Here is a 144,179-nt window from a genome sequence, read left to right as displayed (position 1 = left end):
CTACGTTACGTTTCCATTTCTATGTGGACAACTAGGAAATACAACAGAGTGTTGAGTGGGATCTATCCTAAAATTGCAATTAAGGCACAAGTTAGAGTCACCAGTTAACCACTATCAGTTGAAGCAAATTTTCCTAGAGTTTTGAAGACGCTGCCCTAGCACTGATATGATGACACCACCACCACCACCACCACCACCACCACCACCGTGATCTCCTAAGTCCATTATGAGCAGAGGATAAAAGAGAATGGAGAAGAGGGATTTAAAATAGGCACCATCAACCTGTGGGAATTAGGTGTTCCTAGGCGTATTAGTCTGCTTGAGCTGCCATAGCAAAATACCACAGACTGGGTGGCTTAAATAACAGCAATTTGTTTCTCCCAGTCTGGAGGCTGGGAAGTCCAAAATCAAGCTGCCATCAAGGTAGGTTTCATTCTGAAGGGCAGCCACCATCTCACTGTTCCCTCACACAGCTTTTCTCTATGAAATAGAGCAGGACCCTGTGGGGCCAACCCCAGTAAAAATCCTTTCTGAGTCCTCTGTTTCTTATTTGTAGGAAAAAGGCTTCATTCAGCCTCCTTGACCTTCCCTGAGTTCCAAAGGGTAGATTCAAAGAGTTGCTTATCAGGGAAAGGAGGGGGATGAAGAAACAAAGGAGGAGCTGTCAAGAAAGAATAGTGCAGCCTTAGGGCAGGGTCCTGGTTCCTCCTCAAGGGATATACGTAACAATACCTTTGAGTGCTTCTGCAGAAACTAAGGTCCCCACCCAGGTGGAGGATGGTAGCTTCAGGCCGAGCACAAGATTCCTGGAACACAGGCCTGTTGCCTTACCACCAACCAATCAGAAGACAGTCTGCACACATTGGAAGATAATGAAGACTCTGAGCCCCTCTCCAAATGATTCTCCCTTTAAAAACTTTCATGGTCAAGCAGAATCTTCAGAGTTGGTTTTTGGACACGAGTCCACCTTCTCCCCAGGTTGCCTGAATAAAGTAATCTTTCAGTTCCTACCAGCACCTGTTTCTCAAGTCTTGGCTTTCGAGGGATGAGCAGCTGAACCTGATTCTGGTAATATCTGTGCACAGTGGAAAAGGAAGGAAGGAGAGAGAGCTCTCCGGTATCTCTTCCTACAAGGGTACTAGTTATGTCATACCTGGGCCCCACCGTTATGGCCTCACTTAACCTTAATTACCTCTTCATAGGTCCTATCTCCAAAAACAGTCACATTAGGTGTGGGGGCTTTAGCATAGGCATTTGGGATGGGGGTGGGGGACACAATTTAGTCCATAGCCATAGGTGATGATTTTCCCTTCATTCCTCCTGGAGTCCACCTGGGACACAGAACCTACAAGCCACCCACTCCCCTCAGTGTTGTTTCCTGAGAGGAGATATTGAGGGACTCCAGAAAAAATGGGACACGCTCTTCTGAAGTGCTGGAGATGCACTTGGATATAGAGACAGTGTCCTTTCTGGTCTAGAGATTTGGAAGGGCTGGCTGGAAAGGTATATAGGGACCATAGGATGAATGAGTATTCATCCTGTTTTTTATTTTCTGTATTTTATAAAGTTTTGACATCTTAAAAATCTTGCTGGCTGGGGAAACTGCCCCTCCCAGCACTAGCCAATTCTTAGAGAGAGCAAAGGACTGAAAGCACACCTTTCATACGCAAACCAACCAATCCCAAACCCAAACTCCCCAACCATCTGCTCTATCGAACTCTCACATACAAACCAATATTTCCCCTGCTCTAAATCAATGCAAGGCCAAGTACCAGATGACAAAGACCATCCCTAGAGCCCAGAGTTCACTAACATGATTCAAACTATCCAATCCTAAACCATTTATTCTGCTCTGCCTTGTCTTTCCCACAGAAACTCCAATAAAAGTTCCAGCCTAGGCTGTCCCCTCACTTCTGTTTCTGCCTCCTGAGCAAAACCTGGTACTTCTCCACGTGACCCTGCGTGGCATGGTGTATCCCCTTCTCTCAGGAAATGTAAGAACTAAATTCTTCTTTCAATGGCATGGACCTCTCTGTGTCATTCTTCAGTCACCAATATAAATTAAACTCCTGCTGTTCCTTTTGAAACAGGGTGCCACAGAAGCACCCTCGGCAAGGATAGAAGAAGACCTCAAAGGTTCTGTGGCTATACCTGAGGGGCATAGGGTTGGAAAAGGGCAGGAGGTTGTCAAGCCGGTAGGCCACAAATGAAGCTGGAGACATAGCTATGCCTCTCTGAGGTGTCTTTGGTGACAGAGGGGCTGACTGTATCTGATCATTCCCTCAAAGCAACTACATTCATTTACTCAAGACCACTATGTCAGCAGAGGCCACCGGCAGCAACTGGAACTACATAAAACCAGAGTTTTGGAAACCTGGGGCACTTCTAGACATGGACATTTTAGGTGACCAGCAACAGAAGGCCGTCTTTCCCTCCCTGACACATGAGGAGATAGGAACAGAAATGAGAAGGGGAAAGGGATGTATCAAGGTCATTTCAATCTGAACTCTTATAACTTGGTATCTAAACTGTCCAAGAGAACTTCAAACTGGCGACGGGAGAATTAAACCTGAAAATTTGAGTTGGAGTTTATAGGTTGGAGTTACAACTAAGCTGGCTTAAATTTTCATAACCAAAATGAGGGGGAAATTGCAAGGTCCATCCAATAGAAAAAGCAGAATTTGACAGGGTTAAAAGCAGTACCAGGAAAGAATTTTTTTTTTTACGACACCATCTTACATTTTACTTATCTTTGTTAGTAGTCTTATTTCTTTCTGAAGGAGAAGGTATATAAATAAATAACTTGGGAAGACTGAAAAACAGTATCTAGTATAGCACTTACCACAAAGTAGGTCTTCAGTTTAAGTTTGTTGGGTGGTCAGTAAAATCCCCCCTTTTCCCTTTAGGAAATTTCTATAAAGGATAAGTAGAATATGGGTCTTTATGGACTGCTCACACAGAAACCCAAACCACCACAGATACAGAAAATGTGGCCACCAGCAGAATGTGATAGCATGTCTTTAGAGCAGCTCTAATTCGTCCACTCCTACTTTTGCAGTCGGCTGCCCTGGCTGTGTAGACGTTTTCTTGTACAATTTCATTTTGAAGGACAACTGAGCATGTGATTTTTTTCACAGCTGATGCTCCTTTCAGGTTTAATTCAATTTCTTGCTTCTTCATGCTTCCCAGTGAATATCTCTGGTCTTGATGTCTAGATTCCTCTTTTCTCAAAATTATTTGTCATTCCCAAATCCATTCTTCTGGATATTTCTTTCATACTGATTCAATTAGCCTCTTCACAACAGGGTAACGTGATACATCTTTCAAGACACATGTTAGTTTAGACCAGAACTCAGGAGACCAAATTTTGTTCCAGTTCTTCCAGGAGCATGAGCATGACAACTTTTGGGGCCCTTAGTCTTTGCATTGTCCCCTACACCAAACCTTTTCTGACCCCTGGATAGAGGAATTACTCCCCTTACCTCTAACACTCTGCATTTACACCTACTCATTTATGTTTCTATTCCCTCTACTAAAGCGTGAACTTCTTCTAAGTCCCCAATGTGTGCTATATATATAGTAGGAGTTTAACGAATGTGTTGAAAGAATGAATGGATAAACAGTACAGGATGCATGCATGACTATTTGACCTAGTCCTTATGCTGCTGGTTCCTACTGTTGCAGCACCAGCACTGTGGTAGTTAGAGTAGAGGGGACTCTGCTCTCCAGGGTCTACAACTTAGCATCATCACTGGATGAACTTGGCCTCTAGCTCCAACTCTTCCCACAACAAGCTTTTTATTCCATCCTTTTCCCCACTTTGCACTGAAACAGTTAGGACTCACCTGATTCAAAGAGACAGCACTAACAGAAGAAGGATGATCCAAATCAGACCTCTGTTCTCTGACAAGATAAAACACTGTTGCTCTCTTAGAGATCAGTGAACAAAAACAGGCCTCAGGAGTAGACTTGTATTTGGTCCTAGAGATCTTTTAACTCAAATAGTAAGTAATTCCTCTTCTCAAATACATGGGGTTTAACACAGAAGATTAGGTCAGGCTGATGATCCAGCACCCAGAACAGGGCCAAAAGTGGAACAAATTGTCCACAGTAAAAGAGGTGTAGAAGTGGTACAAACAGAATTTGTAGACTAAAAAAATGGAGGTATAGCCTCTTTCTGAGAGAGACTTTACTTCTTTGTACTCCCTGATAGTCAGAATACAGAACTTTGAAACACGATAGGTACTTAATAAATTCCTATTGAGAGGAGGGAGAATGTAATCATTGAGAATATTTTCCATAGCAAGTAGCTGAAAATCCACATTAAGTTGGCTTAGATATTAAGGTGAGTTATTGAACCACATAAAGAAAATTGGACAGCTACATGTAAAAAAATGAAATTAGAACACTCCTTAACACCATACACAAAAATAAACTCAAAATGGATCAAAGACCTCAATGTAAGGCCAGACAGTATAAAACTCTTAGAGGAAAACATAGGCAGAACACACTTTGACAGAAATCACAGCAGTATCTTTTTGGATCCACCTCCTAGAGTAATAAAAATAAAAACAAAAATAAACAAATGGGACCTAATGAAACTTAAAAGCTTTTGCACAGCAAAGGAGACCATAAACAAAATGAAAAGACAACCCTCAGAATGGGAGAAAATATTTGCAAATGAAGCAACCGACAAGGGATTAATCTCCAAAACATGTAAACACCTTATGCAGCTCAATATCAAAAAAACAACCAACCCAATAAAAAAAAATGGGTGGAAGATCTAAATAGACAATTCTCCAAAGAAGACATGCAGATGGCTAAAAAGCACATGAAAAGATGCTCAACATCACTAATTATTAGAGAAATGCAAATCAAAACTACAATGAGGGCTTCCCTGGTGGTGCAGTGGTTGAGAGTCCACCTGCCGGTGCAGGGGACACGGGTTCGTGCCCCGGTCCGGGAAGATCCCACATGCACCAGAGTGGCTGGGCCCGTGAGCCATGGCCACTGAGCCTGCACGTCCGGAGCCTGTGCTCCACAACGGGAGAGGCCACAACAGTGGGAGGCCCGTGTACCGCAAAAAAAAAAAAAAAAACTACAATGAGGTATCACCTCACACCGGTCAGAATGGCCATCATTAAAAAATCTACAAACAACAAATGCTGGAGAGGGTGTGGAGAAAAGGGAACTCTCTTACACTGTTGGTGGCCATGTAAGTTGGTACAGTCACTATGGAGAACAGTATGGAGATTCCTTAAAAATCTAAAAATAGAGCTACCATATGATCCAGCAATCCCACTCCTGGGCATATATCGAGAGAAAACCATAATTTGAAAAGATACATGAACCCCAATGTTCATTGCAGCACTATTTACAATAGCCAGGACATGGAAGCAACCTAGATGTCCATCAACAGAGGAATGGATAAAGAAAATGTGTTACATATATACAATGGAATGTTACCCAGCCAGAAAAAAGAACAAAATAATGCCATCTGCAACAATATGGATGGACCTAAAGACTGTCACACTGAGTGAAGTAAGTCAGTCAGAGAAAGACAAATACCAAATGATATCGCTTATATGTGGAATCTAAAAAAGGGTACAAATGAACTTACCTATAAAACAGAAACAGAGTTGCAGATATAGAAAATAAACTTATGGTTACCAGGGGGTAAGGGGTGGGGGAAGGGTAAATTGGAAGATTGGGTTTGACATATACACACTACTATATATAAAATAGGTAACTAATAAGGACCTACTGTATAGCGTAGGGAACTCTACTCAAAACTCTGTAATGGCCTATATGGGAAAAGAATCTAAAAAAGAGTGGATATATGTATATGTATAACTGATGCACTGTGCTGTACACCTGAAACTAACACAACACTGTAAATCACCTGTACTCTAATAAAAACTTTTTTAAAAACCCAGAAGCTATAAACTGCAGAGGGTTGGTCAGTTCTGCCTCCACGTCTCTGGGATTCTTTGGCTCTGTTCTCTTCTATAGTTTTATCTTGGAGTTGGCTTTCCCGTTGGTAGCAAAATGGCCTCCTCAGTGTCAGACACTGTATTTGCATAACCTCACCATCCAGGTGAAAATAAAAGGCCACTTAAGCTTGGAGGATTATCCCCTATTTTTGAACCAATGGCTGGGAAAAGGGCAGTGAGATTATACTGAGTGGCCCAAGCCAAGCAAGATTCATATCTGGATCAACAGGTGGCATCAACCCCAAGATAACAGCCATTAGGGAAATATCTAGAAGTTGAAAATAGAAAAGGGGTACTGAGGAGGCATCCAGAGAATTCTACAAAAAGCAGGAAGTAGTAAGGGAAGGAAGAGAGGAAAGGGAAGGAAAGAGAGAGTCATGGAGAGGGAAAGGGAAGAAAAGAGGGAAGGAGGGAAGGAAGGGAAGGAGGGAAGAAAAGAGGGAAGAGGTTTTAAAATTTTTTTAAAACCCTGCTCTTATACCCAGCATACAAGTCTATATTGAGGATGGGGAAGGAATGCAAAGAATGAAGTACTAATACAACTATCCTGGGTTAGACTCTGATGTTCTAGATCATTGTACTCCTCCAGCTTACTCTATATTCAATTAAAATAAAACTAGCTTGAGATCTCCACAAGCAACCTGATTGCTGTTGATCTACATAGAGATGTAAGAGACAGATCTTTCCCCCAGTCTAGGTCTCTATCCCTATGTCCTGATCACACACCAATAGGACTCCAGTGAAACGAAAGACAAGAGGAGAGGGAAGCATGGTGTTGGAATGGAATGACTACTGAAAAATATCAAGGGCATGTCTAAAGATTCAAGTTCAAATCTGCTCTTCCACGTACTATATAAATTTAATCAAGTTACGTAATTCCTCTGCATTTTAGGATCCTTATCAACAAAATGGAGATAATATCCACCTCACAGTTTTATTGTGAGGATTATATAAAATCACCTACATATAAAGCTACTACAGTAGGTATTTAATAAGCGTTAGTTTGACTGCCCTTAAGAATTTCTTCTGAGAATGGATATATTTTTTTTTTTACCAGCTTTAAGATATTCAGCCCGAATTCTTAGTTTCAAATATAATGTTGTCTGATCAGATCCTAAAGTCTCTTGATCCTTTATTTGGAACTTTCACAGTAGCAGAAAAATGTCTACTGATTCTCAGGACAACCTGTCAGATATGTTCCCCTCTGTACCTTAGTTTCTTGCAACAGATATTTATTCAATATTTCTAAATAGCTATTTCCTGGAACGAACCAGATGGAAGAGAAAGGAGGGAGGAAGAGTGTGGGAGTTGAATTATTTATAATTCGGTAGGTTCATTATCACTGTTAAACGTGAATATCATTTAACTCTTGTATGCGAATCTCTGTTGGTGAAATATACAAAAAACAGTCCTGCCCTTGCTTTTTTCTCTCTCCCAAAATTTCAGGTTTTCATTGTTTAAATGCCAACAAAATGCCCCAACCTGAATGAAGAATGAAGCTGCCAGGCCTAGGAGTCAGTGTCTCAACACTTGCTCCGAGAATATTCTACAGCTACTATAGTCTACGGCTCCTTTAAGGAAGAGCAGCAGTTACCAATTCGAAATTCTTTCGATTCTGTGAGCACAGTCTTAATTTTGCTACATATTACTGCCTAGTATCCTAACTGCATAATATAAATATGTAGTTATTATTTAATTATTTAGCAGCTCTTCATACACCTGAACAAAAATACAGCTACTGATTTTAACTCTTTATTCCTTCCCAGGTCTTTGATTTTTGTGATTTCACTTATCAAGGCTGAATTCAGTTATTTTAAAAATGCGACATCAGTAGTTACACAATTAACTATACACACACCTTCCTAAATTTCCAACACATATGCTATTTGTTTAATTCATTACTCATTAATTCATTTACAAGAATATGATAGAGGACTTCGCTGGTGGCACAGTGGTTAAGAATCCACCTGCCAATGCAGGGGACACGGGTTTGAGCCCTGGTCCGGGAAGATCTCACATGCCACAGAGCAACTAAGCCTGGGCACCACAGCTACTAAGCCTGCACTCTAGAGCCCGCGAGCCACAACTACTGAAGCCTGTGTGCCTAGAGCCCGTGCTCCACAACGAGAGAAGCCATTGCAATGAGAAGCCCGCGCACCGCAAAGAAGAGTAACCCCGCTCACCGCAACGGGAGAAAGTCGGCGCGCAGCAACGGAGACCCAAAACAGCCAAAAATAAGTAAATAATAAATAAATAAATTTACAAGAAAAAAAGAATGTGATAGAATGTAATGACTAAAGATACATCTTGATCTAAATTCAAGGAGAAGAAAATGCAGTAGTCAGCAAAAAAACTCAATGTTCAGTTGTAATTTACTGAGGAAAAGAAAAACTGTAACTTGTCCATCTAACGTAGTGTTAATGAATAGGATAATATAGAGCTTAAGTTTTAAATTATTTATAAGCTTGTTAACTGAATGAAGGTTATTCCAAGAAAAATACTACTCAAAAGAGAAAAACTGATTTTAAAGCAACAGCAAAAAAAAAGTTTTCTTCTAATTCTTAGCAAAGTAATGTAAATCAAAAATACTTGGGCTTCCCTGGTGACGCAGAGGTTGAGAGTCCGCCTGCCGATGCAGGGGACACGGGTTCGTGCCCTGGTCCAGGAAGATCCCACATGCTGCGGAGCAGCTGGGCCTGTGAGCCATGGCCACTGAGCCTGCGCCTCCGGAGCCTGTGCTCCGCAACGGGAGAGGCCACAACAGTAAGGGGCCCGCATACCGCAAAACAAAAACAAAATCAAAAACTTAAAATGTTTTCCTTGGATCACCTCATTGAGAAGGTAAAGGAGAAAAAAAATCTGTTGTCAAATAAATATGCAAAATGCTACAATTTCTCATCTTTGGGATTCAAGATGACTTAGCAAATTAAGGCTATGAGAAATCCTGCACTTAAATAAATAAAACTGGCTGATATTGTTTTGATTTCCTATACTTGAATACTTTTTCTGGTAACAGTAACATTCAACATTTAGGAAACACTTCATTAAGAACGCTACTCTCGGGCTTCCCTGGTGGCGCAGTGGTTGAGAGTCCACCTGCCGATGCAGGGGACACGGGTTCGTGCCCCGGTCCAGGAAAATTCCACATGCCGCGGAGCGGCTGGGACCGTGAGCCATGGCCACTGGGCCTGCACGTCCGGAGCCTGTGCTCCGCAATGGGAGAGGCCACAACAGTGAAAGTCCCGCGTATCGCAAAGAAAAAAAAAAAGAACATTAGTCTCTTGCATAAGACGTCCTTGGATTTTAGCAAGAAAATGACATGTCTTATAAGGACATGAGAAAAAAAGAACATCATTTTGACCTCAAACAAATAAAAATAAATATTTGTAAAACTAACCCGTAAAGAAAGTTTCTATAATCTTCCAGTGGTACTTGTTTATATCAACCATATCACTACCATTACCTCTACAACACTACCTTGCACTAAGTAAACTTTCAGTAAATATTTATTTAGTAGAAAATACTTCTGAAACCCAATCTTTATATCTCACAGAGAAATACTAATTTTTCCAGCTTTTTCCAATTCAGGTCAGTGGATATATTGAAAAAAAGTATCTGGAATGAATCAAAATCAATTAAAAGTTTGGAAAAAGTGTAGTAAATGTTGAGAGATATGTTATTTATCTTGGTGACAACTTAATAGTATTTTTCAATACATGAAAAGTGATTATGTGATAAATATTATAACCACATATTAACTAAAACCTTTTCAAATCTCTAGTAAACTTGATTGCTCTCCTTCGCAAATTTGTTCTGTCCTATTCACCTAAGACTAACTACCTATATCACAGTTATTGCAACTGAATACAATGATACCCTCTAGTTCCACAAACACTTTATTCACGCTGCTCTAGGTGGGGCGCTAAGGTAGGAAGTTGAAAGCACAGTAATCTCTGATAAAGGAAAGACAATGTGCCAGAGTAGCTGAAAGAGCAGACTGTGGAGTCAGACGGCCTGAATTTGAATTCTGGCTTTGATGCTTCCTAGATTCATGACCTTGCACCATTTACTTAACTCTTCTCACATTAAGTTTCCACATCTGTAGACAGAACTACCAATAAAACCTGCTTCACCCAGGGTTTATGTGAAAGATAGATGAGAGTATACACATACTTAGCACTGTGCTATGCACTTTACATGCCCAACAAATATTTGCAATGTTCATTAGGTGTTGAATGACTAGAAACAATAGCACATGATAGTACTAGGGTAGAGGGGCCAACAAATGTCTGTGTGAGCTTGGATGACACAGGATGAAGGACCAATTTATTCTGCCTGGAGGGAACACGCTCAGGGAAGTTTTCCCAGAGTTTTTGCTAGGCCTTGGAGTAAGAGTCAACAGAGAGAGGTGGGTGGTAGGACACTGCAGATCCCGATAATGGCATGAACAAAATCAGATGATGTAAAATGGCACGACACAGTCAAGAAACAAGTCAGACAGTGCATTAATTCTAAACCTGGGTGGCTTAGAATGACAGAAATGTATTGTCGTCTAGTTCTGGAGGCTGGAGGTCCAAGCTCAGGGTGCCAGCATGGTTGGTTTCTATTCTGAGGTCTCTTCTCTTGGCGTATAGGCCGCCACCATCTTGCTCACATGACATTTTATTTTATTTTTTTTAATATTTATTTATTTGGCTGTGTCGGGTCTTTGCTGTGGCACGTTTGATCTTCCTTGTGGCATGCGGGATCTTCACTGTGGCATGTGGGATCTTTTGTTGCAGTGCTCGTTGCAGTGCTTGTTGTGGTGTGTGGGCCTCTCTCTAGTTGTGGTGTGCGAGTTTTCTCTTCTGTAGTTGTGGCGCGGGCTCCAGAGCACGTGGACGCCATAGTTTGCGGCACACGGGCTCTCACGTTGAGGCACGCGAGCTCAGTAGTTGTGGCACATGGGCTTAGGTGCCCTGCAGCATGTGGGATCTTAGTTCCCCGACCAGGGATCGAATCTGCGTCCCCTGCATTGGAAGGTGGATTCTTTACCACTAGACCACCAAGGAAGCCCCTCACATGACCTTTTCTTTGTGGGAGCCTAAGCTCTAGCACAGAGGGGAGGGGGAGAGGGGAGGGGAAAAGACAGAGAGAGAGAGAGAGAGAGAGAGAGCTCTCTGGTGTCTCTTCTTAAAAGAGCATTAATCCCATGGTAGAACCTTACTCTCATGACCTTACCTAACCCTAATTACCTCCTAAAGGCCTTGACTCCAAACACCAGCACACTGGGTGTTAGGGCTTCAACATATGAATGGGGGGGGGGGGGACACAGATATTCAGTCCATAACACCTTGTACATAATAATTCATAGAGGATTCAAAAAATTTAACAAGATGAAAAGATGCAAGAATCTATTCTTAGCATCGGGATTTAGGTTGCCAGATTAAATACAGGACACCCCATTAAATATGAATTTCAGATAAACAACAAATATATTTTAGTATAAGAATGCCTAATAGCTAGTTATTTGTTATTTATCTGAAACTCAAATTTAACCAGGAATCCTGTATATTTATTTTCTGAATATGATAACCCATAGGAACATTTTGGAAAAAAAAAAGAAGCATATATTTCCTAACGTAATAAGACCAGTATACATTTGGGACGTGCAACATTTGGGACACACTGATACTAAAAAAAAAGTATTCATTGTTTATCTGAAATTGCAATGTAAGTGGCCCTGTATTTTTATTTACTAAATCTGGCAACTCTAATTGGGATGATTTGCTGATCTGCAGGGTTGGAAGTAACAAAAAGTAATAAAGAAAAATTCCAAAGGATATAAGCAAAAAAAGAGAATTTACTCTCCCAAGCAAATAAAAATGACAAGTTCTCTGTTGGAGCCCCTGTCGGAAGGAATTTTATCTTACCCTCTTTCCCTAATACCTATAAAAGCATTGGAAAATCATCATCAAATAAGCATTTATTGGAGTTCCAAAATACTCTGAATTTTGAGACGTTCCAACAGATGTGAAGAGATTCACATGAATACCCCAACTCCAACTTCCCAGATTCTAGAAGGTGCCAGATTTGCAATCCGAATTTGATCCAGAGGGTCCTGGAGTTTAGGTACTAACAATGGAAGATTCAAAGGTCGTACCATATCGAAGACCAGGCAGTGCTGCTGGCACGCGGTCTGCTGTGGTGGAGGACACGGTCAGTCTTTGACTCCCTAACTCTCCACCCACAGAGCCAGCTGCCCCATTTTTTTTTCTCATCTTTGTCCTGGCCCTGGTCTCCTGCCATTTGCAGTGATGTGTTTCTTCCTTTTGCTGCCTCTCTTGTACAAAGGAAAGAAACTCTTTATGGGAAGCAGCACCAAGAGATTCCTGCAACTGCAGCAGAGCAGCTGGAGGGCCTGCTCTGCCGGGGGGTCGGGTCTGCCAGAATCTGACATCCACACAATTGCTTTTACTAACTTGCCCAGGCTCAGTCTCCTCCTCTCCCCACGCTGCCACATTTTCACTTGACACATTTTCTACTTACTTTTAAGCCTCTGAGATCCAGTCAGATCCTAATCCTAGAGCTTAATGCATTTGATGAAATGTTTATTTTGGACAAGATTCTGGTTGAAACCTTGAAAAAGCCAAGAGAAGCTCTTTCTTGTCCATTATCTACTTAAGTGATTCTGCTTTGCATGGAGGTTGCCAACGTTAAGATAAGCATGGATGAGGCTTTTATGACTACTGGGAGCACTCAGGCCCATGAAAATCTCATAGGTGACCTGGATTTCCTCTCTACCTACATGTTTAGACAGATGATGGTGAGGAGGGGCAGACAGAGAGTAGCTCTAATGAGTATCAGTGCCCAATCCATCATTTGGTTTCTTGCATATTAAATTTTCTCACTTCCCTATTCTAATATCTTTTAGTCCAGCACTTTCTAAATGTCTGCCACACAGCAAGTTTTCAATATCCATTTCCTCCACTGTGAGCAGGTACTGGTTGAGATATATCCAGCTTTCAAGTGGGTGTAAGCCCCAAAATACCCGAAAACGGGGAATCCCCAAAGAGGGGCTGATAGTAGCTCTTTTTGTATACATTTCCAATAAGTCCTAGGGATTTTTTTTTATTATAATGATATGACCAAAGAAAAATCAGATCATTGCCTCATCAAGCACATGATATCACTGTCCAGTGAAGAGGATGACCTTCATACAATGATGACAGCCCAGTGGTCAGTACAGTCCTAGTGTTAGGTAGCTAGTTAGACATAAGTGCATCCTGCCCCATCCTGGACGAGGTCATTTTTCCCTCCCCCAACTGAACTCTGGTCATCAGAACATGCCCAGAGATCCTCCCTCTTCCAGTCAAGGACCACCACTAAGTTTCCAGGATCAGAATCAGGGCCTTCGTGCAGGCCCACCAAGACCTAAAATGTGACTAAACATAACCTGGGATTCAGTATGCCGTATCTGTAATAAGTTAACATTGCAGTTTTTGCCCCACACCCCCCATGGGTTTCATTTGGGTGCTTATGGGTAAGTGCCTGCGCAGTAGAAGAAAAGTTGTATAACCTAAAGCTGTCGATCAACTTGTCAGTCAAATGACACAGGACACAGGGAGGGACCACCACTCTAAAAAACCCAAAACTACCCCATGGTAGGGCTGCTTCTGGTTTCCAGACAGACTGCTCTCATCCTTTCTCGGGGGCATACTTTCGCTCTGCTTAATAAAACACTTGCTGCTTAAACCTGCTCTATGTTTCTAGACTGAATTCTTTCCCTTGAGAGGGCAAGAACCATGGAAATCACTGTTCCATAGGTGACTTTAGAATATATATGAATAATGTCAGGATCCTCTCTAACTCTACTGAAGTAAAAACTTTAAAACAGAATTATGAAAATATAAGTAAAATTCTTCTCATAGGTGGGTGTTTTTAAAAAGGTAACAGACTAAATCACTATGGGAACATTATGAATTTCCTTCCTTGAATTTGTGTCTTTTTAAATGGGCTGTTTCTCTAAATAGAAATCTTTAGGAAGAGTCCTCTTTAAAACCAAAAAGATAATCTATTGTACTGACCCTTTGAGGACTAGTCCCAGAATCCTATGAAACTTTTCTATTATATTCAGCTCTTTCAAGCTAGCTCCTTATCACTGAGCTTTTTTTTTTTTTAATCTCGTCAGAATGTTCCCAAATTGCCTCTGTTGGTAAATTATTCATATAAGGCAAAAGCTTTTAAATAGATTTGACAAGACAACTTCTTTAGCAAAGTCATTAAGATAAGAGACCTCAGCAGGGTTGGACGTTATTCAGATTAGACACAAAGCCTGCTGTGTGAACCAAGGCTTTTCTCTTCTCCTCTCCCTTTCTACCTCTTTTTTTTTTTTTGTATCTTTAACTAAATGTCACTCAGCATAACAAATCACCACTTTGCCACAAGTAATGTAGGACTCCGGCAGTGTGCAAAACCATTTCACTTGCAGTATTATAAAACATTGAACATGTAAATGTAGCCTGAGGAAAAATAGTCATTCAAAGTTCAAAGGTGATTGTAGAGATGAAGACTATTAGAGACAACCTCTTTCCAGAGAGTCTGATGACAGCAGTAATGGGAGAACTGGGTTAAGAATGGGTGTGGTACGTGTGTTTGCTCAAGATAAAGACATGAATGACATGCTCTAAAAGCACATATGTGCTTATTTAGACAATATTTAGTGGCTGCAGAATTTTCATGCTAACAAAAGACATATGTTCAAACTTCAGTGTTACCAGTTGATGACCTCAAACTGCTGTCAACCTGAATCCAAAAGAATCAACAGAGTTTATCCTGTGGGGATTTTAATAAAGTTTAAGGGGGAATCTGAGTAGGGAGAAAACTGTAGCAGCCAAATTACGATATTATTTAGGAAGCAGAATCCAAAAGGGAACTGAGAACTTCAAAGTTTCTGCCCAGCTGTTCAGAACTTCCTCTCCATATATAATTAATTCATTCAACTCCACACATCATTACAGGCAATTTGCATGAAACCTAGTGTTAATGATTAAACAATGCTGACTGGACAACTTCACAGTCTCAATTCTGCTTATTAAACTAGAAAAATAACCTAGGTTTGAGAAAAGATTTTATTTGTTCATAACTCATCCATTATACTGTTACAGTCGTTTCAGTATTCCAACTTGTTGAAAACTGTCTTAGTTCCCTTATGAAAAGATGATTCAGTAAATTGAAAGCTAAATCAATTCTTCCTGGATCATGTGATTCTCTTGTCCCAGTATGACCACTTTCTGAGCGGAACCTGAACTGAGGATGAGCGTTACAGATCCAGGCAGGAGGCAAAACACAATGAGAAGGATGGAACAAAGGGCCAACCAATGCAAACAGTCAAGTTTTCCCTGGGAGACCACTCACTGCTCTTTTTGGTTTCCGTATCACCATCATCTACAACGAGAGTAGACATCACAACACTTGAATGATGGCACGACCTGGTTTTCATTCATGACATTTGACACCTTGAAAGAATTTTAAATGTTCTTTATCCAAAGGTCATATAAAGTCAGTCCATAGGCTAAATAACCTCAGATATGTTTTCTTGACTTCATACAATTATTTTTTTAGTATATATTAATTGTAAACTTTAAAAATGATGACATTTGGGCTTCCCTGGTGGCGCAGTGGTTAAGAGTCCGCCTGCCGATGCAGGGGACATGGGTTCGTGCCCCGGTCCGGGAAAATCCCACATGCCGCAGAGCGGCTGGGCCCGCGAGCCATGGCCGCTGAGCCTGTGCGTCCAGAGCCTGTGGTCCGCAAGGGGAGAGGCCACAACAGTGAGAGGCCCGCGTACCGCAAAAAAAAAAAAAGATGAGATTCCATATATAAACATCTATGTCTGGCTCCTTTTGAATACTCAGAGGAAGGAGTAACATTTGAAGCAGAGTCATTGTATCCCCTTTAGATCTAGTACATCAGTTTGCTAAAGTTTCAATCCAGCCTGCAAGCTTCTGTTACATACTTAGCCAACCTGAATTCTGTGGAGATATTTGACTTTCTGACTCTCTGTTGCTCAGCCCACTAATTTTTCAGACGAGAGATCCAAGGCTCAGAGAAGGTGACTTGTCCAAAATCGAGAGCTAATAATCGGGCTTCCTGGTGGCGCAGTGGTTGAGAGTCCGCCTGCCGATGCAGGGGACACGGGTTCGTGCCCCGGTCCGGAAAGATCCCACATGCCGCGGAGCGGCTGGGCCCATGAGCCATGGCCGCTGAGCCTGCGTGTCCGGAGCCTGTGTTCCACAACAGGAGAGGCCACAACAGTGAGAGGCCTGCGTACCGCAAAAAAAAAAAAAAAAAAAAGAGCTAATAATCAAGAGTTAGGCCTAGAACGTAGTTCTTTCCATTGTAACCCTCTACTTCTCCTTTTCGATATCCTACCTGATCATGATTCTGGAATACTAATTATGACAGCATATTTTAATTACAATAACCATAACTATAAAAAAAACACCTTTTTCAATGAATGAATTCAAGGGGTTATAATAAGATATAAAATGTAAGAAAGAAACTAAACCTCAAGATTGATGATCACATCAACTGATGATTTTCAGGGTGTCCACAGTATTTTTAAGCAATAACATATATATATGTGTGTGTGTGTGTGTGTGAGTGTATATATGTGTGTGTGTGTGTATTTGGCTGTGCTGAGGGGCATGTGGGATCTTTGTTCCCCAACCAGGGATCAAACCCACACCCCCTGCAGTGGAAACGCGGAGTCTTAACCACTGGACCGCCAAGGAAGTCCCTAAGCAATGCAATATATTAATTAAAGCCATACTTGGGGCCAGCTAAATGACAGGTAGGAAAATATAGCAGCCAAATTATGATATTACCTAGTAAGCAGGACTCAGAAGAAAATCAAGAACTTCAATGTTTCTAGCCAGCCGTGTAGAGCTTCCTCCCTATGTATAATTATCGGTGTGTTGATTAGAATTTGAAAAATATGGAAACTAATGTTTGGTTTGAATTCAGTTTAGTTTTGGTCAGTAGGATAGATTATGCCTTTGTCACGCTTTTGGACTGCTTCCTGCTAATATCAGGTATTAAACTGATGACCGTGAAAATCCTTGATTCTTTGATATTTGGAATCTGATTAAACTTTTATTAAGAACACTGTAGATGTTAGATGTAGATTACTATTTACAGTGGACTGTTAAAGAGATTCTTCCTAAAGCTGTCAGTCCCTGGTTCAACACCCCCAGTTGCACCTGTACACCTCTACCCTTTCAGTCTGATGTAACCATGGATGGAATCTTGGAGTCCCACCAGGTCTTTAAGTCCAAGCAAATCAACAATCATTGAATTTGTCTAACTTTGAGAAGCCCCATTCTGCCTTTATTCCCACACTGGGGTTGCCATTTGCACTGGGTGACCAATAGACAGTACCAACACTCCTGAGGCTCTCAGAATTCAAAATCAACAGTCCACATTACATGGGTGTCTCTGGCTCTCTTATGTGACCCAGTCCCAGTCTGTCAAGCACTAACAGTCCAAACACTAAGACGTTGCCCTAAAATTCATGCTTTACTGCTTGCCTTCTCTTGCCAAGTCTGAGATCACATGGTCTCCTCTCTGTGCTTTCTGTAGGGAATAGTCAAATGCAGGGGGATGATGGGACTACAGGGGACCCAGATTCAGAGGGAACTGAGAAGTTGGCATTTAGGCAGGCTCCACAATAGGAACTGGCCCTCGCCTGATTTCTACCTCCTTGCTCTATCACAACCTCATGCACACAACTCCGTCTGGCTGGTAACTCAGAATCCACACTCCTGCTTTGAAAATCATGAAGTTGCTATGGCTCAGGATTCTGTGATTGCAATACCACCGTTTTCTTATTTATAAAACGAAGAGCCTGGACTGATGTCTAGGATCAAAAGATAAAAGTTCTAAGATCTTGTGAGTTATTAGCAAAATTCGACTGATTCAGAAATAGAACACCTTGACATGGTAGAGAAGTGCTGCTGTGTAGGACGATATTCACTGGAAGGAAGGCTACAGTCTCTTCTGACGGTGAGTTTCAGAGATTATGGCATCTTTTCAGGTCAGCTCAACAAACATTTCTTTAGCCTTATTACATATTGGGAGCAGTGGGTTTGCAATCAAGTGTTTCACAAATATTTGAGGAGATAACATTTGAATTGATACATAAATAGTGCGACTAGGCAGAGAAAACAGCAAATGCAAAGACCCTAAGACCTAAGTTCGGCATGTTGGAAGAGTTTGAACAACATAAAGGAGGCCAATATTTGTAGGGGAGTTTAGTGGGAGATGAGGCACAGCAGGAGGCCAGGATCAGAGCATGCTGTCCAGGAAAAGACTTCACATTTTCATTCTGAGAGCAACTTAGATATTATCCTTTGTGCTGCTGGAGAATAGGAGATGGAGCAGCCTCAAATTCAACAAGATTGATGGGGTGAGGCGACCTGAATGAACTGCAAAAGTTGATGGCTAAGCTGAATCTCAAAGGATTAACATGTTTCAGCAGGAGAATGGAGAGTAGGAGGAAAAGTTGAAAAAAAAAAAAAAGGAAAATAGGAGAAAGACAGAAGTCAATTGAGGTGTAGGCAACACCAAGAATAAAGATGCAGGATTGTCCTGGTGTTTGGTGGAAGCCATAAGGGGACTAGAGTTGGTAGAGCATAAAATAGGAGATAGCACAGGCAGTATCTGAGACAGGGCAAGTGGGCAGGTGCTAGAAATGATCACATTACAACCATAGCCACTCAGATATAAAGCACATTTGCTTATACATGCTAAGATTCTATACTGTATTAAACTACACTTGTGGCCAGAGGGCTTACAATCTTAGGCAATTAGCTTCTCCTTTCAGCATCTAGCATAGGGCTAGTAGGTATTCAATAAATACTTGTGGCTTGAGGACCCTTAAGTAAACCTCACTGATAGTTTCTACTCATTTCTGCCAAATGTGTCGCCAGAGTTTTAACCAAGTCAGATAGATCAAGACAACTTGTAGGCATTGATAATTGCTGCTTAGAATTCATGGTGAAACAATGTTCAAAGGGCCCCATCACCTCCCTTATTTCTGGACTATAAAGTTAACAAGGCATCCAATTTGTTCAGATGACTTGTCTTGCCCGAGAAATGCTTTATTACTTTACCTGAAGTACAAAGCAACTTCCTTAGGGAAGATAACTTCACAGGAAATAATAATAACTTACACAGAAAAGCTTTACAGTTTTCAAAATGCTTTTACATATATAATGTTTTATCCTCGTAGAAACTCTTTGAGTTAGGCAAGATATTATCATTTTCATTTTCCTTTTATGAAAACTGAGGGTCAGAGAGGTCACACAACATCTAATCCTGGATGAGACGTGAGGCCTTTGACTCATATTTTTGTCACCATGGACTTTCCATGGAAAATAATTTTAAGACAGACAAATGCATAATAATTTTATTATTTTGGAAGAAAAAGGGCATGAATTTGCTATAAGCTAATCTTTCATATAAAAGATATTCATCTGTTCTTCCATTTCTTTACTGAACAGATATTCATCCAGTGCCTAGTACATATCAGATATTTTTCTAGTCACTGGGGATATAAAAAAACTCCCTGACCTTGCGCTGTTTATACTCTAGTGGGAGATGGACAGTCAACAAGTAAATCACATAGAATGTCAGGTGACAAGTGTTATGGAGGCTAATGAAGCAGGGAAGGGAGATGGAAACTGTAGGGTGAGTGGGTGTGGGTTAAATAGGATGATCAGGAAAGGCATGGCTGAGATGATGGACGGTCTTGGCACAAAGGTCTGTGGAAGGTAATGCAGAGCCTAGAAGAGCTGGGAGAAAAGACTCTAGGCAGATAAAATATCATTTGCCAGAGCACTGACATGGTAGGATGCCTTGCTTATTGGAGGAACAGGAAGGGGCTCCAGGTGGCTGGGGCAGAGGGCGAGACTGCAGGAGACGCAGGTAGAGTTAATGATGTGTGTGTTGGGAATGAGGACGCCATTGGAGGGTTTTGAGCACAAGACAGACAACATCTGTTTCACCTTTTAAAAGGATAATTCTGGCTGCTGTGGGAAGAGTAGATTATAGAGAGGAGGTGGTGGTAAATGACAGACGTAGCAAGGCTCATATAGAGATGATCACAATAACCCAGATGAGGGATGCCATCGTCTGAGTCGCAGGTGGCAACAGTGGAGGAGGTGAGAAGCGGTTGGGTTGAGAATATATTTTGAGAGTAGGGCCATAAGGACTTGCTAAAGGATTAAATGTAGGTTGTGAGAGACGAATATTTTTGTTGAGTCCCTATCATGTACCAAGGACATGATTAAGAGATAGGGATGCAATGATGCTTCAGACAGACATGGCTCTTGCCTTTGCTGAGTAGCCACCTCCCAGTTAGACAAGCGGCCACACTGATCAAAATAGCCCCATTTGCTTCAGTGTTTCCCGGAACCACAATTCCTACTGCTGACCCATCACCCCAGGCCTGAGCGAATCAACTATATTTACTGAGCCTCAATTTCATCACAGGGAATTGATAAAACAAACAACCAAACATAAATCTCTTTTAGCTTCCATACTTTAAGAGTTGGTGCACCTAAAATGAAAGAGGGAGGGTTCTCTTTTTTATTATCTTCTATGAAAAAGGACTACATTTTTCAGGGAACGTAGGATCTCTCCAAAAACTGGAAATGTTGGAATCAGGGAATATGAGGAACCTCCCCTGTATCTGTGTTCTTACCTTGAAAACATGCGATTGCCAATACATCTGTCACAGACTTTGAATTGCAGCCGTTGACTCCAACAGAAAAAAATGAGACCCAAGAGAGTTCTACCTTTGAGGAAATCCCTGGCTGCTTTCTTAGGATGCCAAGGAGGGCAGCGAAGCAGGAGGCTTTGGCTCTGCTTTTCCCCAGCAGAGAGTTAGGGAGCCAGGTTTACAGCCCCATCTTGAACTTGGTCTCTCTGTGTCCTCGCTTGATCTCTCTAAGCCGCTGAAAGGCTTTGTCTTTTTATCTTATTTTCTCACTATTTACCATTGCTCCTTTGTTTCCTCAGAGCAGAAAGCTACATAGACTGTGGGTGATACACGAGGTGCATTCTAACCATCACATTCACTCTCGCCACTGTAGCTGAAGTCCAGCTGGGGAAACGGGCAGAGCAATCGCCCAGCTGGAGCCCAGGAAGACTCAGTAACTTCTTCCCACAGGTTGGAGCTCTGCCCAAGGAGATGCATGGGAACCAAATTCTTCCCTTGCCTCCTGCTTTGCTCCCCAATGTTCACTCCTCTCCACTGCCTCACCTCTCACAAAATGACCCTGCCTGTCACTCAGGCCCGCACCTTCCCATCCAGGTTAATGGATGATTCCACCTCTCTGCATCTCCAAGCTCAGCTAACCCTCACAGTGACTGTAGCTTTTCTCTGATCATCCCTCTGTTCAACTGGCCTCATATACAGCACCTAGAAAAGAGGCAAAGCTTAAAAAAAAAAAGTGTCATTAAATTTCTGTATATAGAATCCTGTGATGCCACCCATTTTGCTTTCATGAAGATTTTTTTCTAGGAGAAAAATTTGTTCCAGGGCAAAACCAATCATCGGCCCCACCGCAGGCTTGGTGCTATTGCAGCCCGGGGCCACTGTACCTCCAGAAACTGGTTTTCTTCACTCCATTCCCTTGGCCTTTGTCTTATCTGGTTTCCATCCTTATTTTCAGGTGTCCAGGGAGTATTTCTTCTTTCTCCCCTCTCCCCTATAAATTTGTCATTGTGTTGAACTTCTCCCACCTGTGTCCCCTTCCTAGGTTCTGTGCTTAAGATGTGTGGACTGTTAGATGCACATCCATGGTTAATTTCTTTTTTTTCTTCTTTTTTGGTGGGAATTTGTCTTTTTTATTTCTGTTGAAGTAGTTGATTTACAATGTTGTGTTAGTTTCTGGTGTACAGCAAGGTGATCCAGATTCTTTCTCATTATAGGTTATTACAAGATATTGAATATAGTTCTCAATACCATGGTTAACTTCTATACAATCCTGTGTTTATTCTGGTGTCTAGGAGGTTTTTTTGCTGCCTATGCTTATAAATGTTTGTTTGTGTTTGGGAGGGGGGGTTATTATTTTTAAATCAAAAATCTTCTATAGCACTGTGTAGCCCTTGCCAGAGACAGTCACAGTCTAGCTGCCTCTCTAACCCAGAAAACACTACCCACCATTCCTGGAGCCTTGGCCAGCGTCAGCATGAGGTACTGGTCTGGGGCCAGGGGACCTCTGCTACTGGCAGGGAGGTGGTGACAGGTGAGGGGAGCTCAGAATCCTCTCATCACACTTTCTTGGGTAAGCTAGTCCAAATTCATGTCCCTGCTTCATACATTCCATTATAGTCAAAGCCAGCAAGGATCGCATAAAATGGAGATTTTGAAATACACTTAAAACTACAGGATTGGGCTTCCCTGGTGGCGCAGTGGTTGAGAGTCCGCCTGCCGATGCAGGGAACAGGGGTTCGTGCCCTAGTCCGGGAAGATCCCACATGCCGTGGAGCGGCTGGGCCCGTGAGCCATGGCCACTGAGCCTGCGCGTCCGGAGCCCGTGCTCCGCAACGGGAGAGGCCACAACAGCGAGAAGCCCGCGTACCGAAAAAAAAAAAATTACAGGATTGTTTTCTCATGATCAGGTTTGTAAATTACGGAGGAGAGGAAAGGTGCTGGGAGCTTTTCCTACACGCAGAAATGTGTGGTCATGCCTTTGAAATTAGGAAATAAGGTGAACACTGGCAACCTGTTCCCCAGGTGGAGGCGAGGAAGAGAGAGAAGATTTCGGGGTTTCTTTGCCAAATAGTGGTTTTGACTTGCCAAGATCTTCCAGGAGTAACTCCTGCTTTCCCGAGAAGGTCCAGGATCCACATGGCAGCAGCTAGATGTGAGAAACCCCTCCAACCCACCCACGGCCCCTCCCCCCGGCTGAGAACTGGAAGGGTGATCCACCTGGCGGCGGGAAGACAGAGGTCCTTCTCTCTGCTTGTAGCTTTATGAGTTGGCAGCTCTGGAAAAGCCTCCCTTTGATCTTGAGCTTTGAAGGGATCAAACAAGCTGCTTTAATGGGTGGGAATGCTGCTCTGAAAATCCTACCTTTTGTCATTAAAGCATTTCTCCTTCTCCTCCTGGGGCAGGTGCAACGGGAGGATGGAGTCTGCTTTCCAGGCCCTGTGCCAGATGTTCGTTCTTGCAACCAGTAGAACAAAGGAGTGAAAGTGAGATCAGGGCAGCAACTGACAAGGCCTTATCCACAAATGAGCTCTGCTGGGTTTGGGAGTTAGTTCTTGATGTGTTCCTTCCTGAAACCTGCTTTAAGTACGCTGCATTTTACAAAGGCCAGAAATCAGCTGCTTTGGTGTTAACCGTGCCGATCGTGACTTCTTCGAAGCTTTTCGATTTTGTTTGCAAGAGGGCTCACCTTTAAGCAATGGGATTTGGGCTAACATCCTTTGATTTATGAGCTATATTTCCAACCCCGTTCAGCCTAGGATCCCAGACCCTTCCGAATGCCAAAACAGCCTTTAAATAACCACTTTTATTCCTTCGGCCTGTGTTGCTACTATGACAGCAGAAAGAGAGAAAGAAAAACTGGATCATGGTTGTTTTCCTGAGGACCTTCCAACATGCTTCTAAGAACATGCTGTTAAAATCTCACATCAGAGAGCTATTTAATACTTCCAAAGCTCACCTGAAATAAGCAAATCCTGCACATTTTCTAATTCCTGGATAAGTTTCACACTGTTTCTTTATAAATGTTTTCCAGAAATTGCCTTCAATACCTTTAGGGAAGAGATACTGGTGATTATGCCTCCAAATGATTCCATAACTGTTCAAGCTAGCAGTTGAGGTTTTCTTGGTGATGCTTATATTTCATTAAGCATCCCGTGGAACTAGATCTCCCGGGGTATATTGTGCAAATCCCCATTCCCAGGAGATGTTCCTTGAAGAGAGTGCCCCATAGCCAGAGGACTTAGGAAAAAATTTGAGAACCACAATTACCTCCTGATAATCTCACTGGGCATTACATTTAAAGTCTTTTAGAAGAAACTTGTTAAATATCATTTAACCTATATATCCCTAAATTATCTGACCAGGGGAAATGTTCTCCATATTATAATTAATATCCCATGGAACTAACTCTTGGGGAAACGCGCTATGAGATATTCTGCCTTAGAGCACGAACACCGGATATACCAGGAGCAATTTCTTAGCCGATTCCCAGGCCCTTCCCTGAGGATCTGATGGGACAGATCTGGAGTGAGGGCTGGGAACCTGAGTTTTAACACGGAATCCTGGTGATTCTTATCAATGAGGTAAGTTTGAGAAATTCCGGCTTTCTGTATACCCATCCTCTCTCTCTCTCTCTCTCTCTCCCTCCCTCCCTCTCTCTCTCTCTCACACACACACACACACACACACAAATATATGCTAATTATAAAAGAACACCTTAAACTACACAAACCCCTGAATGTAACAGAGCTGATTTCTTCTTGCAATAAGAAGGCAGAGGTAATATAGGCAGTAGCCCTCTAGCTTCAGTCAAAGTAGATAAATTAAGTCTATCTTTTTATTGTCTCTAAGAATAAGGAACAGCAGCCTGAGAGTGGGCACTGGTGCAGGACAGTGGGTCAGCTCAGAGACCAGGAATGTAGCCACCTGGACTTGGATCCGTGCTCTCCTGCCCTTTGTTTTCCAAGTCTTAATTTCCTCATCTGTAAAATCAGGGATGAAAAACATAATAGTTTTCTAACCCAAGCTATTAGAGAGGATTAAATTCGACAACATAGGTAAATTGTTAAGTATAACACCCAGCATGTTCTAAGTGCTTGATAAATATCAGCTTTTTTTTTTTTTTTTTTTGCCGTACGCGGGCCTGTCACTGTTGTGGCCTCTCCCGTTGCCGAGCACAGGCTCCGGATGCACAGGCCCAGCGGCCATGGCTCACAGGCCCAGCCGCTCCGCGGCACGTGGGATCCTCCCGGTCTGGGGCACGAACCCGTGTCCCCTGCATCGGCAGGCGGACCCCCAACCACTGTGCCACCAGGGAAGCCCTCAGCTATTATTTTGAAGCAAAGATTTTCAGAGGCACAAAAATACCTGAAAAAAGCAAAAAGAGAGTGGAGAAAAGGCCTGTCCTTGGATATCTGGAAAATCACCCCTGCAGAAGACTCTTCTGAGTAAAACACAAAATAAGCCGTAGTAAGTGTGCTTTGTGCCTTATCTGTTCTGCTATCAGCTGCTCCCAGCTGCAGCTGGAGTAGGTGAGCATTTCTGGAAACGTCCCCTGTTCCCTGTGCATTTAGACCTTCCAAGTTCCAGGCCACCAGCACCCAGGGCTAACCTCAGCTTCCTCCGCAAACAAACTCAAGGCAGCACAAAAAGCGTTACAGCCATGTTTCTAAACAAATAAGAACTGCCAAGGCTTGGTGCTGATATGAAATTATAATCAACGCATTCACGGATTGGTAGTATTTATCATGTTGTTAGCATTGTAAATTTGTACCATTGTAGATAGGAGTCACACAGCTTGGGGCCCTGTAACTTCACCTATTGTTTTCCCTGTGTTATGATAAATTTCCAGCAACACTTGATTAAAACTGCCAATTTGTTGGGAATAAAGAGAATCTCTCGACACCACCAGGACTAATTACGTCGTCCTTGCCAAAGGGGTAGTTGAATAATTGCACGCGATTATTGCTCAGGCCTGGCGCTTTTCACATCAGTAGCAAAGCAATGAAGATTGATTCCCTTTAATTAATCATTCAAAAATAGCCCCCTCGTATCATTCCCTAAATAGGAGGGAGCATGTTCCTACATTTTTCTCCCTGATGAGATATCAAAATGTGTGTGCCTGTCTGAGATAGGAGGACCTTCTCTGTAATTGATTGTGGATCCTATTCTGATTCTTTATCCCCAGCCCTGAACTCTCTTTGTAATCTTAACAGCCTGGAGCACATTTACGTAGCTTTCATTAATTGTACTCTGGCTGCTCATTAGAAAGGGAGGCAACAACACTTACCTGATCCAATCTAGGCTTCATTCTGCATTCCTACTAACCTGATAGATGGGGTTCAAGTATTCCCAGCATTTGCTTGGAGGACCAAAGGCTCCACAGGACAGTATACTATAAGAAGGCATTGATATACACTATTATTTATTATTTGCATTGTTTGTTTCTCTCTTTTTCCAACAGTATCCAAATTTGGCCTTGTTTATATTTTTTAAAACACCAGTGTCTACTTTCTCAACTCAACCCTTTAAATTTAAGATACCGTTAAGTCATCTTAAAACGTTTCTTGGGGCTTCCCTGGTGGCGCAGTGGTTGAGAGTCCACCTGCCGATGCAGGGGACACAGGTTCGTGCCCCAGTCCGGGAAGATCCCACATGCCGCGGAGCTGCTAGGCCCGTGAGCCATGGCCGCTGAGCCTGCACGTCCGGAGCCTGTGCTCCGCAAGGGGAGAGGCCACAACAGTGAGAGGCCCGCGTACCGCAAAAAAAACCCCAAAAACGTTTCTTGTTTTTTTGTATACTCTTTCATTAACTTGACTGTTATCCGTCTTTGCTGTGGAAAAAGATTCTATCAGCAAAGTTGATGGATGGTCTTCTGCACAAGAATTCTACTTGATGCTTTGAAGTGATGCAAAAGGAGGGCGATGGCACTGTTTTTTCTAATTGGAAAGCAAAATTGTCAAGTAGGAAATGTCCAATTTGGGCACATCTCCGCTTCCCACAGCCTGCTCTTACCAACTGTTCCTCTCCCATTTGCAGAAAATATCATTTAATAAGTTTTTATATAATCTGATTTTTTTTTTAGTTGTACATCCAAATTCTTCATTTCACACAACAACCAACCTTAGTCTCAATCTCAGAACAGTTTTAGTCAATATGATCTCTCCATCCTCTTAATAGATTTACAAGAGTGAACGTATAGTCTCATTTCAAATATGTATTATGATATATTATGATATGCTTATAATACCAATAGTCCTCTATTTTAACGTCTCACAAAATCCATACTCATAACCACCAGCCAATGGTGGGAGGGGTGGAGAAGATGTGACTCACAAGAGAGTGAGAATTTTCTCCCAAACCCTCCTCTACCTTCCTTAGCAATCATCTCTATCACATGGCTGGTGAGGCCCGTCCCCATCCCTGGACTAGTGCTTTCTCATTATTGCTCAGGTGTATTCCAGGAAAAAAATGAAGATGGTCTTTAAAAGTGTAATGGCAAGAGAGACATAAAGAAGGGGCTGGATACGAGATTCACAGAAGGTCAATACCATATCAAACAAATAATTTAAAATTAAGCTAATATATTCCTGAAACTCATAGTATAAGTCCGCTAGGGCTACCATCACAGAGTACCAGAGTCTGGGTGGATGAAACAACAGAAATTTATTTTCCCACAGTTCTGGAAGCTAGAAGTTGGAGATCAAGGAGTGAGCAAGGTTGGTTTCTTCTGAGACCCTCTCTCTTCAGCTTGTCAATGGCTGTCTTCTTCCAGTAGTTCTTCCTCTATGTCTCTCTGTGTCCAGATTTCCTCTTCTTATGAAGATACCCGTCATACTGGATTAGGGCTCACCCATATGACCTCATTTTATCTTAATTCCTTCTTTCAAGGCCCCATCTCCAAATGTACTGACATTTTGAGGTATGGGCATTAGGACTTTAACATATGACTGTTGAAGAGACACAATTCAGCCCATAAAACTACCCCGTCCTCACTGGTTCTGCACCCAATGCACTGTGCTTAGCCAGTCACCTCCATAACCTGGCAGTGAGAATGTGCTTTCAAATGCACATGCTGGGTTAGAGCAGCTGGGTTAGAACCCCCCAGAGCAGTTCACATGTTTCCATCAGGTCCTCTCAAATCAAAAAGGTACCAAACAAAGATGTAAACAAAAGCTTTTATACTCATGCATTTCTGAAATAGTAGCTCTTGTTTCTGGAAGAGAGGTTCAGGTCAGGGAGATCTGATGCAGACAGATTGGATCTAATAATATCAACAGCATCCCTGCAGCCTGAGAAGTACTCCTGGTTGCCCATATAGACAGGTCAGAGCAAACTGAGCCGGCTGAATACCTCCTCCCTTTTGTTTCAGCTGTGTTTTTATAGATTCAAAGAAAACCATTTTTACATATGCAAGCATTTTTATACTAAAGAAATGCAAAAGTCTCTCTCTCTCTCTCTCTCTCTCTCTCTCTCTCACACACACACACACACACACACACACACACACACACACACACACACACACACACACACACACACACACACACACACACACACACACACACACACACACACACACACACACACACCATACACAATTTCAGGAAGTAGCCCCTTGCCTCTAACTAAACATACCAGCAGGTGCCTGACTGCATTACCATGTTTTTAAGTCCTGAGGTAGCAACAACCAATAAGCAATATTCTAGGTGTAATCTCAAATTCTGTGCTGTTTTCCAAAAAAACATTAGCCTTTAAGGTTCTCGTTAGGCGGCGTAAACTTTCTTTTGATTTGTCAGTCACTACCACCCCTAGGTCTCGTCTCCTTCTGCCTTTCTGCTTCCGATGTTTCTCCCACCTGCAAGTCCTGGACAATGCTATGTCTATGTCATGCTATAACGAAAAATAAAGTACTTTCCAGCTTCCCAAATTGTCTCTTCTGGGAGCCTATTTATCAGAAGGCACAATACAAAAGAGAGGAAGTGCTGTAGGTAGATATTATAAATTCCACTGGGGTTTCAGAAGTTGAACCATCTATTCTAGCAAGAGATGTTTTCTATATATCTGCTGATTGCACATTCATTCTTTAATCTTTATACATGAAAAGCTACAAGCAGAAAGCCATGGACTAAAATTTGCACTGTAAATTGTTGAACATTTGCAACAGATATAGAAAATCACAGTGTGAGAGCTGTTAAAGCTGGGAAAAAATAAATTGGAGTCACCACAGGAAATGAAGGTTTTACATAAGAACAAGGAGCCAGCCAGAGTTTTCACGTCCATTTTGTAATAAAGGAAATCATGATCCACATAAAGCCCACTTTGGGAAATTTACATTTTGATGGATACTATGCTTATAACAATTAGTATGAAATGTTCCTTGTTTCCTGTGACATGTTTCTAATAGACAGTCCACATGCAACTTTAGCAGAATGTAACTGCTAATATTTGAAGTGCAGGTAATTCCTTGGTCCTCATTTAAAATACCATAATGATCTCCTTGCTCCAGGCAGGCAAAAATAAAATCTCAATTCAAATAAAAGCAGGCACGCTTCCAGTTCAGCAACGATCATTTCGAGAATTAATGCCGTAAAGCTTTTTTTCCATAAAGTGCATCGTCAGCGTGGTGTAGGAGCAATAGCACCAGATTGCAATTCCGGTTCCCTGGATCCAAAATTGGCTATTCCTTTACCAGGCTGTTTAACCTCGCACACTTCACTTAACCTCTCTGGGCAACAGCTTCCTCGTTGATACAAAATGAAATGGTTGCACTTACCATCTCTTAGGCCTCATTCGGCTTTAAAATGCTGGACTCTACAATCTAAGCAACCTGTGGAAATCCTTGTCACATTGAGAAATAAGTCTCAGAGGGGCCTGGCTTCACCACAATCTTAAACTCAAGGAAATGACAGAAATGCTGCAGTGACTAGGAATAGATCTTACAAACTGGCAGCTCTGTACCAGATGTGGTCTTCAGAGCTTTGCCTGATGAACAAAGCATTTTAATTTAAAAAGAGAAACAAATAAAGAACGCTTTAGTCCTCCGGTCTGCCCCATACCCTGCTTCTCTATCGTCCTCCTGCCAGCTAGAGATTGGCACTTGTCATCTGCCTCTTGAAGGATTAAGTCACTAGCCGCGGCAGCCGCTGACCTTCAACACACCCTGAAAGGAGTTCACAGGGTGGAGATCAGGAATGAGGCACTCTGTACTCTGGGGAAAACTGGCAGAACAGACCTTCAGATAATCAGGTATTTTCAGGAGAAGATTTTATGAGCCCAATTCTTGCATCTCCTCACATCTAGAAAAGCACTAAAATCATTAACAGTGACATCTGCTCCTCGTGACCAGCAGCAAGTCCCTGCCAAAATGTGTGCCTGACTACACGAACCCCCTTCACTAAAATCATATATAATACTGACCTCTCCCTTGACCTCTTTGGAGCAGTTTCTCAGAACTATCTGAAATGCTGTCTCCCAGGCTCTAGTCCTCATTTTGCCCCAAACAACTTAAATCACAATTCTAACGTTGTACATTTTTTTTTCAGTCGACACTCCATCCAACCTAATGCATTCACTTAAGTCGGCTGCCTGACCCCCCGGGGAATTTGCACTGATGACTTGGACCTGATACTCGTTCATTCTTTATGTAAATAATTGCTGAGCTCCAACTCTAGGTGTCAAACGCTGTTCTAAGTGTTGAGATTATAACAGTAAATAAAAGAGACAAGACTCCTGTAGCACCAACGACTAGTTGGGTTATTTTACTCTGAAGTGAATTTTCATCTTATTTGGAAATGGAAATAGATCAAACTTTTTCACGGCTACCTTTGTTTCTAAAGTAGAGGCCTTAGATGACTCAAGATCCTGCGTTGGTTGTCACAGTGCCTGAGAAGATGCAGAGCTGTCATCGTAAACTTGATCAGGCACTTGAGCTTCAGAAATTATTTCTACGGCTCTCCCCTCTGCTTCTGGCAAAATTTCCCTCCTCCCACATCTCCGGGGTTTGAGAGTGTCTTACTGCATTGGCGATGAACAAGAATTCTAAGGCAGAAGGAATTAGATTCTTCTGTTTAACGTTCTGGCTCTTCTGCTGCCTTCTGCTCATGTCTTGTGTCATTTCTCCCTCACTCATCCTTCTGTCTCCATCCCAGTTCCCTCTCAATCCACTGCCAATCTCTGAGTGTGAAAAGTAAGGCGGGGTGTCAGGTAACAATGCAAATGCCCAATAAACAATTGGCTCCTTAAGTCCATCTGCTTATCTTTCGAGGTGGGAGGAGGAGTGAGACGGGAAATATTAAATCAACGCATTGATCCAACAGTTATCGTAGCAGGAAAAGAAACTAGGAAAAGAATAAATGAAACTGTGAAACCAACTGCCCACCAAGGTGAGGAGGAAAAAAACTGGTGAAAATTATTCACAGGTTTTTCTGTCCCATGACCTCACAGCTAAAAGAAAAACTGAAGTGTAGTGCAAAGGATGCTGGAAGAAACATCAGGACACCTGAGCATTTCTCTAAACTCTAATATGCCAAGTCCTCACCAAGTCTTAGCTTCTTTTTCTAAACATGAAAAAACTGGACTGTGCTGGTTCTCAGCCATGGTTGTACGTTAAAAGGACCTAAGGAGATTTTTTTTTTAATGCCGACGCCTCTGTCTCATCCAGACCAATGAAATCAGAATCCTTGGAGGGAGAGCCCAGAAACAGAATGACTGCTCCCCAAGGGATTCTAACGTCCAGCCAAGGCTGAGAGCCACTGGCTTAAAATGTCCATCAAAACAACTTTTGTGTAGCTGGCACTAAATTAATGTTAGTTAAATTGAACTAAATGAGCTTAACATTTCTAACTCCAAAATTTTATAACTTTCATCCTTTGTAATAATTATATTTTGCTATACAAATCTTTTTTTGTCAAAAATATCTTTCTAATTTGTACTGGAACTTTAGCGTTTCAACACAACTAAAACCAAACCAAAAGAAAAGAAAACAAAATGTAGATGATCCTCTAATCTGAGGATATGGAAGTCACTCCAAACAAATTAATAAATAAAGCATAAAAGGAGACCAGGGCTTCCCTGGTGGCGCAGTGTTTGAGAGTCCGCCTGCCGATGCAGGGGACACGGGTTTGTGCCCCGGTCTGGGAAGATCCCACATGCCGCCGAGTGGCTGGGCCCGTGAGCCATGGCCGATGAGCCTGCTCGTCCGGAGCCTGTGCTCCACAACGGGAGAGGCCACAACAGTGAGAGGCCCGCGTACCGCAAAAAAAAAAAAAAAAAAAGGAGCCCAGAATACATGTTTGTTGATTTGAAAAAAATCTAAAGATTCTGTATATCACAAAATATAAAATACCAATAATAAACTGGTGAAAATATTTGTACATACACGAAATATAAAGGGATGTTATCTAACTACATAAAGTCCTTTTACAAATGAATAAGTAAAACATAAATATCCTAACAGAAAAATGGGAAAAGTATGCAAACAAACTACACATTGTAGAAGAAATATAAAGAGCTAATAAACATTAACTAGTTTAAACTTCATAGTAATTCTATTTTGTTAGGGAATCTTTTTTGAAGAAATACAATTTAAATTAATAAGGTGGTATTTTCATCTAACAAATCTGAAGGATTTTTTTCTTTCAAGGAATGATCAGACAACCCATGAAGAGGCAAGGGCTGCTCTTTGTCTACGATCAGGGCAATGTTCTTACTAAAATAATCAGCCCCAAATTTGCAAACATACAATATGTGTCTGTTCGCTACTTAAATGTCTTTAACAGCCTCAAAAGTTTGTTCCATGTGAATGTTAACCATGGAATCATTTTTCCAAATATTTAGGAAGCTAAGCAAGCAAAGGTGGAAGTTTTTACCCCAAGGCAAGAGAGAGCAGGTCGAGGTAACTGAACCCAGTTCTCAGAATTACATGCCTGCTGGGAGGGAGGTAAAACACATGAACCTGGGGGGAAGGAACAGTGAGGACAGGGGAATGGTTGACCTAAGAAATACCTACTCGGTATAAGGAAAGATAAATAAGAGTAACCAGGGACTTTCCTGGTGACGCAGTGGTTAAGAAACCACCTGATATTGCAGGGGACCCGGGTTCAAGCCCTGGTCCTGGAAGATGCCACATGCCGTGGAGCAACTAAGCCCACGCACCACAACTACTGAAGCCCGTGCGTGTGCGGCAACGAAGACGCAATGCAGCCATAAATAAATAAATGACCTTTAAAAAAAAAAAAAAAAGAAATATGGGAACAGAAAGCCTATATATAAAAATAATAATAATAACAGTAACTGAAAACCTTTTCCATTTTCAAATCTTTCTGGATTAGGATGACTTCATGGCATCCAGAAGGCAAGAATCAAGAACTGTAAATGGGAAAATGAGAACGGTATTGACAGTGTTTATGAAGAACCAAACACAGGATGAAAAAGTCTTCGTATGGTATTAATACATTGCCTTAAAAAAAGAAAGTGCATTTGCAAACATCTCATTGAAGCTATAAGGGAAAGAATGCATCCATTGAATTAAGGGTAAATTAAAATTATTAACTTTGGTGGGGTTTTGTTGTTGTTTAACTATTGCTCTGTGGGATATGTAAGCAATTACTTAATTTTTTTTTCCCCTTGAAACATTTTAGATGTGGCTGCCACGGATTTTTCTACTCACAGGGCTTTCTTTCACAACCTTCAAAACAGGCAAGGCTTCTCCAGGAAGTGTACCAATTTCATACTGTTTCTGGGTCATCCCAGGGCTTCAGTTTCTAGCACCTTGAGGAGAAGCCCTTTCTCAGTCTTCCAGAGCTAAGTCTCATTTACTCACACCCCTTACTTTTCTCTTAACCACAAAGTGAGAACGCGAGCCAAACTAAAGCCATGTTTTACCTCAAGATTATACTGATTTAGAGGTTGAAGCCTTTCCTGAGTAGCACTGCTACCGGACCCTCTCTAACAACCATCTCTCTTTTAACAGTTTAAAATTGTTGGGAGTTATCAGTTTTTTAAAATGACTTAAATTATAGATAGGGAGGGAGGGAGATAGATAGACAGACAGACATAAAGAATGTCATATGTCTCCCCAGTTATCACCCACAAACCCTGTTGATAAGACAGAGCTGAGTTTACTGCTTACCACAGTGAGGGAGAATACCACCTCAAGAGAGCTTTGGTGGTGTCTCAGAGGTGGAAGCAAGATCAGAATTTAGTTAGAATTGGAAGTTTGCGTTAAATTAGGTCTTTCAGTGTGGGGACTCCGTTAGGATTGAGTACGAATCATGATATAACAGTTTAGGATTGGTGTGTAGGGAAAGAAAAACTTTTCATCTATTCTCTCAAGTTTAGTGATTGAGGCCTGCAAATTAAACCGACAAAAGACAGATTAGCAGGAGAAAAGATTTATTTGTACAGGATGCCAAGGAAAGAAGTACCTGGCTCACTACATGGTTAAAGTAAAGGCTTATGTACCCAACTTAGTAGAGGAGGGGGAGAGGGGAGAAAAGGCTTCTTGGGGGAAGAATAAATAGGTTTGTTTAGGAAAGACACAGAGCTTTCAGGATAACAATCAGGAGATAAGAAAGCTTATGATAATGTTCATCTATACAGTATGAGGGGGTCTTTCTTTCTCCTTCAGGGCCATAAAATTTCCCCAGACAAGGGATTTGGGGTAGGTTTTATTCCCATTCCCATTTTCCCCTCTGGGAGTAAATCTGCCCAAAGGAAGGCATTTATGGCAGTGTTATTTTCCAAAAGTTGTTGCTTTTAGTCAGATAAGGGAAAATCTGAGACAGCTTCTCTCTGCCTCTGGTGATTCTCAATTATCTTCAGCTCAAAATAATCCTTATGCCAAAGTGGCATATTTGGGGTGACATATTCTGATCTCCTTCAAGTGGAAACAGCGAGGCAAGGAATTCAAAGAATCTGGGACTTTGTAAACTGTTGATACTTTCCATTGAAGAATTGATGTCTTTTTGGAAAATTCTTATAATGAACAATCAAGTTATCTGCCTGTGCAAAATTCTCCTAGAAGGGTAAAGTTACCTTATTTAAGACAATAGAAAAGTCAAGTCCTATTAATGTAGAGAGTAAGCTCTGTGGGTTAGGTAGTTTAAGTCTTTGGTGTGCGTGTGTGTGTATGTGTGTAGCTGAGATGTAGGAGATACTGAACTACTCAACAAATGTTATTTCTTCTCAAATCTGTATAAACAGTAATATTTGCAGAAAATATCGTAATTGCCTATTGATTTGAATAAAGCAAAAGTATTGCGCCTGTATTCAAGACTCTTAACCTTGTGTACCTCTATTACTTATAACATTTTTTCTGGCAACCCGGAGTACTCAAGTCCCCACCACTTTCCTGTTTTTCATTTTAAATTATCTTTTCCCCATGTGCCTAAACAATTTTTTTTTTAACTGGTTGATTATCACACACAAAAAAATTATCATTAAACAAGTATAAGAAAAGCTGAGTAAAATAAAGTTTAACAAATTTCTTTACTCAAGGACTTCTCAGGGTCTTTTGGAATTTTTTTAAGGCAAGCAATTGGTATAATATATTTTACCAAATTTATTGGACTACAGAACACTTTTTTGAAGTCCATTTCACATGACTAATTCTCCAAGAAATATACTTGAAGAAACAATGGTCTAAGTCCTACCTACTCCTCAAGCCCTAGCTCAAATACCTCATTAATGGAGTCTTCCTCCAAATCCCTATGAGATACTGAACATGAGACAGACTACTGATTCATAGGGATTTTATTATAACAATAACTGTAGTTTTTATTTCAAATTTAAGTATTTTTCTCATGAGTAAATTGCTCATATTAGGAAATGTTAGAAAATATTAGGAAAACAAAATTAACCTTTTTACTATCTAATGAATATTAATATTCTAGACTAGACCTGATGAGAACAATCAGAAAGGTCTAGGTGTTCCATAAGCTCCTGAATGAATGCATGATAGCTACTATGAGAATATGTGAGGAGAATTATTCAAGTAGAGTTAAGCTACTGCTTTGTCAACTAATACTGAACTTGTATGCACAATGAGGACAGCTATCAAATCAAAATTAATTGTATTTGGGCTTCCCTGGTGGCGCAGTGGTTGAGAGTCCGCCTGCCGATGCAGGGGACACGGGTTCGTGCCCCGGTCCGGGAGGATCCCACGTGCCGCGGAGCGGCTGGGCCCGTGAGCCATGGCCGCTGAGCCTGCGCGTCCGGAGCCTGTGCTCCGCAACGGGAGAGGCCGCAACAGTGAGAGGCCCGCGTACCGCAAAAAAAAAAAAAAAAAAAAAAAAAAAAATTAATTGTATTTAAAATGAAAGAATGTTTACACACCAAACAATCGTCAACCACAAATACCCACCATTCCTCTTCCCATCCCTTCCCTTTTTTTAAAAAATAGTTCCTCCCTCCCTCCCTCCGTCCCTTTCTTCCTTCATCAAAAAGGCACAGGCAGGCCTGAACAAGGAGGACACCAGAGTAAGCAAGCCTGAGCCAGGATCGGGGCCAGCAGGGGGTCTACGGGAGGGGAAGGGCAGAGAATGGTACCACACAAGGGCAGATGGACAGGCTAAATGTAGGAATATTAAAATAATGGGAGCCAGGATTCTCCCAGTTGGAAAAGTGATGGAAGCATGGAAAGGAAGAGGCTAGAAGGAACCTGTGGTGTTGGTTTGGAATTGGAGAAATCAATGTAAATTCAAAGTTGTCAATATAGATAAATAGATATAAAATAAATACACTTGTAAACGTGCATATATATGGTTTCCAAAGATCACCCTGAACGTGCCAGAGCTCTTTGAAAACACGGATGATTCTTGTAGCACAGATGATTTTGGCACAAGAGGAGCCTGAAATATAATGTGGTACCAGGAAATGGTCATAGAATAATGGGGTCATATCAAAAAGACATAGAAGCAAACTTGAAGGAGCTCCCACTGGCCAAATCTGGGGAAAACTGAGCATCAGAATAAATAATTATAGGGATGGATTATAACCCATTGAATAATAAAAGAGTTCTCAGGAAATCTGACACACAGAATCTATGTGTCAACACTGATATAAATAAATTAATTAAAAGCCACATAAATACAAGAGACAGCTATTCCTTATAACAGAAAGTCACCTAATAAAAATATATACTAAATATAAAGGGAAAAATAGCATTAGAAAACCATCTTTTGGCAACCATTATAATGAAACATCAGAGGATGTTAAAACTAATGAATGAACATGTGGTGAGGAACAGAATTTTACATGGTCTTAAAGTCGCTGCCCACAAAATATTTGTTAATCCATATACTTTTTTAAAGTAACTTACAGTGGAGAAACCTGGCAGACGTTACGTAAACCAAATGATAAATGTAAACACCACCACCCGTGGGAAAAATAAACATCACATATCACTCAATAGGATATAACAAAAAGAGCACATCATCTGTAATATTCCAGCCAAAAACGTATTACCAGGATCTAATCATAAGGAAACATCAGCCAATCCCAAAGCAAGAGATGTTCTGTAAAATGACTGGCCGATGATCTTTAAAATTGGTAAAGTCATAAAAATCAATGACATACTAAAGAATTATTCCAGATTAAAGAGAATAGAGAGACGTGACAACCAGGAGCAACTCATGATGCTGGACTGGATCCTCTGCTACTAGAAGAACACTGCTGGAAAAATTGGCAAAAGTTGAATCCAGTCTCTGGGCACAGGGGGAGGAGTGCTGTGTATTATTCTTGCAACTTTTCTGTAGTTCTGAAACGTGTTACTTTTCTCCCCCAATTAGAGTTATTTACCTGTTGTCTCCTTTTCTAGTTCATCAGCTGTTCGACTTCCAGATTCACAGCTGGCTCAGTTTGCTACCCCTCCACAGTGCCTGCAGCACAGCAAACCCTCATAAATATTTGCAGGAGACGTGGAGGGAGGGAGGGGGAGGGGGGAGGGGAGAGGGGGGGAGGGAGGAAGGAGGGAGGGAGGGAGGAGGGAGGGAGGGAGGGAGGGAGGAGGGAGGGAGGGAGGGAGGAGGGAGGGAGAGAGGAGGGAGAGAAGGAAGAAGGAGTGAGGGAGGAGGGAGAGAAACTAGCCAAAGGTAGACATGTTACCTCTTCTGCCACACAATTCAGTTGGGCTAGGTTCCTAGATGACGCTGGGCTAGATAATGATTGCAGAAAATTCTATCCTTGCTTTACTTAAAGTGTCTCTGGAGGAAAGAAAAATCATTGAAGTGTGTTTTTGGACCAGCTTGTCATTAAGCTGGAAAAAGCCATTTTGTTGCCTTAATTAGTTTTATTGTTTTGACATTTTAGCTTTTTAAAGGCTTTGTGCTGGAATTCAAGTACAGTATTTTATTGCCACGGAGTCTATTTTAATGAATGATTATTATACAAATGAACCTGCTAATAGGATCCTTTTTTTCCAGAAAACAAACAAAATCCACACAGAAATGCTGAAGGGCCCTACTTCATACTAAACCTGCAAGTTGCTGCTGTCTTCCTTAAAAACAAAACAGGACCAAAAAAAAAAAAAAAATTGGTTCTGCTACAAAAATCTAAATGGAAGTTTTGGTAAATTGACCTATTAGTAATGCCAAGTATTTAATGATGAGACCTTCTCCACTTCATTTTTTTTCTCAGATTATAAAACTAATGAAATAAAATAATGCTAGTAAAATAATGCATTAGCCTAGGATCCTCAGTTTGTTCTGAGCAATCTTTTAGGTACACTGATTCTTGGCCTTTTCTGTATGAATATCCTGTCCTCAGTGGTTATGCCTTGAATAGGCTGCCAACCACACAAAACAGAAGATCTCGCTCCTGGAAGAAATGTGCCACCCATTTCTCATAAACAAGGATAGCATTTGTAGGAGCTAAACCTCCCTTGGACTTCAATGAATGTGGTATCACCACTTCCTAGGGGATGCTGTGGCATATTACCCAGCAGGATTCCAGTTACAAGAGCATGGTAAACAATTAGACCTCATTTACATTTTACAATTAGGTTTCACTTACATTTTACTGTGATTTTTACACGCATCAAAGGCTTTATTTCACATCTTTACTAAATCCACAAACCGTGAATTGAAGCATCCCACACTTTTGACATGTTATTCCACGTGCTAAATATCGGTCATCTACATTTGGTTGAACAAAGGCTAAGAATTATATAAGAGTGCTCCCAAATTGAAATGAAATGACTCTGAAATCTAAGAGCTGAGCTAAATCATTTACACAGCTTCATAAAAGCCTGAGAGATGAAATGCAAATTTCCTCGGGTGTTAAATAAAATATGTTTAACTCATGTCATGTATTCTAAAGGTCTCCCTGGATAGATTTCTGAAGGTCTGTCAGTTTATTAGGGCACAGATGATATCCATCAACTGGAAATCAATACTTACTGCTGGGTTCTAATTATAAATTATTGGGAAAATGCAGGTAGTAAACAGGCAGGGCATTTCTTGCTCATAATTTGAAATAAAATTCTTTTGATTTCCAGTATGTGAATTGAGAGATTTTTTGTTGTTGTTCATATGTATTTGCTTTTAATCTTAAACTTTTTTTTCAAGGTTTGGTTGTCAGAGGAACAGTTTCTCTCTATGGATTGTTGCATTTTAAATTCCGGAAAACAGTGCTCTCCAAATCCAATACGATGATGTTCACAGCAAAATAACAAGCATTTACATTTTATTGGTACAAATTGGAAGAAGTTTTTCTGCCTCTTTTCTTTCCTTTTCATGGTCACTTTACTCCGGAACATACAGCAGTGCGCCTGCATTAGCCTCTTAAAACACTTTCCATACAGAATTTCAATTGCTTTTCTTTTTCAAAGTGCCTTATCCTGCATTTATGCCTATATAATAAAGCATGCCTCCTTCCTTCTTGTAAAGTATATAAAAGAATTTTGCACTCAGCAAAATAAACTGAAACTTCACACAGAGAAAAGAGGTTCTTTTTTACATGGGATGTCTCACTGCTCCAGTAAAATCTGCCACTAATGTTATTTACAATGTAGTTATTCAAAAAATTGGCTTTGTTTGCCTCGTCAGCAGAGGAGAAAGTTTGCACGTCCAGGACTAATTCTTTACACTCACCGTTTGCATTAGATTCTGGGAGCTTTCCCCAGTTACTTGCTATTGATTCATGTATGCCTTCAGGCCAGTATTTAGTTGGTGGTCACATACCAGGAACCAGGCACAAATATGACCGTCTCCGCCCTTACGGTACCCAGAGTCCAGTAGTGAAACATGACAACAAAGAGTGACATGCATTGTGGCAAGGAGTAGAAAAGGCGTATTTGGGAATATCTTCAAAATGTCACACACAAAGTACTATATTGGAGGGTAATCTGGCAGTCTTTCCACTATACAGACTGAAAATCAGGGAAGGTACAGAAATCTACAGTGTACTCTTCAATCTCCCTGCTAGTCTATTAAGAAGAGGTGAAGACAAAACAAACAAAAAAAACCCCAGAGACTCAAATTAGAGGGGTGGCCACGCACCACCTCAGGAGAACTGAGGACACAGGACTACAGCCTTCACCCAAGCTCTGCAGAAGTGCAATCAGCAAGTCAGCGACTAAGTCAGACCTAGAATATCCTCACATGCAAGTAAGTTACCTAAGATCCTCTCTCTTATTTTTTGGCTTCAAAGAAGACCAAAAGTCTCAGGAAGTTATGAAAAGTTATTTTTAGTGCAGGTGCAAATATTAATTCTACTCACATAGTCAAATATTAATAGAGAGATTTCAGGTGCAAAAAATAAAAAGGAGAATAGTTCAGCCCATCAGTTCATAGCTCTAACCGACTGCCCCAACATTTTACTGTACGTTGTAAAAAAATCCACACACACACACCCACACATATACTACACACACATGCACATGTATACATATCAAACACACACAAAGACACACACACAGGCATTATACCATATACAGAGACACAAATACACCTACACAGACTATCACTTAAAAATAGCATCCTGGGGGCTTCCCTGGTGGCGCAGTTGTTGAGAGTCCGCCTGCCGATGCAGGGGACACGGGTTCGTGCCCCGGTCCGGGAAGATCCCACATGCCGCAGAGCGGCTGCGCCCGTGAGCCATGGCCAGAGCCTGTGCTCTGCAGCAGGAAAGGCCACCAAAAAAAAAAAAAAAAGCATCCTAATGATAATAAAAAAGTATGCACTCTCTAATGTCACTACCCTTTCACATACATTATTCCATTAATCTTTACCAGCTTTCCTCTTCATTGATTTACCCCAAATTACTGAAAACCCCAATACAGTGCCTACATCCCCAAAGTCCATGTTGTTTTCCTACTCCTATGTCTGCTCTGACACTGGGTGACATTTTCACTCACTATGACTGTAATGGAAAAGCAAATAAACTAGAAAATAAAAGTTAAAGGTCTAATGAAAGGAATGCTAGAACAGGAAATACTACAAGGGTTAAAGAACCCAAACCACAAAGTTCCTCTTGGGACCATTTTAGAATTGTTTATTCTCCTGCTGATGCATCGTGGCAAGACTCATTCAAGCCATCTATGGTTGAATGGAACGTTTCTGCTACCCACCTTTTTAAGCCATAGGCAAGGAAGCTCCACCCTCATGACCCTTGTACGAGAGTCCAAATCAAGTTTCTTAATGCTAAGTTTAAGATTTTGTCTTGTATACAAAAGTACAGGAGAAAGACAGAAAACTTTGGTATCGGTCCCAGACCCATCTCTTAGTGGTTGTGAAATACTGCATATGAATTTTATCTGAGTCTCAGTTTCCTCATATATAAATATCATGTCTATCCACCTTTGAGTTTTGTAATTTGTATCAGCGTGTGTATATCAAAATAAAATAATGGACATGAACACTTTGTGAAGGGAGGGGAAAAAAAAACCTTTTTCTTCTACCCATTTTAGGTTCTCTGGCTGGGGCCCTGTAAATCAGAATGACAAAAGGCAGATTCATGAGAGAAAAACAAACATAAGTTTATTAACGTGTGCATCACGCATGCTCTTGGGAGTACCCAGCGATGAGTAACTCAAAGGGGTGGCTAAAACTTGGACTTATGTAGTATCTTAACAAAAGAACAATAAATTTTTAGAGCAGGGGCAAGACAAAGGAAAAGGACTTTGAGCTTCAAGGGACAGTAAACTGTGGGAAGACAAATATATGGGGAAACTAATGGTAGCTGAGAGCTAGTCTTAGCGAGGTTTGTTATGTAGGTTCCTCTGGTATTGTCTCTGGGCTAAGGGTCTAAAGTTGTCTCTGGTGATTAACTTCTCTTCCTGGTAGAAAGGAGCAGGGAACACTTTGCAAATTTATATCCTGCTTTTAAGCAAATAGAGGGAGGACAGAAAAAACCCTTTTTCTTATATCTGCTTCTTCTCAATTTCCTTCAGTTCAAAATAATCCTAATGCCAAAGTGGTATATTTTGGGGTGGCATATTCTGCTACATTTTCAACTGTATGGGCTGTAAGGTACTTAAAAATTTTAAGTGCATTATTGTTACCCCAATCATGTTATCATCGCTCAGTAAAAACAGTGCCTAAATATGTATAAATCTATGTCAGATCTAAACAGAGAGAAAGAAATGAGCATAGTCTTACCCCATGCAGGTTTACATTCTGATTAGGTTAAATCCTTCCTCTATAGTATATTTCACTTTTCTCTGACCCACTATTTCAGCCTATCCTAGAAATGCTCATTTATCAAAGGGTTTTAGGGCTACAGCAATTTTGCAGCCTTGAAAAGAAGTACTTTCTAGAGCACACTCAGTTTTATTAAAATGTAGCTTTTATATGTTTACATGAACAAGTATTAACCTTATCGAGCAATAGGTGGATTGTGTTGTCAGTTGACACATTCCTCTTTTTTTCTTCCTCCATAAGTTCACCCTTCGTGGAGCATGATATGGTTCTTTCCATTCTTCGTCACAAGTATAATGATTTTTTTTTCCCTCTGATCAGATACTCGAGCTTACAAATTAGACATGGTGGCAGTTTTCCTCCATCTGGCATGTAAGCGAGAGATTTGGCAAATGCAGGTTTTATATTATTCAGTGGTGAGCTTGACAGTCTTGCAGAGTCAGAAATGGCTACAGTAGATTCAGCTGCCCTGTCACATCAGATGGAAAGTCTATCATTGTTTGTGATCTGCTGAGGACGGAGGAGTCGGCATTGTGGTATTACATTCTCCGGTTGAAATCAAGCGATAGAAATTTATAACTTTCCCCAGGTATCATTTATCTAGCTGTAGTAGTGTCTATGGAAAGGGTTACTCAGCCTTGAAGGGTTGCATTTCTACAATGCCTAAATGCAGTGAATCTCCAGTCACAGTAACCACAACTGCACAACGCTTCACATGGCCCATCAGATTGGCTCTGTGCTGCATATATGTGGCGGATGAAGTTGGAGCAAGAATGATTTTTGTGAATTACACAATCTGGTGAATTACACTCAATGGTAAATCGCACAGTGACAGTGAGACATAAGTCAAGAATTTTCCTGTGGAGGGCTCCATCTCTGGAATATATTGCACATACTTATTTGAGGCCCTATTTCCCCACAAATGGGAGTTTAAGTTTAGAAAAATCCTTAGGATCAATCATCTAAAAATAGCCGGAAATGTGAACAATGATCCTGGCTCAAAGATCTCCACCACAGATTAGTAATAATAACAGAAAATGGAAAGGGAAATGTCCAACAACATGGGAATACTCTGCATATACGGTGAGATATAATGGTGCCCTTAAAAAACATTTATAATAATTTTAAAGGTAAAAATGCATATCATTAAGTTAAATAAGCCAGGATATAAAACTGTATGTATGTTATAGCTTTAACTATGGAAAAAATCTGTAAAACACTGGAAATAAGATACACTGAAATATGAGTAATAGTTATTACTGAGAGCAGAAATATTAGTGGTTGTTTCTTTTCCTCCATATGTTTTTCTATATTTTTCTTTTTTTTTTCCTACAGTAGACATGCATGACTTTTAAATTCAGAGGAAAAAATGAACAGATTAAAATAAAGTCTTTTAACTGACTTTTATGGGGATTGGCTGGTGGGACTTTTTGTATCCTTCTTTTATCCTTCTTTTTAAAAATACCCTTCCATAAATTTTTAAAAGGTAACATGCTCTTTGAGGTCTTTCTTAAATTAAAAAAAAAAAGGAGAGGACACGAACAAATGAGCCCTACATTGCTACTTTTTCCAATTTCAAGGGGTAAAAAAGAACCATTTCCTTTCCAGTGACCCATATTTTCCCCCTTCACCGTGCATCTCTGGTCAGTGGGTTCTGGCCCCCAGGCAGCAGGCAATCCTGCTACGTATTGATTGACCCATCACTCTGACCTGAGGCAGCCTGGGAATTCCTGACCTGTTCTATTCATTTTATTAATCATCAAAACTTTGGCTCTGAGACATGTTGCTATTGAAATAATTTCACCTGTGGGGTTCATTTGCTTTCATCATTAACTTCAGCTTTCAATCTTTTCCCCTTTATCCCCATCAGAAAACTTTTCAAGCCTTCAGTCTGGCTTAGACATTAGCACTGAGGCCTGTTGGTTCAATTAGCCTCTGTGCTTCATTATGCTCCATGACATAATGACATAAAGTGATTTGCCCCAGTGTACTCTGAAGTGACTTGCTGGTGTGGTGCAGCAAGGCAGCAAGAATTTTTGAGAAGCCACATTCTTGTTGGTATCATACTTTTAAAAATACCATATGTCTCACTGATTTTGCAAAAAATTCCGCTTCTATATGGCTAGCTCCACCACCAGACAAACATATGTACTTGTGAGACCTTCAAGATGGTGGAGGAGTAAGACACAGAGATCACCTTCCTCCCCACAGATACATCAGAAATACATCTACACATGGAACAACTCCTACAGAACATCTACTGAATGCTGGCAGAAGACCTCAGACCACCCAAAAGGCAAGAAACTCCCCCACGTACCTGGGTAGGGCAAAAGAAAAAAGAATAAACAGAGACAAAAGGATAAGGATGGGACCTGCACCAGTGGGAGGGAGCTGTGAAGGACGAAAGGTTTCCACACACTAGGAAGCCCCTTCGTGGGCAGAGACTACGGGTGGCAGAGGGGGAAGCTACGGAGCCGCGGAGAAGAGCACAGCAACAGGGGTGCGGAGGGCAAAGCAGAGAGATTCCTGCACAGAGGATTGGTGCCGACCGGCACTCACCAGCCCGAGAGGCTTGTCTGCTCACCCACCGGGGTGGGTGGAGGCTGGGAGCTGAGGCTCGGGCTTCAGAGATCAGATCCCAGGGAGAGGATTGGGGTTGGCTACGTGATCACAGCCTGAAGGGGGCTAGTGCGCCACAGCTAGCTGGAAGGGAGTCCAGGAAAAGGTATGGACCTGCCTAAGAGACAGGAGACCACTGTTTCAGGGTGCGCGAGGAGAGGGGATTCAGAGCACCGCCTAAACGAGCTCCAGAGACGGCCGTGAGCCACGGCTATCAGCGTGGACACCAGAGACGGGCATGAGATGCTAAGGCTGCTGCTGCAGTCACGAAGAAGCCTGTGTGCGAGCACAGATCACTATCCCCACCTCCCCTCCCGGACCTGTGCAGCCCGCCACTGCCAGGGTCCCGAGATCCAGGAACAACTTCCCTGGGAGAACACATGGTGCGCCTCAGGCTGTTGCAACGTCATATTGTCCTCTGCTGCCGCAGGCTCGCCACACATTCCGTACCCCTCCCTCCAACCTCCCACCCCCAAGTGAGCCAGAGATCCCTAATCAGCTACAACTTTAACCCCGTCCTGTCTGGGTGGGGAACAGACACCCTCAGGTGACCTACACACAGAGGCAGGGCCAAATCCAAAGCTGAACCCCAGGAGCTGTGTGAACAAAGAAGAGAAAGAGAAATCTCTCCCAGCAGCCTGAGGAGCAGCAGATTAAATCTCCACAATCAACTTGATGTACCTTGCATCTGTGGAATACATGGATACACAACAAATCATCCCAAAATTGAGGCTGTGGACTTGGGGAGCAACTGTAGACTTGGGGTTTGCTTTCTGCATCTAATTTGTTTCTGGTTTTATGTTTATCTTAGTTAAGTAGTTAGAGTTTATTATCATTGGTAGATTTGTTTATTGATTTGGTTGCTCTCTCCTTTTTTTCTTTATATATAGATACACATATTTTTTTTCTTTTTCTCTTTTTGTGAGTGTGTATGTGCATGCTGCTTTGTGTGATTTTGTCTGTACAGCTTTGCTTTTACCATTTGTCCTAAGGTTCTCTTTGTTTTTTTTTTACTACTTTTTAATAATTTTTTTATTTTAATAACTTTATTTTATTTTACTTTTTTCTTCCTTTCTTTGTCTCTCTCTCTCTTTCTTTCTTTTTTTCTCCCTTTTTTTCTGAGCCATGTAGCTGACAGGGTCTTGCTGCTCAGGTCAGGTGTCAGACCTGTGCCTCTGAGGTGGGAGAGCCAACTTCAGGACACTGGTCCACAAGACACCTCCCAGCTCCACATAATATCAAACGGCAAAAGCTTTCCCAGAGATCTCCATCCCAGCGCTAAGACCCAGCTCCACTCAACCATCAGCAAGCTACAGTGCTGGACACCCTATGCCAAACAACTAGCAAGACAGGAGCACAACACCACCCATTAGCAGAGAGGCTGCCTAAAATCATAATAAGGTCACAGACACCCCAAAACACACCTCCGACACGGTCCTGCCCACCAGAAAGAAAATATAGAGCCTCATCCACCAGAACACAGGCACAAATCCCCTCCACCAGGAAGCCTACAAAAACCACTGAACAAATCTTAGTCACTAGGGGCAGACACCAAAAACAATGGGAACTACGAACCTGCAGCCTCCGAAAAGGTGACCCCAAACACAGTAAGTTAAGCAAAATGAGAAGACAGAGAAAAACACAGCAGATGAAGGAGCAAGGTAAAAACTGAACAGATCAAACAAATTAAGAGGAAATAGGCAGTCTACCTGAAAAAGAATTCAGAGTAATGATAGCAAAGATGATCCAAAATCTTGGAAATAGAATGGAGACAATACAAGAAACATTTAACAAGAACCTAGAAGAACTAAAGAGCAAACAAACAATGATAAACAAAACAATAAATGAAATTAAAATTTCTCTAGAAGAAATCAATAGCAGAATAACTGAGGCAGAAGAACGGATAAGTGACCTGGAAGACAAAATAGTGGAAATAACTACCGCAGAGCAGAATGAAGAAAAAAGAATGAAAAGAATTGAGGACAATCTCAGAAACCTTTGGGGCATTAAATGAACCAACATTTGAATTACAGGGGTCCCAGAAGAAGAAGAGAAAAAAAAAGGGACTGAGAAAATATTTGAAGAGATTATAGTTGAAAACTTCCCTAATATGGAAAAGGAAATAGTCAAGTCCAGGAAGCACAGAGAGTCCCATACAGGATAAAGCAAAGGAGAAGCACACCAAGACACATATTAATACAACTACCAAAATTAAATACAAAGAAAAAATATTAAAAGCAGCAAGGGAAAAGCAACAAATAATATACAAGGGAATCCCCATAAGGTTAAGAGCTGATCTTTCAGCAGAAACTCTGCAAGCCAGAAGGGAGCGGCAGGACATATTTAAAGTGATGAAAGGGAAAAACTTACAAGCAAGATTACTCTACCCAGCAAGGATCTCATTCAGATTCGACAGTCCTTCCTCTAGAAGAACTGAAACAGGGTAGTTATATGAATCTTGATGGTAGAGAGTAATGGGTCATCTCTCCAGAGTGTTGCCGCCAGAAAGAAACAATTCCCCCACCCCGTGCCATTTCACTTGAGACTCAAATTCACGAGAGAGAGAATGGGATTGGCTTGGCTTGAGTCACATTCCCATTCCTGAATGAATCCAGGATGAGGTGAGAGATGAGAGAGTGGAGTACTTTCTCTCTGATTGGCTAAGTCTCAGTCTTGGACTCATACTTGAGGTTGATAAACTCAGGGTCATGAACAAAATGGATTCCCTACAAGAAGGAGATACTTTGTCACCAGAGAAAGGGGAAGGGATGATAGAAGGGCCAGCTTAATCAACCCCCACTACAATATCCAGCATGGTACTTATTTCTTTGTATTTTATTTTGTCATTTATATGTCTAACATATGTTTATACGTCTTGCCAGAATTTATATTGCTTTAAACTATGCCTCAATGTCTATTTGCATATGAGAAACATAGAGCTCTCTCAATAAGCATTTTTTAATTGCTAGTTTAAAGTATTATCCATTCAAGATGTACTGGCAGAGATCTTCTAGTAATATTGCCCAATTTTTTGAAGTGATGATATAAATTGCAGATAACATGTTAGGACAAGTGGTTTATCAAAGCACATCAAATCACTCCAAGTGGGGACTCACAAACTTAGGGTGGGAAGGAAAGAGAGTTCACTTTCAGTCTCTTTCCTCATCCTCACATTCACCCCATCACCCCCACCCTACATGTGACACGTTGAGAAAAGGACTTTTCCAAAATCTAGAGGGTTTTATTTCAGCGAGACTTGAATCTTATGGTTTGAAATATGCTCTGAGATCCTTAGTGCGAGAATTAAATGTACATCAACTAGGAGAATGGCTGGAGAGCACAGCCCCGCAGAAGACAGGCTGTGGAGTCATAATTCCCACCTGACACACTGACTAGTCAGTATGTGAAATGGGAATAATAATATCTACTTCAAGGTTGACATGAAGACTAAACCCAATAACGTTTATAAGGTCTTAGCATAGTTTATGACGTATGATAGAACTCAATAAACAGGATAGCTTTTATTAAATCTGATCTGCCATTAGATTTGATATGTGAATATTTCCTGGGGATTTTTTACAATAGCCACACATTATCAATAACCTAGTAGAATAATCATGTTGGAATCTTTGCTACTTTGCTAGCTCTGATCCCATTAGCAATGTACTATCGGTCTAATGAATGATCACCATGCTATCCCTGACACAAATATTAAGTTTTGCCTTTTAGCCCTGGGCCCTTTGTTCCTGTGTGCATTAACTTTGTACTCTTATAAAGTTATTTTCTGTCATTCCTTATTTTTGCTCCTTTACATGATTTTACACTAATAAGACCTCCTTGCACTTAGCAACCTTGCCATGAATGTTGATTTATCTTGTATCACAGTTTGGACAAGCTACTGCCCAGTAGGCTTTGAAATTAAGCTGTAAAGATTAAAAACATACAGTTTGCAAAACTTCTACAATCACCGCCTATCTGCGCTCCTTTTCTACTTTTCTCTTTTTCCTTTTGCATTCTTTCTGTCCCCCATACACCTGAGGGAGGGGCTAGACATGGGAATCATGTCCACATAAGTGTTCCCTGAGTCTCTAGCTCCTGGGACTAAGAGAACACGAATGACGTCACCTGCCATGGCTCTCCCTGGACTATGTCAATATGGGGCTAATTTAGGGTGCTCTGTAGACATTTATAAATGTGCCAGGTCAACAAATTATCTCATCTTACCCTTCCCTTATGCCAGGTCTTTCTGAGAATGTTCTAAAGACCTCCAGAATGAAAGGATAAAATTTAAACATAGCTTTTCTTAACTCCTTGAGAAGCCTGTCATCTTATTATTATCAGTTGAATGGTGATACTGTTAGCAATATTATGCACATTCTGTCTCCAAACTTTTAAAATATTCACTTATCTATTCATTCCATAAATATTTACTAAGCCTCTCCTTTGTTCTAGACAATAGAGACACAATAGTGAACAAGGCAGATAACAGTCTGTGCCCTTATCCCCATACAATTAGTGGGGAAGACTGGTTAGAAATTAAACAAGCAATTATAAAGAAAGCAGTAAGCACTGCCATAGAAGACAATTGAGCTGCTATGGAAGCACAGAACAGGAACCCTTAACATAAAGGGTATCAGGGAAGACTTCCCAGGCAAAGTCCAAGGAGTGAGTTAGCTACATTAAAAGTAGGGTGAAGGAAAGAAAGAGTGAAGGCAGGGAAAACAGCGAAGGTGCTTAGCACATAGTAAGTGCTCAGTAAACCCTTGTTGACTGAAAGAGATAGAAAAAGCAAGGCATATTGCAGGAAATAAAATAAGTTTACTAGATTAAAGAGTATATGTAGGGAAAACAGGCAAGATGAAGTAGAATTGATAAGTAGAGTTTGGGTCATGTAACTCACATAAAAGGAGTCAAAGTATTGCCCTTTTCTGGGCAATGGAGAGGTAGTCAAAAAAGACAATGACTTGGATAGATTTTTGGTTTAGTCATATCATTTTCGCTGCAGTATAGGAAGTGAATTGGAAACAATACAGAACATAAAGAGAACAATTAGAAGTCTATGGAGTAATCCAAGCAAGAGAGACAGTGGCCGGGATTAAGGCATGAGGGAAATTGGATGGAACTGAGAAGTATTTAGGGTTGTGTGAAAATGGCTTAGAGACTTTGGATGAGAAGCAGTGCTAGAGAAAGGGGTCAAGCAGGAATCTCAAGATACTGGCCTGGACAACTGGGTGAACTATGTTACCCTTCACTGAGATAAGTAACATGGGCGAAAGAGCAGGTTCAGAACAAAGGATGCTTTGTTCTGTATCGAGTTGAAGATGCCTGCAGAACACCCAAATAGAGATGTTTTGTAGGCATTTGGATAACTGGGTCTGAAATTCAGAATAGACATATGTGTTGGAAAGGAAGATTTGGAAGTTGCCAGGATATGGGTGGAAAATTAAACACAGTGAAACGGATAGGATTATATGTTTAGGAGAAAATCTAACCAATGCCAATACTAACGACCTGGGCAGATGAAAATGAGGATGAAAAGAAATCTGAAATGAAATGGCCAGAGAGTTATGGGGGAAACCATGAGTAATATGATGCCATGTATTCAATAAGGAGATTGTTTTAAGATAAACAAAGTTACCACTGGTGTCAAACGTTGCCCATGGGTTAAATATGATTATGCCTAGGAAGTGTATATCCAATGAATTTTGCCACAAGCTCATGTCTTCGGACCTATAAGGGTAGATTCTGAAGGGTAACAGAGGTAAGACCCAGATACTTTAGGTTGCAGAATAAGTGGGCAGTAAAAAATGGAAGCAGTGATACAGACTTCTTATTTCAGGAGGATTTGCTGTGAAAGAAAAGAGAAAGGTAAATCAGGAGCCAGAGGAGATACAGGGTCAGTGGGAGTGGCTTAAGCATACATCGGAAAGAATCACCAAACAGAATAAATTTAAGGATCAAGAAAGTAAGAGCACAGCGACTAGACTGAGCACGCTGAAACAAGCACAAAGAACAAGAACAAAGAACTCAGTAGAGACGGAACATTTATTTACGAGAAATGGTACATATTTCACAGAAATATGAAGGGGAGCAAGATGGGTAGAGGTGTTAAGTGTCGGGGTGTAGAGACAGGAGTTTGAAGGAGACCTTTGTGAACAGCTTCCATTTTCTCTGTAAAATACAGAGTGGGGTCATCGACTGACAATCATCAGGAAATTGGGGGAATGGATAACACGTTGAAGGAGAATGAAGGCTTGAGAAAAAAAGAGCACGTTAGGCAAGCAGAGAAGGATAATCAGGAAACACTGAGAGCCCAGAAGAAGTTGGAGATCTGAAAGCCGTGGTTGTACCATTCTCCTGCTACTGTGATTTCAGTAGTTTTCACCACCCCAAAGTCAAAAAGAGGCAGGTAATAGCACGGACCCACTTAGTTTACTCTTTCAGCTTCAGATGGCAAATAGTTAGGCCTCTCCTGGGATTACAGGGAGGGGTCAAATCTATGGATTTAGAGAGATTCATGTAAAATTGACATATTACCTAAAATTACTTCCATCGCCAAAGCCATGAGAATGGAAGAAATAGTGGAAGCAGCTGTAGGCTAACAGTTGAGATGTGAGTTCTAACCGTAAGTCTGCCCTAAACAGCTATGCCTCCTTCATCAAGTCATTGGGTCTCAGTTTCCTAATCTATAGGATAAAAGGACTGTTTGAGGCATTCTCCTCCAAGTCAGTGATCTCAGTTTCTGTGAAAACATTGCTGCTGCCCTATACCAGGTGTGAGGGTATCTCCACATCACCATAAATGCAGGAAAGGTGATCCTAGCCCAGATTTCATAAACAACAAAACTGAGGGGGAAACTTCTAGAAACCCGCTTATGTTCAAGAACAGAGATCCCTATCTCCAAACCTATGTCTTATCCGCATTCTGAAACACCCTCAGATTAGGTTTGCCCATGAGAGGTCTATAGACTCTGTGGTATTATCTAGAAAAGGAGCTCAATTGTTAGCACACCACAGAGGGAAAACAGTGTCGCCTGAACTGGGCGAAGTGACTGATCTGGGAAGTAGCCACAGAAATAATCCTCCTCAGAGAGGAAAAGACATATTAGCAGACAGGATTTCACAAACTTTTGTGTAACTCGACAATTAATTGACACACAGTATAAAACCAAATCAAAAAACATTTTTTTAGAAGCTAACGTTCCTCGAGACTCAGGCCAGAGAGTAGTGGAGGGATTTTTCTTTCATTTTCTTTCTCTGCCAGATGAGTCATTTCAGAACAACTGCTGAGTGCTGAACCATAAGACATTCAAGGACCAAAACTCGAGAGTCATTTTTTTCACCACAACACCCTCGGGTAGCTGTTCCCTGTCTCTGGCAGACAAAATTATTTTCCAGCTGGCTCCTGGAGGACCATCTATAAACAAATTAGAAATTTCAAAGGGTTTGTTTTCTGCCTCCTGGCTGCCAGTAGGGGCCGTTCCCTTTGTGTCCTTCATATGAAAAAGTAATTTAACAAAGAAAAAAGAGAGCACGCCTTGGTTCAAAACAGAAAAGCGTGTCCCCTCTCTCTCCCTCCCTTTCGTCATCCCCCTCTCTGTCCATTGTCATGTTGGGTCAGTTTTCTGTCAAAACAACTTTTATTGTATGCAGCTTTTCATCCTGCAGGGCTCCAAGAGCCTGAGAGACAAGTTGTTTTCCTCCAGCAATTCCATCAGTAAGGAGAAAATGGAAAATGAGCCCTGATTTATGGCTGATCCTCCATAACAAACAGGGGCAGTAAACGCCCACCCGGCTCTGTAGGGAGAAGTTAAAAGTGGGTCCGCTCGCCTGCCACCCAGCTCAGATTCAGACCAAAGGAAGTACGGCCTCAAAACAAAAGAGAGCTCTTGAAACATTTTACAACAGCTTGTCCTAGGCAAGGTACAGGACATATTTCAACGGGAAGGAAAAAAATCAAGTGTGCCTTACACCAACTCAGAACAGGAATTAAGCTTAATATCTGGGGCTTCTGAAAAACCTTCCCCCTCAAAATATCCCAGCAGATGGGAAGCACCAGGTATTTAGACATAAGAATGCATTATATTCCAAAGGAGAAAGTTAGCAAAATGGGTCCCCGGTTTACGGAAAAGGAAACCAAGACCTAAAGAGAAGGGAGGGTGTGTGTGTAGTGACACAGCAAATTGTTTAAAGACAGGACAGAGTCACCATTTCTTGTTTTATGTGGCCCAAAGTCAGCTTACGGAGACTAAGATGCTTTCTTGGGGTTTGGCTTGAAAAGTCCATTTTCTCATTATTATCTTATTTTTCATTCTTTGGGATTGATTTGGGGCTTGGCTGGCAGTCAAGAGCTAGAGAACATGAGGTTCACAAATGCAGCTATTTCTAGCCTGCTGATATGCTCCACTAATCATGTTTTAAGTGGCATGCCAAATCGAGACTTTGCTTTCTAGGTTTGCACTTTAAGGTGAAGAGGTCTTAAAAGCCTTCCCAGCACAGAGCATTTCATTTAAGGAAATTCTTGACTCAGGCAAACCAATTTGGAACTATTTGGGAGTATGCCAATAGAGAGAAAAATACTGTGGGGCTTAATTTGGTTCTGTGCACTTTTTTGAAGCATGTATTTTGCATACCTTTACTTCTAATTCTTTTCCAGCAGAGTGTGTGGATTCTGCAGGTAGATCTCCAGCAGTGATTTCAGCCCTGGGGGTCAAGAATGAAAGAATGAAAGAATGAAAATGGCTTGGAGGAGTAAAAGCTTCCCAAGCGGTCAGAGCCTAAGTCTGGAGTACATGTGTGTGCACGCACACGTGTACGTGTGTGTTTTTGCTGGAGGAGGTGCACGTGGGCGTGTGGGGTGCTCGTGAATGAAGTGGAGATGCAGGACAGAGATGTGATGCCTCAACTTGGCTAAGGCTCAAATACCACCCCGGAGCCCTGATGAAGCAAAATGCTCAGGACAACATTCGGGTCAAGGGCAGCACCCCCCGCTGGCTCACTGCCCACTCACAGCACTGTTCACTCACCCTCCGTACATATGTACCTTCCACACATACCCCCGAGTGCATGCTTGGGAGCCAGTTAAGAAACAAACACTATTTTACATTCATTTCCTTTTTAAAACAATGCTCACAAGAAACGTATTTCAAGTCTGTTTCCCATGAGTGAGATGAAGCCTTTCCTTTCTGGCTACATTAAAGAAAAGCATAATCTTGGAAGTACAGAAAAGGAGTCAGATTTCAACCAGAGTATTTATAGCACTTGGGCCGAGTTGACTGACCTAGGTTCAAATGACTAATAGAGAACAGACAAATATTCCTTCCCTTCCCCCAACAGCATAAAAGCATACAGTATTATGCTGAGGCCAAGATTTAATAAGCCTAAACACGTGTAATATAAGGAAGATGAAATGTAAACCACAGAAGGGGTCTTGGTAGTGTATTCGATACCATACAGCAGTTTTACAAATTGTTTATTTCCTTTACCAGATGGGCCTTTTAAAATTTCCTCTCTGCGTACCTTAGTACCTAATGGCAAACCCACCTGAATCGCTTCCATCCTGCACAGCCCTTGCCGGGATCTTGGCCAGACACAGTGCATGCAGGGTTAATGCCAGCCTTGAGCAGCCCTCTGCCCTGAGTAGGGTTATTAAACAGGAACATTTGACTCATAATTTGTTCTCCTCATGTTAAGTAGATTGCAATAACTCAGCTGTCCAGGATCTGTTTATCAATGCTCTGTGGCTTTCAGCAGCAAATATTTTATAACCACTAAGTTTGATGTTCAGACCACTCATCAAATGAAAATCTCCTCTACTCAGAGCTGGTTTTATCATCACAACCCACCAACTGGAGAGCCCTGGAGAGGCAGTAACCCTGTCCCAGAGCCTATCCGGCTTAGCCATATCTTCATCCTGGGAAATTCTCTTCCACTAAATGACTTTAAGAGAAACTGGCCCACCCTCAGAATAGGCTATAACATTTCAGAGATTCTTCATCGGCCTACACTGTCCTAGTAAGTTGCCATTTTATTGAGTTTTATTGTCTCCTTTATATGCATCCTAATAAAAGTGAAATGGGGTATATGTAATAAAGAGGAATGGAAATGAGGGAAGATGTGGATGAGAAGAAAGCAAAGGAAAGAGAGAGAAATAAGGGAGAGAAAACAGAAGGGAGCTCAAGAAGGGAGAAGGGAGAAAAAGAGAAAGGAAGGTAGATGGATCCCACTACAGGTTGCATTCTGTTGATGCTGAGTCCCTAAAACTAGATCATTTGAAATTAATAAAAGAAATTATTGTTGTCACAGATATGCTTTCTCCGTAATAATCTGATTTTTTTAATGAACTGCAGAGGTTCTGGTATTTCCCACTTAGCGTATAAGTTACTATCCCCCCAAAGAAGGTATACAGCAGTTTATTGTATAACTGTAGAATATTGAGCAGTCATTAAAGAATTAGTAATGAAACCAGAGCCATTGACCTATCATGCCTATAAGAACCTATTAGATAATGTAACATCTAAAATAATACAAGAATAGAAAGTTAACATTCATTATTTTCATTACTAAATGAAACCCACATGTTGAAAAAATGCTTGTGATTCAATTTTTGAAACAAACTTCTTATACTTTTCAGTGACATAAACAAATGAATTGCCTCTATTGACTAAGCTTAAGTTGGGAGACTGTGTCTTGCACCTAAGGAGTATTGAATAATACTGATGTTGGTACTAGGACTAGGGTTCTCAGGTTGGCTCGGCCTCCATCACTTGCTCACCTAGAATAGAAGAGAGGTGTGACTGGGAGGCACTGTACAATAACAGTCCCTCAAGTCTCAGATGCGAGAAGCATCTGTCCAAAGGAATGGGGGCCACTGACAGTTAAAGACATCAAATAGAATGCAAGGCAGACAAAAACACAGCTACTATCCAGAAAATCCCCTCTCCCCCTATCTGTTCCTATTTTCTTTTCTTTTCTTTCTTTTTTAAGAGAGAAGAGGGTTGGGTTTTTTTAATATAAATTTATTTATTTATTTTTGGCTGTGTTGGGTCTTCGTTGCTGCATGCGGGCTTTCTCTAGTTGCAGCGAGCGGGGGCTACCCTTCATTGAGGTGCACAGGCTTCTCTTGTTGCAGAGCACGGGCTCTAGGCGGGCAGTCTTCAGTAGTTGTGGCACACGGGCTCAGTAGTTGCGGCTCGAGGGCTCTAGAGCACAGGCTCAGTAGTTGTGGTGCATGGGCTTAGTTGCTCCACTGCATGTGGGATCTTTCCGGACCAGAGATCGAACCCGTGTCCTCTGCATTGGCAGACGGATTCTTAACCACTGAGCCACCAGGGAAGTCCTGTTCCTATTTTCTGATACGACAGCTACATTAATCACAGAGTATTAGCCCCATCACTATGACAACTACTGAGAATCTCACAAAGATAATGATTTACAATTAGAAGAGAAATAAAAGGATTATTAGAGGAAGTCTCTCATAAGGAAAGGACATTGAAGTTGAAACTTGAGCAATATATGTGAATTAGACAAATTCAAGAGTAAGAGTAAAAAAGCCTTTGAGGTTGAAGGAAACCTAAATGTGAATTCTCTTAATTCTAAGGAATTTGGAAAATTCTGCTTTAATTCATATGTAGAAAGGAACAAAACCCTAACAACAACAGAAGGCTGGAAAACCTGCAAAATCATAGTTTTTTAAAACCCGTCAGAAGCAGACACAAAGAAACCCAAATAACCCATACTCCAGAGAGTGAGGAACACTTTCCAGGAGAAAATAAATAAATAAAGGACTGAGCACTAGTCTCATACCTTGCACAACTGCAGCAGGAGGAGGGATCCACCATAGACTTACTAGTCAAAATTCTAATGGCCTTTTAATAGCCTCATGGGGGAAGCACAATGGATTGCAATTCAAAGAACCCTCAGCCAGCCACAAAGCAAGTCTCCACTCACTCACCATGTCTTTTCCATGGGTCTTCACTCAGTGCTTGGGAGTAGACCTAAAGAGAAGGAGTAGAGGAGATCTGAGAGACAGGCACCTTGAGATGGTGTCTATATCTATCCATCCATCTATCTGTCACAGATTTGTGTGTATTCACACACATACATATTTGTTTTATACAATATGTATTATACACACATATATGATTTCTTTATATGATATTATAGATTATATTTACATATAAACACATTGTTCTTTAAAATTTTTTTGACTAAAGCAAAAATACAAACATTGGTTACGGTATTTATAATATACATCGTGGTAAAGTATAAAGTGACAAGACGACAAAATGTGGAAGGAGATTGAGGGTATTTATGCTGATTGAGATTGAGATTTAAGGTACTTATGCTGTTCATTAAAGAAGATGACAGGGATTTCCCTGGAGGTCCAGTGGTTAAGACTCCATGCTTCCAATGCAGGGGGCACGGGTTAGTTGGGGGGAACTAAGATGCCACGTGGTGTGGCCAAAAAAATATAAAAAATAAAGGAGATGACAGTTTAATAATCCATATTGTACACTCCAAAGCAATTACTAAAAACAAGTTTAATACAAAGACTTATGAAGATAATACATAAAAGAAAATGGGATACTAAAACAAGTACAATTTGCTCAAGAGAAAACAGGAAAGGAGAAAAAGTAGAACAAAGAACAAATGGATTAAGTATAAAACAAACAATAACATGGGAGACTTAAATGCAATTATACTAATAATTATATGTAAATGAAATAAACATATATATTAAGTGGCAGAAATTATTAGTTTGGATTAAAAAAAATCAAGACCCAACTTCATGCTGTTCCTAAGAAACATATTTTAATTATGAAGCACAGACAGGTTGAAAGTAAAAGGATGGGAAAACGTATAACGTGTATAGCAGATAAGCTCCAGAGAAGGCCACCATCAATCCTACCTTGCACGGACAAACCTACTGTTTCACACATCAAAAGGTACAAACTAACTCCCCTCCCCTGGAAACCAAGCTGGCTTTAGTGACTTGTTTAATGAACAGAATATAACAGACATGACGTTCTTGGACCACTGAGGCTACTTTATCATAAGCCTTACAGCTTCTGCCTGAGGTGCTTAGAATGCTTACTTTTTGGATGTCGCTTTTGAAAAACCAAGCACCCTACAGTGAGAAGCCTGGGTCCTTCCCTGTGGAATCAGCAAAAGGGGAGAAAGGGGGCAAGAATTATACTATATGAGGTCTCCCCATATGGAGAAAAACATCTGTAATAGGAGAGAAGTATTTCTCCAAAAAATTCCCTAACTTTGCGTTTTTTCCCTTAACACATTGGGCTTAACCATGAAGTATATGGTCAGTTGGGGATGGGAGCCGGGGGTGGCTATCAACCGGGGTGAAAATAGGTATCTATCAGAAGAGTCCTTCTTTAGGTATCCTCCTGAGACCACTGGGGATCCATATTGATTTTCCCCTCAGAATGCTCGAAAAATGAGTCTGAATGATACAGTAAGTAAATTAACTTCAAATTTCTTCTGCACCCAAAGCTGAAAACCCATTCACTATTTTATTTTTGGCCCTAAATAATGTCCAGGCACATTGTCTGACATAACATATGAGAGAGTCAGCAATGAGATTAAGTGACAACATGAAAATATAGATACTCCAATAATAAAATGTCAACAATGTAGAGATGACAGACTTTAATATACATACCCTCCCATTATCATATTAAAATTCAGAAGTATTGCATTTTACATGAAAGTCCAAATCAAATTATCTTGCCCTTGTGAGTAAAAGTGTTTGCGAGTTAAAGTCCAAAGGCATTAAAGTTAAAAATCAGTTTTTCTTGATCAAGTTGAGTTAATGGTCCTAAGTCTGAAATTCTTAAAGTTCAAAATACGTCCTCCTTAATCAAGTATCCTTTCATCTGTCAGGTAAAGGAGTTCTTGATGCCTCAGTAAAATTAATTAAATTAAATTAATTTAATTTAATTAATTAAAATTAAAATTAATTAAAATTAAAATTAAATTAATTTTAAAAAATAATTATTATTATTGTTCCTTCAGCAGCTCCATCCTGGGTTGTCTCTCCTTGGAATGGATGTAGTTCCTTCTTGACATTAAAAGTGGCATTCAGTTCAGTGCCAGTTCTCTGTATGCATCCCTCAGATGCTGAACCCTATTCTGATGTAAGTTTTTCCACACAACCAAGCAATTCTCTGACACCAGCTGGGTGTCCTATAATTCAACTCAACTGTCTGACACTTACCAGGAGATAGTATTGTACTACACAGGTAAAGGACACAGTCCCACAAGACCGTCCTACACTTCAGATGCCAATTATAAGTCCAGGTTGTTACCTGTGACTCTGACGGACTGGCTATAAATCAGAGGTTCCCATGACCCCATTCTTGGGTTCGATTAATTTGCTAGAGCAGCTCACAAAACTCAGTAAACCTGTTTACTCGGTAGATTACCAGTTTATCACAAAGCATATTAAAGGATTTAATTCAGGAACAGCCAGATAGGAGAGATGCATAAGACAAGCTAGAGGAAAGGATTAGGAATTTCCATGCCCTTACTGGGGTACCATTCTCCCCAAATCTCTATGTGCTCACCAACCAGGAAGCTCTCTGAACCCCAACCTTTTGGGTTTTTATGGAGGCTGCATTATAGAGACACGATGGATTAAATCATCAGCCATTGGTAGTTGAATTCAATCTCCAGATTTTTCAGAGGGGGGGTAGTGGAATTGAAGGTTCTACTTCTCTAATCACGTGGTTAGTTCCACTGGCAATCAACCCCTATCCCTAGGTACTTTTCATATCATTAACATAACAAAAGACACCTTTCTCCTTCTCATCTCTTAGGACAGTCCAAGAGTTTTAAGCTCTCTGTGCCAGGACCAGGACAAAGACCAAATATGTATTTCTCATTGTCGATCACAATATCACAGTCCCCTTTCTAAGATCCTGAAGACTTCATGTGACACACAAGATTATTACAGCCCTGGCTCCAATACCTCCAAATCGAGGAAACAAGATGATCCCCAGCCTCTATCAACAGTTCCTACAGGCGACAGTGTACTCTGAGAATCCCTTCTAAGAGCTGCTAAAGGCCATATAACAAAAATTCAACATCTGAGGGAAGTAAAGTAGATGGAAAAATGCTTGGTTCAGCATCTTCACATGCAGTCAGTTAATGTCTGTTATCCAGAATCCACAAACTGTGAATTCAAAATAAATCGGGTGAAATCTCCCAGCAGAATGTTAATGAGGGCACTACTCATTCGCCATTTCGGTGATCTCTCTAAACACTATCACATTTCTCAGAGTGCATTTCAGATATTGCTGCCTACTTACAAAGATTAGAAATTTGAAATCATGGGAACCCAATCACTAAGAATTATTTGCAGTGCCTATCTTTTCCATCCAAGTTATTAAACTACTTTAGTTTCACTTGCCCTTTTGTCTTCAGCATTCCTGGAACTTTGGTGCTGCCTGAGGATGAGGTCTGTCTGGTAATACAGACTTCACATTATGTTACGAGAAAGTACTTCTGAGCTTGGGCTGCCACTTCTGCCTCTTGTATTAGAATTGCTTAGGGAAGAATTTCACTCCCACACTGAATACATTCAACTAGAAGAGTACTCACAACCGGACACCCACTTACAGAGAAGAAATTGGACTCCCTACCTCACACTGTATACAGAAGTTAACGCAAGATGGATCAAAGATCTAAACATAAGACCTAAAATTATACACTAATTGAAAGAAACCAAACAGAAGGCCACATGTTATATGATTCCATTTATATGAAATGTCCAGAATAGGCAAGTCCATAGAGACAGAAGTAGATTAGTGGCTGCAAGGAGTTGAGGAAGAGGGGAATGGAGACTGACTGCTAATGGGTATGGGACTTATTTTAGGGGTGATAAAACTGCTCTGGATTAGATAGTGGTGATAGTTGCATAAACTTATGAATATACTAAAATTCATTAGATTGTATACTTTAAAAGTGTGAATTTTATAGTATGTGAATTATCTCTAAAAGTTTTTGTTTTTTTTTTAAGTACATTCAACATATTCTAGAAACAAAACTGTTGCTGATACATCAAATTCCCAGCTCCCAGGGCCTAGGAGATGCTGTCTTTAATCCTCCCATCAATTCATCTGGCACATTTTCTTGGAGCCGGTTGTATTAGAATTTGTATAAGTACTCTAAAACTTAGTGGTTTTAAATAGCAACTATTTATTTAGCTTGAGATTCTGTGGGTTGACCAGTTGAGCTAGGCTTAGCTGAGTAGTTCTGATCGTAGATGGTTTCATGTGTCTGCAATCAAATTCTGGATCAGCTAGGGTCTACCTAATCTAGGACAGCCTCAGTGGGGTCGTCATCTTGGTTCCACATGGTTGCTCATCCTCCAGCTAGACCGGGATTGTTGTCACATGGGCAGCAGGGTTCCAAGAGTGAAAGAGGAAGTGAGCCTAGAGGAAGAGGCACATCATCACTTCCGGTGCATTCTATTGGCTAAAGTAAGTCACGATGCCAGTCAAGATTCAAGGGCAGGGAAATAAATTCCACTGCCTGTTGGGAGGAGCTATGAAGATACAATGTAAGGAGTGGGGATTCAGGTAAGGGTAAAGGATACTGAGAACTTTTGTAACCTACCATTTCCTAGAGCAGATGTTGCAAGACAAGAGTTGTGCAGTGGGTCTAGAGAACAACCAGTACAGATCAGAGAGAGAGGCTAGAGGATTCCAAGAGGGAATTTCTAAGAGAAACAAAAATAGGAACTAAACAGACGACCTGATGTATTAGACTAGATTGAAAGGAGTTTTAGAGTTCTTTCAGAAAGTACTAGTACGGATTATAGGATCACAGAAAACAATTCCTTCAGGGAATATTACTTCAGGTGGGTAATATAAGTGTGCAAAGTGGCCAGATGGAAGTCAGCAAAGAATGAGGTGCAGAGTGCATGTCCATGTTAAAACACTGAAATCATTAATTTCAGGGAAAATAAAAAGGATTTCATATATACTTTAGTATAATATAGAGTTCATTGTATATATGGTCATATTTACATATTTACCTACTTATATATTTACATGGTCATAATAATCCAAACACTGAATATTAATTTAGCAAGAAAATATGTAATGCAAGTACAATGAGAAAATAAAGTACAGAAAGATGCATGTTTTTGGATCAGGGAATGGGGTGAAGTTTGGGGAATCGCAATCCCAGGATCAAGAGAAAACTCAAAACATCTCCAGTACTGCTGATAGGAACTGAGACAAGTCTTTGATTTACTGAGAAAGTCCCAGGATGCATGCTAAAAGCAAGGATGTAAAACTAAGCAGTTAATGTTACAGACTTAGATTGTCCTACATATTATATTAGCATACTGTATTTGTCTGTCTAAGGATAAGTTTATTTGAAGAAATCTGGGCAAAGTAGTACAAAGTTTAATTCAAAACATGTGGTAATTACACTTAAATAAACATAAGGAAAGAGTTTTAAGATTTCCAGTTGCACATGGTCAATCGTTGTGGTTGCCCTTAAAAATAGTAGTTAATGTAGCCACAGAATGTTAATAAATGATTTCAAAACCTCAAAGTTTATTGGGAAGATTTCCAAAATGTATCAGTATTTGCTTGAAATGACTCCACCCATGAGCATGGGTTTAAAATCATTACAGGACAATTATCCTTCTCCTCCTTTAAGATAAATTTGGAAACTTTGCCTTAAGTAGAGCCTTCTATATTAAGAACAACCTTGAACTTCATACCGAGAAAATTAGTATGTGTAAATTTATACAAAGTCTACAATAGTAGAACATGAAGGCAAACAACATTCCTGAATGACGAAATAATCTCTTCATCCTCTAGTTTGGGTCAGGCACTTATTTTTCGCTCAGAGGCTTTATAATTTTTATAAGATTACCCATAAATCTTCCTTGCCAGAAAACCAACAGTAAGCAACAGTTTTTTGGATCTCTGTTTCCTTGAAGCAATTCTCTTTCATTTTCTGAAAACCACATACCAGGGTTTCTGCTTGAGGCCAATCAGATTGATGTATTGACTAGCGGGGATGGGTAACCTATAGAATGAAGAACTGGCCAGAGCCACTGTTCCCACTGGCATTCTCATGAGACACACCTAAGTTTCGTTCAAGGCTTCACTGTGTAATACCCTCATTTAAGCAGAGCTTGTGGATAGTAAAATGCATCTCAGGGGTGAAACCACTCTGTCCTGTTCAGCAGGCCACATCTTCAGGACCACTGTGAAACCAAGCGTCTGTTTTGTGATGTTTGAGGCCAAAAAAAGAGGAATCAGACCAATCTGTAAGTTTTGGCCTTGGTGTCTCATCTCTTACCTCAAAATTCTAGATGGGTGGTTGAGAGAGGTTAGATTTTAACCAAACCATTTTAATAGTTTTAAATTACCTTGGTATAAATAGATTCTATAGAAACAAAATTACTGTGAATTTGAAGATTAAAGGCAAGTTTTTCATTTTTTCAATTAATTGAGTGGACATCTTTTGGGTATCTACTTTGGGAAGAGGCCTGGACAAGACACTGAGGGTTTGCTAAAATGAGGAGTTTTCAGGCCCAGCCCTGAAGATTTTACTTTAGTCATGGAATCAGGTGTTTAACCAGGGTTTGCAAACTCGTGGCCTGTAGGCAAATTTTTTCAGCCTTGTTTTGTTGGCTTGCTTTGTTGAGTGTCGAATTTGAATGTTTTAAGCTAGGCATGCATTCTCCAGCTCATTCTCTGCTAATTTACATTTGACCACTCCTCACAATTATATTACCCACCTGACCCGAGAGGGAATTGACTTTGCAACTTTGAAGACTAGATATATTACATAAGAAATGAAATAAATTGGAAACCTGTGCTATAGAGAGAAACATAGACTTTTAATGTGAGAGAGACTACTATGAATCCTGGTTCTGCTACTTAATATCTATGTGATCTTAAGCAAGTTGTAATAACTTCTTTGAGCCTTAGTTTTCTTGCCTGTGAAGGGAGCTACAAATACTATCTCACAGTGTGGTTGTGAAGATTAAACAAGATAATATTTCTTATTTGTACAAGAGCCATCACATTGTGAAGGCTGTATAGTTTGGTAGCCACTCTTTGCCTCCCCTTACAGTAGATGCCTATGGAAGCTCAGAGGAAGGATCCATTAGTTCTGACTGGGTGGGCGGGAACACTTGGCAAATCAAGTGACGATTTGAACTGGGCCGTGATGGATGGAAAGGATTACCATGGACAAGGAAGGGGTGTGGGGATTTCTATGTTTTAGGATCTTCTGTTTTGGGAGAGTGTGTTTTGAGTCAGGCCATGTGATGAGAATTCTTTGGGGTTGAGGATAGTAGAGAACATCTCCGTAGCATAAGCAGAGAGCTAGCCTGGATCAGGCATTGCTGTTCATCACTTGCTTTCACGTTTTCCCATCATGGGGTATGAAGCACCGCTGCTATATTTATGGGGCAGAAAGTAATTACCAGGTTCCTGGAGCAGAGATGGGGGGCTTAAAAGGCCATTCACGGAAGATAGCCATGAAAGGAAATATGAGGCTCCAGGGACCAATCCTATAGTTGTAAGCATGCACAGCTATTTCTTGAGAACAAACCAGATGCCATATCTTAGTCAAATGACCTTTCCTAGGGTTTAGTGATGGGCAAATTGTGTTATACGTGGTTCTTAGGATTACTAGAGTATATCCTGTAAGTCCTTCTGAGTGGACCGTAACTTCTACAGGCAGTAGTTAACTACCTGAGATGAGGGAAGAGTTAGTTGCTAGAGTGGTGGTACTGTGGGTGGATGAGTAGGGGGGTAGTCCTGTACAGATTCTGCAGTGTCTGAAGAAGTCATGATTGTGTAGGGTAAGTAGGAATAGGGCATTCCTGAAGGAGCAGTTGAATTGTTCTATCAGGCCATCAGTCTGTAGCAAGCAATGATGAACATGTTGGTGGACATGAAGGAATTTGAACAGTGCTCCCAAAATATAAGATAAGAACTTGGACCAAGTATCTGATATCCAGAAGATTGGTATTTCAAGGAGACGAACATATTCCTTCATCACAAGAGTTGCAGAAACTATCATGAATGTGGGGAGAACGGAGGAATGGTGACATTCAGGGGATAAAGTGCGCCATCTAAGAAAGTGTGTCCATCCTCATGACTATAGGAGGAGAGTAGACATAAGATATGAAAGAAAGTCCATCATGAGACTATCCAAAGGAGTATAGGGGTTAGGAGTAGGAGGTTTCCCCCAACAGAGGTCTTGGTTATTTTCGTAGTGGTCTGCTTGCCGTCTCTCAGACTGGTGACCCAAGCACTAGGCACCTGGCCCTACCACACCCATGGCACTGTTGACCCTACCTAGTGACATGTTGTTTTCAAGTACCCATGAGAGAACCAGCAAGCCACTACTTGTATAGGCGCATCGGACATCCCCACTCCAATATGAGGGTTAAGTACTATGGTAGGAGTTTTGGCAAAACTCTAGCCTTGTAGAAGTCTATAAGTTCCAAGAAATCAGAGAATTCTAATGCTCTGGACTCATCATGTACTTTTCTGAGATCTCTTCTAATTCTCTAGTCAAAGGATTAACCCATTCTACCCAGGTGACCAGGTGAGAATGCAGAACCTGGGTATGAAGGTCCACAAAACCTACCTTCTAAAGAGTTCATTCATAGCATTGGCCACATCCTAGGTGATAAAGCTGTCAGACATGATCATCCTGAGGTCAGGAATCTGTGGTTAGCCCTGCATCCAGGGTCACCCTGTTAGAAGATGTAAATTACCCATCTCCACCACTTCAGAAAAACAGTACGTTATTGCATTCTCCCTTGATCACTGGATCTGGGTCACCACAGGTAGCTAGCTGCTTTTGCCATCATATGTTGGGAAAATGGAGGGACTCCCCCCAGATCTCTCAGGAGGCAGGAATGTGAGCAGGTTTCAGCTTCCAACGTTTGAGAATCATCAGATGGCTGCCTTGCTCTATATTTTTTTACCACAGTGCTATACTGCTTACATGTAGTACGTAGAACATGGCCATTGACCCCCACTGGATAATGAGCAGAGGGATCTGGAACCTTATGTAGCACATGGAATGTCCAAATTGCTCTCTTCGGGGGATGTCTGATGTGCCTCTCTAGGGTTTTATTGCACTGAAACTGTCAGAGATGCTCTTACACAAGTAGATCCTGGACATATGATAAACTCACACGATTGTTGGTTCTTGCAGATATGCCTACCGGAGCTTCACGTAAAAATTCAAATTTTCAGGTTCTCCTGAAAAATAAACATGCCAAGACAAAGGATCTACATTCCCACATGGCAACAATCCACAGGACCGGAAAAAAAAATCTTCTTTACACTAGCACGTGCTCTCCAATCTCCACAGTCTTCTTCAGTCCTTGTCATGTTAAATGGATGACCTCCCTCGTTTACTTTTGTGATTGCATATCTTAATTTAAAGGAAGAGAGAAGACAGAGGGAGGAGCATGATAAAAGGAAGGGAGGTATGAAGTATGAATTACTTAAAAGGACATATACTAGGCTATGAGAAGAGAAAGATAGGTGGGGACTACAATGAAATAGTCTATGAAAACTCTCCTAAGCTACTGAGCTTATTTTTTACATAACGTTAAGACAATGAAGGCTTTCACTTAAGAGTTTAGCAAAATGTGAACTGCTTTAGAAAGATAACTTCAGAAGCAGTGTGGATGACACAATGTAAAAATAAAGATTAGAAGCAAGGACGTTTTTATTTAAAAAAAAGTACACAGGAGAAAAAAATGAGAGTATGACCTAGCCTTGCCCAGAGTGATAGAAAGGAGGGAAGGAATATTGTAGAGAATTTGGAGATGGAATTCATAGAACTTAGGAGACAACTGGCTAGGTAAGAGGGAGGAAATAAAGATGAGTGTGATGAGTCTCTGGGAGGAGAACATGAACTCTGGATAGAGTTCAGGGAGAACTCATTGGAGAGAAAGATGAGTTCCAGTTGAATGTGTTAAAATAGAGGGAGTGGCGAGTCATTTCCTACGGACACATCTAACAAGTGGAGCTTGGGAGAAAAAATACTAGAGATAGGGACTTGGAAATCAAAAACAAATGCTATTTGAAGCCAGAAACTAGGTGAGATTGTTTAGGGCGTGGAGAAGAGGGGTATACAGAGCCCTCAGGAGCACTATACTTACAGAAATGGTGATGGAAGGAGTGCCAACAAGTGAGAGTAAAAAGAAAATAGGAGACATGGGGATGCAGTGGATATTTTCCATTGGTCCTTCCAAACCCACTTTCTACCCAGCTCTGTGCCTGGGGAGGCTGACCTGTGTGGGCTGCTTCCATTGGCTCCCTTGTCCTCTGGCAGTGGGTCTGATTTGGCCAATAGGAAGCACAGGCAGAGATCAGAGGTTGGGAAGAGAAGGATGCTGGGGGTATTTATTCCTCTCACTCGCTCCCTACTGGGTGTTCCCAGGTTAGCTACATTTCTCTTCGATGTTCACAGCTCTGTTGGGTAGGTTCTCTCCATGCAGCCGGTTGGCTAACTGGTCCCATCTCTCACCCCTAAGGGTAGTCACAGCTCCCCTTCCGTAGTCCCAGTGTACTGCCCCTACCCTGATCTTCATAAAGAGTCCCTTGGTTACACTCCTTTCAATCACTCAGTGTGAATATGCCATCTGTTTCCTGCTGGGATCCTGACTGATTCAAAGGTAAATCCAGGAGGGTGCACTGTCCTGGAAGCCATGGTAGAAGGACCTGCATAAATGCTCCAAACCACATCATGGGATAAGGACTAACAAGAAGCAGAGTCTGACATTTGTTTTTAGAAGACTGGTGTGGGCGGGAGTCAAGATGCAAGGTCTGGTGGAGGAAATGAACGGTGAAAGAAAATAGAAGCAGTGAGTAAGAAATATTACTTCAAAAAGGCTGGTGGTCTAGGGAGAAAAAAGAGAGAGTACATCAGTCTGAAGCAGAACTAATCTATTCCTTTAAAGTTAAGGAGAGATGGAAATAGCCCCATAAAACTGCTTTTTTTGGTCAATTGCCTCATTGTCACATGATTCAAATGGCCTCCTTAAATTAGCATATCACTTTCTCCCTAGGATTTTAATTTGACGGAAAGGTTTCAAATATGACCAAGAGACAGCTAAAGATGAAATATCTAGTTCAGGCTTACCTCTCTGAGTCATTCCAGCTATTAATCATTTATAGGACTCTATAAGCCACCTCTAGGAAAATGATGATTCTTTATTGCTTGTTAAAAATATTTACATTTTCCTCTACCAGCTGTATACAAGGAATTGATATTTTCTGATTTGCTAAGTCAATAACATCTTCCTCGAGCCATCAAAGGATTTGATAAACCAGCAAAACACGAGAGCCTCTGCCACAGATAAAGTGGGAGGCACGCAGGCTGTCAGGCAATTAAGTGGACCTGAATAAGCTGATGTAATTAAGCCTCTTACTGCATAATTATCTTTATTTTAAATGTCTTTTGATGAAACATCTGTTCCCTGCTCCAGATATGAAAAGAGGGACCCATGCTCATGAAGAAAACAGGCTTGTGAGGCTCTCACACATGCTGCCTGGGCTGCTCAGATCCAAGGCAACAAATGTTGTCATTTGTTCCATCTTTGCATGCGAGAGGCAGGTGTCCTCACGTCCTGAGCCCGGATTCATCTGACCTCCAACTCACAGCAGCTGCCTGAGGCACTGTCACACAAAGCAGTCCCTGGGTGCCAAAGGGGACCCTGAGAAGCAAGCAAGGCATCTGGCTGTAAGGGCTCGTGCTCTGACCATCTCAAAGGAGGACAATCAGAGGTGTTCAGCAAGGTGGGGAACTGGTCAGCAGGATGTCCTCGGGTCCCCATCTCCTGACCACATCTCCTTCATCAAAGGTAAATACGATGAGTCAAACCTGACTAATGCTGGGCAGCATCATTTTGGTGAATTTCTGTATGGCGATTTTGTTGGTCCTCAGTTCTGTAGACCTCAGACTCTAATTTGTCAGTTTCCTACGTTTTTCCAAATCAGGAATTTTGAATCATGCTAATGGACGTTTAAGTGAGAAAGTCACAGCTCTGGAAAAGAAAGACCTGGTTTTAGGCAGGCATACCTCGTTTTATTGCACTCCATTTTATTGCGCTTCGCAGACACTGAGGTTTTGACAAATTGAAGGTTTGTGGCAACTCTTCATTGTCAGATGATAAATAGCACTTCTCAGAAATGGAGTATTTTTAAATTAAGGAATATACTTTTTTTAGACATAATGCTATTACACGCTTGATAGATTATAGTATAGTCTTTTATATACACTGGGAAACCCCAAAATTCGCGTGCCTTGCTTTACTGTGATATTCACTTCATTGTGGTGATCAGGAACCGAAGCAACAGTATCTCTGAGGTCTGCCTATATTCTGATGCTGCCACCTGTGGCCTTGGTAACCAACCACCTGTTGCTCCCTTTCAGCCTCAATTCACTCAACTCTAAATTGCAAATAAGAAGACCTATCTTACAGACTAATTGTGAGAATTCAAAAGTAGGCAGAAAGCCTCAGAGTATACATTAAGTATAGCAGCTGATCTGAATAAACATTAACTCCCTCCCCTTCCTCTGATCCACCTCTTCCCACTGCCCATGAAGGAGCCTAAATGCCCGTTTCTTAATTAATGGTGAGAAGACTCCTGTCAAGCACACTGACCAGGGTTTTGGTTCAAGATGGAAGGGGATCCTGAACTCACATCCTCCTGCAAACACACTGCATCTACAGCTACACATGGAACGATTTCCTCTGCAAAAAACTGGCTGAGCAACTCCTATGCATCCGGCAGACAAGGAAAGGCCCAAATCAAAGAGGGTAGGGGAGACTGGGACAGCATTTCACCATAAACCCCATCCTGGGCACAGCAACCCACACTAGGGACAGAACTCAAAATCTGGATCTTCTCCCTGAGGAGTGAAGGAGTTGAACTCCACATCGGGCACCCCTAACTTTTGAAACCTCCACCTGAGAGATGAACTCCCAAAACATCTAGCTTTGAAAACCAACAAGGTTTGTGTCCACGAGACCCACAAAGTCATAGCAATCTAAGGAATGGCTCTTAAATGGCTGAGGCATGGACTCTCCCCGCACAGGGCTCAGCAAAAAGCAGCTGATCAAGCAGCGCCTGGATTCTGTGTGGGATCGGCTAACTTGCTGTCTTGGAATGTTGGCCTGATGGGCAGTCATCTGATTTGACACACATTTGGGGGCTACTCGGTGCTCCTTGGTGATGGAAACTGATGGGCACCATCTTTGCACTCTCCCTCTGCCTTGCTCTAGCCAGCAGTACCACCTTTTTTTCTTTTCTTTTCTTTTTGGCTTTTAAAACTCTAGGCTTTTTCCTTTTCTCTTTCGTATTTTTTCCTGGCAGGCGCCATCTCTACCCTATATCCCTTGGCCTCTCTCCCATCAGTGGGCTCCACCTTTGCACTTTCCCTGTGCTGCACTCCAGGGCACCACTATCTCCCAGAGGAGAGTTTATACACTCTTCCGGTGCCCTGGTTTTTGTGGCTGCCACCAGGGAGCCCTCTAGATTCCCTGGCACAGGTGGTCGGTGGGGCTTACGCTTGCAGTCCTATGGGACTGTCTAGATTTTCATAATTTCAAAGCTGCTGCCTGGGGGTCTAGTTTCCAATCAGCGTGAATCCAGGTGCTGACTGAGATCTTCCCCTTTGGAACACTGACAGGTCTTGGTATACCTTCAACTCACGGGAGCCATGAAATGTGAAATAGGCTGCTTGGACAATCACAAAGATTTGAGGGACAATCAAGAGCTAGGGCAGGGTTGAACGATAAGGTTCATCCCCTACACAAGGCCATTCCTTCAAGACTGGGAGAGATGGCTCTTTTTTCTAATGCAGAGAAGCCAACACAGAGTCAAGCAAAATGAAAAAACAGAGGAGTATATTCCAAAGGAAAGAATAAGATAAAACCTCAGAAGAACAGTGACCAGCACACACCTCTCTCTGCAGCATCCAGTAAATTGGGGAACAAGGAGTCAGATCATGGGATGCGTGTTTAACAGAATCAACATCCTGGTGCATCGTTAGTAAATAAGACCATCCTCAGTGACCAGAGGCCATTCCTCTAAGCCTGGGTCACAGATTTCCTGCTTAATAATGGAGACAGACTTCCAGTGCTTTTAGTTCCAATGTCTATATTCTGTATTTTGGGAAGATCACTCCCTTTATGACTATATACTCTCCTTCCACATCTTAATATCATTCATACTAGATCAGCTTTTGGCATGCTAATATCTTGAGTCAATGCCTCAGCCTCTCTTTTTGTTCTTTAACAAGCCTACTGCAATATAATTCATACGTCACAAAATGCATCCATTTAAATTGTACAGTTAAATAGCTTTTCGCATATTCAGACTTGTGCATCTTCACCACAGTCAATTTAGAATACTTTCACCACCCAGAAAGAAATCCTACGCCCTTAGTCATCACCTCCCAATCTATTTCCCCCACAGCTCGAGGACCACTAATCTATTCTCTATTTGCCTATTTTGGATATTTCATGTAAATAGACTCATACAGTATATGCCATTATGTCTGTCTTCTTTCATGTAGTATAATGTCTTCAAGATTCATCCATGTGGTAGCATATATTAGTACTTCATTCCTTTTTATTGCCAAATAATGTTCCATTGTATGGATAGACCACATTTATCCATTTACCAGTTGATAGACTTTTGGGTCATTTGGGGGGTATTTTGACAAATGCTGCTATGAACAGTCCTGTACAAGATTTTGCATGAATACATTTCAATTCTCTTGAGTGTATGTGTAAATGTAAAACTACTGGGTTATATAGTAACTCGATTTTGAGAAACTGTCAAGCTGTTTTTCAAAGTGGCTACACTATTTTAAGTTCCCACCAGTAGTACATGACAGTTAAAATTTTCCCAAATCTCCCCAGCACTTGTTATTTTCTATCCTTTTGACTACAGCCATCATAATGGGTGTGAAGTGTTATCACCTTGAGAGTTTCTCTTTTCATAATTTTTTTTGTTTTTGGTGTGGTGAGAACACTTAAGATCTAATCTCTTAGTAAATTTCAAGAATACTATAGAGTATTATTAACTGTAGTCACCATGCTGTACATTACACCCCCAGAAGTTATTCATCTTATAACTGAAAGTTTGTACACTTTGACCAACATCGCCCCATTTTCCCCACCCTCCAGACCCTGGTAATCATGGTTCTAGTCTCTGGTTCCACAAGTTCAACTTTTTTAGATTTTACATATAAATGAAATCATACAGTATTTGTCTTTCTCTATCTGGCTAATTTCACTTAGCATCGTGTTCTCCAGTTTCATCCATGTTGTTGCAAATGGTAGGATTTGCTTTCAGAAGAGTGAATATCCCATTACATATTTCTTCATCCATTCATCAGTCAATGGACACTTAGATTGTTTCCACATCTTGACTATCGTGAGTAATGCTCTAATGAACATAGGAGTACAGATATCTCTTCAAGATAGGAATTTTTTTCCTCTGGATATACACCCAGAAGTAGGATTCCTGGATCATTATGATAGTTCTACTTTTAATTTTGGGGAGAACCTCATTTTGTTTTCAATGGTGGCTGCACCAGTTTACATTCTCACCAACACTGCACGAGTGTTTTCTTTTCTCCATATCCTCAAAAACATTTGTTGTCTTTTGTCTTTTTCATAATAGATATCCTAACAGGAGTAGGGTAACATCTTGTTGTGATCTTGATTTGCCTTTCCCTGATGCTTAGTGATGCTGAGCAGCTTTAAATGTACCTGTTAACCACCTGTATATTTTCTTTGGAAAAATTTCTATTCAGTTTCTCTTCCCATTTTTCATATGCTTATTTGTTTTTTTTACTATTGAATTGTATGAGTTCCTTGTATATTTCAGATGTTAACCCCTTACTGAATATGAGGTTTGCAAATATTTTTTACAATTTCATAGGTTGCCTTTTCCTTTTGTTAATGGTTTCTTGTGCTGTGCAGAAGCTTTTTAGTTTAATATAGTTCCACTTATTTTTGCTTTTATTGTCTTTCCTTTTGGTATCAAATCCAAAAAAACTATTGCCAAGAATGATGTAAAAGAGCTTACTTCTTATGCTTCCTTCTGGAGTTTTATTGTTTTGTGTCTTACATTAAAGTCTTTAATCCATTTTGAATTGCTTTTTCATATGGTGTAAAATAGGGGTCTAATTTCATTCTTTTGCATGTGGCTGTCCAGTTTTTCCAACACCATTTGTTGAAGAGACCATGCTCCTCCCATTGTATATTCTTGGCTCCTTTGTTGAAAATCAGTTGACTATATACACATAGGCTTATTTCTGGACTCTCTATTCTGTTCCACTGATCTCTGTGTCTGTTTTTATACCAATACCATATGGCTTTGATTACTATAGATTTGTAATATAGTTTGAAATCAGGAAGTAAAATGTCTCCAGCTTTGGTCTTCCTTCCCAAATTTGCTTTAGCTATTCAAGTTCTTTTGTACGTCTATAAAAATTTTAGAGTTGTTGTATCTATTTCTGTAAAAAAACAATGTCACTGGAATTTTGGTAAGGATTACAAGGAATCTGTAAAGCACTTTGGGTACTACGGACATGTTTCCAATATTAATTCTACCAGTCCATGAACACAGAATGCCTTTCAATTTATTTGTGTCTTCTTCAATTTCATTAATTAATGTTTTATAGTTTCCAGTGTACAGACCTTTCACCTCCTTGGTTAAATATATTCCTAAGCATTTTATTTATTTATTTTTTGATGCTACTGGAACGAGATTGTTTTCTTATGTTATCTTTCCAATAGTTTGTTGTTAGCGTATAGAAACATAACTGGTATTCAACACCCATTTATGATAAAAAACTCTCCAGAAAGTGGGCATAGAGGGAACCTACCTCAACATAATAAAGAGCATATATGACAAACCCACAGCAAACATCATTCTCAATGGTGAAAAACTGAAAGCATTTCCTCTAAGATCAGGAACAACACAAGGATGTCCACTCTCGCCACTATTATTCAACCTAGTTTGGGAAGTCCTAGCCATGACAATCAGGAAAGAAAAAGAAATAAAAAGAATCCAAATTGGAAAACAAGAGGTAAAACTCTCACTGTTTGCAGATGACATGATACTATACATAGAGAATCCTAAAGATGCTACCAGAAAACGACTAGAGCTAATTTAATGAATTTGGTAAAGTTGCAAGATGCAAAATTAATGCACAGAAATCTCTTGCATTCCTATACAATAATGATGAAAAATCTGAAAGGGAAATTAAAGAAACACTCCCATTTACCACTGCAACAAAAAGAATAAAATACCTGGGAATAAACCTACCTAAGGAGACAACAGACCTGTATGAAGAAAACTACAAGACACTGATGAAAGAAATCAAAGACAAACAGATGGAGAGATATACCATGTTCTCGGATTGGAAGAATCAATACTGTGAAAATGACTATACTACCCAAAGCAATCTACAGATTCAATGTAATCCCTATCAAATTACCAATGGCATTTTTTACAGAACTAGAACAAAAAATCTTAAAATTTGTAAGGAGACACAAAAGACCCTGAATAGACAAAGCAATCTTGAAGGAAAAAACAGAGCTGGAGGAATCAGATTCCCTGATTTCAGACTGTACGACAAGCTACAGTAATCAAGACAGTATGGTACTGGCACAAAAACAGAAATATAGAGCAATGAAACAGGAGAGAAAGCCCAGAGATAAACCCATGCACCTATGGTCAACTAATCTATGACAAAGGAGGCAAGGGTATACAGTGGAGAAAAGACAGTCTCTTCAATAAGTGGTGCTGGGAAACTGGACAGCTACATGTAAAAGAATGAAGTTAGAACACTCCCTAACACCATTCACAAAAACAAACTCAAAATGGATTAAAGAGCTAAATGTAAGACCGGACACTATAAAACTCTTAGAGGAAAACATAGGAAGAACACTTTTTGACATAAATCACAGTAAGATCCTTTTTGACCCACCTCCTAGAGTAATGGAAATAAAAACAAAAATAAATAAATGGGACCTAATGAAACTTAAAAGCTTTTACAAAGCAAAGGAAACTAAAAACAAGATGAAAAGACAACCCTCAGAATGGGAGAAAATATTTACAAACGAATCAACAGACAAATGATTAATCTCCAAAATATACAAACAGCTCATGCAGCTCAATATTAAAAAAAACAAACAACCCAATCAAAAAATGGGCAGAAGGCCTAAATAGACATTTCTCCAAAGAAGATATACCGATGGCCAAGAGGCACATGAAAAGCTGCTCAACATCACTAATAATTAGAGAAATGCAAATCAAAACTACAGTGAGGTATCACCTCACACCAGTTAGAATGGGCATCATCAGAAAAGCTACAAACAATAAATGCTGGAGAGGGTGAGGAGAAAAGGGAACCCTCCTGCATTGTTGGTGGGAATGTAAATTGATACAGACACTCTGGAGAACAGTGTGGACATCCTTAAAAAACTAAAAATAGAACTACCATATGACCCAGCAATCCCACTACTGGGCATATACCCTGAGAAAACCATAATTCAAAAACAGACATGCACTCCAATGTTCACTGCAGCACTATTTACAATAGCCAGGTAACGGAAGCAACCTAAATGCCCATCGACAAATGAATGCATAACGAAGATGTGGTACATATATACAATGGAATATTACTCAGCCATAAAAAGAAACAAAACTGGGTCATACAGAGTGAAGTCAGAAAGAGACAAACAAATATCATATACTAACGCATATATGTGGCATCTAGAAAAATGGTACAGGTCAACCAGTTTGCAAGGCAGAAATAGAGACACAGATGTAGAGAACAAATGTATGGACACCAAGAGGGGAAAGAGGAGACATGAACTGAGAGATTGGGATTGACATATATACACTAATACGTATAAACTAGATAACTAATAAGAAACTGCTGTATAAAAAAATAAAGTTCAAAAAAAAAAGAAACATATTTGACTTTGGCCATGATCTTACTGCAACACCATGGGGTCAATAATTATTTTAGCCATTTGTCAGGTAAGAATTTTGACACCCAGGCTTAAGAGCATGGTTTGTGTAACAGATACAGGTTTAGACCCAGGTCTGTCTCTGCCACCTACTAATGACCCTAAAAATTTGAGAAAGGTAATCTTGCTTGCTATGACCAAACTCATATAGAAGTTTCTCTTCTCCATCCCTCAGTACATCAGGACTCAAACAGATGGTTTCCTTTAAGTATTTTTATCCAAGAGATTCAACTTCCCCTTCAGAAGGTTTTAATGCCCTCTCCCTGATCTACAATTTTGCTCTTCCTTTAAAACCTAGCTCACAAAAAAAACTGTAAAAAATAGAAACATATTGGAGACTAAACAATACGTTACTCAATAATGAAGAGATCACTGAAGGAATCAAAGAAAAAATCAAAAACTATCTAGAAACAAATGACACTGAAACCACAATGACCCAAACCTATGGGATGCAGCAAAAGCAGTTCTAAGAGGGAAGTTTATAGCAATACAACCCTACCTCAAGAAACAAGAATATTCTCAAATAAACACCTAACCTTACACCAAAAGCAATTAGAGAAAGAACAAAAAAACCTGAAGTTAGCAGAATGTAAGAAATCATAAAGATCAGATCAGACATAAATGAAAAAGAAATGGAGGAAATGATAGCAAAGATAAATAAAACTAAAAGCTGGTCCTCTGAGAAGATAAACAAAATTGATAAGCCATTAGCCAGACGCATCAAGAAAAAAGGGGAGAGGACTCCAATCAACAGAGTTAGAAATGAAAAAGGAGAAGTAACAAATGACACTGCAGAAATACAAAGGATCATGAGAGATTTATTACAAGCAACTATATGCAGTAAAATGGACAACCTGGAAGAAATGGACAAATACTTAGAAAAGCACAACCTTCTGAGACTGAGCCAGGAAGAAACAGAAAATATAAACAGACCAATCACAAACACTGAAATTGAAACTGTGATTAAAAATCTTCCAACTGGGCTTCCCTGGTGGCGCGGTGGTTGAGAGTCTGCCTGCCGATGCAGGGGACATGGGTTCGTGCCCCGGTCCGGGAAGATCCCACTTGCCACGGAGCGGATGGGCCCGTGAGCCATGGCCACTGGGCCTGCGCGTCCAGAGCCTGTGCTCCACAATGGGAGAGCCCACGAATGATGAGAGGCCTGCGTACCGCAAAAAAAAAAAAAAAAAATCTTCCAACCAACAAAAGCCCAGGACCAGATGACTTCACAGGCAAATCCTATCAAACATTTAGAGAAGAGTTAACACCTATCCTTCTCAAACTCTTCCAAAATATAGCAGAGGGAGGAACACTCCCAAACTCATTCTACGAGGCCACTGTCACCCTGATACCAAAACCAGACAACAATGTCACAAAAAAAGAAAACTACAGGCCAATATCACTGATGAACACAGATACAAAAATCCTCAACAAAAAACTAGCAAACAGAATCCAACAGTACGTTAAAAGGATCATACACCATGATCAAGTGGGGTTTATCCCAGGAATGAAAGGATTCTTCAAAACACGCAACTCAATCAATGTGATACACCATATTAAAAAATCAAAGGAGAAAAAGCATATGACCATCTCAATAGATGCAGAGAAAGCCTTTGACAAAATTCAACAGCGATTTATGATTAAAAAATCCTCCAGAAAGTAGGCATAGAGGGAACTTACCTCAACATAATAAAGGCCATATATGACAGACCCACAGCCAACATCGTTCTCAATGGTAAAAAACTGAAACCATTTCCACTAAGATCAGGAACAAGACAAGGTTGCCCATTCTCACCACTATTATTCAACATAGTTTTGGAAGTTTTAGCCACAGCAATCAGAGAAGAAAAAGAAATAAAAGGAATCCAAATCAGAAAAGAAGAAGTAAAGCTGTCACTGTTTGCAGATGATATGATACTATACATAGAGAATCCTAAAGATGCTACCAGAAAACTACTAGAGCTAATCAAGGAATTTGCTAAAGTAGCAGGATACAAAATTAATGCACAAAAATTTCTTCCATTCCTATACACTAATAATGAAAAATCTGAAAGAGAAATTAAGGAAACACTCCCATTTACCACTGCAAAAAAAGAATAAAATATCTAGCAATAAACCTACCTAAGGAGACAAAATACTTATATGCAGAAAACTATAAGACACTGATGAAAGAAATTACAGACAATACAAACAGATGGAGAGATATACCATGTTCTTGGATTGGAAGAATCAACATTGTGAAAATGACTATACTACCCAAAGCAATCTACAGATTCAGTGCAATCCCTATCAAATTACCAATGGCATTTTTCACTGAATCAGAATAAAAAATTTCACAATTTGTATGGAAACACAAAAGACCCCGAATAGCCAAAGCAATCTTGAGAAAGAAAAATGGAGCTGGAGGAATCAGGCTCTCTGACTTCAGGCTATACTACAAAGCTACAGTAATCAAGACAATATGGTACTGGCACAAAAACAGAAATATAGAACAATGAAACAGGAGAGAAAGCCCAGAGATAAACCCATGCACCTATGGTCAACTAATCTATGACAATGCAGGCAAGGATATACAATGGAGAAAAGACAGCCTCTTCAATAAGTGGTGCTGGGAAAACTAGACAGCTAGATGTAAAAGAATGAAATGAGAACACTCCCTAACACCATTCACAAAAATAAACTCAAAATGGATTAAAGAGCTAAATGTAAGGCCAAACACTATAAAACTGTTAGAGGAAAACATAGGCAGAACACTCCATGACCTAAATCACAGCAAGATCCTTTTTGACCCACCTCCTAGAGAAATGGAAATAAAACCAAAAGTAAACAAATGGGACCTAATGAAACTTAAAAGCTTTTGCACAGCAAAGGAAACCATAAACAAGACCAAAAGACAACCCTCAGAATGGGAGAAAATATTTGCAAATGAAGCAACTGACAAAGGATTAATCTCCAAAATATACAAGCAGCTCATGCAGCTCAATATCAAAGAAACAAACTACCCAATCCAAAAATGGGCAGAAGACCTAAATAGACATTTCTCCAAAGAAGATATACAGATTGCCAACAAACACATGAATGGATGCTCAACATCACTAATCATTTGAGAAATGAAAATCAAAACTACATTGAGGTATCACCTCACACTGGTCAGAATGGCCAACATCAAAAAATCTACAAACAATAAATGCTGGAGTGGGTGTGGAGAAAAGCGAACCCTCTTGCACTGTTGGTGGGAATGTAAATTGATACAGCCACTATGGAGAACAGTATGGAGATTCCTTAAAAAACTAAAAATAGAATTACCATATGACCCAGCAATCCCACTACTGGGCATATACCCTGAGAAAACCATAATTCAAAAAGAGACATGTACCACAATATTTACTGTAGCACTATTTACAATAGCCAGGATATGGAAGCAACCTAAGTGCCCACTGACAGATGAATGGATAAAGAAGATGTGGCACATATATACAATGGAATACTACTAAGCCATAAAAAGAAACGAAATTGAGCTATTTGTAATGAAGTGGATGGACATAGAGTCTGTCATACAGAGTGAAGTAAGTCAGAAAGAGAAAAACAAATACCGTATGCTAACACATATATATGGAATCAAAAAAAAAAAAAAAGTGGTTCTGATGAACCTAGGGGCGGGACAGAAATAAAGACGCAGACCTAGAGAAGGGACTTGAGGAGACAGGCAGGGGGAAGGGTAAGCTCGGATGAAGTGAGAGAGTGGCATGGACATATATACACTACCAAATGTAAAATAGATAGCTAGTGGGAAGCAGCCACATAGCACAGGGAGATCAGCTCGGTGCTTTGTGACCACCTAGAGGGGTGGGATAGGGAGGGTGGGTGGGAGATATAAAAGGAAGGGGTTATGGGGATATATGTATACCTATAGCTGATTCACTTTGTTATACAGCAGAAACTAACACAACATTGTAAAGCAGTTATACTCCAATAAAGATGTTAAAAGGAAAGAAGATAGGAGAGAAATATGTAAGTTTAAATGCTTAATTTATAGTAAAAATTAATGTCAATGAACTAAACATCAAAATTAAGAAATAAAAATTTTTAAAAGGGGAAAAAAGAAAAGAAGAAAAAATCTAGTTCACTGTTTAGAAATGGGTTCTAAGTCAGGCCAAATTCAGTCAAGAACCATGATGTAAACTTCAGAGAAAACATAAATTTTTCCTACTTACTTGAAGAGTTGTTTCTATTTTTCAGGCTAATGGAAGAGACGCAGAGGTTCTATTGACTGGGTAATGACTTAGCCTTGGTTTTAATTTTCAGTCTTTCTTTGGGTATTCCAATACACTTTGACTGACTCAATAGAAGTATTATCCAAAGTGGTCTTTTAAATGTGAGGAGAAGGTCCATAGAGAGAACACATCACCATCTTTATGGAAAGGTAGAAATAACAGTAGACAAAGATTCTAAGGTCAGACTCACTTGGACTCTGCAAATTACTAGCTATTTGATCTTGGGCAAGTCATTTCACAAGTTTGGACCCCAATTTTCTCATCATTTAAGTGAGCAGTAAGCTGGATACCCTCTCAGCTCTTTCAGCTCTGACATTATTTGATTCTAGTGCCAGAGCATAACTTCACGATATACTCTACACGTTTTTTTTTTTCTCCCAAACACACTGACATCATGTTAAATTAGATTGACTCATGTTCCCCCATGTAAACAATTGTGGCTATTGCCAAAATTTGCTAACAAACAGAAGACAGGCGTGGCATGTTTCAAATTCTTTTTCCTTTAATGCTCTGAGCACATTTTTGATGTGTTGAAAAACTGAAGGGTATTTCTGTATGCTGTTCTATATGCGACTGATGAGATCACCCCAAAAATATTTCACAGAGCCTCTTTCATACCTTTGCCAGAACATCCAAAGTTGAGCAAAAATATTTGAACTAGACGTCTAGATTTCTTTTTAAATACATCTGTGTTAGAGAAAAAAGCAAATGCACAAGCTAGATGTTAATCTTTCTGTTTGATAAACCAAAGCATATTGATAAGCACCTGTCAAATAGCTGAGATGTATTATAAATGAACGTAACTTTTGTTGGACAGCATGCTGAGCTGTAGAATACAGCCTAGAGGCATTTGTAACTAGAAAGAGATACCATAGGACATAGTGTTCTCAGGGGAAAAAACACATGGAAATTGTGAAATGTTTTGGAAAGCAGGAATTCCAAACTATCATCTTCCTAGCAGATCTGATTACTCTCATGTGTTCTGATTTCACAGCATACTCTGATCCAGTTGACATTTTGGGAGGAAGTTTCCCAAAGAAACCATTTGTGGCATCCTTGGAAATATTTCTGGATGGTTATGCATTATGGGAAGGCTTGGTATCATCCTAAACTGAAATTTGAGTTTTTTGATTAAAGGAAATCTTGTGTAAGGACATAAGCTCAGACCTTAACATATACTGCTAGTTGACATCCAGACTGGTAACTACTTGACTTTTACAAGAAGTCCTGACACAGGGCAGCTTAACCTAAGGCTTAGTGAGATTCGGTAGCTCTGATCGTTTCCCTTCTTCCTGAATGTCTCATAGGGCTCATGTGAACACATGGCTCTCATCTTTTTTGCAAGTGACTTGATATTTAAGATCAGCTCAGAAGGCCAAAAAACACGAGAATAAGCCAAGTCTTCCATTCCCTAACCTTGTTTCCTCACAAAAGCCACTATACCTTGTCCTGGGATGGGAAGAGGAGAACGGCATAGGTATATTTCTTCACTAGAATTTTCTATTGGCCTCACCTCAGCAGCGTGAGAGGCCAGCCTCCACACATGCTTCCTTAATGTCTACCACAGTCTTTTACGTCAAATTCACCTGTCTTTCCCCAACTACTGTGCTTCCACTACCAACACAGGCGCTATCACTTTTCTTCTTTATTTGGTTATACCAACCTGGTACCTAGAAGGACCCATGGAAAGATAAGCTTTCCATCTTCATATGAGCAAAGTGGGCCAACCCTGTGAAAGAATGGGAAGAACTCAGATAGGGGCAGGAGAAGAACAGCCAGAAGACACACAGCGTTTGCCTCAAAAAGATGACCACTCCCACTTCCCTAGCTGCATCTCTGCCCTTATTTTAAGTGCTCTAATTTTCTCTGATTCAATTTGCATTCAAAACCAAGTTGTTCTTTCTTCTGAAGGAGTGGTTAGACATACTAACTGAAGCACAACATTCTTGTATTTCCCTCTCAGTCTTTAAGAAAGATCATATAGGCAGTAATAATACCCTTAAAAGATTGTATTTTCCCATGAAAAAAACAATTTACTAGGTAGTTCATGGGACTGGGCCTTGGCAAAGAAAAAGGGTGGGACTTCCTCTACCCCTAGGACAATTGGTCAGAGATCAGGAGAAAGGAGAAGTCTAGACACAGCATAGGACTGAGACAAGAAATCCTCTGCATCCAGCCATCAGCATCATGGCGAAGCCGTGAGGGATTGAGGGGACAGGGAGGTGCCCTCTTTAACCTCTGCACACAAAGGACAACAACTTCACAGCAGCTTTGGATAATGACCAGTACATTTCTTCGGTAGACAGGCCCCCTGATTTATAGTGGGTACCCAGCTAACCCCCAAATTTAAGCAGTGGACCAGGAGGCTGGGTCCAGAGAAGTTGGACCATCTGGATTTCAACAGGGTCATGTGGGCAACAACATCAACAAGGGCCCCAGAGGAGGCCTCTTCAGAAGGCTGAGCCAGATCTCACCCTTTTTTTTTCTCTGCTTGAGACCTTGGTAGTCAGGATTGACAATTGGTCTGAGCAATCATTACTGTTCTTGGGAGTGGTCAAGTGAAACCCACGGAATAAAAAATGGCAACCCCTCAGTTGGAAGAGGAACTCAGAATCATTGAATTTGAATGTGTGAATTTTATATCCAAAATTGGGAAGTAAGGAATATAGATTTCACATTGGTAAATATTTGGATTGCCCAATATCCATTCATTTTCTAACAGCACTCTGATTCCTTTTGAGAAATGACTTTTTCCCTATTGGACAAAGTCTAGTGGATAATCATTAGGGGTTATGACCTTCCCTACCCAAGGAACTAGCTCAAGATACAGACTGAACCAACTAGATGCCCCCTTCCTGAATATTTACATCTGAGCAGAGGGTCAAAGTGTCTGGAAGTGACTAGAATCTACCCTATCTAATTGCACGGTTCCTGCTGGGGCCCTAGAGCGTCTGGCTTCTTTGCCTCTGGAACTATCTTATTTCTTGCCACATCCCCAACATGCTCTCCTAGGATCCTGGCAATTTTGTGAGCCCCTGTAACCTTCCAGTAGATTCCTTCTAGCTTTAGTTAGCCAAGATCCATCTCTATAGCTTGTCATTAAAGGCATTTAACTAATATACACCCACATTCATACAGTGGGCTAAAGTTTATAAGACTTTTGGCCATCTAGTACCCCATTTCATTCCCACAGGACTATGACATTAGTAGAGCAGATGTTATGTATGCTCACTGATTCATGAAAAAAAACCTAGACACGAAGGGCTTAGACAACTGGCCCAAGCTCTCCCAGCAAGACAGTGCCCCCAAGCCCAAGACCTCGGGCTTCGCACCCAGCACCCTACACCATACTGCGGTGAGGTGTGAGCTCCTCATCTGTTCTACATAAAGCAGCAAAAGGAAGACAAGTTAACTGGAAACATGCATGCTCTCTTAGCAGCATTCATGTGACTAATACCACAGGCCTCTTTTTAAATTTCCCTTTTAGTGCACAGGGATCAAGATGTAAAAACATTCTTTAATATACTGCAGCATGTTAATGGAGCCAGACTGCAACAGGGTGACATATTTACATTCAGAAAGATTGGAAGTAATGGCAAATTGGCTCTGATGTCACCTGTAATTGTTGTTTTTTAGAGGAGAGATACCTAAGTCCATCATCTCTGTGTAGAAGGAATTGGTTTCTTGGAAACAAAAATAAACATGCCTATCTTCCAAAAGGGAACTGACACTAATCAAGAAGCATCTGAACATGGGCAACACAGGGGCAATAATTACTCCTTGACTAACAGCAGGGACTTCCAGACTTTTTTCTTTACATATAGAAGGACCAAATTTAAAGTATCAATGAAACTTAACTGATCAGTACAAGATTTGTCTGAAGCCAGTAATGTTCTTTGAGAATTCAAAATCACTAAATAATTTGCCTGAGGGCTTCCCTGGTGGCGCAGTGGTTGAGAGTACGCCTGCCGATGCAGGGGACACGGGTTCGTGCCCCGGTCCGGGAGGATCCCACGTGCTGCAGAGCGGCTGGGCCCGTGAGCCATGGCCGCTGAGCCTGCGCGTCCGGAGCCTGCGCGTCCGGAGACTGTGCTCCGCAACGGGAGAGGCCACAACAGTGAGAGGTCCTCATACAGCAAACATAAAAAAATTAAAAATAATAATAATTTGCCTGAAATCACATTTCAGATCCTCGGTACTGTTTAGTGCGGAAGGCAAATAATTCAGGCTAGAATTACAGCAGTGAGAAATCACCCAAAGCAAAGAACTGAGGCCTCCCCCACCCAACAACATAACTAACTGTAAACCTATTGCTTCGAGGCTCACCATCACCATTTAGGCTCTTCTCTTGGAACAAGTCCTTCTCACAGACAAATAAGAAAAAACTTAGTTCCTGATATCACCTGTTTTATAATGCTACAATATTTCTCAGTTTAGATGAGAGAACCCTTCATGAAAATGCTTGAAATATAAGTACTAAAAAAATAAACATGACAGGAACAAGTTCATGGACATGTTGAATTCATGCAGGCATTAACATTTTTTATTTATAGAAAAAATTTCTTCTTGTCAACATCTGCTCCCTATCAACATCTATTCTAGACCCTTTTATTATAAAAGACAACATCATCTAGATAAAATATATTTTATAAATAATAGATATTTCGTGACCTTATATGGGAAACCTGGTGACAAAATTTTTCTTCAGAGTCCCTTGGTGTGCAAATCAGATGTTCTTTTACACCAGGGAAAATGTGAAAACATATTCCCCTTAATATGTACACATACACAAATTAGAGCACATTCCCAATTGGTATCACCCCCACGTGGGTACACAGTTTGTTCTGTTGGTTTGATTGGATATGCTTCTTAATTTCTACAAAATTGACTTACTGAACAAAAACTAAAATCTCAATGTCTCTAAAATATAAGTAAAAGACTAAAATTGATCAGTAAGAAAAAGAAATACAGGAAGTAAAGCAGAAAAGAAGACAAGAATTTCTATAAATATCAATAATCACAGCATTATACGATATGCAAATAGGAGTGTCTCCAAACATCTATGAAAAGAGATCCATGAAACTGTTCTTTATATTCCCAGATGAAGGGCAGACCTGAAATAGTAAATAATTCTGAGAGTGATGGTTGTACAGCATCAAGTTCAATGCTAGGACTGCAGGTCAAATTTGATTAACGTACCTCTCTTATCACTGCCTTCCTTTACTGTCTTTACTGTCTTCTTCTAGCTTGGTGATTTGTTAGTACTTTTATTTTATTTTATTTTTAAATATATTGCTCCCTGTTGCAGGACAAGCACATGATTAATCTTTCTATGGATAACAACTATTCTTGACATGTAAATCAAGTATTGCCGAAAGCAAATAAAGTGTTTTGGAAAACAAATAAAAGCATTTTAGTGTTTCTAAAGAGACTAATTTGTAGGGTGTGATTGGGGGTGGCAATGGGGGATGGGAGGAATGTCTATATAGTTTTCTTTTTTCCCCTTGAGAGTTCTCTTCTGAAAGAAAAATGTTAGATTACTGCAAAGAATACATTCTTTGGCAGCATTCTGTCTTTACTCCATTAAAAAGAAAGTTTTACACATAATGACTTACAGAGTACATAAATGTCCTTGGAGTATAAATGAATCCTACTTTATTTGGGGTGGAAGGGAGGGAAAGAGTTAGTGTCCACAATTTGCTTGCTTTCTTTGACTTTTTCCATAGCTCTCTTGTCTTCCCATCTGACAGGCTCTATCTAAGATGCTGAAGTGGATCAAATTTCCTTTCTCCTTTCCCCAGGTTAATGACATTTGCTGTGAAGACCAGGAGATTACTAGAGAATTGGGAACTGGAGTCAGGGAGCTGGAAGGCTGTATCTCAGGAATACTTTCCTCCATTTATCTGATGAGAGTATTGTGAAAGTACCCAAGTTATTAGTCTATATATAAATAACACTGCCACCCACCCGGCATTTTCTCTCAGAGAGGCAGGCTTCAAAAGCCCTCTCTAGTTTCTAAAGTGAGGTCCTGTTTCGAGTCACCTTGGGGTGTAATATATTCTATTTATTCCTAAATGTACATTGCTAAAAAGAAAAAAAACTTTTCAGATTATTTGTTTTTCATCACTTCTCTAAATATTCTATTTCCCAGCTTCATCACCCACCCACTTATTCATCAGGCTTGGCTGCAAATACATTTTGACAGTCTTCCAAATCCAAACATACCCTCAAAGGATGAAAAATCACTGATAATTCTTTTGAATGTTCAGAGACCGAGGAAAAGGCCTGATAAAGCCACCCTAACAATAAGGCCAGGATGCTAGAGCCAGCTCTTGCCAGAATGGTATTGATTATGTAAGAAGGATGTTTCAGAGCTAATCGACACCCTTTCCCCTCCACACACACGCACACACACACACACACACACACACACACACACACACACACACACCCCAAGGCCTTTAAAACAAGGCAAATCAATAGTGTCCTAAGGTAGAAACAAAAAGAAAAAAAAAAATTCTTAAAGTCGGTTCTTTGGGGAGAGATTATTCAGGACTCCTATTTACTTCCCATTCCATAGTGGCTGCAACTCTGAGCCTCACTAAAATATTACGAAGTGTATACCTTCTGTTTGTATTACATCCCTGGATCTTTACATCTACCAAACATCCAGCGGATGAGAAGTCTCCCATTCATAGCCCTTTCTAATTTTCTCTGTGTGTATGGTGTTATTTTAGGAACCAAAGTGTGAGGAATTTTCATGCTTCTTAAAAATAAGCATGTTTCATGCCATCTTTCTTATGGATTCTGCAATAGATAGACGAATTGGTTCCAAATGGTTGGGTTTTCACTCTCATTAACTAACACTAAGGCAACGTGCAGTGGATTCGTCAGCATTCAGAATCACAGAAGTCCAGAGGGAAAATAAAGGGCAGGATATATGAACTTGACTCTTGAATGAGCTTAGGTGCCTGGAGTCACTGACATTCTGCAACGTAGAGTTGAAAAATGGTATTTCTTAGGTAATTATGATCTCAGCCGGTTCTAATGGAGCAATAATAGTTTGGCAGATCCTATGGGTGGTGTGCATTTCAGAGCCCTCACAAATTCCAGGGAAAGAAAGTTATTCTTTTATCTCAGGAAAGAAAGAATAATTGACCTATTGGGACAAAGGAGAAAATTGACTACAGTTCCTTTGGTACTACGGTCTCTTGTCATTTAGAAAATAGTGATTGGATTACAGAGTGGATTAGCATAATTTAGTGGTAAAAGCACTTGTAACCATTTATCTTCTGGATAAATGGTTACTGAACCATATTTCTTCAATTCCTTCCCTTCTACCTATCTCAGTTTGGTGGAGAAAAAAAAAGGGATGGGAAACCGAAGGAGTATAACATAACTCTAAATACAAAACCACATGGCATGGTAAATGTCCCACTGTGAGTCAGGATGACAAGTACTGCATAGTATTACCAGAAACAAAAGGTGGAAATGGGGCTTCCCTGGTGGCACAGTGGTTGAGAGTCCGCCTGCCGATGCAGGGGACACGGGTTCATGCCCTGGTCCGGGAAGATTCCACATGCCGCGGAGCAGCTGGGCCCGTGAGCCATGGCCGCTGAGCCTGCGCGTCCGGAGCCTGTGCTCTGCAATGGGAGAGGCCACAACAGTGAGAGCCCCGGGTACCACAAAAAAAAAAAAAAAAAAAAAGAGCTATGAAATGAAAGTACTCATTGGATCTGCAGATTTCATATAGCTAAGAAGGTCATTTTGAATAATTATGAATTTCTGCTTTGAACTAATTTAATAAACAATTTATCTTAGGGTTTTAATGAGTCCTTAAAAAGACACACACACAGTAATACATACTCATTGTTTAAAAAAAAAAGTCAAATACTATGGAAGTGATTTTAAATTTTAAAAATCTGTCCTCATCTCCATTCTGCTCCATCCCAGGGACCTGCTTCCCAGAGACAACCACCTTAATCTTATTGTCTTTAGTTATTTAGTTAACCCTAAATAATATGTTATACTGAAATTATTGATTTTCTTTGGGCTTTCTTTTTCAACTTGAAGTTGAGGATTTAGCTAACTGAAGACTGAAAACCAACCGGAGTGTTTGGATTAAAATGACATTTAAAATGGTGTTCACTCCAGAGAGCTAAGCAGGGTGCCAGGATTGTATTTCTCTTTTCACAGGTCCAAAGTAATGACCTTTCTGTCATTCAAAGGAGGAGGAACACGTGAACTAAGCACTCAGTCAAATGAATGAACTTTTCTTTAAGTCATTAAACATAAGAAATCATTTCATGTTGAGTTTGCTCCTTACTTGTATCGTTACTCTCTTGTAACATTTTTGTTGTGCTTGTTTTGCTTTATTCTTTCCTGGGTTTTATATTTGCCTTTTTTTTAAAGGAAAAATAGACAACTCATATACTTCTTTATCTGTGAAACATGACCTTCTCTGTTAAGTCTGCCCTGGCTCACCAGTGTAAGGTCAGTGATTCCCACCTTTAAGCTCCTATAGCACACATTTTGTCTGAGTTCTAGTTTAGTAAAAGACTGGTTGGAAACGGAGTGCCTATTTTATTGAATTATAATTATACATTTAGGTCTATGTCTACTGGAGTAGACTATGAATTCTTTAAAAAGAAAATAAGTGTATTACCTTTTCATGCTTTACTTCCTGCTGGGCATGCTGCCCAGCACTTAGTGTTTATTACCTTTGTTGGATGAATAAATTATCATAGCCTATAAACACGTACCTCTCAAGGGACTGATGCTCACTCACCTCATCCTCCCATCTCCACCCTCCTTATTTCTAGATTCATTTCAGAACATTTACAATTAGAAATCATTGTAAGTTTTAAGCTGTTTTCTTAAGAATTCCGGGAGAATTTAGCCATGTTATCCTCTGACCTTGAAAATAAAATAAGAATCATCACAAAGATGTCGTAATTCTCCTTTTCACCCTCCATTTATAAATATCTCTTTAGGAGAGGGGCTTCCCTGGTGGCGCAGTGGTTGAGAGTCTGCCTGCTAATGCAGGGGACATGGGTTCGAGCTCTGGTCTGGGAGGATCCCACATGCCGCGGAGCAACTAGGCCCGTGAGCCACAACTACTGAGCCTGCGCGTCTGGAGCCTGTGCTCCACAAGAGAGGCCCCAATAGTGAGAGGCCCGCGCACCGCGATGAAGAGCGGCCCCCGCTTGCCACAACTGCCCTCGCACAGAAACGAAGACCCAACACAGCAAAAATAAATTAATTAATAAAAAATAAGGAATGATATAAATATCTCTTTAAAATATATATATTTTATTAGGAACTTGAAACACAAACATCAGAAAGGCTTGAATTCATCTAAATTATTTCCTACTGCCTTTAAATCCCATTTATAAATATAGAATTAAATAAATGATATAAAATATATACATTTAAAGATACAGAATATGAAAATATGAAGACACAGACCAACTCCGATGCTAGATAAATGGGACTGATTGCCTCTTTGCCATGACGATAAGATTTCTCTCAAAGTAACCTGTGATTACAAGTTTCTGAGGGGCTTTCCGAAGTCTGTCTCATTTTATGTTATCACAATATTTCCTATTACGGCAGAACATTTGCGGATAATATTCACAAAACTTGTGTTATATAGACTTTGCAAATGTCCTCACGTTTATTGGAAGTGTTTAGTTTTAGTTCCAGGCAAAGAATCAGTTAGGGGGTTAGATCTTTTTTGAGCTACTATCAATCATCGTAGCTGAAGTTTGTTTGACAACAGCAAAGTCACTTTAACTTCGGCCACCCACAACTTACAAAAAGGGATTCTTTTAGCTGAAGCATCACCTTGACAGTGAGGGTGTTCCCTGACCCCCTGTGATAGAACTCACCACACTCTCCTCTGTGGCCCCTGCATATCCTCTCCAGACCATCAGAGTAGGTGAGTAAATGCTGTGCTTGGCTGCTAACGCACATTTTTTTAACTTCTTTTTTTTTTTTTTTTTTTTTTGGGTTTGATGAACTTGGGTTTGACAACAAGGGCATCCGATGTGGTGGTCCCCATGATCAGTAATGCCACTGGTAGGGAATCATGTGCTTGAGGAGCAGAATACACTATGGTGCCTGGAGTTGGAGAGTGGCACAAAATGACAATGTGACCACAAGAAGTGACGATGCCCAAAAGAGCTCTGGCACTGTCAGCTACACAAGCATGTCTGTGACCATGTGTGAAATGGATCATGAAGACTCCCAGATAGATTTGGGAGAGTTCATTTTTAAGAAGGGAAAGGTCTTACAGAAGTAGGTAGAGTCAGATGTCAGTGACATTTGGATTAGCTATTCAACCATTATTTATTGAGTACTGATTATGCTCTAGGCATGGTGCTGGGCATGGGTTATTGCTGTTAAAGTGACTTCATCTGCACCCCTAGATGGGACAGCCTGGGAAAATCCTGGTTGCAATAAAGTTTAGAGTGGCTGCTCACAACAGCAAAATATAAAATTGAAGTGGGGAAAATATGACCAATACAGATGAAGGAATGCAGATTTAAAACAATGGAATGTCAAGTTTTCCCTCATGTAGGTGGCAAAAATTTTAAACATAAATATCATCATGTTGACAAGACAAAAGGGAAAGATGCACTCTCATACGCTATAGGTTTGCAATGGAAATGAGTGCAACTCTTGAAGGCAACTTAGCAATATATATTATATCAGTGTAGAAATTCCCACTTCTCTCCTTTCATTAAGAAATACATGCATATATGTTCATGAAAATACAAATACAAGGCTTGGCTTTGTAGCAAATACCCACAGTAAAAAAAAAAAAAACAAAACACTTGAGCAATGGGGAATGGCTAAATAAAATATGGTCCATCTATAAAATGGAGAACTATACAACAATTTTGAAGAATAAAGTAATCTAGAATGCATCCATATAGAAAAAGCTCCTTGACACATTTTTGCTTCTACAGAATACAATTTCTGCATAGGAACATTATTTATGTCAGAGAAAAACAGAGCAAAGAGATTAGAAGTAACAACTTGGATGTGAAACCTGGCCCTGCTGAAACAGAGAAAGACCCTTTGGGGCCCTCCCAGGTACAAATCCTTTCCATGTCTCCCATTTCTTGTTTGTAGGAAATAGGCTTCATTCAGCCTCCTTGACCTTCCCTGAGTTCCAAAGGGAAGATTCAATCAGTTACTTATCAGGGGAGGAGAATGCAGAAACTAAGGAGGAGCAGTCAAGAAAAATTAGTGCAGCCTTGGGGCAGGGTCCTGGTTCCCCCTCAAGGAATATATATAACAATACCTTTGAGTTCTTCTGTAGGAACTAAGAAAACATATTACCCAGATGGAGGATGGTAACTCCAGGCTGAGCACAAGATTCCTGGAACATCACTCTGTTACCTCACTACCAACCAATCAGAAGAAAGTCTGCACACAGTGGAAGATAACAAATATTCTGAACCCCACCCCAAATGATTCTCCCTTTAAAAACTTACATGGTCAAGCAGAATCTTCAGAGTTGGTTTTTGGACATGAGTCCACCTTCACCCCAGGTTGCTGACCCCCTGCATAAAGCAACCTGGCCATTCTTACCAGCACTTGCCTCTCAACTATTGGCTTTTGAGTGGCAAGCAAACCAGAGTTGGGTAACACTGCTACTTGCTGAGTGTGCAACCCTAGGCAACTTGCTTACCCTCTCTCAGTTCCTGGATTTCTCATAAGTAAAATAGGGTTAGAAATAATTCTTCCCTTCATAGCACTGTTGTGGGAATTAAACCGAACATGCCTAGCACATAGTAAGTACTCAAGAAATGTTAGCTATTATTATCCTTTTAAAAATTCACAAAATAAATATATTCTGTTTGTACACACACTATCACACATGTACACACACATATATATGCAAAGAAAGTGATCGTGAAGGAGAGACACCAGTCTGGAAATAGCAGTTTTGAGTGCAGAGGGAATTTGGCTTAGAGATGAGTCAGGGGAATTTTTGCCTTTAATCAGTGCTCTTACCATAAGATGAGATTTTTGTATTATTATGAATTTAAATATAAAAATACCTTGAATGAAAAGAAATAAGCCACACAAGAAGGAGAAGGATAAAGAAAATGAGAAAGAGACAAAGTTCTGAGCAAAAGGCAGCCTGTTGATATGAAGGTAGTAGAATATGGTGCCCCAGAATATGTTTCTTTGGCTTAATGATTCTTTTTGAGGTGATTTTCCTGAGAAACAGGACAGTCTCTGAAAACAAAGTAGAAGTTACCCTTTTGTAAGAGACATTTACGTTTATAAAGGAAATCTCCGTTTATTTTTCTGTTTTTTTTTTAATTGAAGTATAGTTGATTTTCAATGTTGTGTTAGTTTCTGGTGTACAGCAAATGATTTAAATATATATACATATTCCTTTTCATATTCTTTTCCAATATGGTTTATTACAGGATATTGAATATCATTCCCTGTGCTGTACAGTAGGGCCTTGTAGTTTATCTGTTTTACATATAGTAGTTTGTATGAAATCTCCATTTTAAAGAAGGATGACTCTAAATCACAAGAGAATCTTATAACTGGAGAAGGACAATGACTTAAATCCGCATGACCTTACTCTTCTTACCCTTGTTTATCCATGCTTCTTCTGCTAATCTCCCATAACTTCCCCCCCACACACACACACACCACATACACACACCACATACACACACACACCACACACACACCACATACACACACACCTCACACACACACACACACACCATGTACACACACACACCCCACATACACACACCCCACATACACACACACACCACATACACACAGACACCACATACACAGACACCACACACACACCACATACACACACACACCACATACACACACACACCACCACATACACACACACACCACACACACACACCACATACACACACACACCACATACACACCACATACACACACACACCACATACACACACACACCACATACACACACAGCACGTACACACACACAGCACATACACACACACACACACCACATACACACACAGCACGTACACACACACATACCACGTACACACACACACACACCACATACACACAGACACCACATACACACACACACACCACGTACACACACTCACCCCACATACACACACACACACCACATACACACAGACACCACATACACACACACACACCACGTACACACACTCACCCCACATACACACACACACAACACCCCTTTGTCTTTAGGTAAAGACAGTATTTAAGCTGGTGGCTTAGGCCACCTAACAAAGCTACTCATTTTTCCCTGGGTATCTCCTGTGTATATGTGATGTTCACATTTTAAGAAACTTCTGTTTGTTCTCTCTTGTTAATCTTTTATCACAGGAGGTCACAGCCAAGAATTCAGAAGGAAAGTTATTTTTCCTCCCCTAGAAATATACTAGAATCTATGACCAAAACCCTTACATGTCATTACCTGGACTCAATAAAGCATTCAGTAGTGTTACTTCTTGAGTAATAGAATTAATGATTTCTGAATAACAAACATTAAGAATATACCCCAGGGCTTCCCTCATGGCGCAGTGGTTGACAGTCCGCCTGCCGATGCAGGGGACACGGGTTCGTGCCCCGGTCCGGGAAGATCCCACATGCCACGGAGTGGCTGGGCCCGTGAGCCATGGCCGCTGAGCCTGCACGTCCGGAGCCTGTGCTCCACAACGGGAGAGGCCACAACAGTGAGAGGCCCGCATACCACCAAAAAAAAAAAAAAAGAATATACCCCAGAAATATTTCAGCAATCACCTAAAAACTTCGATAAATTATTCAAAAGGAAGGGTGCCCTTATTCGTATACACACACATGCACATCAATACATACATATATATACATACATATGTATAGCATTTAGACTTTACATGACTTCCTATCACTTCATGCCCCCATTCTACTGTTTCGTTGCTGTTGCTGTTGTTGTTTTCTTTTGCTTAATTTTCCTTTCCTTTTCATAGAATGTTGTGAGCTTTGTAAATATCTGTGTAAATATTAAACATTAATTACAAGCTTATACATTTAGTTACTGTTGAAAGTGATAGAAACGCCATGCTGTCACCTCGGGGCCTGACAACAAAATGGCTCCATGAAATAAGCTGAGGCCTCTGTAAAGGAAAAGCAGTTTTTAGTGCCAAGAAGTTAGCACCAACCGCCATCTCAACCTCCATGAGTCTCAGACAAGCTGTGTAACAAGAACAGATAAAGGGAATTTGAAAAAACAACTCAGGAAAATGTTCTCTTGAAAGAGCTGGAAGCAGTGTGAGCGACAGAGCCCTCTAACTTAATCCCCATCAGAGATGAGCAGAGATGAGATGAAGTTGACTTCGTAGCCCCGCCCCCTCACACTCCAGCCCCTGGACCGCCCTGGGTTACCCACTCTCTCCATGCCTTGACTCCTGGCTGGCTCCGCCTTTCTCAATGGACTGCTCACCCTCTTGACCACCGTCGGGGAAATGAAACAATCCTGCCAACAAAAGACTTCCCCATACCAACACAGACGAGAGAGAACACAATGTATTACAGATTCGCACGCATAAAACTGTGGACAAAGTCTAGGCAGACTTTCATACAAGTTTATACAGAAAAGTGGATGAGAGAAAAATTAAAATGCTTTTTTTCCTGAGATTACCTCCTGTATGACTATGAAGAACTTCCAAATTAATCTTAGAGGCATGTGTTTATAGCTCTAAGCAGCGTCAGAAGACCCACGACCTTGCATTGTAAAATCAAAAGCCTGATAAACACAGGGCCTCTTGTGTATTGAAGGAGACTCCCTAAGGAGGAGAGGGTGGGAGAGACAGCTGCTTCCCTCCTCTTCATGAAACTGAGAGCTTGATCATCTCACCTTACACTTTGAAAGCTTACCTTACAATACAAAGGGGAAAATCCTGATTCATGTGTCAAAACCTTAGATGATTCACTATTTGGGGGCCTCTCTTGTCAAATGCAATTTTAGGGCTTTGTATGTAATATCAAACAAAATCTTGCCTTTGGGGCTGATAAGATAACTGTCTTCATTCTTTCTCCGGATTTGACTGAAGTGGGCAAAGAAATGAAGTTTCTATTAGGCTGCCTTGGAGAGGGGGTCACCTGCCTTCAAGGTCAAACCCTGCGCTCCAGAGAGGTTCACAAAAGCCCTCTCTGCTTGAGGTATCCTGGGGTTTGGGGGCGGGCGGACAGACAGGTTGGGGCTCAGGAGCTGTGAGCATGTGGGGGGACATTTCCACTCCCCACTGGGCTGCCACCACCACCAAGCCCTCCTCCACTCCTGTCACTGCTTCAATCTCCCACCCCTATTAAAGCAAAGCAGAGGGATGGGTTTTAAATGAAACAATCTTAAGAACAACCCCCAGCAAAGCAGCTGATTCTTAGGGAAAGTGCTAATATCACAGGCAATTTAACCCTGGCATTTGGAATCATCTTTTTCAAATCCCCATTTAGGAGGCAACAAAGCTTTGCTACCAAGCTCCGAGGCTGTCAGAGAAAGCAGTTCCCAAATATTTAAGATTTATAACGAGGCTTTAAAGCCACAGCCCCCAGGCTTGGTCCACCACATCCTCGCTGCCAATAAATGAACTATCCTTTTGCCCTGTTCTGTTGACAGCCGCATTTTTACAATCTGACTTTCCCCATTCCGGACAGCATTATCCTTTCTGATTCAGGGCAGACCCCTGACGACTGGACTTGTGACAAGCAGATTACAAAGCTGGCTTATCCAGGCATTGTGTTTCCCAGGCTCTTTCTGCAGCCAAAGCGTCAGCGGCAGCAGGGAACAATAATTGCTCATTTGCGGCTGTGACCTTTTCAACTGGACGGCACCTCAGCTCTGGTGCCACTGTGATGTCTCTCTTCTTTAATTACCATGTGCTGGCAGGGAAAGGAGCACCCAGTGGCACTGAGTACAGTAGTGTCTAGTGTCTGGAACTGTCTCACTCTACTTCTCAAAGCCACAACTGAGGAGCAGAGCCATCTGTTTCATTCACTTTGTTTTTATACTTGGATTCTAACAGGAATTTAAGTCCCTGGGATCAGAAGTGCATTAGGAAATAATGTCAAGACATTTATCTGGGGGTCATTCATTTTCAAACAAAAACTGGACAAATTCCATCAGGCAGCAGGTAGAAGAGATTCAGAGAAATCTATTTTGCTGTTTAATCCCCAAACCTTGCAGTTTCAGTTGAGGGTAGTATCTGTAGCTACGTCCTATTGGATGGCATCCCAGCTAACCATCTCTGTTCATTTGCTCACTGCCTCTTGGCTATGCAAATTCACTACAATACTAATCTGATGTAAGCACGATGGTACTGATAACGTCAACAAAATTTTCCAGGAAGGTTAGTGGATTTTTGGCACTTTTACAAGGAATCTGCAGGACCAGAATGAGCTTGACAAAAAGAAAGAGAAAAATATGAGTGAAACATTAGCTGAACTGGTCAAAATCCTATGATACTATCTGCAGGTTGGGATGAAGGCACGAAGAGAGATAGCAGCCATGCAATGCAGTAAAGGGGCAGCAAAGTGAGAACCGTCACATATACTTTATGCTCTGGTTCACGTATGTCAGTTCATCTATCTGGTACTAAGACCTAGCATCCAAAAATGTACTGTCTGACAGTGTGGTGGAGTGGAGAGGAGAGGAGACACTTACCTAGGGCCATCATCCAACCAAACTCAAATGGAAAATTGACCAAACACTTACTGATGAAAAAAGAAAATACACCCAGGCAAGAAATAGAATTCTAAGGAAGGAATAAAACAATTCTAGTAATGATCAAAGTTCTACAACAGGACAGTCGCATCATAGACACGATCATGGACAGCAATTCTATTTTTCTTTTTGGATTTCATCAACAACCTGATGTTCAAACCTGAAGCATCTAGTGAACAGTCCCTGCCCTTCCCCCATAGCCCATGCAAATTTCCCATCAATCCCTTACCAATCCCCCCGTCTCAAAAAATATAAAAAGCACATTCAGGGCTTCCCTGGTGGCACAGTGGTTGAGAGTCCGCCTGCCGATGCAGGGGACACGGGTTCGTGCCCTGGTCCGGGAAGATCCCACATGCCGCGGAGTGGCTGGGCCCGTAAGCCATGGCCGCTGAGCCTGCGTGTCCGGAGCCTGTGCTCCGCAAGGGGAGAGGCCACAACAGTGAGAGGCCTGCGTACCGCAAAAAGAAAAAAAAGCACATTCATTCTAAAGTATAAATGTGTTAGTCATTGTGGGGTTTAAAATTACGCATATTTTACATGTATAAAATACATATATATTTGATAATATATGTATGGTAAGAGTCTCAGGAAATTATTAAAATTGTTAAGGGGTTGCAATCAATCCTCTACCCTCATCTTAAAAAGCTCCCACAAGAAAAAGATGGAAATATAAGGAGAAATTCAACTTTTAAAAGAATAACTATATTGTGAGGATGACAAGCAATAGTGTTATGTAAGATTGTGATCCTACCTACACAGCTGGCACCAACATCATCTGAAGGATGCTATGATGCTTGTGTGTCAGGGGAAGTGAGAATCAAGAAAGCCTCTTCCCATGTTAAGACTACAAATCAGGAACCTAGGTCTGGCTCTAGGGCTCTCCAGTGACTCTTCCTGTGATTGTTCTAGTTCTCTCTTTCCTCCATAGGAGTAACATCTGAGTCCTAGCGACGACAATCATTGCAATATTAACTCGATGCAAAAATCCCCAGAGAATTAAGTAAAGGGTGTTATTTTTAAATCCCTATCAGTCACTTTGTGCTGATATAAAGTAGCTAGAACTTGGAGATAGAATGAGATTCTTAATAGACTTTTGGGGAAGAAAAGAAAAGCAATTTTCCCTGTGGAATTCTATGATAAGCCAGTTAAATCCATCCTCAGAGACGAATCGGTGGCCACCACGATACCTAGTAGTGTGATGATGCCCTTATAAGAGAAATTGTGAAACTTGCAGGATTTCTCATACATGTCACTGAAATGTGCTCTGAATTGCTCAGCTAAACGTTAATTCCATTGCATTTACTTAAAGGGGCATATTCCATGGCTGATTCTCAGTCTAAAACCCCCCACTGACTTCAGAGGGAGATTTTCCTGAGTAAAGATGACAGGATACAATTCCATGTAGGCTGAGTGACTGTCTGTCATTTTTATTACGTGAGGCTGAAAATGTCTTCTAGCCGTACAGACCCCAAGGGACTACATGGTGCTGAAATTATCCATCTGCTTTGCTGTTTGGATCCTTGTCTATCTGACTCCACAAGGGACCAGAGTCGCTCACCTGCTATTGACCACAAAAGCATACTTTCTGTGCCTTATATTACTGACCAAGGAATGCATTTTCTAGCTGTAAAAAGTTCAAACACATATAAGTACAAGGTTATATTCAGAAGCAGAAGGAGCAATGGCATCCAGGTAGAGCCAACTGATATTTATCAAGGCAAGGAGTTTACCTGTACAACCAAAAGAAAACCAAGAAATAATCCGTCTTGTAGTGAACTCAAAGCTCTTTTCAATGTCAATCTCATTTATTGTTTGGGGGCTGGTGAGAGGTATCAAAAGGGAGATGGAAAGGAGGGGTGGAGTGGCGAGCTTCATTTTGTTAATATTCCAGCTTTTTCCAAATAACAAAATATTTCACATTTAGATTTTTATTAAGCCAAGTCCTTATCATATTCAACATTCCACTCATAATAATTTTGGAGATGTTATTTTGATCCATATTCTGGCTACAGGACTTCATAGAATCAGAAGAATGAAAAAAGACAACAATTTTCAATAAGTATGATTTTGGCTTCGTTCCCCAGGGTCTCTTCAACGAGGAATCTGAAAGTTATAAGAGTAGCAATGTTTTCGTCCCCAGTGAAATAGACAGGGAAAATGTAGAAGCTCATTTGAAGGGAGAATGGCTACCAAAAAGCTAATGAGGAGACAACCGTAACATATCCTTCTTTTCTTCTTTCCTAACATTGATTTGGTTCTTCATCTTTATGTATTAAAAGAAACATGACAGAGAAACAAATGTCCTTCTATTGTTTACATTTGAGGTTTACAGAGAGAGCAATCAGCAGATTTTCTGTAAGATCCATCTATCTGTCACTGTGTTTTATTGGATACGGCTGCAGCTGAATCAAAAAGAGGAAAAATGAAAGATGTGAAAGTGACAAAGATGGTTATAAAAACAGAATAAAGGAGTGAAATCTCTGGAGTGTCAGAGTGGTCCAAAGACAGCTGTGAGCAATATTCCCTCTGTTTTCATAAAGTGTGAGCATGCACCCTCAACACATGAAAAACAAATTATAAAGACCAAGCATGAAAGAGCAGATTTGGGTATGGTATTCAGGTGGGATTCACAATGGAAGTTTACCAGACACATTTCACATTATGCCCAGTTGGAACTGTGCTACGTAGCAATGAGTTAAGCCCCGCCTTCCCCCCCCCACACACACACACACAATTAACTGTCAATCAGTTCTCCTGGTCCACAGATGAAAGTCAAAACTCAACTTTCCATTTAATAACCCCCACAACCTGGCCCCAGCTTTTTTCTGTAACCTAATTCTCCTTGCTCGCTCTCTGGCCCAAGAAAATTCCTGCACAAGTGACTCTCATTTTCTCTTTTGTCATTGTGCTCAAGCTCCTCCCCTACTCTGATGGTATTCCAACATCTCATTTGCACCGTCTTCATTTTTCTGTCTTGCCCTTCTTTCAAGATCTTCCTTACCACGGAGACAATACCACCCCATGGCAACAACAGTAATCATATCTCAGATTTAGATATCATCATAGAAAATTGGCATGAAAACCCAAAATGTCATTGGCCAGGAAGCAATAAAATATTTGTAGCCAGTGACTTAGTTCAAAGAAGTACAATTATTTTATCTTTTCCCATGGTTTCTGACTGTCAAGAATTTGATGGGGGTGGGTTCTCACTCAAGGTCTCTCGTGTGGTGGGTTTGGAACAGTGGGGAGCTGGACTGTCTAGATCCTCTATCTCTCTCTGTGTAGTCTTGGGGCCCTTCCATGAACTCTCTCTGGGCTGATGTGGAATTCCTCAAAGTAGGACTGCTTACCTAGAGGCTGAAATCTCAAAGAGCAAGCAAGGCAGAATTTAAATCGCCTAGTATGACCTAGCCTCAGAATTCATCTAGGACCACTTCCACCATCTTCATTGGCCAAAACAGTCACCCAATCCTGCCCGATTTCAAGAGGAGGCGACACAGAACTCAACTTTCGTTCGCAAGAACGTCAGAGTCACACGGTAGGAAAAGCACTTGAGATATGAAATATTTGGGAGCCATGTTTAAAAAACACAATGGGCCACAAGAATAGATTATTATTTTATCTTGAGGGGAAAACAAGGAATTTCTGGATCCTATCATTTCTCTACCAAATAACACAGAGTTCCAGGTAAATATTCAACAACTACACTTTTATATAGCTTTTAAACTAAGCATGCTTTTAAAAAGTTATATTTTAAATAATTTGTTTGAACGTTGTAAATTATTCTTTCCAAAAATGCTAAAATATGCTTAGTGATGAACAGAGTGGGGTGAGTCCAGTTGTACACTTCAGTATTATATATCTTATAAAATACAAGAAATATTTGTCCTGGAGATGCTGGGATAACATAACACAACCAGCAGATAACCAAAGCACAGGTACATCCTTCTTTAGATTCTAGCCAACACTAGGCCAAGGGTGATACAGTCAGTGAAAGCATGGTCCTAGCAGACCATCTTCATCACCGTCTAGTTTGCTGTCTGCAGATAAGCATGACCTAAAACATAATGTTCCCTGGTGGTACATTCCATAGTTTAATCAGTAACATAGTCTTGAATCTGATAACGGTGCTCCCGAAGTATAACCCTTCATAACCCTATTGAAGCTATTATTTATGTAGTCAGATCCAGGCTCAGTGCTGCCATCAGAAAACATGGTTCACACATCAAAAGGTACTTTTGAAACAACTCACATTAGTACACTGGATCTCTCTAACACCACGAAGAAGATACGTAGTCTATAGCTGGATTTCTAAATAATTCTTCTTTCCTTTTTCACTTACTTTGTTTATACCCTATGACACTCCCCGAGTCCCTACCTCCAAACTCTGAAAATCCTTCTGGCTTGAAATGAATCTCTCATATCATCATATCCCACCCTCTTTCCTACAAATCTGGAACCATGATACTCTGGTAATGCCATACCCCTTCCCCATCCGAACTCTCTTCATTATCAACACTCATGGTTCATATTTCCTTCCCAAATCGCTCTTTTAAAGTTAAGCGTGAAAAGTGGTGTCCAGGTCTTCACAGCATTTTCCATTATCAGGGGAGAGTCCACGATTCAAATCCTTAACAGGTATGTTCAGGGCCAGAGCAGCACTTCTCAGACTTCATTATGTGTACTAGCCTCCTGGGAATCCCCCTACATTCTGGTCCAATGGGTGTGGCCTGGGCCCAAGGCTCTGCGTTCCCAACCAGCTGCCAGGTGGATGTCAATGCTGCTGCTCTGGAGCCACACTTAAAGTAACAAGGCCCTATTTTTAAATTAATTATTATTGTCAGTTACTTAGACCTGTAATTGCTTGGTTTGAACTCTTTCCAGTTTGCTGGAGATTTTGGAATGTATGAGGTAAACAAAGATAAGAAGGAAAATCCAGTGACCTGAGTCAGCAAAAGCAGCGAAGAGAGTGACAAGGTGATACACCAGCACCAGGCAGATGATTTGCAGGCAGGTGCGAGCAGGCAGCAGATGGAGTGCCCTTCCCTGAAGTTCCAAACCCGCCACTGATCTGCCCGTCCCACCGTACTCTCCTCCTTCCTCTGAGTCTTGAACATCACCCCTCAGAGGAGTCCCTTCCTGTGTCCTTGTCTGTTCAAAGGTGAATTATTACTTAATGGCTGATCAGAGTTGAGAGCAGGAAGTTGAGAAGAACTGACAGAAACTAAGAGGTTGGAGGAAGGATTGCATCTTCACCTGGGAGGCAGGGAGCCAGGAGAGAGGAGGGTGACAACAGGACTGTCAAGAAGGAAGGGGAAAACACCCACAGAGGGCTTCTCTTGTGGCGCAGTGGGTGAGACTCCGCCTGCCGATGCAGGGGACACGGGTTCGTGCCCCCGTCCGGGAAGATCCCACATGCTGCGGAGCGGCTAGGCCCGTGAGCCATGGCCGCTGAGCCTGCATGTCCGGAGCCTGTGCTCCGCAATGGGAGAGGCCACAACAGTGAGAGGCCCGCGTACCGCAAAAAAAAAAAAAAAAAAAAAAACTTACAAGGACGACTGAGTTTTCAGATTAAACAATGTGAACCTTCTAATGTGACTGAAGAGAAACCCACATATTTATAGTCAACCTCTAAAGCTATTGAGCTTTCTCAGTTTCTTTGTTTGAGCCTCAGAAAACCTACGCGTTCCTGAGCCACTAGAGACACAAACTAAATAGAGCTGCTGATCACATTTCTTCCATCCCACACCTAGCCCGTCATTGTCTCCACTCACCCTTCTGTGGAGGGGGTTAATGGATTTCAACAGAACCTTCTGTGGGCCTTGGAGAAGGTGGCTGCCTGCTCGATTTGCCCTGTGGTTTATCGTAAAAGCACTTTGACCAGATGACCCAGCACTGCCAGTAACACACCCTAGGGTTAGTCTTGAGCCAAGAACACTGCTGCTTCTTCCTGATCTCTTAAGATTAGTGGAACAAGAATATTTTCTTTTTTTATTTTTAAGGTTATACTCCATTTACAGTTGTTATAAAATATTGACTCTATTCCCCACGTTGTAAAATATATCCTTGTAGCTTATTTTATACATTAACAGCTTCTACATCTTAATCCCCTACCCCTATCTTGCCCGTCCCCCTTCCCTCCCCCCAACGGTAACCACTAGTTTGTTCTCTATACCCATGAATATTGTCTAGCGAAACTCCTGGCTCAGAGCCCACAAGAAAATCATGGTAATCATTCATAAATGTTAAAACATTAGTCCTTTCCAAACAGGGCCCGATGAGGACAAGCCTGATTGCAGTAAGGACCTGAAGTGTGGACAATGCCCTGCATTAGTCTCTCCCGCCCTGGTGGGATCACCACATGGAACTCTGGGAAGGTGCCGTGCACATGTCTGACTATAAGAAGGCTGGACTTAGGCATTCCTGCCAAAGGAGCTGACCCATTCCCACCAAGGAGTTAAAAGGTAAAAAAATAATTCTTATTTCAGGTAGCTACTGTAATTTAACCACTTTTCAGAGACTAAGCCTTTTGGAAAATCCTTTTCAATGATTCCCATTCCCTCATGTATGTTCAAGTTATTTTTAACTATAGAAAAAACTCCAGTTAGGTGAAATATTTTAATATTTATTCATCAAGGCGAGTATATTTATGTAAACCCATGCTTGCTACCACAGGTACTTGGGCCATAAGAGTTATAACATGAAAATGTATATAACAGATTTTTTTAAAAAGTTCATTTGCAACAGGAATGAAAAAGCACCACAGTGGGACGACTCACCCTATTTCCCTCTCCTACCCCCTCTTCCACCCCCAACACCACATTTGGACCCAAGATTTTAAAGAGAATGAAATTTCGCATCCTGGATCTTTCTTTGCTTGGGAAAGCAAAGATGATGAATAAAATGGAAAATACCCCTTCCCTATTCCCTACCCCCATCTCTAAGGGTGGACCCTGATTTGTTTATCCAACACACACACACACACACACACACACACACACACACACACACCCTTCCATCATGTCCCAGTCCCCATGATAAGAGCCAGTTTTGTTTTCCTCATAGCAATGATTACCATCATTGATTCTTTTTTATTTACTAGAAAGATGATCTGAAATGAAGAACGTTGGTGTCTTATTCACCCCAGCACCCAGCACCTAGAACAGTGGCAGGACCCACAGTAAATAATCCACATTTCACTGCAGTGGGTTGCATACTGGTCAGACTAGCTCAGATGCTGTCCCATCCCTGCAGGCCCTTCTCAGCAAGCAGCTTTCTTGGACAGCCCAGAACCCAGTGCCAAGAGCCCAGCAGTGGGTGATTCACAGAGAAACTGAGCATTGCTCTCCCTGACGGACCAGAAAGTGAGAGGAAGTTTGGCAAAATTTTTATATATGTGCTTCTCTAAAAATTTGGAGTCAAGGGCTACAATGACTTACTATAGAGGCAAATGAATAATGAGCTTGTGAAACATTTTATCCGCATTTCATAAAACATTTCATAAAACACGTGAAAAGCAATTGTATAAAATTACGAAAGCATATCTGAAAATTATTTTTACTTAAAGTAAAATTTAAGGGTTTTTTACTGAGGTTTTTTTTCTGATGATTGTATGTCTAAAGAAAAATCAATTTCAATGATACTTATTCTATTATTTCTTTCTTGCAGTATCATTTATTATGAAAGCTCTCTAATGTGAACTAAAATATTTCCTGCCATATCAGTAAACAAAGGATGTTGCAGCCATCAAGCCATCACATTACAGCTGCCTGGACAGTGCACCCTGAAGAGACTCAGATGAGAACACACAGGATGCCAGCTCCAGATAGCTGAGGTGCACATCAAAGCAGTGATTTCAATGATTCCAGACTCTTGCATCCTCCCATATATAGAAAAGCTCTAACTTCCTTAAGATATCTGGTTTTCTTTATTAACAGTAATCTTTCGATGTTCCAACTACCTAGCCTTTGTTGGAAAAACGTCTATATATCCTGACTCCCCCACTTGCCTTTTCAGAGCAGTCTCTCAGAATTATCAGAGATGCTGGGTCCTGGGCTTAAGTCCTCAGTTTTGTCCACTGAATAAAATAACTCTCAGAAGGGAACCCTCTTGCACTGTTGGTGGGAATGTAAATTGATACAGCCACTATGGAGAACAGTATGCAGTTTCCTTAAAAAACTAAAAATGGAACTACTGTATGAGCCAGCAATCCCACTACTGGGCATATACCCTGAGAAAACCATAATTCAAAAAGAGTCATGTACCAAAATGTTCATTGCAGCTCTATTTACAACAGTCAGGACATAGAAGCAACCTAAGTGTCCATCGACAGATGAATGGATAAAGAAGATGTGGCACATATATACAATGGAATATTACTCATCCATAAAAAGAAACGAAATTGAGTTATTTGTAGTGAGGTGGACGGACCTAGAGTCTGTCATACAGAGGGAAGTAAGTCAGAAAGAGAAAACAAATACCGTATGCTAACGCATATATACAGAATCTAAAAAAAAAAAAGGTTCTCATAAACCTAGGGGCAGGACAAGAATAAAGACGCAGACATAGAGAATGGACTTGAGGACATGGAGGGGGGAAGGGTAAGCTGGGACAAAGTGAAAGAGTGGTGTAGACATATATACACCACCAAATGTAAAATAGCTAGTGGGAAGCCGCTGCATAGCACAGGGAGATCAGCTCGGGGCTTTGTGACCACCTATGGGGGTGGGATAGGGAGGGTGGGAGGGAGGCGCAAAAGGGAGGGGATATGAGGATATACGTATGCATATAGCTGATTCACTTTGTTATATGGCAGAAACTAACACAACATTGTAAAGCAGTTATACTCCAATAAAGATGTTAAATATATATAACTCTCAACTTCTATGTTGTGCATTTTTTTCAGTCAACAGTAACATACTTAAGTTCAAAGAATAACAAAAGCTTACCTAGCTGCAGTCTAGATTTAACAAATATTATTACTTTTTCTAAACTTTTTTATTTAAAAATAAAATAAAGTATGATGTCTTCATAACTGAAATTAATAAAAAGTTTGGGGGCACCAAAAATAACAGTTTGAATATTACTGTAACACAGAGGTTGGAAGGATTTCTGTTTATCAGTTTCAAATGTTACTGAATCAAACTGATGCAGGTTCATTAGAAATAAAATAAATACAGGCATTTTAATTTAAAATGCCTGAGTTTTTAAAAATTTTTTGTTACCAACATTAAAATGTTATTGAGATTAATACATAGTTAGAAACCGTATATCCAGGTGGTGGATCTGAGGTTCACCTGTCTCCCTATAGTAGATTTTTAAATAAAAGAAAACTAGGTCTTCTTTTCCCTAAATAGTAATTCTCCCCTAAAACACCATTCGTCCTATTTATGTGTTTTAGTATGTGGTACCTATGCCCTGCAGAAGGTAAAACTGAGCTTTCCCAGTCGGGAGAGATATTTAAAATGAGGGAAGAGGTAAATTTCAAAAAAAGGAAAGAGAAAACCTTAGACCATTTCTCCCTTAATTGAAGAACTAAAGTGGCAAAAACTTTGATCACTTTCCTTCTCTACCCTTGCAAATATGTACGTAATCAAGTAATGGCTTCTTGGTACTGACAACAGGAAACACCTGATGTACAAGAGTCTCATTTCCATAAAAGAGCTTTGTCAGAAACAGAGCTGAATTAAGGGCAGACCAGGCAGGTTGTTGCCTAGAGCACCGCTCTGTAAGAGGTACTCAGAGGGTCGTGGAAATGTCACAAGATGGAGAAACTTGTATTAACCACATTGCTTCTTATGGAGAGAGAAGCAATGTGTTTGGACGAAACACCTGGGGTGGGGCTGAGACCTCCCAAGAGGCATTATCTGAGTTTGACTTCCAAGAAGAGTGGGCCGGGCAGCTGTAAGCACAGTTAATGCTTTGCCTGGAGTATTCAAGCCTGGTAGAGCTGACTAGCTTGAGACATGACAGCAGACACTGAGGGACCCGTCCATTCCCCTTCCACCTTTCTCCTCACAGAGTTCAATGTCTCTTCAAAATAAATGTGCATATTTAAAGAATATGATTTTAAGAGGACCAAATTATTAACCTGTCAGGATGCCCAAAGACTCTTAGCCCATTCAGGCTGCTGCAACAGAATATCACAGACTGGTGGGGAATGGAGTTACTAAATGAGATTATCATCTGAGGAACCATCACGGATGAAGATTGCTTTCTGTCTTGCTGCAGCTTGATGCCTACATCAAAGCATTTTTCTTTCACTATTTGCATATGGTAATTCCAGGAATGAACCCAACCCAAGTACAGCGGAAAATGCAAGGAATTTCAAATCAGCTGTTTCTGAAGTTTTCCTCATTTGTGAGTTGGAAGAATGAAAAGTAGAAATATGTTGAAGGTTGGATGAGATAACAGGATACCTTACTTTTGTAAGCTATAAATTGTTCTTGTAAGGCACCATTCAGGCTGGGCATGGATTAACCCACTGGTGGGAAGAGCTGCAAGCTTTTTTCCTATTTCAAGCAAGATTACTAATTCTGAAAGAAGGTGCTTTGTTCAGTCCTGTTTCACTGTAAGGATCTGATTAGGTTGTGTGTTTTGGGTTTCAGTTGTTTGGTTTTTGTTTGTTTTGTCTGTTGCAAACCCTGGGTTGTTTCACTGCAGGAATCTGATTTTGTTGCTGTAAACCCTAGGTGGTTGTTTTTGATTAGAACCTTATAAAAGGAAATAGGTGTGGACGGTTGTAATCGAGAGTATGGTGTATGATGGGGGCTCAAGCCTAGAGTTTAGCCCTTGACATTATCACTATCCCAGTGGCAGGTGGAATTCAGCTACAGGACATCTTTGCTGTCATGACTGGTGGTCCAGAAGAGCATCATTTCAGCCAGTTTGACCAAATTAAGTCAAGTAAGATGGGGTTAGAAGGTACGACACAAGACAGGGTTAAAGTCTTTTAGACTGCCTTCTTGGTTTTAAGGAAAACACATGAGGTTCCATGATAAAATCATGTCATTAAAAAGGTTGTTCTGATATGATCAAATAGATTAAAATCACATATTTCATAATGTCTTTATGTTTGGTCTTTAATCTATCATGATGAGCTCATTGGATCTAAAGGTTCAGCTCGTTGAGATTTGTGTATTAGAGCTAGGCTTTTACTGACCGTAATTTCTTAGGTTAATAGTAGTTTTTATGAGAGCTGGTCAACTGATACATTGTGGGGATAAATGAATCCATTCACTTGGGATTCTACAATTCGACGCCAGTAACTTTTTACAAAGAATAATTTTCAGTGTTTCTCCAAATTGTATATGAGCCGTAGCTCTAACTCTGTGTGTATCTAATATGCATGTATATGCAGTTTTAATATATACATTTAATATAAAAATATATTTTCTTTCTGCCTTAGAAGTACTGTCTTCTTTGTAATATCTACCTAAATGTTTATTATCCCAGCAGATTTCTTCCGATTAGGATGAGTATATGCATCAACTACCCTCACACAGATTCTTTTATAAAAGAAAACAAAAACACAAAATACTAAAGCACATTTCATTCCAACATCTTTAATGTTGAATGTCCGTCTTGTGACTTTCATAAAACATCTTCAGAGTGAGTAGAAGAGATGAAGATGACCATTAGCCTAAATTCCTGAGTGTGATTATACCCTAAATTCTTCAAGATTCCATAGGCAGAATGTTTGTACATCAAATAAATGTCATCATTTATTCTCTTGTAATAAGCTCAACATTACATTCTACAGAATAGTATATATTTATTTAAATACTAGTATAGACTTATAAAGTATTTTCTATAATGATCAAGCTCCCAACATTACAATTAATTTGGCCCAGCTTTACTTCACATCAACCCTCTTCTAGTTATTTTTGCCTCTAGGATCATGATTTGATAGCCCAAACATAAATATTAAACAACAAACTATTGAGAATTTATTTTAATCAACTGGTAAGAATTCATTGAGCCCCTACTATGCACAAGGCACTTAAGGAATATTATGAAATATAAAGCAATTTTTTCATAAAAGCATTCAGAACTCTTTGTATTTCTTGTTTATCTAAAATGTATCCCTAGTAGTCATAACAAGTGGCCTGGCATTACCTATCAAGATGATGTCCCTAAATCAATAATGATAGTGGTGAGAAGGGGAGGAGCTAACATCCTCCCTAGAGGACCAGTCCTGCTTCTGCCTCTCCTGTGCTATGAGGTGTAGGAGGGCAGGGTGAAGGATCCTGAGCGGAGCAGTGGATTTACTTATTAAGGCCTTTGGAGAAGCAGAATAAGAGAGCTATGAAGGTTGGGCTATAATGACCTACTTTTAACACCAGCCACTAAGGCTCCCTAGTAGACTGTGAGCACTGCACAGTAGAATGCTTTAGAACAAAGGGTGTACAACGTGAATCCTGCACAGAGAGAGGCATTTGAAGCTTAAAAAATACCCAAATATACAATGCCCTCTTTTTAAATTATAGTAATCATTCATCAGGCTCCAGATGTTAAGAAAGGAAAAAACTTTATTTTTTTTATGATTAGAAGCATGAATCCTTTCAAACGTGTGTGTCACCGGACTGGAATGTGTCTAATCATCAACTTGCAGCTGAGAGGGTGCCGAGTAAATAACCAGAGCCAATCCAGATCCTTATGAAAAGAATTTGTTTCCAAAGGGAGAGAGAAATACCTTCCATTCAGAGGAAATCTACCCTCAATTTCAGACCTACAAAGAAATGTCAGAAGTACCTTGGGCATTCTGGCAGCATCAGGACTTATTTTATAATGGTCAGTCAAATTCTTGTCCAAATACCACTGATAGCTGTGGACTTCCTATGAGGTTGCTGCATTCTTTTAAAGGTGGTTGAGAGGCCCAGGAATCAAGGCCCGCCCTGTATGCATGCTCGGAGTGGGGCGAGAGGGCAAGGTGGCCTCCCAGAAGCCAAGCCTACAATTCCAGAGCTGAAGATGAATCCCTTGGGCCTTACCCAACCCTATGAAATTAAAGAAAAGGCAACCATCTTCTCTTTCTGCTGGGGTGCTAAAGACCTAAGTGGACAGTAATTACTGGAGTGTGGTAGCCAGCCTCCAAGATGGCCCCAGTGACTCTCACTTCCTTATATTCATGGTCTTGCACTGTAAATAAGGCCTACTGTGTATCCAATAGGATATTGTGGAAATGACAGTGTCTGCCTTGCCAGGCCAAGACATAAAAGGCATTGCCACTTTCTTCCTGTTCTTTCTAGTATCACTCACTCTGAGGAAACCAGCCACAGAGTCAGGAAACTCTCTAGGGGCCCAGTGGAGAAGACCCTGTCGTGAGGAGCTCAGGACCCCTGCCCACAACCGACACTAATCTGCTTGTGCGTGAGTGTCCCGACCCTCCAGCCTCATTGCAATCACAGCTGACATCTGAACCACAATCTCAGGAGAGACCCCGGGCCAGAACCACCCAGCTAAGCCACTCCTGAACTGCAGTAACTGGGGGAGATGTTTATCGATTTAAGCCACTAAGTTGTAGGCTAACTTGTTACATAGCAATAATAACTATTGCATAGGGTGATCTTAAGCTGCTTGACTGGATCCTTTTACCTTGACGCTTCTCCATACATAAAGCCATGCATCTCATTTCAAGCCCAAATATTGGGTTGGCCAAAAAAGTTGGCCGTAAAGTTCCGTAACATCGTATGGAAAGACCCAAACAAACTTTTTGGCCAACCCAATAATTACACGGGGGTGAGGAGAGCATGCATTCAGCTACAAGTCTCCTGTACCCCACAGTGCAGAATTCAACTCAAGGATCCCGCGGCACACTATATTTATCCATTTTTATGGACTGTCACATTCATACTTAATATACTTTTTAAACTGCATTTTAAAAAAAGAAAATGGTCGCTTCATAAATGATGGAGCAATTTTTAAGATATTTTTAGACCATCACCATGTTCAAGGTAATGTGCCAAATTATAGGAGGTATTCACAGATGTGGAACACTCACAGCCCCTATCCTCAAAGAGCTTATACTCAGGGGAAAATGCAAGTACACATGTGTCTGTGTGTGAAATAAAAATTCCATTAAAGACATAATAAATATGTATAGAGGTAACCCGGGACAAGCCAAGAGACGCTATTTACAATTTGGTTAAATAATAGGTAGGACCTCAAACAGGCAAAAGAGGAAGTGAGAAAGCCATTTCAGAAGGAGGAAGCAGCCCCAGGACCTGTAGAAAAGGAAACCTCAGAATCTGTACCAGGAATGGACAGCAGTCGTTGGATGTTGGGACACGGGATTGATATTTAATTGAGCAGCCAGTGAGAGGCACTGAAGTGTTGTACAAACTGGAGTGACCACATCTCAAACTGCACTTCAGGAAAATAATTGCATATATAGAACAAATTAGAAAAGGGAGAGGCTGAGGGCAGCACAGCCAGGGGACTGTGGTCGTAGACTAAACATGAGAGACGAGGCATGAATCAGGGAGGGGGCAGTGCAAACAGAAAAGGGGAGCTTGTGTGAGACGTGGAAATGATGGGAATTCCACTACTAATGGGATAAAGCTGAAGTAGAGAAAGGTAAGAGAGGTTAAAGAGACAAAGACAACATGGGTGTTTTAGCTTGAGATAGGAACAGGGCTTTCTTTTTTTTTTTTTTTTAACAGAATTAGGGACAAACAGAAAGGTTGCCAGGAGTGGAGATCAGGGAAATAGGGTTGAAGATGGTCATTCAAATATAGATTCACATTTGAACTCTAGCCTTCTACCAAGTCACCCGAGAATGCAGGTGATTGCCTTTTGCAAGTACAAATACTTTGATTTGCATTGGAAACCATCAGCTGGACTTGCAAATAAAGTATAAAGCCATTTTATATATGAATGCAAATATCCTTTGAATCCATAGATAGAAATATTTGAAAAGCTCCAAATTAGACATGGCACAAAATCCCTGCCTTTGTGTTTTGTTTTTTTTTTTTAAGACAAGTGAGCTTTCTAAAGATCCCCAATCTGATCTCCACACCTACCTTGCAATATGATTCTAAACAAACTCTTTGCCTTGCCATACTTACATGAACAGGCTCGAGACCACCATTACCTAACCTGGCATTCTAACCCCACCCTCCCAGCAACTCAAATAGGAAAAATCAAAACCTGTCTTGCTCACTGGCAATCAACTAACTGTGTGAAGTACTGGGCTCCCTCTCATTTAAATGCTTAGCTCCCCTGTGTATTCTCAAAGCTACGTACTTAGCTTGAACATTTTTCCACATCTCAAAGAGTTCTTCTAATGTACCAATGCCATGGCTTTTATGCAAAGCTAGGGTTTGAATCCAGATCTTCCAAGTTAAGGTACTGAGGTTTAAACTTTTTTAAGTATACATGAGGCTGATGTTTACTAAATACAAGGGATTTCTTTGCACATTAGAACTGGCCCTGGCTAGAGTGCAATATAAAAATTATATAAAAATAATAATCACAGCAACAACATACCAGGGGCTTAGCGGCACCATTTTCAGCACTTTAGATATATGCAAACTCACTTTATTCTTATATTAACACCAGGAAAGCCTTAAATCAACATCTCAGGAGCCAAGATTTGACCCAAGGAAGACTCGGAGCCTGGGCTACTGACCACTAAACCTAAATAGAGGAATTTTCTATTCATAGTTGGCACTAGAATCCAATAGATGAGACGGCCAGACATTTTTGTAGTCATCACTGTATTCATTCTCTACTGGTGCTGTAACAAATTACCAGGAACTGAGCCGCTTAAATGACACAACGTTGCATCTCTCTGATTCTTCTTCCCTACTCACACCTCCCTCTTACTCTGACCTCCTCTGCCTCCCTCTTCCACTTCTAAGGATACTTGCGATTACATTAGGCCCATCAGGAAAATCCAGGACAATCTCATTATTTGAAGGTCAGCTGATTAGCTGCCTTAATTCTCATCTGTCATGTAACCTAACATATTCACAGGTTCCAGGGATAAGGAGAGAGAAATCTCTGGGGTAGGGGTGGAGGCATTGTCCTGTCTACCACACCCACTAAGGCCATAAGTAAAGAATCTAAAAATGCAAGCAGATTTCAAACACTAGGAATCAGAAAGATAAAGAAGAGAAGGAGAGGTGAGTGGGTAGATGAAAAAAAAATTTAACAGAATTTATCATGTGTTGGGGAGTGAAGGAAGAAGCTGAGTTCCACCTCCCGATTTCTCACTTTTACCTATTCCCCCTACAACTACATCATTCACTCACTGAGAGAATACACTCAAACTCTAGCCTTCTAATACCACCTTCATAGCAGTTCAACTAGGAAAAATCAAAACCCATCTCACTCTCACCACACTTCCTCATCATCATGTTGCTGGCTTACATGCAGCACACTTAGCCCTTCACAGCATGCTCTTTATGGCCATCCTAGCCACAGAGGACTGCAGTGGCTCTCAGCACCCTGAGGCGACCCTAGGACAGATGTGTGCACAGAACACGGTGGCAGCACTGGATGTGCTCCATACTTAGGGAGATGATGATGGCATCTGAAGGTACAGCAGTTGGGGGTCACTCAGGCCAAGAGGGAGGGAGAGGGTAGGCTGGGAAGAGGAGATGACGGCTCTAGGATCCAGAGGTAGAAATGAGAATGAGCTGGTTTCTCTAAACACTAGTGTCCAGTAGGCCTGAGCAGGGAAGGGTGAGAAGTCAGGCCTCAGGGGCCAGCAGGGTCAGATCCCACAGAGCCTGGGGGGTGGGGGGAGCCAGGTAAGAAGTCAGGAATTGAACATTTAAGTCTTGGGGAACCACTGGGGGCTGTCAAGCAGGGGCCAGAATCGATGCACTGTTGACCAGCTGGGAATCTCTGTGGCAGGTTCCTCTACTGCAAGATAGAGATAAGAGTCCCCACACCATAGGGTGATGGGGAAGAAGAAATAAGGCGCAAGTCACTTAGCATATGGAACACAGAGCCAGCACTTAGGACATGCCGAGCTAGAAGATACGTGGGTAACCAAAATATTACCCATCTTGAAAATCTAAAGTATGATTATCTCAGCATCCCCAAGCCCACTGTCTGGAGAGTCCAGAGTCCTCTCTAAGGCTTCTGCAAAGTGCCACAGCAGATGGGTCCCAAGGCCTCTGCTGCCTCCAGAGTGCCTGCTTCCAGCACTGCTCTGTGTCTAACCAGCTGAGAAGTTCAAAGCAGCAGTGAGCTTCTAAAATAAGGGAGGGGGCCCCTGGAGGAGGCATAGATCAGGACAGCTGAAGACTCCCAGGGGACCAGGGTGTCAGTTCTTACAGCACCCCCTAGGCCACCCACCAGTCAGGATTTCCACTAACTGTCGTTCTCATTCATCCTGGCCTCGCCTCCTCTTTCAAAGGGCTCCTCTCCCTCCCCTTCCCTCATCAATCCCTCTCTCTCTAAGAAGTGAAAATAATCAGTTATTCCTCTTGTCTTATGCAGATCATCTTTCTCCCTCCTGCTAATTTCTCAGTATAGGCTTATCAAGGTGTTTCATAAAGGCTGTAAAGAGGGATTTTAGTGCCAGCTATAAAAGTGGTTCAGGGACTTCCCTGGCTGTCTAGTGGTTAAGATTCTGTACTTCCAATGCAGGGGGCATGAGTTCAAACCCTGGTCGGGGAACTAAGATCCCACATGCCACAAGGCACAGCCAAAACAAAATAAATTAAACTTTACTCAATACTCTGTGATGGCCTATATGGGAAGAGAATCTAAAGAGGAGTGGATATATGTAGGTGCATAACAGACTCACTTGCTGTACACCTGAAACTAACACAACATTGTAGATCAACTATACTCCAATAAAAATTTTTTAAAAGAGTGGTTCAGTGTTTTCACTATGTAGGCCCAGAAGTCAAGGACCTGTATGGCTGGATGTGAGAAATGAGACTCAGACCTTGTTGGCCGAGGCATGAGGCATCACATTGATACTGGAGGAGTTAGCACCCTTCCACTGACAACTCTGGCCAGGCAAGGAGCCAGAGCCTCCTGAGAGAAGAGGGCCTGGAGTTTGTCCCCTATCCCGTGGAAATGCAAAGACATTATAGTGGACTCTACCTGGAGTTAGCCAAAGTGCAAAAGTTAGAGGGTACAGTTTCTACCGAATATCATCCTCACTTCTGACACCAACTGCAAGTTCAGAAGATTTCAAAACCATCTCCATGTTCCATAATTCACTAGAAGGATTAACGGAACTCACCGAGGGCACTTATATGCACGGTTACAGTTTATTACAGGGAAAGAATATCAGTTAGAATCAGCCGAGGGAAGATGCACATGGACAGAGTCAGGGGAAAGAGAGAGGGGTCTCAAACACGAAGCTTCTGATGCTCCTTCCCTGTGGAGTCAGGATGTGTTACCCTCCTGACATCAACATGTGGCAATAAGCATGGAGCATTGCCAACCAGGAGAAGCCAGGAAAGCACACCCAGGCTTTGGTGTCCAGTGTTTTTAGTGGGGCTCTATTAGGCAGGCCTGATGGATTGATCAAGTGTCCACATGGTTGATCTCAGTCACCAGACTGATGGCTAAAACCACAGGACCCAGTGCTCTCACCCTAAACACTAGGGGGCCTTGCTGGTGTGGGCAACCACCACCCTGTGTCTACTTGGTGAGGCTGACCCCAGTCTAAGATCTGAGGTGCTCAGCCCCTGCCCCTGATACAGATTACCTCTCAGAAACTGAGGGTAAAGGCCAGACCTCTCTTCGGGCAAGGCCAAGTTCTTTACCATGCCAACTCCATGAGACTAACAGAGACCTACTTTATAAGAACGCATAAGGTCCCTCCACCTCCTATCATCACTCAAGGAGGACATGGAACGGATGGAATGTTGAGATCCAATGAGGACGGCACCTAAGTTATCAGAGGGCACACCTGGTTCTCATTCCTGACGCAGAGCTGAGCAGCTCTCAGCACAAGAACTGTAGCAGCATGTGTGTCTGGAAAGCTGTGCTGGCTCAGGAACCTGAGATACATCCTCTAGAGGCTGAGAGTGCAGGAGAGTTGTTTTATAGTGGCATGAGTACAGAGGGCAGAGGAAAGAATGGGCAAGGAGAAAAGGGGGCTAATATATAAATTGGGAAGTCATGGTATAAGAAATGCCAACAAGAAAAGGGATAAAACACATAAATGCTAGAGGATGCACGATCGGGGAGGGTGAGTGTGGTCATGCCCCTTGGAGGGGACGGTACTTCTGCGAGTGAATGGAGGTCCTATTTATAATTGTGCCAGGACACCAAGTGTAAATCAGATTATCCCCAACAACCCCACAAGAGTGTTCACCAAATTTTAGGTGGTAACTGGGGGTGACAAGAATCAGAGGCTGGTGACCAATATCTCACATTTGACATAGTTCATTCGGGCTCCCGAGCTGGTCCAGCATCCTGGGCCATGTTTGGCCTGATCTCAGTGAGAGCTGCCACCAAGACTGGGTTGGAGAGCCCTGGTTCCAAGCATGGCCTATCCAATGGGTGAATGTCAGTGAGGGCTGGGGTCTCAGTAGGAGCTGTTCAGAATATGCAGAGCAGTATGGAGGGCATTGGTCCAGTGCAGTGAGCCCTGACCTGTGCGGGAGCCTGCCCAGAACCTGTGGGCCTATGCTGAGGGCTGGTTCTCAGCCATCTTCCTGTATATAATCTTTAAGAATCACACATTTAAGTTTACCTGTTTCAAATGAGGTCCTCCAGGCAATCAGTGTGGCTGATTGCACCCTGCAAATGTTTGACTGGCCTCAGGCCTCCTATAGTGCTTCGACTGGAGTTGAAGGGACTAATAGATGAGACAGCCAGATAAACATAGATAGAAAAATGCACATGGCACTGTATACATAGCCTTGATGTAGAAGTCATGGGATTAAAGCAAGGGAAAGTTTTGAACCAGGCCTAGAGAATCTTGTAGTAAATGCAGGAAAACTGGGTAGATTTGGAAAATCAGAGAGCTGTGGAAAGAACCTTGGCTAGGAGTTGGATTTGAGTCTTCTTTACGGCACTAGAGTTTAACCTGGGTTTTGGTCTTGGTTAGTTTGCCATGAGATATAGAAAAACAGCAGGAATAATAATAGCAAACATTATTGAGCACTTACTATTAACCTATTTAATCCTCCACACAGCCCTAAGAGGTAGATACTCTTCATCCCCATTTTACCAGAGGAAGCTGACAGGTTGAATAATCTGCCCAAGGTCACATGGCAATTTTGTGCTGGAAGACAAATCCAGCTCTTGAGTTTATCCTCTTAACTTTAGCATGTTTGTCATTAGTCTCCAATGGCAGCTGCTCTGGAGTCAAGTGTGGACGATGAAAGCAACACTCTAATGGTACAGAGCCTTAAAAAAAATCAAGCTCATATAAGCCTCTAGTTCAGCCGAGAAAACAACTTTTTCCAACCCAAAGTGCACTGACAGTAGTGTCTTGGTTTCCATTCTGTCTCCTTTCTTCAAAGGGAAGGGAGAGAAAGGGATAGATACCACAACACCTGTACGGTGCAGGTCAAGTGGGTCGCCCATAGGCCCCACTTTTTCCTGGGGCCTTCCTCATGTACTCTCTCCTTACTTCTCTTTCCAACACTGCTCTTTGGTCTTGCAGGTAAAACATCTCCTGGAAAGCTCAAAGCATTGCCTCTCCAGGCAGCACCCCCTCCAGGACCATAGCCCTAAACTAAGCTCTGGGTGGAATTTCATCTACTCAGACCATGATGGAGAAATGCACAGAAAATCATGAAAAACAAAACAGGGGTTACTGGTGCCTCTCCAGGAAAGTGAAGAACCAGAGAAAGCTTCAAGGATAGGGTGATCCCTACGCTGGACATCTGTGGAAGAGCAGGAACAAGCATGGCAGGAGTGGAGGAGGGCACGCCAGGCAGAAGGCAAATCACGGACGAAAGCCCAGGAGCGAAAGTCACGCTGCTGAGGGTCCTTAACGTGCACTTCAGGGTGGTGCTAACAGGAGGTGCAGCTGATGAGGAGGGGAACAGCCCAGACACAAGGCTTCTCTGCCTTTATCCCATGGGATGTGGAGTTATTGAGGGATGTTATGGGGAACTGGCAACATCCGACTTGTGTTTACAGAGGTCATCTGGCTGATACAATGGATCTGAGGGCTCCCAGGCCAGGAGATAGTTGACAGACTGTGCTTAAGAGCTCACGGGTTCTAAACATCCTAAATATTTAAGAAACAAAACAAGGAGAATTTGCGACGTGGAAGATGCAAGTGGCCCCTAGATTTCCCTCCTGGGTGAGAAAGACCGTCAGATGCTCACACAGATATCCAGTCTCCTGCAACATCCTGGTCCATGACTCCCAAGTCCCCAGAGGCTCTCGTGTACACAGGAAGGTCTAACCCTGTGGTATCTGGATCTGGATCTAGATCTAGGCCTCTATCTCATATATCTCTACTTTTTATTGTTTTACAGGGAAGGTGTATTACTTTATAATTTAAAAAACATACAAATACCTGGAAAATATACTCATCAAAACTGTCTAAGGAGAACCCCAGCCTTCCACAGTTAGAGCCATAACCATCTCTGGATTACAGAAAGTCATTACAAAAGCAAGAAGATGCGCGGCAGATAACAGGACACTTTAAAATAAGTAGAGTCGACATATTAAACTAAATTTTGAGGGAACTGTTCTTACAGTTCAGGGTGTCTTGAATAGAAAAGCCGGTTAGGGGAAGTTTGAATTATCCAACACATGTTTTGGCCCCATTAGAAAAGTAGGCAAATCTTTAGCAGTAGGACCCAAGCATCCGTCTTATGGCCGCTGGGAGATAAATGACTTACAATAAAACAAGCTGTATTTGGTAATTAAGATGATGTGCATTGATTCCTACCACTTATCTCTTTTGAAACATCCCTGTAAGAAAGATCAGACAATCACGCTGCTGAGCTGTCAAAAGGGTGTGTGTGGGCTGGGAGGGAGGATGGCAGGAAGCAAGGTGAGAGGTGTTTTTTTTAAGCGCTGCTAAAATTAATGGTGCTATTTTCACAGTTGTAAAGTAGGCAGCGTGATTATAGTGCGAGCAAGGCTGCTTCCTCTCTCCAGAGACCAGGGCTTTGATAGCAACTGGACAAAGGCGAAGGTATAAATAATCACAGTTTACTCTTGTGGAAGAAGTCAACAGCCTTCTCCAGAAGGACTGTGGCCTGATGAATCAAGGCAGGCGTGCTGTGTTTGTGAGAAACTTCAGGTCCTGATGGAGCTTTTCCACGCGGAGAAGCCTCACCACCATCCCTGTCCACTGCTGGGCCTCTGGGTGACAAGGCTCGAGCTGGGTCCGGCGCACGGCCCAAGGATGATGCTGAATCAGTGAGGCACCTGGTGATGCTAGAGGTGAGGGGCTGGTTTTTTGGTCCTCTCTTTAATCCCTAACATCTATTTGGTTGCAATGTTCAACTCACTAGAAGAAGAATTTGCAGTCCTGTTTAAATCAGGGTCCTAGAGGATATTTAAAATAAAAAAGCCAAAGTTCCCATCATGGAAATATTACTTTTTACTGCAAGCACAGGTCCCAAATTTGGGGAGGAGGGGTTAGATCTGATTCCGGAGTGTTATATCTACTTATATTTCGGGGTCCCAAAATGTAAGAACATTTACACTTGCATCTAAAATCTGGACACAGAATGGATAACGATGTGGTACATATATATAATGGAATATTATTCAGTCATAAAAAACAAATGAAACTGGGTCATTTGTAGAGATGTGGATGGACCTAGAGTCTGTCATACAGAGTGAAGTAAGTCAGAAAGAGAAAAACAAATATCGTATATTAACGCATGTAAGTGAAATCTAGAAAAATGGTGCACATGAACCTATTTGCAGGGCAGGAAGCGCAGACATAGAGAACGGACGTGTGGACACAGTGGGGGTGGTAAGGGGAGGGTGGGACATAAATACACTACCATGTGTAAAATAGATAGCTAGTGGGAACCTGCTGTATAGCACAGGGAGCTCAGCTCCGTGCTGTGATGACCTAGATGGGTGGGATGCGGGGCGGGAGGGAGGTCCTAGAGGGAGGGGTTATATGTATACATATAGCTGATTCACTTCACTGTACAGCAGAACCTAACACAACATTGTAAAGCAATTATACTCCAAAAAAAAAATCTGGACACAAAAACAACATCCAGAAAACAAGCATATTTAAAAATCTAAGTTGGAGATAAGATGGAATTTATTCAAGGACAAGTAGCAGCGACCAAAAAAAAAAAAAAGCAGGGTTCCAGTACCTCATACCAGAAGTGATCAAAAATAACACGCAAATCCAATGACCTGAGTGCTGACAAAATGCTACAGCTATTCTGCCTTATTCATTCTTTAATTACTCATCTGCTCTGGAGGAGATGGTCTTAACAGAAAAAGAATGCATGGAGAATCAAAGGCAACATAATGACAGGGTCTAAGAGTAGACAACTCCAGTGGAGAAGGAAGAGTCAGTTTCCTAACTGGATTAAAATAAACTAAATTTAGAATCAAATGGAAATCCAGAGGAGTATTTATTTTCCCCACCTTGTTAAGGCCCTCCTGTAAGCAGGTGTCGCTCTCATTCATTTCACTGATCTCTGACTAATCAATTCTTTATTTCAGCAGCCTATGAAGAGCAAATCCATCTTTTTCATCTTCCTTCTTAAACCAAAGCACCTCTCTGAATTGCGTTTTCCATGTGGGTTGGCAACTGGGGTGGGGAGAGGGGCCAGGTGGAGTTCGCTGGGAGAAATGGGGTGGCAGGGTATGGAGTTTCAGAGACCGCAAATCCTGCTCTCTCCACAATACCTCCTTGCCGTGTAGCATCTCCACCCTTACGGTTAACCCTGTGTGGCTAATCAGATTAAAAGTCTTCAAGACAACGCTTTGATCCCCTGTCAAACAAAGGTATGCATGAAAACGTGGGAAGACTCTAGTGTTGCACCTGGGTTAGTAAGAGAAGCGAATACAACTGTACGATGCGTCCAGGTACCTCAGAGACCTCCCTCTACCTGTCAGAGACCTGAAAGATTTCTTGTGGCCCTGGCAATCAGATTTAATGAAGGCTCGGGTCAATTAGTAAGCAAAACAGAGCCGAGGGTCTCTGGCCATAGACTGCATCCAAGGAAACAAAAGTACAGCAATGGCAAAGTTCTCTGAGTGACGTATTGATAAATGACTACCACAGGGCCATCCAGCTGTAGAAGACCTGATAGCACTGATGACATCACAAAATACAATCTGAGCTGTCCTTGTGTGTAGCGCTGCATGTACAGAGAACAGGGTCTATCACGTGAACACAGAAGGCACTGAGCCCAAATCCTCATATACATTAAAAATATAATGGGAGAGATTTTTATCTGTCATGAATATTTAATTCTCCTGAAAGCTCACCATCTGCATATCACAAGGCCCCAGTGCATGTGTGTGATTTTCTGTTGTCTTTCAAAAGAAAGCAGACCATTTCCTGTGCTGTCCCGAAAGTTGCTTCAGTGTGCATTGATCCCTTTGATCTAATGAGTGTGTGTATTTTAAAACCAAGTTGGCTCTGCCGCTCTCATCTATTTGTGGGGAGGAACCAGAACCATGGGGGGAAAACCAAGTTGGTTTCCATTGTTTTCCTGGTGGCCTATATCCCTAGTCACTGATGTTTCGGATGCTGTTTAATTTTTGCTGATGTCTTTTTATCTTAGGCTTCATGTGAATTTAAAAAGAGTTCCATTGATATGCAACCTACTGTGTATTCTGATACCCTGCCCCCCTTGTTGCACTGCAGAAGCCTGCAGCTGCCTGAAGCTTAATTATGCATGCATGCACAGCCCAGATGCTCGGCCAACAGTGCCTCAACGACTGCAGTTTCTCACTTGTTTTTGCTTGAATTATAATTGGGCAGATCTCTATTTCTCAGCCCATTTTGTAGCTTCGGCATGCTCCCCTTTGCCTCCGTCGCTACCTCTGCTTGACTTGGCTCCTTCCAGAAGGAGCCCTTTGCCAATCTGCTGTGCCTCTGAAATCCGAGAAGGGTCATTCATGGTTTTGACAAATCCTTTTACCTACATGGCAATTTTAAAAGGTACAAAAATGACCCTAGCCCCAATCCGTTTTCCTCCAGATGGTTGGTAGCTTAGGGAAAAAAAAAAGTTAACTAGAAGCTGGCATCTGGGTGGAAACAAAGGAGGCTTAGAGCCAGGCACCTACAATGGAAAGTAATATCAGTATAAAGCTTCACACCTGCTGAAAGAAGGTAATGGAGACCAGCAAAAGCAGATTTGTTAAACGTGCACATCCTCCATTCAGAGCCTTTTGTGAACAGTTTTCCAGCCTGCCTAAGGGATCTCGGTCTTCAAAAAGAACAAAGCTTCATCTCAGAGTGTGAAACTGGGTATTGCATTGCACGATATATAACCGTATTAGTGTTACCCTGGCTTCATCCGGAGATGGGCAGGTAGAGTAACTCATGGAGGATGGCAGCTGCCGGTTATACCTATTTCTGAAGAACAGTCAGAGACCCTGGTACTGGTTTCTTAAGTGAAACATCAAATTAAGCGCCCAGATTTATCTCGTTGAAAGTCATGGGATATTTTTGCTCCTAAAGCTTAAGAGAAAAATGTTATGGAAATGTATTGAAGCCTCAAAAGTAAGCAAGAATCTATGATAGGATAATTAACCATGATGATTTTAAGATATTAAAGTCATTGGGTGAGCATTTGTCGTTCAATCAGATGATTCCTATGTGAAGAGCAACTCTTAACATTTTCATCTGAGACACCTTGCTAGTATGTGCCATCACAATTACTTGAGGCAGATACTACTACTATTCCCATTTTACAGATAAGCACACTGAGAGGTAAGGAGACTTTCCCAAGACCAGTGGCTTCCATGTGGCAGAGTTGGGATTCGAATTGTTTCAGTCCAAACCCGTGCATCTAACAGCTACTATATTGGGCCTACGTAAGAACATTTATCAAGTGTATATTAAGTGCCAAACATTGTTATAAGCTCTTTACAGCTACCCAATGAGGTAGGTGTATTTATTTACCCCATTTTCTAGAAGAGGTCTCCACAATTAACCACGCTGCCCAGTAGTTTTCAAACTTCAACAGGCTTCAGAATCACCTGGAGGGCTTGTTAAAACAGGTTGCTGAGCCCTATCTCCAGTGTTTGACTCAGTAAGTTTGGGCTGGGGTCCGAGAATTTGCCTTTTCACATGTGATCCTGATGCTGCTGGTCTGGGGACCACACTTTGAGAACTACTGCTTCTACAATATTACTTATAAATAGTAGATAGAATTTATTATCCCAGATCCTTCACATCCATGTTACACATTTCTAATCCTCAGAAGACAGATATTATCCCTGTTTTATACCTGAGGAAAATTAGGTTGTGAAAAATTGGGTAAGTTGCACAGCATCACACTGATAGCAGCAGTCAGGACCCAAATCGACAGCTGACCCTCAATGCCCAAGCTTTTCTCAATAGCCCACCCAGCCCTCCAGCCAAATGGTCTACCAAACTGACTAGGTATTGAGTAGCCCTATAGTATAAGGGCTGTAGTATAAAGGATGAGCCTTATACAAACATCATTGTCTTATTAATACAAATAAATAATTATGATTCCCTGGGATGTGCAGAATAGTACCACTGTCTTGATACATTGTTTAGAAAATCAAATTGTTTTGTGCGTGTCAGCAACGTGTAAAATGACTAGATACATCATACAGGTAAAAAGAGGATTTTCATGACCAGAGATGCTTTCATCATTAAGAAAAAAGTTTAAGTCAAGTCATTAAAAACATCTTTTCATCTAGTAATGGACAGTGACATGGAGAAGAGGAGGGATGAATGGGGGACTCCCAGGGAATGGATATTTATGGGTATATAGATTTGTAAGTTTAATTTTCTAAATTGAATAGCTCTAATATTAAGAAGAGATTAAAAGATCACAAGCTTTTTCACCTCTCAATACCAAGTTAGCAACAATATCTAAATTATTAGTATTACTCCACTCAAAGATGAGTCTGTGCCCTAAAGCCCAAAGAGCACCAGAAAATGGATTTGCACAGTTCATTCGCTTGTGTTCTATACTGAAGAGGAAAAAAACTCAAACTGTCGGAGAGAGATTTTTATCTACCACATCAGCTAACCTCCTTTCTCTTCTCCCAATTGGAAATTAAATTTGTAAGCATCACTTTTTATTTGCCTAAGTGTGTCAATGTAACATGAATGCTAACCTATGATCCACTAATATTTGAAGCAATTATATTAAATTCCATTTTTGAAGTCACAATTTTATGCAGCTTTACAGAAAAGAATAACCAAATGAATGTTAAAGTCTTTGTTGTAATGGAGAGAGTTTGGTTTGGTTTTGGCTTCAAACAAATCTGCATCGGAATATCCACTTTGTCTCTTCTTCCTAGTTTTTCCTTGGGCGTATGTGATTTAACCTCTCTGAAGGTCAGTATCTCTCTGTGTAAGCTGGTGATGCTAATACCTACTGCATAAACTTGTCATGAGAACATTTGTGAAGATCTTGGGAGATAACATTTGTTTGGTTTTCCCCAGATTTTCCTAAAGGAAAATTGAAGAATGTCCAAAACATATGAGGAATGTCCTTTGACTATTTTGGTAGAGTTCATTTTTCTGATGTCTTTCTCACTTTCTTGTCTGGGAAGCAGTGGAAATAGAATACCAGATCAAAGGATAGACATGGAAGGGAGGGATGAATTTTCAAAGCCAAGCATAGAACATTTTAGAGTAGCAGAGCTTCTGGATAAGTTACGGCATTAAGGATGATGTCCCATTTTGTAATTGCATGGGCCACTGCTCCACATCTACCTTTCCATTCTTCTCCAAGGAGGGTTTTTCCAAGCCAGTCTCATGCTTGGCTCATATCAGGTGCTGTACTTTTTCAGGGCACATGGTATTCCAGATCAATGGGAAGGAGGTCACTCAGAGTTAACCAGGTCAGAAACCAACCCAACTAAGAGATCCTGCTCAAGAAGATCCAGTTATCATCTATTCATTCTAATATACTTTGACTCCCGTTTATCCTAGGCTGCCAACAACTATCTATTAATAGAGATTTGGATCAGAACCTACACTAAATATAAAGTGCTGGGCTCCCCAGTGGTAGGATGCCTAACACCACTGGGATGAGATAAGCCAAGAGTAAAGAATATCTGTGGTCTTAATTTTGGTACTAACGTGTAAAGAGTTGCTCTTTTCTGAGAAGTCAATGCAAATTAAAGCATTATGAACTAGTCATTCTTTCATTCAACAAATATGTCTTGGGTGCTTACTAGGCGCTCATACTGTGCTAGAAGCTGGAGATACAGCAATGAACAAAACACCAAGATACATACCTTCATGAAACTTATGTGCTGTGACATTTGAGTGAGTTGTGAAGAACAAAAGAAAAACATTTTTAATTCCCAAGAAGAAATATCAAACATTTCATCCATAATTTAGCTAACTGGCTTATTTTTCTAAATGTCAGGCCTTGGAGGCAGTTCAAGATGGCAGAATAAGAAGATCCGGAACTCACTGCCTCCCTCTGAGGCAATGAATCTACAGCTACATATGGATCAATTACCTCTGAAAAAGACCTGCAAACTAGCTGAATAGCTCCTCCACAACAAAGGGTAACTGCACCAAAAATTACACTATAGGGGTTCAACAGCAGACTACATGAAGCAAAGAAAGAATCAGTGATGGGGAGGATGAGGTAAGGGAACTCACCCAAAAAGAGCAGGAAAAAGAAAAAAAGAATTTTAAAAAGTGAAAATAGCTTAAGGGGCCTATGGGACAATATCAAGTAGACTAACATTCCCATTATAGGCGTCCCAGAGAAGAGAGAGAGAATGGGGCAGAAAATTTATTCCCCGAACCTGGGGAAGGAAACAGACATCCAGATCAAGGAGGCCCAGAGAGATCCAAACTATGAATCCAAAGAGACCCATACCAAGTCACATTATGTTTAACTTTTGACATTTTAACTATAAAGATAGAATTTTAAAAGCAGTAGGAGAAAAACAACTTGCTCCATACAAGGGAACTCTCAGAATACTATTAGCATATTTCTCAGCAGAAACTTTGCAAGCCAGAAAGGCATAGCATGATATATTTGAACTGCTAAAGGGAAAAAACTTCCAACCAAGACTACTCTACCCTTCAAGGTTACCATTAAAAATTGAAGGAGGGCTTCCCTGGTGGCACAGTGATTGGGAGTCCACCTGCCGATGCAGGGGACACGGGTTCGTGCCCCGGTCCGGGAGGATTCCTCGTGCCGTGGAGCGGCTGGGCCCGTGAGCTGTGGCCGCTGGGCCTGCGCGTCCGGAGCCTGTGCTGTGCAACGGGAGAGGCCACAGTGGTGACAGGCCCACGTACCACAAAAAGAAAAAAAAAATTGAAGGAGAGATAAAGGACTCTCCAGACAAATGAAAGCTAAAGGAGCTCATCACCACTAAACTGGCCTTACAAGAAATGCTACAAGAATTTTTTAAGTTGAAAAGGGCACTAATTAGTAACAAGAAAACATATTAAGATAAAAATCTCATTGGCAAAGGTAAATATACAGTAAAGATAGATTAATCACTTATAAGGCTAGTATGAAGGTTAAAAGACAAAAACAATAAAAATCTAGAACTACAATAGCTAGTTAAGGGATACACAAAATAAAAAGATGTAAAATGTGACATCAAAAACATAAAAATGTGGGAGGAGTGTAAAAATGTAGAGTTTTAGAGTGTATTCACACTTAACTTGCTATCAACTTAAAATAGACTGTTATAAATACAGGCTATTATATGTGAGCCTCATGGTAACTACAAAGCAAGAACCTATTGTAGATACACAAAATACAATGAAAAAGGAATATAAGTATAACATTACAGAAAGTCATCACAACATAAGAGAAGGAAGCAAGATAAGATTAAAGGGACACAGAAGAACTATAAAACAGCCAGAAAACAATGAACAAAATGGCAATAAGTATTATACATAACTATCAATAATTACCTTAAATTTAAATGAACTTAATGCTCCAATAAAAAGAGAGAGTGGCTGAAGTAGAAAACAAGACCCATCTACATGTTGCCTAAGAGACTCACTTCCAATGTAAGGACACACAGACTGAAAGTGAAGGGAGAGAAAAAGATGTTTTATGCAAATGGAAGCCAAAAGAATGCTGGGGTGGCTATACTTTTATCAAACAAAACAGACTTTAAAACAAAGTCTATAAGAAAAGAAATAGATGGGCACTGCATAATGATAAAGGAGTCAATCCAGAAAAAAGAGATGTAACATTTGTAATATCTATGCACCCAACATGGGAGCACCTCAGGATATAAAGCAAATATTAACAGACTTACAAAGAGACAATGACAGTAATACAAAATAGTGGGGGACTTAATACCCATTTCCATCAATAGATATATCATTCAGATAGAAAATCAATAAGGAAACATTGGTCTACAACCATACATTAGACCAGATAAACTTAATAGATATCTACATGACATTCCATCCAAAAACAGCAGAATGCACATTCTCTCAAAGTGCACATAGAACTTTCTCCAGGGTAGATCACATGCGAGGCCATGAAACAAGTCTCAATAAATTTAAGAAAACTGAAATTATATCAAGCATCTTTTCTGACCACAATGGTATGAAACTAGCAGTTAGGAGGAAAAACTTAGAAAAATTACAAATATTTGGAGATTAAACAACATGCTACTTAACAGCCAATGGTCAATGAAGCAGAAATTTTAAAAATACCTTGAGACAAATGAAAAAGGAAATACAACATACCAAAATGTATGGGATGCAGCAAAAGCAGTTCTAAGACAGACGTTTAGAGCATTACAGGCCTTCCTTAAGAAACAAGAAAAATCTGAAATAAACAATCTAGCTTTACACCTAAAGGAACTAGAAAAACAAGAACAAACAAAGCATAAAGTTAGTAGAAGGAAGGAAATAAGATCAGGGTGGAAATAGGGACTAAAAAGAAATAGAAAAGATCAATGCAACTAAGAGATCTTTCTTTGAAAAGATAAATAGAATTAACATATCTTTATCTAGACTTTCTGAGAAAAAAGAGAGAAGACAAATAAGATCAGAAATTAAAGAGAAGTTACAAATGATATCAACGAAATACAAAGGATTATAAGAGACTACTATTAACACTTATATGCCAACAAATTGGACGACAGAGAAGAAATGGATAAATTCCTAGAAACATACAATCTTTGAGTCAGGAAGAAATAGAAAACCTGAATAGATCAATTACTAGTAAACAGATTGAATCAGTAATCAAACCCAAAATCAAATCCCAAAAAACAAAGTCCAGGACCAGATGATGGCTTCACTGGTGCATTCTACAAAACCTTCAAAGATTTAATACCTATCCTTCTCAAACTCTTCTAAAAAACTGAAGAGGAGGAAATGCTCCCAAACTCATTTTGTGATGTTAACATTACCCTGATACCAAAACCAGACAAGGACCCCAAACACCCCCACAAAAAAAATTGCAGACCAATATCCCGATGAACATAGTTGCAAAAATCCTCAACAAATATGAGCAAACAGAATTCAACAAGACATTAAAAGGATCATACACCACAATCAAGTGGGATTTATTCCAGGAATGCAAGGATGGTTTAACATTCAAAACATCAACATGATACCTTGAATTAGCAAGATGGAGAATTAAAAAAGCCATATGATCATTCCAATAGATACAGAAAAGCATCTGACAAAATCCAACACCTATTCATGATAAAAATGGCATTTTTTATAGAAGTAGAACAAATATTTCTAAAATTTGTACAGAGCCACAAAAGACCTTGTGTAGCCAAAACAATCTTGAGAAAGAGGAACAAAGCCGGAGGTATCACACGCCCTGATTTTACACTATACTACAAACTAGAGTAATCAAGACAGTATGGTATTGGCATAACAACAGACACATAGATCAATGGAACAGAATAGAGGGCCCAGATATAAACCCATGCATATACAGTCAATCTACAGCAAAGGAGGCAAGAGTATACAATGGGGAAAGAACAGTCTCTTCAATAAATGGTGTCAGGAAAACTGAACAGTCACATGCAAAAGAATGAAACTGGATCACTGTCTTACACCATACACAAAAATTTACTCAAATGGATTAAAGGCTTGAATATAAGACCAGAAACCATAAAACTCCTAGAAGAAAACATAACTGGAAAGCTCCTTGACATGAGTCTAGCAATATATTTTTTGGATCTGACTCCAAAGGCAATGGCAGCAAATGGAAAAACAAATGTGACTACATCAAACTACAAACCTCTCCACAGCAAAGGAAACTATCAACAAGATGAAAAGGCAGTCTACTGAATGGGAGATGATGTTTGTAAATCATACATCCAATAAAGGTTTAATATCCAAAATATATGGTTGACATTTGAACAACATGGGTTTGAACTTCACGGGTCCAGTTATACATGGAGTTTTTTCAATCAATACATAGTACAGGACTACACAATCTGCAGCTGGTTGAATCTACAGATGAGGAACCGTGGATATGCAGGGCCAACTCTAAAGTTATATGCCAATTTACAACTGCATGAAGGATTGGTACCCCAGCCTGAGTTTTTAAGGGTCAACTGTATAAAGAATTCATACAATTCATTCACAAAAAACAAACAATTCAATGAAAAAATGGGCAGAGGATCTGAATAAACATTTTCCAAAGAAGACATTCAAATCGTCAATGGGCACATGAAAAGATGTTCAACATCATTAATTTTCAGGGAAATGCAAATCAAAACCACAACAAAATACTACCTCACACCTGTAAGAATGGCTGTTACCAAAAGGACAAGAAATAACAAGTGTTGGCAAAAATGTAGAGAAAAAGGAACCCTCATGCACTGTTTGTAGGAATGTAAATTACTGCAGCCACTGTGGAAGACAGTATGGAGGTTCCTGAAAAAATTAAAAATACAACTACCATATGATTCAGCAATTCTACTTCTGATTTAACTGAAGAAAATTTTAAAACTTCTTCAAAAAAACATATATGCACCCCTGTGTCCATTGTAGCATTATTTACAATAGCCAAGATATGAAAAACAACCTAAGTGTCCATCAGTGGATGAATGGATATATATATATATACACACAACGGAATGGTAATCAGCCATAAAAAAAAGTGAAATCCTGCCATTTCCGACAACATGGATGGACTTTGAAAGTACTATGCTAAGTGAAATAAGTACGACAGGGAAAGACAAATCCCATATGATTTCACTTATATGTGGAATCTAAAAAACAAAACAAACAAACAAAACAAAATAAAACTCACAGGTCCAGAGAACAGATTGGTGGTTACCAGAGGGGAGGCGGGTCAGTGGCTAAAATGGGTGAAGAGGATCAAGCGGTACAAACTTCCAGTCATAAATAAGTTATGGTGACATAAGTATAGCACGGTGACTATATTGAATGGTATCGTATTGTAAATTTGAAAGTTGCTAAGAAAACATTTTGTAACTCTATATGGTGACAGATGGTAACTAGACTTACTGTGATGATCGTTTCACAATGTATACAAATGCCAGATCATTATGTTGTACACCTGAAACTAATGTTGTATGTCAATTATACTTCAATTAAAAAAGAATTCAGATCTTGTCAGCCTCATAAATCACGTTCTCCTAACTCTCTCCTGATTACATCACCCAGCCTATTTCAATACTTGAGTGACTCAGAGCTCTCTACTTCACAGTGCAGGCCATTACCTTTCTGTACATCCCAAATTAATTAGAAAATCCTTTTTAAAAAATGATCCAAAATTTCCTTCACCCTAGATTTCCTTCTGAAGCTACATAGCGTTAACCACGTAATGAAAGATGGGGGTGCCGTGAGTTCTCAGTCAGTGGTAAGATGTCATCCTTAAAAGGAGAGCTTGGCTTCATTCCTGGGGTAGTGGAAGAGAAAAGCCTGTCTTTGTATGGTTAAGTGGGCAGCATAGGGGCCCCCAGCGCTCCTACATTCCGTAGGTGATACTCTTTCATTTTTAAGTTTACTTTCTAAGAATTTTGCCAACAAAGGCACTTTTTGTCTTCTACCAGTTTCAGAGACTTAACACTGTGAAGGGAAGCAGTAGGATCGGTACCCGCTTTCTGCAGGTAGTTTTCACAGTGTCTTTTTATGGCATCTAAGAGAATCATTTTTTATTGTATAATGCAGTTCATGACAGTTTTGAAATGTAACCATTCAACACTTGTATTTTAGGAGAGTGTATGGTAACAATAAAGAAACACAGACTCGCGCACATACACCATACAGACAGGGTCGATCAAGATTGAATTTCCCCCTAGGATGAAAGTGAGATATTTGTGTGGAAACAGGCAGGTCCCTGCCCCTAACAACTCCACAGTTAGAAGACGGAGCTTTATCTTTGCTTCAAAAGGCTGCTGTTCATTTCAGCATCCATGTCAGAGACCAATAAAAAAAGCACCAGAGAGAGTGATTACTGTGTTCTTCCAACACAAACAAATTTGTTTTCCACTAAGGATGAACACAAAGCTTTGTATCCACTAAAGGAAGCACGTTAACTATGACCCTTTCTCTGGGCCATGCTGCAGAAGAAAAGGAAGGACAAGAGATTACATACACAACCTACATATAATATATATACAATTACTATTAGCCACCCCACAGTAAGGTTAATTGTGGCTTCTCTGAACACTTAATCTGCAAGCCGTTGATAAATCCCACCCTGACTAGAAGTGGCTGGTATTTAGGTCACACAAAGTCATTGCCGTTTTTTAATTTAAACCTCGCACTAGATTAAAACACAAGAGTATTTCAGGAGGACAATTCCGAAGCCGCGGCAATAGGCTGTCGTTTAGCGTAAAAAGTTTCCACAGCACACCCCAGGGACATGTTAATCAAAGCTTTTTAATGGATTCAGTCTGATCTGTGACAGGCTTTGTTCCACAGATGGCTTTTGCTGGATAGAGCTGCAAGTTATCAATAAGACACAGTAATTGCGGGGAGTGATGTAGCTGAGTTTCTGGGGCTTTCTACCATCCAGCTCTTTTTTTTATTCTCAGCCGAGGAAGAAATGGTCTTGCCGTAGAAGTCAAGACATGACTTGTTTTTTCCTTTAATCTCCCAACATAGAATGAAGGGAAATTAAGCAACAAGAGAAAACACCTGACATTAATGTATTAAAAAAAAATGAAAGAGAAAAACCCTCACACCACCTTCTCCTATTTCTCTTCCTTGTTAAATCTTTGTCTTAGACTTTTAAGCCAGGGCTGGGCAGCAAGCCTTTTAACCTGATCAAATAAATCTATTTTAACCAGAGGCAGGCCTGGGAAGCTCCTCTGTGGGCTGGAGCAGCAACTTCTCCACCAAGTTCTCTGTTATCGCTCTAAAATCAAAGCCGCCAGAGGCTAAACTAATGATTTAGGATTACGCTGATCACCTATCAGAGATAGTTAGCTTTTCAGCCACTTAAGAAGGTTAATGCTCCCCATAGGATGGAAAATGTCTTGGTGCCTGTTCAAAACAGTCATGTCATGGGAACCGAACAGTTGTTTTCTTTAGTCAGTCACAGTCCTTGCTCTGGAAGATCAAAATCATTCCCTGGGGGCTTCCCTGATGGCGCAGTGGTTGAGAGTCCGCCTGCCGATTCAGGGGACACCGGTTCGTGCCCCGGTCCGGGAAGATCCCTCACGCCGCGGAGCGGCTGGGCCCGTGGGCTGTGGCCGCTGGGCCTGCTCGTCCGGAGCCTGTGCTCCACAACGGGAGAGGCCACAACAGTGAGAGGCCCGCGTACCGCAAAAAAAAAAAAAAATCATTCCCTGAGTAAGAGATGTGAAGGTGGATAAGCAGGAGCAGCAGGGAGATAGTGTTCAAGAAGGAACCAGCCTCATTTAAGGCACTTTTTCACAACCACCTGGCTGCCGTGGCCCCCAGCTCCCTGAGCTCATATGTCGCCGCTGAAGACTCCCACACCTGGATAGCCAGTGTCAACACCTCAGCAAACAAGGAAAGAACAGTCAGACGTCTGCAGGTCAGTCAAAGCGGATCTCTTACTGTTTCCCGGTGTGTTAATGTCTATGCAGCTGTTACCTCGGTTCCCCAGGCAGGAGGTCAGACAGATTTATCAGTCTATTCAGCTCAGCTCTGAATCAACCTAGACACACACTGCATGCCTTTCCCTGTCTTTGGCCAGGAAATAAAACGGCCTAGAGATACAAACATGGGATAAAACACTTCTGACACTGTGCCTTTTATTTATCCACTCCACGTCTCCCGAAACTCCAAACTCCTGAGTGGCCTTTTTAGGACTGATGACAAACGACTTTTTCAGTCTCGTTTCTCCTTCTCAGCCCTACCGTTTGACTTTCATTGGTCACGTAACATGTCTTGTAATTTCATCCCTCTTGTCTTTGTTTATAACATTCCGTCAGCCTGAAATATCCTTCCCCTCATTCTCCACTTACCAAATTCTTAAGCCGCAGGCCCCACTCCAATGTCATCACTCAGTGAGGTCAGAATGAACTGAGACAAGGGACAGAGCCACAGAAGGCTGAGGCACAAGGGTCACGGTACCAGGGACCTACGCTGTCATAAAGCTTTAGGGAGATGACTCAGCCCACAGGCAACAGGTCATCTGTTCTCAGAACTCCGCAGCCGGTTTCTTCCAAGCAAAAGCAAACCTCTAAAACTCAGTGAAGAAAACTAAGAAAGAAAAGAAACTAACCTGGGTTCTGCTGCTGTGAGAGCCAAGCACGGAGCACATTCAGGAAGTCACTCAAGAAACCATATGCCTGGTTGTGGCTAGCATCTAGGGATGCAACCCTGAAAACAAGGTCCTTGCAGAGCCTGCGGGAGACGTGGCTTTGCCTTCCAGCGTCTGTTTGCCATCTTTGGTTAATAGCCCCTTGATTATACTTGAAGACAGTGGTATTCAAGTATACCACTATACTTGAGATCATCTATACTTTAGATCATCAGAATCATCTGGAAGGCTTGTCAAGCACATTGAGAAGCCCACCCCCTAGTTCTTCTATCCAGCAGGCCTGGGGTGGGGCTAGATAATTTGCATTTCCAACAAGTTCCAGGTGATGCCGATGCTGCCGGCCCCACCAGAGCACAGGCTGAGAACCGCTGCTTTAGGAAACCACCTGATCCCCCTTCTCTCTTTCTGTTGTGTGGAGTACGGATTTAAGGGCAGTGAGGCGCAAGAAAGAAGACTGGTTAAGAGATGAATACTATGGTCTTCAATAGAGGTGGTGAGGGTCCAAATTAAGGAAGTGTCTGGAGGAATGGAGAGAGGAAAAGAGAGTGAGCATTGAATGATTAACCAAATTTGGGAATGAGAGAGAGAAAAGAACCTACAATGTTCCTACATCTTGAGCTTAAAAAACAAAGAGACTCATATCCAAGAAAGGGTCTGTTTTATAAGCAGAAGAGACTTGTGCTGGATAATTGGTAAGAGAAAGGAGCAATGAAGCTGAAAAGTTGATACAGAAACCATGGGCAAAAATGATAAGCAAGTTCTGTAAGGACAAGTGAACGTGTGAGGGGACAGGCCTGGCTCACACCCCGGGGCAGGGAGGGGGCCAAGGAAGAGAGCTAATGAAGATCATTTTGTGGGCAGGAAGTTAGGAAGTTGGGGGAGTTCATACTCGATATTTTTTTTTATGAGATAGAAGTTTCTGGGATTAGACATTTAAGGAGAGAAGTTGGTAAAGGAAGCGGAAGATCAAACCGACTAGAGACAGGTAATGTTTCTGAGAAGCACTGATAGACTCAAATGACAGCCCAAAATTTTATATCCCAAGCTGCTAAGCTCCTTTAAGCTTTATAACAACACTCCAAGCTTCCAGTGGAATTTGAGCTCAAGGTCTCATAGCTATTAAATTGTAGACCCAGGTACTGAATCCAGGTCTATTGATTTTCACAACAGTTAAATAGTTTCCTGTGTAAGACAGCTAGTCGTTACCTAAAACAAAAGGACATGTTTTTCTGGGAGGAAGGGAGAGGATTTGGATTCTCTCTTGCTCTCTCTTCCCACAGGTGCTCAGAGCCTGCTATGGTCCGAATGTTGGCATTGCCCCCTCCCCATCCCCCGATCCCCCCCACCACCATCACCAAATTCGTATGTTGAAATCCTAATCCCCAAAGGTAATGGTATTAGTAGGTGGGGCCTCTGGGCGGTATTAGTAGAGTGGAGCCCTGGGGAATGGGATAAATGATTTTATAGAAGAGATCCCATGGGACTTCCCTGGTGGTGCAGTGGTTAAGAATCCACCTGCCAATACAGGGGACACAGGTATGAGCCCTGGTCCGGGAAGATCCCACATGTGGCAGAGCAACTAAGCCCGTGCACCACAACCACTGAGCCTGTGCTCTAGAGCTCACGAGCCACAACTACCGAGCCCGTGTACTACACCTACTGAAGCCCACGTGCCTAGAGCCCATGTTCCTCAACAAGAGAAGCCACCACAATGAGAAGAAGCCCGCGTACCGCAACGCAGAGTAGCCCCCGCTCGCCGCAACTAGAGAAAGCCTGTGCGCAGCAATGAAGACCCAACACAGCCAATAAATAACTAAATAAATAAACAAAATTTAAAAAAAGAAAGCAGTACTGGCTGTAAAATTAATAGGCAAAAAAAAAAAGAGACCCTGCAGAGCTTCCTGGTCTGCTCTTCCACGTGGCGACACAAGGAGAGGTCTGTGACAGGGCAAAGGGCCCTCGCCTGACCATGTTGGCACCCTGATCTCGGACTTCTCACCTCCAGAACTGTGATAATTAAATCTCTGTTGTTTATAAACCACTATGTTATTTTCCTGAAGCAGCCGAAACTAGGACAGAGCCCCAGTGAAGAAGCTTCTCCACGAAGTTTCCTGTAGCCCCTTGCACATACAACATGGTGTTTCAGGAGAAGAGTGAGCCCTGGCCTCGTGGTCTACATAATTAACCAGCCACCACCAGGGCGTTTCCAGTATTGTCAATGCCTATCATAAGTCTCCAAAACACAATTCATTTTAGCTCATATTTAAAGTTTAAGCCCCAGAGCCTCTCTGTGAAATGCTTTACTTCCACAAAGTAAGATGTTACATTTCCCCCGAGGTAGAAATCATCACTCTAGTCCATTTGAGATGCTGAGGGATCCCATTTCAAAGTGCTTCTCATAATGGCTGTGGGATCAAACAAAGGCCCCTCACAGCACACATGTTCTCAGCAGCCTGGACGTGCCTGCCATCCCGGAGAGTACGAGAACATATTCAGAATAGAGTTACACGGCCCTGGTGTAGAAAAACTTCCTGAATGGGTAACCAGAGAAGATAACATATATAGAAACACTCACCTGTTCTCAGAACCAACCGGATCTGGTTTTGTGCATAGGTGGAAAGAACTGAGTCTGGGAACAGAGGCTTTTGTTTTCCCACAGTGAAAACAAGCACCTGCCCACACACAGCCACTCACACAGACTCTCACGCAGATACGGGCACACTTAGCATACCTCCACACACACATTCTCACAAAACTAGGAGTGGTTAGGAAATGTCAAGAAAATTAAAAGCAACGTCAGTCAGTTTGCCACAGACAGCTAACTGTGATTTTCTGTCTGTAAAAAAAAAAAAAAAAAAAACTAATATGGAAATAACCGATTTGGGGTATTTCTCCTTGCCCTCTTCAATATATATAGCATCATGTTGGCTTCCTTTGGAACAGTGGGACCATATCTATGACAGTTGCTGGAAGCACAATGCCTCCTCAGCATGCTACCATATTTCACAAAGAGCTATGGGTCCACTCTTCTACTTGCTGAGAAGAAGTAGCAAATAGATACTTTGTCTCCAATTCCTGCTTGGTGTCTATTTCATTTTGAAACTGGCTAGTACAGCAGTCTAATAGGACCAAAGGATAGTCAGTTCTTCCTTAAATTTTAAGAACAGCTTCCATTAATGCAACGACCACCATGAGACTAACAGTCTTACTTCTAATTCAGTCCCTAAGCTTAAAGTCTACAAAAATATCCTTATATTTAATAGTTTAAGAAGATTTCCGGCAACCGAATATGGCAAGAGAAGATCGTGCAATTAAATACAGAGGTCAGATTTTCAATTCAGGATTTCAAACCTCAAATGGGGACCCCATACCTCTCCTTGCCTCAAGCCTCGCTCACGTCCTTGGCCCTCACTCTCAGCTGACAGCTTTGCCATATACTTCATTAAGAAAACAGAAATGAAACACAAATCCTTCCTTTTAGCACCCCAAGCCCACAATCCCACTTTGCTGTTCTTTCTTCCTGAGCATTAAAGACCTCCTCTCACTAAACGCCGACTTCTTTGTTCTCCGACCTTATCACTTTCTCTCCTGCAGTCACCTTCTAGCTCTCTTGCATCATCTATCTCCCACTTTCTAACAGAAAATCCCCACTCGAGTTGTTCCTTCAATGAAATAAAACAAACGAAACCAAACATCTCCTCCCCACATGCCTGCCCAGCCCCTCTACAGCCTTTCCAAGTAAATCCTCTCAAGAGTTGTCTACAAGTGCTGTTTCTACTTCCTCATCCCCAGTACATTCTCAACATACCACTTTGTCCTCCTCTCCTCACCCCCACCAAGACTGTCCTTGTCAAGGTGGCCAGGGAATTCTGTGTCACCAAACCCAATGGATGCCTTTCTAGACCTTTCAGCTTTGCTCCAAATACTGATATTTTCTCCCTCATGCTTACCTTCTTTTGCCTTGTGTTCTCTCAAGGTTTCCCTCTTACCACACCAGATGCTTCTTCTCAGTCTCTTTTCCTGGTTTCTCCTCCTCTGTCTGACCTCGAGGATCAGCCTTGGATCTTGCCTCTCTCCCCAGATGATATCTATCTACACGTTTCAAAATCTTTTGCTGATGACTTGCGATTTGATATCTTTAGTCAAGACCTCTCCTCTGGGCTCCAGACTTGTGATTCCACCTAACTTATGTCTCCACTTGTATTTCCAATGGACAATTTAAGCTATGTCAATAACAGAATGCTTGACAGTTTCCTGACAAAACCATACCCAACTCATCTAACAGGTCTTCCTATTTCAGTAAGAACAATAGCTGGCATGTATTCAATGCATGCTATGTGCCAGTAAGCAAGTCAGCTACTGCATAACCTCCTTTAATGCTCACAGCATTCCTATGGAATAGATATTCTCATTATTCCTATTTTATAGAGGAGAAAACCAAGGCACAGAGAGGATAACTTTGCCACGGTCAAACAGCTAAAAAGAATCTCAGATGGGATTAGGAGCCAGGCATTCTAGCTCAAGGGCCAATGTTCTTAAGCAAAACATTATAGTGTCTTCTCCCCAGAAACTCTTAAGAATTTTATTAATTACTCTTTTCCCCACACCCCCTGCACCTCAGTCATCAGCAGGTCTGGTTAACTCCAGCTCTAAAGTAGATTGTGGACCTGCCCACCTCTCTTCATATCCTCCACCACCATTTCAGTCTTGTGTGGCTCACAGTTACAGCCTCCTAACTGATTTACCCTCGGTCACTTTTTCTACCTCTGAGCTGCTCACCATGTTACCCCACTCAGGTTCAGCTGCTTGCCACTCAAAAGCCAATAATCGAGAGGCAAGTGTCAGTAGAAAGGAAAGGTGCTTTAATCAGAAAAGCCGGCAATCTGGGGAGAAGGCGGACTCATGTCCCAAGAGTAACTCTGAAGATTCTTGCTCAGCCATGACAGTTTTTAAAGGGAAAGGGGGGTAAGAATCTCAGTGAGTCATCAAGGCAAGAGGTTGGATTCTGCATAATTCTCCATTGTGTGCAGACTGGCTGACTCTTTCTTCAGATGTTATCTTGCCTGCATGATCTGCTTGCAGGATTACTAAGGGGGCTATTGGGGGTAGAGAGCTAGTCATTCTTTAACTACTTAATCTTCATTCTTACTTCTTTTAATCTAGAAAAAAGAATCAACAGGTTAGACAAGGCATGGTGTGCATTCAAGAGAGCATAAGTCAGGAGTTAGGTGAAATTGCCTAGTGATCTCTTTCCTATAATTAGGTTCTTTTAAGGTTAGAGCAGAACAGAAATGGGCAAACAGCAAAGGGGCAAAAGAGCTGCTTTCAACCACGAATGGACAAACACATCTTAAAAAGGGAAAGATCATATCATTCTCCCATTTAAAAACCATCAAAGCATCCCACTGCTGTTAGACGGAAATCTAACATCCTCACCATGCCCTCTAGGGCCCTGCCTTTCTCTCCAACTTCATCACAAGCCACACTTCCCCACCTCACAGCTCCTCACCTCTGCTGGCCTCCTTTCACCACCATAAATGCACCAGGGTTCGCCCCCGTCCTTCCTATCTGGAGTGCCCCACCCACCTGGCTACCTCCTGCCCACCCTTCACATCACTCCTGAGAAATGGTCCCCTTCAGCACTACCTAAAGTAAGGTTCCTAAGGATGCCCCACCTTATACAACTTTTAGCTATTTAATTCTTTTCCATGTTCTTGTTTGTTTTTTTTTAAAAAATCTCTCCTCCCCCAAGAAGCTCCATGAGGCCTGACCCAGGTCTTTCTTGTTCCTTATGAAAATGCCAGTGTCCAGGACAGCACCCAGCAGAGTCAAGCCCCTCAGTAAATCTTAATTAATATATTCTCTCTAGTTTTTTTTAAGTGTCTTAAAGGGGGCAGGAATCCCAAATTTTAAGGTTCAATTGTTTCTGAAAAGGAAACTGATTATTGTGAATCATAAGAAATTTAGAATCACTCATTCCTGAAAGAACTAAAAGGGGAAAAAAAGAATTTCCCTGGATATACAGGAATGTAAGTTTTTGAGGGAAGCTTAGCTCAGCAGAAAAATAGAATTTGTGGTCATTGCCTTATGAGCTAATGGGGCATGTGGGATCCTCTCGACCTGCAAAGTGAATGAGAAATTTAATTTAATAAAAATACCTAAAATCCTAGTCAAAAGAGCCGAGATTATAAATTCTCTGATATAGAAACCATATGGAGAGTTAAATGGTGTAGCATGAAGAAAACATAAATGCACCACCACCTAAACTGTTAGACTTTCCTAAAAAAGCATGAAATTGACTTTGTCCCTGAGGTTTCCGAGATTCTCACTAAAAACAAGAGCATTTGTTGCCATTATCAAGACCTCCAGTTTAGACTTTCTAACAGGCAACGAGGACAGCACTGTTGAAATGCTGGGTTCAGCGATGACTTTGTTCAGTGTCATCCTGGGGCCAGTACATTCGGCCGAGGCAGCATAACGACATAATGTGATGCTCTGTTATGGAATGCTGTGTATCTCGGCCAGTGCCCTGGGCTGCTTTGTCTATTTGCTACATTTCAGCCTCTGGTTGTGAGGTCGTGCCTTATACCGCACACCCAAAACACTCCACTCACTCATTCATTCACTCACTCATTGATTCAGAAAACATATCTCGAGAGTCTAAACTATGCTGAGCACTGTTCCAGGGGCTGGGGTTCGAGCAGGGAATAAAACAGACAAGGGCTTTTGCTCTTACAGAGCTTTTATGTCATAGAGGATGATAAGCATAAGTACGGTAACAACCTAAGAAACCCTGAGGAACAAGAAGAAAGTAAAACAAGGTAACAAAAGAAACAAGTGAGTGAGGCCCTGTGGAGGCGAGAACTGTGAACAGACGTAGAACAGAAGCTGGGGTGCACAGAGGCGGCCTCTCTGAACAGGCTACATTTGATCTGAGGGAGAGCGATACCAGGCGGAGCGCAGCACCACGAAAGATTCAAAATTGAGTCAGGCTCACCTGTGCACGTCCTTGTAAAATCTGAGTTTAGCAAAAAGCCCAAGTCAGTTTAACCAGAACCCCCTACCCTTGATATCTGATCACCCTCAGTATCTGATCACTTATCTGTCACCATCCCCCAGGTGATGTCTGATGGCCCTGGCCTGTCTTCAGTGAAGAATCCTGTTAGGTCGGTTTAGCCAGAATTCCCCTTACCCCTGATGTTTCCTCTGAGTAATTTTCCACCACCCCCACCCCGGCCCCGCACGCTGCTCCTTGGCTTACATCTTGCTCGATCTCTCATCCCTACTGTAGAATCCCACTGTCATCAGCGCTATACTTAATGAGCTGGTCCTGAAGAAAGTCAGCCCTACCAACTTTAACAAGTGTCACTGAATATTTTTTTTCTTTACTAGCACCAATGGCCTATGGCCCGAGGTCACCGTGGCTGAGCTCAGTGAGTGGTGTGCAGAGATATCAGGAAAATAGGTACAGGCCAGACCAGGGGTTACTGGGAGGCCACACTGAGGAAACTTCTGCACCATTGTGTGTGTGCACGCCGGCAGGCAGGCCTATAGGTACTCCCTTGCCCTTCAGCTTCTGTTTGGGTTAAGCCACTGCTCCCACCTCCCCCACTTTGCAGAGCGCAGAAGGTGGGAGTAGGATGCACGTCACTGTGGACAGCCTGTGCCACCCTACTGAAGGTCAAAGCTCCCATCAGGGGGCCATGCCACATAATTCTCTCTCTCTGGGTTCCTATATCCGCTCCCTGCATTTTCCCATTCAGACCTGGGGTAGTCATAGCTCTGCACTCTTACTATTCCTTGGGGGTGCTGCCCCATCCTTAGTTACTTTTTCAAACCCCATCTAGGACCTCCTAGAAATTTTCATCAAACACCCAGCCTGACAGTGATGTTCTTGCCAGGACCCTGACTGACAGATTGTAATCTAAAACCACTGCCCAAGCCACTTTCTCCCTTTCAGCAGTTACCTTTGCTTCCTCCTTATCCTTGGTAAGCCACCTGCTAGAAGCCGGTTCCTCTAAGTGGCACATAACTCCATAAAACATCACTTTGGGAATTTTCAGAAGTTTCTGGGTCCATTAAATGTCATTCAGCTCCTATGGTTCCCTTTTTCTGCACGAAGCTTCCCTGAGATCAGAGCTCTCTTTAGGGTGATGCAAGTCATTCCAATAAAATGATTCAGGATGGAATTTTGAAAATGAAAGGCCGTGTGGTACAGAAAGAGCACTGGATCTGTAGTTCAAGTTTAACTGCATGACTCTTGGCAAGTTGATTTCCTCATCTTTAAGACAGTAATGATAACAATGTGCAGTGATAAACTTATTCATCAACACTCAGAGTAAAAAGCATGAATGGACCAATCAAGCTGCAGTAACTCCACTCCATTCTGAGGAAGAAGGGCAAATCAATCCAGCATTAAATTCTTCACTTCATCGGCGCTGAGACACAGACTATAAACAAAACCCAGTAAGACTCTTGTTTTGGTCACTTCTTAAAATGACAATGTCCCCACAAATGTTAAAATACAAAGGTTATTATATCAGCCAGTTCGGGCTGCTATAACCAAATACAACGGACTGGGTGGCTTAAACAGCAGACATTTATTTCTCACATTTCTGGAGGATGGATATCCAAGATCAAGGTGCTGGCAGATTCAGTTCCTAGTGAGAGCTCTCTTCCTGGCTTGCAGATGGCTGCCTGCTCACTGTGTCCTCAGGTGGTGGAGAGAGAGCTCTAGTGCACTTCCCCTTCTTCTAAGGGCACCAACCCTATCAGCTGTGACCTCATTTAAACTTTATCATCTCCACACCAGCCCTGTCTCTAAATACAGCCACACTGGGGGGTTGGGGCTTCAACATATGAGTTGGGGGGCTGGGAGGAAGACACAAATATTCAGTCCATAACAGTTATCTAGACCAACTGCATGATAATCATTACCCAAATACTATCTATTTCTCTCGGGAACAGGCACGCAGAGATGATTTAGAATTCCATCAGATTCAAAATTCTCTTCCTCTACTGTACATAATGATGTATACTGAAGATTATGATTAAAAGCACTAAGTTAGGTTTAGTAATCATTTATATAAACTAATTGCTTACTTAGAATATATGCACAAAACGAAACCAAAAAGCCAGCCTTTAATTTATGCAACTACATGATATCTAAACATCTAAGTATCAAAGGTTGCCGTCGCTTTGCTACAACTTTAACCAAAAATCTTGACCAGTATGAGAAGTATTTTTGCCATGCTTTTCTGTCATGCACATTCATGCCTTAGTAAGGGATTGAAATTTTTTAACTATTAAAAAAATTCAAGAAACTTGGAATTTACCTATATAACAGAATACTTTACAGCAGTTTTTAAGTTAACCAGATCTACATGTTTCAACATGGATAAATGTCAAAAACAAATATGGAATAAAAAAAAAAAGAGAGATTTCAGAATGATATATTATATCTGTACTCCCTTTCCCCAACCTTCTTTTCCACCTTGAAGAGTATGATCTGAGACAAATGTTACACTCTGGGAAACCTGAATGTCATGTCAATGGAGGTTACTATTATTTTCTGAACTTTTTTTAAAACATTCAAAATTAAAAATAAAACATTTTAAGAGTAACAAAAGTAATATACATCAAGACAACAATGCAAATCACAACAATAAGATACAGAACTAAAAATTACTTTGGGGGAAAACCCAAAATACTTCCTTAGTACATCATTGCTCAAGGATCAATCAAAATACCAGTCCCTCACCTAATAGGTCTGGGAAAAGAAGGGTGAGCAGAGCTTCACAGATTTCTTTCTTACGGTCTGCAGGATGGTAATGTGCTTTTGTAACTTCAAGGTTGATGAGGAACTGAGGGTGAATATTGGACAAGATAGAGTATGACATTTCCCAGTTCACGTGCATTCTAGGAGTGAATGCCTTTGCCCACAATGGATCAGACCGTGCAGTGGAAACGATACTTGCCAAATACAAATACTTTTATTGACTTTTTCAACTCTTTGCTATATTATCTGGCATAGTAGCTTCCAATCTTTTTGGTCTCAAAAATCTTTTACACTCTGAAAGAATTATTAAGGACCCCAGAGAGCTTTTGCTTATACGGGTTATACCTGTCAATATTTACCCTACTGGAAATGAAAGCCACCCATTACATGTCAACATTTTTAAGTGAAAATAACTATATTTTCAAAAACAATGAGAAGAGTGGCACTGTTTTACATTTTTGCAAATCTCTTTCATGTCTGGTTTAA

General features: G+C 41.1%; 1 long non-coding RNA gene across 1 annotated transcript; it reads right to left on the bottom strand.

Annotated features, from left to right (window-relative positions):
* Nucleotides 1-25,853: 25,853 nt before the first annotated feature.
* Nucleotides 25,854-138,117, bottom strand: LOC117200543 (uncharacterized). Its single transcript, XR_004482128.2, has 3 exons — nucleotides 137,866-138,117; nucleotides 56,964-57,006; nucleotides 25,854-26,149 (listed from the first exon to the last, which is right to left on the bottom strand). It is a non-coding gene; the product is annotated as an uncharacterized LOC117200543 (long non-coding RNA).
* Nucleotides 138,118-144,179: the final 6,062 nt, after the last annotated feature.

The sequence above is a fragment of the Orcinus orca genome, chromosome 3, assembly GCF_937001465.1.
Source record: "Orcinus orca chromosome 3, mOrcOrc1.1, whole genome shotgun sequence".
In the NCBI taxonomy this organism is placed as follows: Eukaryota; Metazoa; Chordata; class Mammalia; order Artiodactyla; family Delphinidae; genus Orcinus; species Orcinus orca.
This window is presented reverse-complemented; position numbering and strand designations above follow the sequence as displayed.